At 46.2% G+C, this 128,279-nt stretch overlaps 1 protein-coding gene across 3 annotated transcripts; it reads left to right on the top strand.

The window, feature by feature from the left end:
- Positions 1-16,268: 16,268 nt before the first annotated feature.
- UBE2W (ubiquitin conjugating enzyme E2 W) lies at positions 16,269-84,417 on the top strand. Of its 3 annotated transcripts, none has more exons than XM_068237510.1 (7): positions 16,269-16,387; positions 47,269-47,360; positions 54,638-54,740; positions 64,388-64,543; positions 73,722-73,772; positions 75,874-75,949; positions 84,272-84,417. In XM_068237510.1, the coding sequence occupies exons 1-7, from the start codon at positions 16,349-16,351 to the stop codon at positions 84,283-84,285; spliced, it is 531 nt and encodes a 176-aa protein (XP_068093611.1). In that variant the 5' UTR covers positions 16,269-16,348; the 3' UTR covers positions 84,286-84,417. The 3 variants fall into 3 exon arrangements, with proteins under 3 accessions (XP_068093611.1, XP_068093613.1, XP_068093612.1); XM_068237511.1 differs by lacking the exon at positions 16,269-16,387 and adding an exon at positions 20,802-20,875; XM_068237512.1 differs by lacking the exon at positions 73,722-73,772 and having other exon boundaries at positions 16,275-16,387.
- The last annotated feature ends 43,862 nt before the right edge of the window (positions 84,418-128,279 follow it).

The following is a 128,279-nucleotide window of genomic DNA, read 5'->3' as shown; positions in this document are numbered from 1 at the left end:
AATGCTACAGTGAGAATGATCACATAGGGATACATTAGCAGCAGCGCTTTGCTGATCGCTGGTGATCAGCAAAGCGTTGAAAAGCACTCAAGTGTGAGGTAGCCCCAAGTACTTTGGCACTGTATCTGTATAATCTGGTTTTAGTTGATTTTTCTAGCGTTGTTTCCCTGGACTGTTTGCTAATTCATTACACAATTAGATAGTTTGATACATTTTGCACTGTAAAAAACACTCATCGGATATAAAGCTCACGTTCTAATATTTTAGCTGTGATGAACTATTTTCATTAATAATTATGATAGTAGAGTGTGTGGAAGGAAGGAGGATGTAACTATATACTCTAATTATATTAGTTATAAAAACTAAGATTAATAGGAGTATTATTGTGCTATGTTGATTGACTCAACTAGGTCCTACTGTGCCTTTTAGCGGGAAGAGTAACCAAAGTGATGGAGATGACTGCTATAATGCTGGCACTCTGTCTTGCACCGCCTTCCATTATCCATAGACGTATTCATGTATTGTTGCCTAAGTGAGCATGTTTATTTGAGAAACTTGATCACCTATAACAAAAAAGGGGCACTAACCTGGTAATGCAACAGAAGAAAATACGGGTTTGTTTTGAAATTTATACAAAAGGACACAATGTTGGACTTGCAAACGCCATATAAAAATGACTGAACCTCATTCTAAAGAGAGAACACTGTATCCATCAAATCACTTTTCACTTATATCCTACTCACACAACTTCACTATATTGCAGGGCACCTAACAGAAAACCTTTGTCAATATGAAGTATAAAATCCCTGCTATAGCTTAAAACCGATAACGGTTCACGTTGAGGATTAGCACCAGAGATGTAACTATATCATCCCATGAAGATTGAAACAATGGCCTCGATTCATAAAAGTGCCTGCGAGCGGGGAAAGTCGAGCGGGGAAACACCGCTGTCGGTATTTCCGCCTTCAGGGTGGTAATTCATAAAAATGTTGCCTGTTGTGACAGGCGTGCGGAGATACTCCGCTGTAGGCAGGCGTTAGGCTGTCGGGAGACATGCGGAAGCCGGAGAAGCAGGCGGAATCCCTCCGTGCGGTGTTCTCTCTGCAGCTGCTTGGGAGGTCTGTCCCATTCACTGCAACGGATTCCGCACGCTTCTCGCCACATCAGAGGTAGCGGTAATCCCCGTCCGCATACCGCTACCTTTAATTTTTATGAATTGACCACTTGTTACTTTTGCTGTGATAATCACCGCGCAAGGCGGTGATTTATCACTTTGCTCGCGAATGTCGGCTTTTCATGCGGAAAAGCCTTTATGAATACAGATCTTGCTGTGTGGTCGGTAAAGTGTGCCGTTTTCTGCATTCCCGCATGCGGGAATGCTTTATGAATCGAGGCCAATGTGTCAGAGAATTCTGCTGCCAGCATGGAACATATTCCACTGGAATTAAAGGGGTTTTCCAGGGATGGGGGCACTTACCTAGGGCTTCTATTAGCCCCCTGTAGCTGTAATGTCCTGCGCTGTCCTCTTCCGATCCGCCGTTCCCTGCCACCGGCACCGGGCAATTATTAGTCTGTGAAGACGAATAATGCACGCTCCCGCTCGTGTCATCGGAAGCTTACTGCGCAGGTGCAGTACAAAGTTTTCTTGTACTGCGCCTGCACAGTTTGCTTCCAATGAGGCACGCAGTTGGATGGGATGCCGCCCTAGACCGAGGCTGGCGGCGGGGAACATTACAGCTACAGCGGGCTGATAGAAGCACCAGGTAAGTGTCTGTTTTTATTTTAAAAATATTAGTTTTACTCACCTCGCATTCCCATTTGAAATCGCACTATTGCGGATGGGAACGCGAAGACTATGCGTTGCCGGGTCTGTCGGCAAATCGAAATTAGCTGGTGGCATGGGACAGGAAGATCCTTGAGTGACTGCGAGGGCATGGGATGGCTGCAGGGGGCTGACAGAAGCCCCAGGTGAGTAAAACAATTTTTTTTACAGGCTTAAGGATCCCTTTAAGGGCAGGCTTTTGCCCGACTTCTGGCAGTGACTCGTTCGGGGAATTCGTGAGTTTTCGGTAGCTCCCTGTCGAGATTTGCGTTTTATGTCCCCGCACAGGGACACGAAGATCCGGCAGTAATCGACCTTGGACGCCGCATGTAGTGTCCAAGTTTGCCTGGAACGACTGGGGAAAATCAGGATTGGAACACCGCGTTCATGCAAATGCCGGTAAACGTAACACGCCGCCTGATACAAACGCTTCCATTCAGATTCAGAATCAGAATCTTTTATTTTCGCCAAGCACGACTGGGTCGTGCCCGGAATTGGGCTTGGCATAACAGGGCTGAGTGTAGCAAATACGCAAAAATACATCAAATACAACAATCACATCAAAAATATACACACAGAGAGTCAAAAACACAGATAGTACAGAGTTCACAGTGCAACCGACACTATAGGGTGGGAATAAAGTGCATAGCGTTCAATGATTTGACGGCTGAGGGGAAAAAGCTGTTTCGGTGCCTTGAGGTCTTGGTGGCAATAGTCCGGAATCTCTTGCCCAAGGGGAGCCGACTGAAGAAGCGGTAGCCTGGATGTGAGGGATCACTGGCTATCCTCAAGGCTCTGGAGCGTAGTCTGGAGTCGTAGAGGGGGGAGTGGTTTACCAATGATTCTCTCCGCTGATCTAATGACTCTCTGTAGTTTGTGCCTGTCACCAGCAGAGGAACCAGCATACCAGACCAGGATGGAGGTGCAGAGGACAGATCCGATAGTGGCGGAGTAGAAGCTTGACATGAGTTTCTGGGACATGCCAAACTTCTTCAGTTGGCGGAGAAAGAATAGTCTCTGTTGGGCTTTCCTCTGGATTGAGGTAGTGTTTGTTTTCCAAGTTAGATCGTTTGAGATAGTAGTGCCTAGAAGGCGTGCATAAGGGACTCTTTCCACTTCCGTGTTGTCAATGCAGATTGGAGAAGGGGGGGTGGCGTGCTTCCTAAAGTCGACGACTACCTCGACAGATTTTGTGGAGTTGAGGACCAGGCCATTCTCCTTGCACCAGTGGCAGATCCTGTCTACCTGGTTCCGGTACTCCCGCTCATCGTTTTCGGTGATGAGGCCCACAATGGTGGTGTCGTCAGCAAATTTGATCACTTTGACAGAGTTTGCTGTGGACCTGCAGTTATTTGTGTATAGGGAGAATAGAAACGGTGACAGTACGCATCCTTGTGGGGCTCCTGTGTTGGTGGACCTAGGTTGCGAGAGTATAGTTCCTAGCTTCACGACTTGGGATCTGTTCGTGAGGAAGTCGGTGATCCACAGTCGTAGGGTAGGGTGGACCTCGAGTGCAGTAAGATTCTCCTGAAGTATTTGGGGGCTGATAGTGTTGAACGCCGAGCTGAAGTCTAATAGGAGGACCCTGGCGTATGAGCCTGGCCTATCCAGATGATCATAAACAAACTCCAGGCAGGTGTTTATGGCGTCATCGGTGGACCTGTTTGCTCTGTACGCAAACTGTAGCGGGTCCAGTCGGGCCACTGTGGAAAGTTTCAGGAGGGGCAGAACCATGCTCTCAAAGGTTTTCATGATGACAGATGTGAGTGCCACAGGCCTGTAGTTGTTGAGGTCGGAGACACCCTGTTTTTTGGGGACAGGAATGATGGTGGACCTCTTGAAGCACACGGGGACACTCCCTTCCTGAAGAGATTTGGTGAAGATAGCAGAGAGGATGGGGGTGAGCTGTTGTGCACAAGTTTTCAGGCAGGCCGGTGACACACCATCTGGGCCAGAGGCTTTCCTCGAGTTTAGTCTTGACAGGTGCCGCAGAACGTCCTCCTCATTCACCGCTAGAGGTGGTGGGCTCGGTTGTTGGGCAACTAGAGCAGAAGAGGAGGCAGGGGGGTCACTGGGATGTGCAGGTGTCCCCTGGTTCTCAAATCTGCAGTAGAAGTCGCTCAGGCTCTCAGCGAGCTCGATGCTGGGGTTGCGTGCTGAGGGGGTGGCTTGTAGTTAGTGGCGGCCTTTAGCCCCTTCCACACTGCCCGTGAGTCCTTTGAGGAAAGGTTCTGTTCTAGTTTCTCTGCAAAGTTCCTTTTGGCGGCTCTAAGTTCCCTGTTTAGGATGTTTTTAGCTCTCTTGTAGTCCTCCTGGTTGCCCGATTTGTATGCTGCTTCCTTGCATCTCCGCAGTTGCCGTAGTTTGTTGGAGAACCACGGTTTGTCGTTCGGGTAGAGTTTTAAAGTTTTCCTTGGTATGCAGTGGTCCTCGCAGAAACTGATGTACGAGGCAACGTTGTCCGCCCACTCGTCCAAGGTTGGTGCTTCCAGGGCCTTCCAATCTGTACTGTCGAAGCATGCTTGAAGCTGTAGTTTGGCATCGCTTGACCATACTCTGGTGGACTTTAGGACTGGTTTTGCGGTTTCCAGCCGCCTCCTGTACGTGGGTATCAGATGGATGAGACTGTGGTCGGAAGAGCCTAGTGCTGCCCATGGGGTGGCCTTGTACGCATCCTTTAGGACCGTGTAGCAGTGGTCTAGGGTGTTGGAGTTCCTAGTGGGGCAGGAGACGTGCTGGTGGAAGCGTGGCATCTCCTGGCGGAGATTGGCTTTGTTAAAGTCGCCCATGATGATAAACACAGAGTCTGGGAGGGCTGACTCCCACTTCGTAATGGTGTCGCTAAGATCACACAGGGCTGCTTTGACCTCGGCATCGGGTGGGATATACACACCAACAAGGACATACGAGGAGAATTCCCTGGGCGAGTATGTCGGCCTGCAGTTCACAAGAAGGAGTTCTAGTTCCGGGGAGCATTTCTTTGCAAGTGTCGAATTGTTGGAGCACCAAGCGGAGCTGATGTATAGACAGATACCGCCCCCTCTCCTTTTCCCTGAGAGAGAGCCATCACGATCTGCACGGATGAGGCTGAATCCTGGGAGATGTAGGGCACTGTCAGGGATGCTGTCATGCAGCCGTGTTTCTGTGAAGCAGAAGACTGGGGTGTTGCTGCCCAGTTCCCTCTTCTCACTGAGGAGTCGCAGTTCATCTAGCTTGTTGGGGAGGGAGCGGACGTTCGCCAAGAGGACTGCAGGAATAGCGGACCGCAGACCCTTCCTTCTCAGCCTCACTCTGGCGCCAGCACGACAGCCTCTTCTGCGTTGGCTCCCACGGGGTACCGCCGCAGGGGCAGTGATTTTCCTGATGTGGCTCCAGATAGAATCGTGCAGGAGCCCGGCCCTTGGATGCAGTTCTGCATATGGTTCCCAGTGGAGAAGCTGTGACCTAGTGAAGGTGGTGCGGGGAGGGGGGGAAGATTCCATTTATTTCGGCCGCACCAGAGCCCTTGCGATCCTCCAGGATGGGGCAGCAGCAGAGCCTGGATTTACAGTCCCATGGGACTGCAGCAGAGGCCCAGAGACTCGAGAGGCCAGGGGCTGCAGCAGAGGCCCAGATTCACAGAAGCATGGCACTGTGGTAGAGGCCCAGGGTCACAGAGCCCATAAAGCTGTAGCAGAGGCTTAGGCCCGGAGGTCACCAGAGCCTGGGGCTCCAGCGGCAGGACCCGAGTCCCAGAGCCTGCTGGGGTAGAGGTAGCAGGGCCCAATCCCGCAGAGCCTGAAGCAGAGGCCTGGAGACACAGAGCCAGTTAGCTAAGAAGGCTAGAGCTGGGGCAATACAGTCAATGGGAATGGGAGTGTTTAGCAACTGGTCCCAGACCCTGGTGGTAAATGCCCGCCAAGCGTCTGAGCCGGCCCTTCACTCACCACCTGGGCTCCACCCTAGTAAAAGGCAAGCCACGTACCACATGGTGTGTTTGTCAGTTTGTGGTGGAAGACAGCCCTTTCATTGCTACTGACACTGGTTTCTCGGTGTCCACTTTTGCGGTAACATGTCATGCATTGGTAGGCTGATCTAGGAGACCACTCATTTATATACTTGTAGGTTTACTCGGTGTGAATACATTTCTGATTTCTTGAGGATTTTTTTATTTTATTTTTTTACTGAAAAGATCATTGGTAGCAGGAGACTATTATCTATTCATTTTTAATTTGCATTCAGAACAAACTTCAATTTAAGCATTCTGCATTATATAGTCTAAGGCCACATACACACATCAGACCATAGTCTTTTGAAAATGAGAGATCACAGACCAATTTTACCCCCTTCCATGTAGTATGAGAGCAATACCTTCACAGTCTTTTCTATGGAGCTGAATTCCCCATCAGAAAAAAAATCTTTGCAAGATGCTGCACACACAGATGCTGTATAGACACAAAAGATCAGTATCTGCAAAAGATCTGTTCCTGCCAAAGATCCGTTCCTGCAAATTGCAATGATAGTCTATGAGATCTGCAGATCATCATACACACATGATTTAACTGACATTCATCTGCAGATCAGATCCACCAGGATGGATTTTCAGATCTGCGGATAATTGTCTGATCTGCAGATGAATGTCAGTTAAATCATGTGTGTATGATGATCTGCAGATCTTATAGACTATCATTGCAATTTGCAGGAATGGATTTTTGGCAGGAACAGATCTTTTGCAGATACTGATCTTTTGTGTCTGTACAGCATCTGTGTGTGCAGCATCTTGCAAAGATTTTTTTCTGATGTGGAGTTCAGCTCCATAGAAAAGACTGTGTAGAGTATGGCTCTCATACTACATGAAGGGTAGTAAGATTGGTCTGTGATCTTTCATTTTCCAAAGACTATAGTCTGATGTGTGTATGAGCCTTAAGGCAGTTTCAGTGAAAGCTGTTGTACTTGTTCTATATTAATAACTCAGACCACTGTATTTTCACTGGTAAGTTGCTGATTTCCCATGAGGCCCGGTTCATATCGGCATAAAAAAAACTGATCCTAACAGATGTGAACGGATCCTATGTTAATCGATAGGATCTGTTCACATTGCTCTGTTGCTACGGATCCGTTTGACCTGTTCTGCAAGTTTGGTGGGGGAGCGATTTTTCATGATTGACTCATCGGCATTCACGGAATAAAGGGTCACAGATCAAATACTGATGCCCGATAAAAACATCCTTTTCATGGATCAGTTTTTACATGGTTCAGTTTTTGATCCATCCAGTGTGAACCGGCCCTGATTCTTTGAAGTTGTAGTTTTCTCTGTGTGGCTGCAGTGGGTAGTACAAGTTGAAGGAGGGGGAGACAAGGTGAGAGAAAAGCACTCCCTCCAGGGCTGTGGAGTCTACAAAAATCTTCCAACTCCTCAGTTTGATGATCTTGCCTCCTCTAATTTGCAGATTAAAAAAAAAAATCCTTGAAAGTATGTAACATAAAAGGCATTTCATCGCTGTCTAAGCTTAGGGATTTTAAAGCTATATTAAGATGACAGCTGCTTTTGGGAACAAAAAGCTGCACAAGAAGCTGACAATCTACCCTCTCAGCTATCCTGCCCCCTGTCATTGCTAACGTAAATGCCCCAGCATGTCCTCGGTACAATAAGATTCATCGGTGCCCTATATCTGCTGGGTTACAGAATGTAGCCTGCCGCAGGGGCGTAACAATAGACCCTGCAAGGGATGCCGCCGCAGGGGGGCCCAGAAGCCACAGGGGGCCCGTGGGGGAAAAAGTTTGAGAGACTGACCGCTAAGGGCATGGAGAAAAAAAACGTATTCTGCTCTCATAGCATTGTTATATTGACTGCATGTGTCCAGCACACAGATAAGGAATCACACACACTTTGGAATTTGTACACTGTCCCTGCTCCCTGGGGCTCGTAAAAAAACATCTGTCTCTCACTGCTGCAAAGTTCTAAAGACTTGATGTACAACCTTACAAAGGAGTCACATTTTGAAAAAAAAGGTGTAGACTTTCCCTTTTCAGCAAAAGGATTCCTAGATTCTTATCACACGGGCTAATGACTTTATGGCCTCTGAATACTTTTACAACTCAATGGAGTGGAGATTGATGTCTTACTGTTGCTGCTTCATTGAGAGTTTGTTGTCACAAGTCCAAGATCTTGTAATAACAGTATCAATTAGTGACATTCTGAATGTTTTGCCAAAGTTACATTGAATACTATATCTTGTGTTCAGCACGTCATTGTTGTTCCTCCATATAGCATGTGCTCTCATGTAGTAAAATAATAAGGCTGTGTGTGTATGTATGTATTGGGAGCAGAGCTGCAACTAAGGACTTGTCGGCTGCAAGGGGCTGGAGGAAGCCCTGGGTAAGTAGATCTGGGGGTAGCATAGATTGCCTGACGTTTCCTTTAAGTCTAAGTGGTTTTATCTGCATGGGGAAAACACATTGGTCCTCAGTGTTCCTGTGCAGAAAGCGAGGGGGGTGGGGGGCCCCATCCAAAGTTTCGCAGGGAGGCCCAGTGATGTCTAGTTACGCCCCTGGCCTGCCACCCTGTTGGAAAAAGGTCTCTGCCTTTTATTTATCTGACATAGAAACATCCACGGCCTATTTTCTGCAAGGGGGCAGACCTATGCACTAGAACCCAGCTGATATGGGGTTCCAGTAAATTTTATTAAAGAGAACCCGAGGTGTGTTTAAAGAATGTTATCTGCATACAGAGGCTGGATCTGCCTATACAGCCCAGCCTCTGTTGCTATCCCAAACCCCACTAAGATCCCCCTGCATTCTGCAATCCCTCATAAATCACAGCCGTGCTGTGAGGCTGTGTTTACATCTGTAGTGTCAGTCTCAGCTGCTCCTCCGCCTCCTGCATAGCTCCGGTCCCTGCCCCCGTCCCTTCCCTCCAATTAAGCAGGGAGGTAAGGGATGCAGGCGGGGACTGGAGTTCTGCAGGAGGCGGGGAGAGCAGCAGACTGACACTATAGAGATAAACACAGCCAGCTCTGACAAGCTGTTTGTCAGCAGCGTGGCTGTGATTTATGAGGGATTGCAGAGTGCAGGGGGACCTTAGGGGGGTTTGGGATAGCAACAGAGGCTGGGCTGTATAGGCAGATCCAGCCTCTGCAGATAATATTCTTCAAACCCACCTCGGGTTTTCTTTAACCTTCCTGGCTGGTAACCGCTATCCGTCGCGGCGCGCGGCTCTCCCCCCCAGACCCCATGCGCTGCCTGACCAATCAGTGCCAGGCAGCGCCGAGGGGTGGATCGGGACTCCCAATGACGTCACAACGTCATCCCGCCCCGTCGCCATGGCGATGGGGGAAGCCCTCCAGGAAATCCCGTTCTTTGAACGGGATTTCCTGATCGGAGATCGCCGAAGGCGATCGAAGCGGGCGGGGGGATGCTGCTGAGCAGCGGCTATCATGTAGCAAGCCCTGGGCTCGCTACATGATTTTAAAGAAAAAAAAAATAACTGCTGCGCTGCCTCCTGGTGGAATTTTTTATACCGCCAGGAGGGTTAAACAATTTGTGTTGGGACATTCTCACCTTTAACTGTCCCTCAGAGGGACTCTCAATCTAATCCCTACCATAGTCATATGTCTATATGTATCGTAGTTTAGGGCCAATTTTAGGGGAAATCAAATGAACTGGTCTGTGGCTGGGTGCACACTTGTTAGTGCAGAAAAGGTCACGTTTTACTGCATATGCATGTCTGTTTTTAGTGCGTTATACCTTTTTTTTTTCCCTGCACATACGTTTTCTTGTGTTTTACGTGCGTTTTAATGCGCTTGCGGTTCGCATGTGTTTTTGATATGCGTTTTATGCAAATCAGACAACAGGAAGCGGAAATACATCAGAAAACAGTTAAAAAAAAACACAGATAAATGCATGCAAAATGCATTACATTGCGTCACCATTGACTCATTATGTGTGTTTTTGAAAACTATGCAACAAAACCAGCAATTTTGAAAAGGCATACTTATGTGTTTTTCTATGCGGCCCATTGAGTAACATATGCATAAAGCTGCGTTTTACGCAACGCTAGCGCTTCTACCTAGTGTGTTCCCAGCCAGAAAGTTTTTGGGATGTGGGAGGAAACCGGAGCGCCCTGGCTGGGATTCAAACCACTGTGTCACTGTGTTGCCCATTGAGCAGACCCTAGGCAAGTCAACTGTGGGTACATTTAAGGGTGATGTGCAGGTACTCTGCAGCGGAGCAGTGCTTTTCAGTGCAGGTAGATTTAAGCGCAGCTGGCGCCACCATAGACTGGAATAGGAATCACTTGTATAGCGGCGCTCAGTGAGTAACGTTGGCGCCGTCAGAAGACGAAGCTGAAGTTGTTTTTAAAACACAATGGCCTCGATTCATAAACAGCAGTGCGATAACAAAAATCTTGTCTGGAAAATACCGCACTCGGTATTTTCCCGGTCTGTGTGCTAATTCATAAACATTTCCCCAGCTGCCCTTGGAGGTCGGTAAATTACCGCAGCCCATTGAGCGGTAGAGTAGAGCAGTGTCCCGATTCCCTCTTTGCCCTGCAGAAATGAATCACACAGACAGCTCTCTCTGGCTCTCCCACTGATGACTCAGACAGATGAGTCACACAGTCTTTCCCTGCCTGCAGAAATTACTCACACAGCCGACTCTTTCCACTGATGACTCAGACAGATGAGTCACACAGTCTTTCCCTGCCTGCTGAAATGATTCACACAGACGTCTCTCCGGCTCTCTCCACAGATGAATCAAACAGACTTTCGGATCTCTGCACTTTGCATTAATCAGAGCTGTCGGTAACTTGTTAAGACCTCACCAGAGGTGTCGGTAACTACCGCCAGGCTTACCGCATGTTGCAGGCTTTATGAATTGACATTTGCTGACAATTTACTGACATGTGTTGTCGGTAACTGCAGCCAAGTCGGTAATTTAGCTCCCTCGTCGGTAATGTCAGCTTTTTATGCGGTAACAGCCTTTATGAATTGACATTTTGCTAAGTGGTCGGTAAAGTCTGCTGTTTTCAGCATTACCGCATGAGGTAATGCTTTATGAATCGAGGCCAATGACTCAGCCTCCAGCAATAGATGGAAGCCGAATTATATCATTCCCCAGTATCCATGGTAGCCTGGAGGGGGGATAGTAATTAACACGGCCCAGACTTGTGCAGAAGCAGGATCAACCATATACCGCTGTATCCTGCGCCCAAGTCTACCGGCGCCGATTTCATATGTATGCCTGCAGGAATCTTCCTCTGTTACACATTCTTCTTGCATGATCTGAACCAGGTTTATGGCTGATAGACAACACCTCTGCGATAACTGTGCACAACATTCTCAGTGGATTCACAACAGCTCTGCAGGGAGTGCACATGTAGAGTATAAATAGTACAACTGTACTGTATAACTTAATTTGTAATCACCATCCCCAAATATAACACCATATCAGCATATCAAAATAATTGCTTTAATGAGTAAAGAGTGCATACATTTGCATACACCTGCATCAATGCAGAATTATTTGAATCTCATTGGCCATCCCTACTAGTGACACAAATACACGTCAGGCTTTATTTTTAAAAAAGAGATGTTATTTATATATAAGATTCCTGTGTACTTATCAGATATACAGTCACAATCAGATATGTATATCTGATTTTAAAAATAGGACTGCATTATTGCAGCAGCACAAATAACTTGTTTTCTAAATGGGTCATTTAGTTTTTGGGGACTAGGCACAGCTATTACTGTATATACAAGTTATTTATGATGGCTTTTATCTGAGAAATAGAACATTTTATCATATTTTCTCTTAATTACAGTTTAAATTTATTAGGAATCGGAGCATTTTCTTCAAACTCCAAATACCCTAAAATTGCTCTGACTCCACAGCCCCGGCTCCCTGTGTGTATGTGTAAAACAGCTCACATATTGGCCCATACTGCATTTGGTATTTTAAACTTTTTTTTCCCCAATTTACTAATATTTCCCACAGGCGGTATAAGTTTGGTTATATACTGAAAAAACTTCAATTCACTATGCCCTGTTCGGTAGTCTCACCAGCAATTCAGGCAGCAAGCTATCGTTTACAAGTCTGAGCACAAGCCGTTCTAGTTTCTGTCCAGTGCATCTCTAACTAGAGAGAGAGCTATTCTGTGGACCACTATACAGATATGCACATCTAAAGGGATAAAGAAAATCCTTTTTAAATGTCTCCTCCTGCTTTGCCATTCTGAAGAGCCGCCCGCCAGAGTATCGGATCAAATGGGTTCAGAAGCAGGGTTGTGTGGCTCTCCCTATTGGCTGTCTGCTACATCTGTCAACTTTTACCGCATGGAGGTTGCGAGTTACTAGCTGGTTAAAGCTACCAAACACTTTTATTTGATTTACCAAAAGTTTTAATCTTTGTGAATTGCAATTTCCTGACATTTCTTGAGGTATTTACCGTAAAAGTCAGTAATTTACCTCACTAGTGGGTATTTTTACTTTTTAGCGCGGTTATAGGTTTAGTGCATTGTCATTTGGCAAGGTGATTAGTAAAATCAGCTGGTTTCTGCATTGGGTAGTGCTTAGTGAATTGAGGCCATGGAGTTACAGAATCTGCCATTCAGCTGTATTTAATTGCAGCAGAAACGGGCTTGTGGCTGGCAGATCGGAGGCTAAACAAGGGCACTGTTTAGTCGTCCATTTGAGGCCTAAGACCGAAAGCTTATTCTGAATTTAAAGTCACCTAATAAATGGTGTCATCCTGATTCAAAAAGTAATTCTGGTGCTGAACTGCAACACGCATTCAGCCCCATTTCAGTATGGAACAGCAGGACAGGTGGAAGGTGGAAGTAACACTCCCGTCCTGCTGTTCCGTGCTGAATGCGTGTGTTCCGGTTCTGAACCACGCATTGCCGAATTCACACATGACCACTATCGATCGATAACAAGATCTAGGTCCAGTCCATACCTTGCACTGGTGATGGGGAAATTAGGACAAAGGAAACCAAAAGATCACTACACCAGGGCTTAATAGGAGGCACTATAATAAGGCCCCTATAACTGGCTATTATGATTGAGATGAACTGGTCATTGTAACTGGCAGCACCATAATGAAGAGGTCTTTAATGTGAGGCACTACAGTGTGGAGCAGTACAGGTGAGGTGATCTATACTTTCACCATGCCAGCCTCCTCACCTTGTACATGTAATTAAGTCGGCAAAAGTCCAGCAGGCATTAATTACTATTCTCCCTGCAGGCCACTGTGGACTGTGGGGTAAAATGTAATTTGCCTGCCAGCTATTACTGGCGGCCCAAATTACTGCCTGAGCATGCTGTAGTCGTAATTCCTTTTGAGGCCTATGGCGGCAGGTAGTGCGCCCAGAGTTCCAGGAAAAATGTTTGCCTCACTCGCTCCTCACCATCCGCTTGCACTGCATGACATCAACTCCACTTCTGCTAACCACCCTATCCTCTGTCCCCAGGATTTCCAAGTGCTGGGCAGCGGTGCCCTGGTGCATCTACCCCACTAATCAGCTAACAGAGGGCAGGGGCACTGCCAGCATACAGGGAAGGCATGCCACTGCTTGGGGCCTCACACTGCGGGGGGCCTCGCTCTGCTGCTGGTGGCGGGCGTGCAGGTGGGGGCGCCAGGTGGAGCGGCAGGAGGCTGTGCGCAGCTTCTATCTGCTTCCTGTCCCGGCGTCTGTCGCTATGGTTACAGCGCCCCCTGTGATGATGTGTCCGCAAGTCATCACAGGGGGAGCGCTTACCAATGCGAGGCTCGCCGGGACAGGCTGAAGATAGACGCTGCGTGCGGGGATCCAGGCAGGTAAGTGGAAACTTCTTTCTGCCCCCGCCACTGCGCACACCCTTCTGCCTATACTGGGGGCATATACCTATCTAACCTATACTGAGGGGCACCTACCTATCTAACAGCGTTGGACATACTTTCTGCACGAGTCCAACGCTGTCCGGCTCTTGTGCTTGGCAAAACTCTGGGTTCCTGTATGTCAAATGATATACAGGAAGTATTCCGTGCATTAGAGCCCGCAGGAGGCTGGAGTGGATAGACGGGCATCGCTGGACTCGTGCTTGAAGCTATGTCCAGTACTGATGCAGCTTGGGGGACTGAGGAGGCACAGAGAGACACACAGAGAAACAGAGCGGGCACAGAGACACAATGGGGGCAAGATAGAGACCCAGAGGAGGCATAAAGAGGCAAAGGGGGCACAAAGAGAGACGGGGACAGAGGGGGAACAAAGCTTGATTTGAAGGAAATTGTGAATCGAATCGAAATCGCAATTTCAGACAGAAATCGCTCAATTCAATTTTTTTCTAAAGTCGTTCAGGCCTACTATCTAACTTATACTGGGGGCATATACCTATCTAACCTATACTGGGGGCATATAACTATAACCTATACTGGGGGCGTATACCTATCTAACCTATACTGAGGGGCACCTACCTATCTAACCTATACTGGGGGCAACTATACTAGCTAACCTATACTGGAGGGAACCTACCTATCTAACCTATACTGGGGGCAACTATGCTGATTACCTATATTGGAGGCACATACCTATCTAACCAATACTGGAGGTGCCTACCTATCTAACCTATATGGGGGCACCTACCTATCTAACCTATACTGGGGCAAATAAACTGGCTATCTATATTGGAGGAACCTACCTATCTAACCTATATGGGGGCACCTACCTATCTAACCTATATGGGGGAACCTACCTATCTAACATATACTGGGGCAACTATATGGGCAACCTATACTGGGGGGGACCTATAGCTGGCTACCTATACTGCGGGCACCTATACCTGTCTCCACGTTGAGGGAGCATTTTACGCCCTCGCCCTGTGTGCAATTTAGCCTAGAAAGTGCTAGTATTTGGCTCCACCCACATCATGTTTTGGCCACGCCCATTTTTTCTGCGGCGCGCTGCTTTGTTTTGAGGTGTGGCTGTCCATTTTTTTTCTTTCATGGATGGGTGCCTCAAGTTATGGACTGCTTGGGGCCACCAAAACCTTAGCTGCACCCCTGACAGAGGGTCCCATTAAGTGACAGCAGAGTGACCCGTACCAGCTCACCTTTCAGTGTTCTATCTATATCTCTCAACTGCTTGGAAACTTTATCAGGCTGTGTCTGTGACTATGGCCATACTACACTGTCTATTTCCTAACCCCATAAACCAGGCAATCACTAAGTGAGCCACAGACATGGCCACAGAGCGTTACGATCACTGAGTGGAAATGCAGACATCAAACCAACAAACATTGATTCCGATGATACCTTTAATGACTAACTGTACATGGTTTATTGCAAGCTTTCGAAAAGTTAAGTTTCTTCTTCAGGCATTATACAGAACTGGATCAGAACCGTACAATTGTACGCTTTTGATCCAGTTCTGTATAATGCCGGGATCACTGAGTATTTGACAGATGTGGCTGAAACAGCTGAAAATTAGCTAGTCTTGCCTGTCATGTGCCTGGGTTCTGCTGTCACTAAATGGACTTATCAGTTCTGTTTATTAATTTGCCCATCGCTAAATTTCCATATCCTATATAATAAAACTGCAGGTGTCCCTGCATCCTCCTGTGTCCCGATGTCCGTGCTGCTAGACCTGACAGTTTTCTGTCTGTGAAACTCTTTGCATTGTGGGAAATAACAGCTTTTTCCAACTGCCAAGCAAGCAACTGTGTGCATCTGCTTCAGACAGTGGTGGGGACGGGCGAGCGGGCCGCGCCTGTGCGCGCGTTGCGGGGGAGGGGGCTAGCAGCCATGGCCTAGCGCCCGTTTGTTAACGGCGGGCCTTTATACTAGTACTAATATAATGTGGAACAAAACACCAATACAATCTGAAAAATTGCGCACAAATTATTCATGGGCTGGAGGTGTGTCTTGTGACCACATTGTGCGCAAATATGTCCTCCTTTCTCATCTTAGAAGATTGGGAGGTAGAGAAGTGTTTGAGGTGTACAATGTGCTGGGACAATATCAGTACTTGGAATTTGTAATGTCTCTTCTAAAAGTTGGTTTCTGCTTGAGCTTTCCCTCGGGCTCCAGACTTTCTGGTGGAATTTATGTTGCATGGCAGGTTTGATACAGCCTGACCTCGTGTCTTCAGTAAACTAGCATTTAAATATTGGTGCCTCAAAATCAGAGGTTGTCATGAACCTTTTTTTTTCTCTGAGTCATCTCAGCAATATATATACAGTATTGGTACTACTAATGCATTAAACTTCTCTCATCTTATTTTTTTCTAACCCATTGTATGCCATGCATACCATACAGCTTTCTATTACCAACTATGTAACATGCAAATGCAGTGGATCAGCAGAACAGCTAGGCAATGTGCATTGTTTAAAGTGTACCAGAGATGGGGGGGGGAGGAGGGATAGAATAAATGTATATATACAGTTGCAGAAAGCTCCCAGCCACTTCAGCGCAAGGGGGGTTGGGGGGGGGTGCACATCTGGGCATGCGCAGTAAGCATTGATTGGCCAAACTTACAGGAACCGTTACAGAGGATGCAGAAGGTGGAGGATGGCGGCGTGGGAGCGATCAAGCTGGAGGAAGCCCCAGGTATGAATACATTTCTTCTAACCCCGTCTCAGGTTCCTTTAAAGGAAATAAATATGGCAGCCTCCATATGTCTCACCTCGGGTTCCCTTTCAGCCTCTGCAACCTTCTGTTACCGTAAAGTCAAAAGAAAAAGTCAAGTTAAGCTAACCTCTCTTAGGGCCCTTTTCCACCTGCAATCGCTAGCGTTCACGCTGAACGCTAGCGATTGCTGAATCGCAAAACCGGCGATTCCCCCGACGTTTGCGGCCGCGATTTTGCTATGCTATGCACTGCATAGCAAAATCGCGGCAATTATCGCTCCGCCGCGCGTTCGCGTTCCCGACAAAAGCGAATCGCGGTAGTGGAAATGACCTACCGCGATTCCTATGTTAAAAAGCAAACCGTAGCGATTGTAAAATCGCTAGCGGTTTGCGGTTTTGCGATTCAGCCAGCGCAAACGCGCTGGTGGAAAAAGGCCCTAATGGGGATTTAATTGAGGCTAGGAACACACTAGACAGGATCACTAGCATTGCGGAAATCGCATACGTTTTTCCTCATAATGGGCCATAAGAAAAAAATGCAAATATCTGCATTTTACAATGTGGGTTTTTAAAACGCATGACTTGTTGGATATTTCTAAAAAAAACAAACAAACATGTAAAACGCACATAATGTATTTTAATGGAGACGCAGAGGACTGCCTTTTTTTTAGTAAATACAGTGGGTTGCAAAAGTATTCGGCCCCCTTGAAGTTTTCCACATTTTGTCACATTACTGCCACAAACATGCATCAATTTTATTGGAATTCCACGTGAAAGACCAATACAAAGTGGTGTACATGTGAGAAGTGGATCGAAAATCATACATCAATACAAACATTTTTTACAAATAAATAACTGCAAAGTGGGGTGTGCGTAATTATTCGGCCCCCTGAGTTAATACTTTGTAGAACCACCTTTTGCTGCAATTACAGCTGCCAGTCTTTTAGGGTATGTCTCTACCAGCTTTGCACATCTAGAGACTGAAATCCTTGCCCATTCTTCTTTGCAAAACAGCTCCAGCTCAGTCAGATTAGATGGACAGCGTTTGTGAACAGCAGTTTTCAGATCTTGCCACAGATTCTCGATTGGATTTAGATCTGGACTTTGACTGGACCATTCTAACACATAGATATGTTTTGTTTTAAACCATTCCATTGTTGCCTTGGCTTTTTGTTTAGGGTCATTGTCCTGCTGGAAGGTGAACCTCCACCCCAGTCTCAAGTCTTTTGCAGTCTCCAAGAGGTTTTTTTCCAAGTTTGCCCTGTATTTGGCTCCATCCATCTTCCCATCAACTCTGACCAGCTTCCCTGTCCCTGCTGAAGAGATGCACCCCCCGACCATGATGCTGCCACCTCCATATTTGACAATGGGGATGGTGTGTTCAGAGTGATGTGCAGTGTTAGTTTTCCGCCACACATAGCGTTTTGCATTTTGGCCAAAAAGTTACATTTTGGTCTCATCTGACCAGAGCACCTTCTTCCACATGGTTGCTGTGTCCCCCACATGGCTTGTGGCAAACTGCAAACGGGACTTCTTAAACTTTCTGTTAACAATGGCTTTCTTCTTGCCACTCTTCCATAAAGGCCAACTTTGTACAGTGCATGACTAATAGTTGTCCTATGGACAGAGTCTCCCACCTGAGCTGTAGATCTCTGCAGCTCGTCCAGAGTCACCATGGGCCTCTTGACTGCATTTCTGATCAGCGCTCTCCTTGTTCGACCTGTGAGATTAGGTGGACGGCCTTGTCTTGGTAGGTTTACAGTTGTGTCATACTCCTTCCATTTCTGAATGATTGCTTGAACAATGCTCCGTGGGATGTTCAAGGCTTTGGAAATCTTTTTGTAGTCTAAGCCTGCTTTAAATTTCTCAATAACTTGATCCCTGACCTGTCTGGTGTGTTCTTCAGACTTCACGGTGTTGTTGCTTCCAATATTCTCTTAGACAACCTCTCAGGCCCTCACAGAGCAGCTGTATTTGTACTGACATTAGATTACACACAGGTGCACTCTATTTAGTCATTAGCACTCATCAGGCAATGTCTATAGGCAACTGACTGCACTCAGATCAAAGGAGGCCGAATAATTATGCACACTGCACTTTGCAGTTATTTATTTGTAAAAAAAATGTTTGGAATCATGTATGATTTTTGTTCCACTTCTCATGTGTACACCACTTTGTGTTGGTCTTTAATGTGGAATTCCAATAAAATTGATGCATGTTTGTGGCAGTAATATGACAAAATGTGGAAAACTTCAACTGGGCCGAATACTTTTGCAACCCACTGTAAATAAGGGCTCTTTTACACTACACAGGATTCTGATCCAATTCTGTTGCAATTTTAAGTTCTGCATGCTGCGTTTTTTCCTTGTGTATCTAACATCCAGTGAAAATCGCCTCGGAATCGCATCAAAAGCAGAATCGCATTGCGATTTGCAGTGGAAAGCAGGGAACACACTAGATGCGGTTGTGCGCAATTTGCCTCAGATGGCAAAACTCACACGATTTTACAGGCTATTGAAGTCAATAGCCTCAATGAAAATGCTTGTCGCGATCAATCGTTTGCGATTTTCGCACAGCTTTCCACTCCAGTCCTTCCCACACAACGCACGCTTACAATTACAACATCACAGTCACATTAAAGTAGCAACTCAGAGGGACAACTCAGTGGGAGTTGTAATTCGGGGTCTAGCGATCGCTGGAACCCCTAATTACTCTTGTACGGGGCAAGCACTATGGCATTAGTGTAGCGGCACCCAACTTTGGTGCTGAGCACTAAAGCTAAGTTCAAAGTGGGACGTTAAAGTTGCACGTTAAAAACAACATGTAACGCAGAATAACGCACTGCAATGAAAAATCAATGCCCTGTTCACAGTGCACACGTTGCGTTGGTTTCTAACGCTGCACGTTAAGTGAAAGTACTGCATGCAGTGCGTTATACCCGTTATTAGCAGCTTTAGACTGTTTGTACATGCTCAGCAATGACTTGGAAGCATACTTTTCATTGCCTGTATTTTCTACTGTATCTCCTGTATGTGATGGTAACGCTGTGTTGCGACTTTTTTGGCACGTTGCATTGTAAGTTTGCGTTGTGACTTTAACGTTGCATCAAAACGCAACGTCCCACTGTGAATCTAGCCTGAAATGACCTGGCTCGAAACAAAAATGCACCTAAAACGCAAAAAATGCATGGATTTCTGCGCTGCCTAGTGTGCTCCTAGCCTAAAGGTACCCATACATCTAGCTTCCAGCATTCCTCCTCTGCATACACACGATCCCCAAAGTGGTTTCATAGTAAGGGCATGCATGTGATGTCACACGCGTGCCCTTACTAGGAAACCACATGGGGTGCGCGTGTATGGACAGCATAATGCACAGCGGAGAGACAAGCAGAGGTTGCGAACAGGTAATGTATACCTTGAACTGGGCATGGGGGGGACATTTATCATTGGGGTGACAGTGCCAGGGGTTTTGCTACGTTCAGCGATTGTTGCAATATTGTACACCGTTCCCGCCGCGCACCCGATCAAGCAAATCGGTCCAACATTTTGCAGCATGCGCGATCAACAATGCGGCCAATTTTCGTCCCGATGGGTTGCACTTGGCGGCACCGATTTTCATCCAATTTGATTATAATAATCAAATTGGATGGTCGATCGGGCGCCAAGTCGCCTGATTTATGGACAACTTAAAGGACTACTGTTGGGGGGTAGGGGGAAAAAGAGTTAAACTTACCTGGGGCTTGTAATGGTCCCCCGCAGATGTCCTGTGCCCGTGCAACTAGTCACCGATGCACCGGTCCCCTTCTCTGGGTCACTTCCGGAATTTGCGATTTTAAAGTCGGAAAATCACTGCGCCTGCGTGGCCGTGTCCTTGCTCCTGCTGATGTAACCGGGAAGGGAATAGCGCAGACGCAGACTGTACTGGGCCTGCGCAGTACACTCCAGGTGATGTCAGCAGGAGCAAGGACACGGCCATGCAGGCGCAGTGGTTTTCCGACTTTAAAGTCGCAAATTCCGGAAGTGAACCGGAGGCGGGGACTGGAGCATCGGTGACTGGCTGCTTGGGCACAGGACGTCTGTGGGGAACCATCAGAAGTCCCAGGTAAGTTCAATTCTTTTTACCCCCTACAGTACTCCTTTAAATCTTGATACATCTCTCAGCACAGAAAAAGATAAGACCTTGAGTGGCTGAGAACACTGGAGACATTTGACAACTGAATGTGCTTCAGGTCAAGCTGCAGCACAGGATAACTTGTGCACATAGACTGATTAGCGCTGCGCTGCACCACAAGACAGCCGAGCCACCGGCAGCCAGTCATCGCCAGCCACTTCTGCACATGCGTTCTAGGTCTAGGACACTGGTGGTTATCGCTTCAGCGCACGCGTGCCCAGGCTGCCGTTTGTGTCATGTGACATGTGACGTTACTACAGGAGGGAGGGGGCGGGTTCCCATCATGGCGTCAATGCAGGTGAGTGCTGTGCGGATGTACATCAGGATGACCTGTATGTTTGGGTTCCCAGTGGCGCAGGAAGTGAGGGGTCGGGCCGGGCACGGGAGGCTGGAGACCTCCGGAGGCTTTCCTCTTATTACTTTATTGGCAGTTTGTGTCCATAAAAGACTAATTGAGGCTAACTGCGTGTTGTTTCTGGTCACCTCCCTGATCTCACCCTCATCTGTTACCCTAATCATACCTGGACCCCTACCTGTCACCCCATGTGTAGCCATAGCCCTGCCTGCTGTGCCACCCCTGCCTGTCACCCCATATGCCAGCTGTGCCACCCCTGCCTGTCACCTTATATGCCAGCTGTGCCACCCCTGCCTGTCACCCCATATGCCAGCTGTGCCACCCCTGCCTGTCACCCCATATGCCAGCTGTGCCACCCCTGCCTGTCACCTTATATGCCATCTGTGTCACCCCTGCCTGTCACCCCATATGCCAGCTGTGCCACCCCTGCCTGTCACCCCATATGCCAGCTGTGCCACCCCTGCCTGTCACCCCATATGCCAGCTGTGCCACCCCTGCCTGTCACCCCATATGCCAGCTGTGCCACCCCTGCCTGTCACCCCATATGCCAGCTGTGCCACCCCTGCCTGTCACCTTATATGCCAGCTGTGCCACCCCTGCCTGTCACCCCATATGCCAGCTGTGCCACCCCTGCCTGTCACCCCATATGCCAGCTGTGCCACCCCTGCCTGTCACCCCATATGCCAGCTGTGCCACCCCTGCCTGTCACCCCATATGCCAGCTGTGCCACCCCTGCCTATCACCCCATATGCCAGCTGTGCCACCCCTGCCTGTTACCCATATGCCAGCTGTGCCACCCCTGCCTGTCACCCCATGTGCCAGCTGTGCCACCCCTGCCTGTCACCTCATGCCAGCTGTGCCACCCCTGACTGTCACCTTATATGCCAGCTGTGCCACCCCTGACTGTTACACCATGTGCAGCCTTAGTTACCCCTGCCTTTACATCCCATATGGACCTTTACCGACCCCTGCCTGTCACCCCAACCTGTTGGGTTCTGAACAGTGTAATGCTGAATTCGAACACCACCACCACCTACCATAATGCCTAAGTGCTCCTGCCACATGTCGCGTTCACTTATTATACTCCTAACACAGCTTGTATCCTTGGCATGTCAGACATACTGGATTCTTAACCCAACTTACCTTTTACCCCTTATATACATTCCAGACACCCCCTACATATCGCCACTCGGCCCAGTCACTGTCTGCATGCTCTCCAATCATGCTATGTGTGGCCTGCATCCCCGCCAGCTCATCCAAAATTAAACTAGCCATCTTAAAACCGATGTGGTCTGAAATAAAAGCTTGCTATTTTTTTTTTTTTTAATTTAATTTACAGTTACTGGAATTAACAGAGGGTGAATGTGAACTTTGCACAGGAGTGGCTGGATAGTGTAATGGCTAAGGGCTCTGCCTCTGACACAGGAGACCAGGGTTCGAATCTCGGCTCTGCCTGTTCAGTAAGCAAGCACCTATTCAGTAGGAGACCTTAGGCAAGTCTGCAACTGCCTATGGAGCGTGTCCTAGCGGAGCAGTGCTTTTCAGCGCTGCTAGATTTGGGCGCAGCCGGCGCCTCCGCAGACTTCAATAGGAATCATTCCTATTGAAGCGCTCAGTGAGTAACGTCGGCTCCGTCAGAAGACGGAGCCGAAGTTGCTTAAAAACATAAAAATTCGGCCTCCAGCAATCGCTGGAAGCCGAATTATTTCGTTCCCCCACTATCCATGTCGGCCTGGAGGGGGAATAGTAATTAAATTGGCCCGGACTTGTGCAGAAGCAGGATCAGCTATATACTGCTGTATCCTGCGCCCAAGTCTACTGGCGCCGATTTCAAATGTACTCCGTCCTAGTGGCTGCAGCTTTGGCGTTTTGTCCGTCAGGAGAAAAGCGCAATATAAAGGCCCATACACACGTCGGATTTTTCCGTACGACGGGTGGTTTGAACGTCCCGTCGTTCAGTCATCCGCACGCCAAATCGGGCATGGGTACAGACTGTCGTTCGGGTGATAAGACTGATTTTGAGCTCAAGACCAAACGACAGTCTGTACACACGCCCGATTTGGCGTGCGGACGACTGAACGACGGGACGTTCAAACGACCCGTCGTTCGGAAAAATCCGACGTGTGTATGGGCCTTTAGTGCTTGTGTTTTGTCTTTCTTTCAGTAATCAGATTTGGGAGCAAATAATTAATCAAGTTGTCAGCTAATCATTTGCTACCGAATCCAATTAGCCCCATGCGAAGTTCCAGTTCAGCTTTATTCTGGTTTAAAAATCATAGAGAATGTTGAAATATTGTCTTATTATTATTATTATTTAGTGTTTATAAAGCTCTGACATCTTCCACACCTCTCTACAGAGTATATTGGTCCCTCAGAGGGGGCTCACAATCTAATCCCTACCATAGTCATGTCTGTTTTGTATCGTGTAGTGTATGTATTGTAGTCTAGGGCCAATTTAGGGGGAAGCCAATTAACTTATCTGTATATTTTGGGGGATATGGGAGGAAACCCATTCAGACATGGGGAAAATAGACAAACTCTTAGCAGATAGTGCCCTGGCTTCGAACCAGGGACCTAGTGCTACAAGGCGAGAGTGCTGTCGGCAACGCCACCGTGCGGTTTATCGCTGCAAATTAACAAGTCCTGCTTTTCTGAAGAGTTCCAAAACGTACAACCTATAGCCCAAAACCTCAGACACGGCTTAAATCCTTGAAACTAATTTTGGACGAAGTCTTTACTCCTGATGCTCACTTCATACATATCTTGTACTGCGACTCCACTTGGACACAGCCTTAGGCTAGGTTCACACTGTAAAAACTGGATTGCAGTGGAGGGGAAAAGTCACACTCTGAGTTAGGGCTGGTTCACACGGGCGTCTGCCCGGCTTTCTGTGGCGTCACGTTTGGCGGCGTTGCTGCGGCTACGCGTTCGGGCTTTCAGCAGCCTTCACGTAGCTTTCGGATGCGGTCGGCGGTTTTCTTCCCCAGGGCAACATTACCCGTGGTGGTTGACCACCCCAGGACGCTACATGTAGCGTCCAGGGGCGCCTGGAACACCAGGGAAAATCGGGACCCGAACTTCGTGTAAACTCCCGTAAAAGCCTGGTGCAAACGCCCCCATTCACTTGAACGGGAGCATTTAACGCTAAGTCCCGAACACTGGTGGGAAACGCTTCGCAAACGCCAGTCTGAACCAGCCCTTATGTGACACAAACAGTGAGCCATACAGTTATTGGGAAGTATGGTTCACTGTAGCTGTAAACGCGCATGTTGTCTAATGCCACACAGTGTGCCTCACGTTATGCCAATGGATTGCACCATACTGGTGATGCGTCGTTGTGAACTTACCATTGCATTTTAATTGCATCATGTTTGTAATGCAATTGTATTATCCGACACACTGCAACTTTTCAGTGTGAACCTAGCTTTACTGTCCTGATAGTATGTTGGTTTGTAACCTACACTATAGTGATGTTTCTGTCATCTGTAGCCTGCACCCATGTATTAATAATCCTTCAGGTACATCCTGCACTCTGTCTCCCTATTTTTCCCCCTTTTAGAGATGTTATCTAAAATTAAAGTGAATTCAGAAGCTCCTGTTCCATTCCATCCACGAGCCTACCGGTACTGTGCAGGGCCCCACTGAACATATCCGATTATTTGTATGTATAACCTGCCCTTCTATCCTAAACCTTTTCCTATGTAGAGCCTGCCCCCCTTCCCTTATCCTCTTATGGTATACAGCAGGCCTGAGCAAACTTGGCCCTCCAGCTGTTAAGGAACTACAAGTCCCACAATGTATTTGCCTTTATGAGTTCTGACTGTGGCTGTCAGACTCCTGCAATGCATTGTGGCACTTGTAGTTCCTTAAAAACTGGAGGGCCAAGTTTGCCCAGGCTTGGTGTACAGCCTACCCCACCTGCCCTTATCCTCTTATGGTGTACTGCCTGCCCCCTGCCCTAATCCTTTTATGGTGTACATCCTGCCCCCCTCCTAATCCTCTTCTGGTGTACATCCTGCCCCCCTCCTAATCCTCTTCTGGTGTACATCCTGCCCCCCTCCTAATCCTCTTCTGGTGTACATACTGCCCCCCTCCTAATCCTCTTCTGGTGAACATACTGCCCCCCTGCCCTGATTTTCTTCCAGTGCACTTCCTGCCCCCTGCCCTGATTCTCTTCCAGTGTACATCCTGCCCCCCCAGCCCTGATCCTCTTCTGGTGTACAGCCTGATCTCCCCCAGCCCCCACTCCTAATCCTCTTATCCTCTTGTGGTGTACAGTCTTCCCCTACCCTAATCTTTTTATGGTGTCCATCCTGCCCCCTGCCCTGATCCTCTTCCGGTGTACAGTCTGCCCCTGCCCTAATCCTCTCAGGTGTACATCCTATCCCACTGCCCTGATCTTATTCTGGTGTACAGCCTGTCTTTGTCCTGATTCTCTTCTAGTGTACAGCCTGTCCCTCTGTCCTGATCCTCTTCTGGTGTACTGCCTGCCCCCTGCCCTTATCCTCTTATGGCATACAGCCTGCCCTGATCCTCTTACGGTGTACAGCCTGAACCCCTGCCCTGATTCTCTTCCAGTGTACATCCTGCCCCCTGCCCTGATCCTCTTCTGGTGTACAGCCTGATCTGCCACCCCCCCCCCCCCCCCGCCCTCATCCTCTTCTGGTGTACAGTCTGCCCCTGCCATAATCCTCTTATGGTGTACATCCTGCCCCCCTGCCCTGATCCTCTTATGGTGTACAGCCTGCCCCCTGCCCTGATTCTGTTCTGGTGTACATCCTGCCCCTCTGTCCTGATCCTCTTCTGGTGTACTGCCTGCCCCCTGCCCTTATCCTCTTATGGCATACAGCCTGCCCCTGCCCTGATCCTCTTACGGTGTACAGCCTGAACCCCTGCCCTGATTCTCTTCCAGTGTACATCCTGCCCCCCTGCCCTGATCCTCTTCTGGTGTACAGCCTGATCTGCTTCCCCCGCCCTCATCCTCTTATGGTGTACAGTCTGCCCCTGCCATAATCCTCTTATGGTGTACATCCTGCCCCCCTGCCCTGATCCTCTTATGGTGTACAGCCTGCCCCCCTGCCCTGATTCTCTTTTGGTTTACAACCTGTCCCTCTGTCCTGATTCTCTTCTGGTGTACAGCCTGCCCCTCTGTCCTGATCCTTGTCTGGTGTACAGCCTGCCCCTCTGTCCTGATTCTATTCTGGTGTACAGCCTGCCCATCTGTCCTGATCCTCTTATGGCATACAGCCTGTACTAATAATCCTATCTTACAGGATCTGCCTTTCTCCCAATATTCCTCTCATTTATAGGTCTGCACTCCAGTATTTCCCTTCTATACATTCTGAGTTCCTTTCCTATTACCCCCCTTCATATATATCCTGTACTGCTTTCCTTCCTGGGGGGGGGGGGGGCGGATTAGCTGGGTATTGGAAAAAACTGTGAGATTGGGAGTCGCTAAGGGCCCATTCACACTTGAAAAAGCAAAACGCAAGTTGTGCGGGTGATTTTACCATGATTAGGAAGCACGCCTCCACCCTGCCTCCACTGCACACTGGAGGGATGGTGGTGGAAAGAGTGCCCTGTGTACGTCTCCTGGGCACCACCATCTCCAATACCCTGAAGTGGAAGGCAAACACTGTCTCCACCCAGAGTAAAGCCCAGCAGAGGCTCTACTTCCTCCGCCAACTGAGGAAGTTCGGAATGTCCCAAAAACTCCTGAGGAGCTTCTATACCGCAACCATTGAATCTGTCCTCTGCTCCTCCATCCTTGTCTGGTATGCTGGCTCCACTGATAGTGACAGACGCAAACTACAGAGGGTCATCAGGTCAGCGGAAAGGATCATCGGGAACCAACTTCCTGCCCTGGACTCCCTCTATAATGCCAGACTACGCTCCAGAGCACTGAAGATTGCAAACGATCCCTCCTACCCTGGCCACAAGTTTTTCAGTCAGCTCCCCGTGGGGCGGAGGTATCGGTCCATCGCTACAAGGACCACGAGACACAAAAACAGCTTCTTCCCCTCAGCGGTAAATTTGCTGACTGCGAGGGGAGAGAGCACTGTACACTCTAGCGATTCCAAGCAATTAAGCGCTTTTTTAAAGAGAACCTGAACTGAACATAAAGTGTCAAAATAACCATACACAAGTCATACTTACCTCCTGTGTAGTCTACTCCTCAATCTCTTTCTCCTCTCCTGCGTCCCATTTGTCCGCTGTGATCAATGGAATTCTCCGTCCTCCATTTTAAAAATGGCCAATACCCCATACCAGCTTCCTGGTCAGCACACTGTTAAACTGTAATATCGGCCACTTGAGCCATAGGTAAACATGGACATTTTATTGCACATTCAGTTGTAACTGACAGCTGCTGATATATAACTGACAGCAACTGGTATATTTCAGTTCTGACAAAATATTTTAATATTTTACCCGTTTCAAGTTCCCTTTAAGCATTGTATTGCTATCGCTCCAGATTTGCGAGGAAATGCTGCGGGGAACGTGTTTTGCGATTGCCGCTAATTGCGAAACACCCACGATTGGCGGCAATCACGGCAGTGAGATCACTGCCATTATGTTTATCTTGTGTTTGCGCTTTAAACAGCACTAGCGCTTCAGCGGTTAGCGGGAATCACCGCTAATCACCCAAGTGAGAAAGGGCCCTTAGGATCCAACATGTCACTGTATGGATACTAGATAAGCAAACGATCATTGGCCGAAGTGGTCGTTATTGGACAAGTCGGACGACTCATATAGTGTGTGTACGTCACTTTAGGCTGACGCATCCAATTTTACAGCTTCCATGTAGCATGTGTATTTGGTATGTAGTCATATTTAGTTTGAGTATTTTGCTTGCTGGTGGCTTAAAATGTATTCTATAGGTAAGATGTGACCACCTCTCCTGTATTTCAGGAGAAAAGTTAATTGAATAGGGGCCAAGGTGTGAGGTGGTGCAGCAGTGGGCAATAACTGGCATTATAATGAGCAGCAGGGACATTGTACTGAGGACATTGTAATTGCAGCAGAGCTATATGTATATTGGGGGAACTATACCAAGCGGCATTTTAATGGGGCAACACTATAATGTAGGCAGTAATGTTGGGGGGTGTTGTCCTTCCACCCTGAAAGGTGTTGCACTATACAATAAAGAAAGATGTAAGGAAGATGCAAAGTGGGGCACCAGTTCAATAAAATCCCTTTATTCCGGTTTGGGAGAGCAAGTATATTCTGCCTCTGAAGAAGCTGGTTTAGCCAGCGAAACGGCTGTCAGCCACTAGAATACCCCCACTGCTTTGTACCTTGCTCTCCCAAACCAGAATAAAGGGATTTTATTTAAGTGGTGCCCCACTTTGCCTCTTCCTTACATCAGATGTTCACAGTCGGTTGGATGTGCACGCTTCTTGCCCCTGCAGCGTTTGGTGCCAGGTATTGTTCTTCCTTTTAGTTGACAATAAAGAAAGATTTGCGCAGAAAAAGTGGGATCAGCGCATCACCAGGCCGCCTCTGAATGGCCTCAGCTCAGAGATGCGCTGAGCCCCCCCAGAGACTACAAACGCACCTTGAACCCAAACAGAGGCTCTGCATATACACCAAAGGCAAAACTGTTAAGTGGGAGCAGCTGACCAGAATTAAATCAAACATAGCAAAGAAATGAACAGCGCTACTTAACTGTGGAAACTAACATCCTCCAAGTGGTAGACAGGTTGTATGTGTGCTCATTGTGTATTTGTATCCCATGAGTGGGGTCTGCACTTTTTTGCAGGTAAGCACTCATCTGTTTTTAAGTAGCGCTGTTCATTTCTTTTCTATGTTTGATTTAATTCTGGTCAGCTGCTCCCACTTGTTAGTTTTTCTTTGGTGTATATGCAGAGCCTCTGTTTGGGTTCAAGGTGCGTTTGTAGTCTCTGGGGGGGCTCAGCGCATCTCTGAGCTGAGGCCATTCAGAGGCGGCCTGGTGATGCGCTGATCCCACTTTTTCTGCGCAATTCTTAATTTTACTGGTAGCGCGCCCAGGCTATGCATATGCATAGGTAGGATTTAGTTAGTGTTAGGTCCCCTCCCATGGAGGAAAGACTTCTTCGACAGTGGGAGGGACAAGTACCTAACAAATTGCATGCAAACTGTTAGTGGAAACTAACATCCTCCAAGTGGTAGACAGGTTGTATGTGTGCTCATTGTGTATTTGTATACCATGAGTGGGGTCTGCACTTTTTTGCAGGTAAGCATTCATCTGTTTTTAAGTAGTGCTGTTCATTTCTTTGCTATGTTTAATAAAGAAAGATTTGATACTTACCTGGGGCTTCCTCCAGCCCCATAAGCATCGCTGAGTTCCTCGCTGTCCTCCCAAGTGCCTCAGTTACCTTGCTATCAGTTCTGGCAATCTTGCTTAATTGCATCAGTCGGGGACTTCTGCAAATGCGCGGCCTTTACGCATGCGCAGAAGAGCCCAACTGGCACGGTTGACCCAGTTGTATTGATATTTAGTGTATTGATGCCTCCTGTGTTCTTTACTGTTCTTCAATTATACTAAGGCCTCTTGCACACTACATGCGATTCCGTTTTTTTTTTTTTTTTATCCGATCAGATTTTTGGATCCCGATTAAAAAAACGTACTACATGCTGCTAAGATTTTTTAATCGGAATCCAAAATCGCACGTATAAAAAATACACTACGTGCAATTCTGACTTTCGGTTTGTAATCGATTTTAACATATGATTCCGATTTACAATTTTTAATCTGTACTGCATTTTTTCTGCATTTTTCTTTTTGTTTTAATAGCAACCAGGGAAAATCGGAATTGCAAATCAGATTTGCAGTGTGCAGGGGGCCTAAAGCTGTGTATATGTATATATATATATATATATATATATATATATATATATATATATATATATATATATATATATATATATATATATATATATATATATATATATATATATATATATATATATATATATATATATATATATATATATACTATATGAAACTTGTCTGAGGCAGTCGATAATGATTGCCTCTGCCGATAATCTGTGTGTACAGCAGCCCCACAAACAGCTTGGCTGAGTGCTGACTGAGAGCGTTGTTGTCCATACACACCCGGCTCCTGCGTGACACCACTCCTGCAACACTTCATCTACCTACTCGCCCGGCTCCTGCGTGACACCACTCCTGCAACACTTCATCCACCTACTCGCCTGGCTCCTGCGTGACAACACTCCTGCAACACTTCATCCACCTACTCACCCGGCTCCTGCGTGACACCACTCCTGCAACACTTCATCCACCTACTCACCCGGCTCCTGCGTGACAACACTCCTGCAACACTTCATCCACCTACTCACCCGGCTCCTGCGTGACAACACTCCTGCAACACTTCATCCACCTACTCACCCGGCTCCTGCGTGACAACGCAAATGCAACACTTCATCCACCTACTCACCCGGCTCCTGCGTGACACCACTCCTGCAACACTTCATCCACCTACTCACCCGGCTCCTGCGTGACACCACTCCTGCAACACTTCATCCACCTACTCACCCGGCTCCTGCGTGACACCACTCCTGCAACACTTCATCCACCTACTCACCCGGCTCCTGCGTGACACCACTCCTGCAACACTTCATCCACCTACTCACCCGGCTCCTGCGTGACACCACTCCTGCAACACTTCATCCACCTACTCACCCGGCTCCTGCGTGACAACACTCCTGCAACACTTCATCCACCTACTCACCCGGCTCCTGCGTGACAACACTCCTGCAACACTTCATCCACCTACTCACCCGGCTCCTGCGTGACAACGCAAATGCAACACTTCATCCACCTACTCACCCGGCTCCTGCGTGACACCACTCCTGCAACACTTCATCCACCTACTCACCCGGCTCCTGCGTGACAACACTCCTGCAACACTTCATCCACCTACTCACCCGGCTCCTGCGTGACAACGCAAATGCAACACTTCATCCACCTACTCACCCGGCTCCTGCGTGACACCACTCCTGCAACACTTCATCCACCTACTCACCCGGCTCCTGCGTGACACCACTCCTGCAACACTTCATCCACCTACTCACCCGGCTCCTGCGTGACACCACTCCTGCAACACTTCATCCACCTACTCACCCGGCTCCTGCGTGACACCACTCCTGCAACACTTCATCCACCTACTCACCCGGCTCCTGCGTGACACCACTCCTGCAACACTTCATCCACCTACTCACCCGCCTCCTGCGTGACAACACGAATGCAACACTTCATCCACCCCCTCCATAGCAGCAGGACATTGCTAGCCAGCCAAGGCTTTAGGCCCTGTTTCCACTCTGGTGCTGCCTCAGTTTCCATATCGGACAAGGCACCTGTGCTGCTGCAATTTCTCCGCAGATAGGCACTCTGATGCGTCAGGCGGTAAACTGCAGCATGCCATCCAGAATCGCACTGCCATGCAGTCGGACGGCATGCTATTAACAAAATAGACAGTGCTTCCTCGTACAGCTTGGATGCGGGGAACCGCTGTGTATTCCGCACAAGTGGAAACAGACGCTTAATCAGCTGCATGGTGACCGATGTGCTTTCAGAGATTAATAGATCTATTATGTTCAGGTTTATTGTCTTTTAATAATTAGCAGCTGATTGCATGTCTGGTCTTGTTCTGCCTTGAGCCATAGTTTGTTATAGATGTACTAGCAATGAAACTGAATGCAGGCTTTTACATCTGTCAAAATCGCATGCATGTGAATTTGCATTACAATTATGAGGTCCCTTTCACAGTGAGCGGTGCGTTCCCTGTAAAAACAGCAGCGCAACAGAATGAAAAAATCACACGGCACATTAGACTGTTGCTTCGCATACAGTCAATAAAAAGTATGCTTCACTGCCACTGTTACCCAGTGCGGTAACACACTGCATTGGGATATTGGAGCCTCTTGGATAGCATTGCACCGGATGCATTCTGAACGTGCAAATTTAATCAGGGCTGTGGAGTCGGTACAAAAATCTTCCTACTCCGACTCCTCAGTTTATGAAACCTCTGATTCCAGGTACCCAAAATAGCTCTGATTCCTGAACTCCCAACTCCTTAGTCTATTATTTACCAAGGCTGTGGATTTGGTACAAAAATCATCCGACTCCTCAGTTTATGAAACCTTCGACTCCAACTCCAGGTACCCAAAATTACTCCGACTCCACAGCCCTGAATTTAATGCCCTACTGTGAACGGGGCCTGAGAGTAATTGGATCATTCACACAAAAACTTACAGCAGAAAGCATAATTTTTCTCATTGTTTGCACTTTCTCATTGATAATCATTAGCTACTTTGGCAAAATGCGCACGTTGGAAATGCTAATGTAAGTGCATTGTGTCTTAAAATTACTGTGCCAAACAATGTTAGTGTTTTACACACAGACCAGTGCATTATTAGGGAGGAGGAGTGTGCTGTAGTACTGTACATTGATCCTAGATGGTCAATGAAATGCATATCATTTTGACTTGCGTTCAAATTGAATTTCAGCTCAAAGTGAGCCAATTGAAATTAGCAGGAAAATTTGGGTGCCTAAAATATCGACTATATTTGACTAGATGATATTTTAGGCACCCACATTTTCCTGCTGATTTCAATTTCAGCTATTCTACTATTATGAAGTGCAAAATTCAATAGTAAAATATTGGTAAATGCTACTAATAGTTTCCTCTACCTCTGCCTAAATACTCCATCCCCTGCTGTTGACTTACCCCAACCCCTCCCCCTAATCCTAACCCCCTACCTATGACTCCTATACACCCCCCAAACACCAAATCTTGAGCCCCTAAGCAGTGCAATAAAAAGGAAATCTGCACTTACCTGAGGCTTCCTCGCATGTGCACCAGGTGTGTCGTCATGCCTGTCACCGTAAGCACCCTGCGAATGCGTGGTTCAGTCTTTAAAGAACCGCGCAGGACACCTAGGGCGACCGGAGTGATGATGTGCCGGGGGTGTGCATGCGCAACTTCAGCCAAAAATCACCAGATTACCGGAGCCACCAGCAGAACCATGGAAGGGACCAAGAGGGTGCCAGAAAACCTCACGCTACCGGGGGTGGGGTAAGTAGGGTTATGGGCTGTAGGAAGCCCCACGTAAGTCCTTTTTTTTTTTTTTTTCTTTTTTTTTTTTTTTTGCATTCCCCAGGGTCCCTTTAAAACCCCTCCCCCACATCTCACCTTAAATCCTGCCTGCAAAAAAAATCATTTATAGAATATAAATCATGGACCTGGGGACAGGAAATGGACAGCAATAAAGTTTGTTGGGGATTGTGATTTGGTCCTCATACACGCACTGGCTGTCTCTGGTAAGAGTTTGGTATGTGTACAGCTTGCTCAAAGCATCACTGAAAGATTGAGTGCTGGATCATCTTGGCCGATCTCATTGTTTTCCTATTTACCCCACCAGAAGCAGCTCCATTGCACACCATGCCATCATTGGCATAGTGTTTAGCGCTCTTGCCTTGCAATGCTGGGCTCCTAGTTCCAATCCCAGCCAGGTCAACATCTGCAAGGAGTTTGTATGTTCTCCCCGTGTCTGTGTGGGTTTCCTCTGGGCCCTCTGGTTTCCTCCCACATTCCAAAAACATACAGATAAGTTAATTGGCTTCCCCCTAAATTGGCCCTAGACTATGATACATACACTACATGATACATGCATAGACATATGACTATGGTAGGGACTAGATTGTGAGCCCCTCTGAGGGACAGTTAGTGACAAGACAATATACTCTGTACAGCGCTGCGTAATATGTCAGCGCTATATAAATAAATTAATAATAAATCCCTACTCCCCTTTCAATAGCAACAGATTGTGTTGCTTGGCTGGAGTGTATGTAGTTTTATTAATGGGTTGATGGAGAGATTTCCCCACTTCGTTTCTGAAGAAGTAAAGTAATACAGTCTGCCCCCTTACTACACTATTCTAGAGTGCCTTCAAAAAAAAAAAAACTGGGATTTTACATTGAACTTATGATGAGTTCCGAGTGCTGGCCAGAAAAATCCCCAGTTTGGCACAAGATACATGATTTGAGTGTTATGAAATGGTGACCTTTGCTCGGTTTGTTTATTTCCTTTTGTCAGTTTAAAAGAAATAATGCCTAGTGAATTGTCATCCTTCAGTTTACTTAATTATAGAGTAGCTGTGCATCTCCAGACAGTGATCTTTCATTGCTGTGGAATTTACTCTGTATTCATGCTTAGCAACCAAGGCAAGGTGTCCTCTTTAATATTTGTTTTGCAGGGCTCCTCATATGCTACAGTTCATTTAGGGCCCTTTTCCACGAGCAGTTCATAGGCAGTGAAAACTCTCACAGCTGTTTGCTGCTGCCTGGCAACTGCTCGCTGCTGCTTGGTAACTGCTCACTGAGCGCGCAGTTTAGCTGCCCGTGGAAAAAGGCCCTTATTATGGTTGAAAGTGATCACCTGTGTGTTTGCTGCAACTGATCTTGACAGCTTGTACTGATGGACAGATGAATGTGGGAGATCTGCTATTCATTGCACACAAGGAAACTTAAGTAGCTAAGTTGCATACATAAACACTATTATTGTCGCTACCAGGGATTGGGCTCCATCCCTCGGGCAGCAGTTCAGGGCTGTGTTCTATACAGACATGCCAACAATGGGCTCGGCCTGCACACAATACAGGCAGTATGCCAGTCCGAATCTATCAGCGGACATGCATAGTGATTAAAAGATGTATAATGGCTTGCTTCCACTATCTGCATACACTACACTGTCTGATGATGCCACTGTGGCAACACACTGCTGCGGGCATTTTGGTCTGCAGTGTTGTTGTCCCATTCACATAGCTCCGAACTGTCCCATTTTGGAATCCTAATCCTCCTCTTTCTCTTAATCCCTTTCTTCCTCTTTTTTGTCTCTCTCTCAGGGCTGCTGCACGGTTCTGTATAAATACTGTAGATTCTCAGTTTTCAATGACCAACAGGGATTGGCTGATGCTGGATAAGTGAAGTGCTTTCCTGAAACTCCATGTTAAAAATAGGCCTAGCTAATACAATACTATACCCCACTCTATATACATACCATTAACTCTGTATTAAATGTTAAAATACTGTAGGTTTATTCTTAAAGTGTACCAGAGATCAAGCTTTACTAAGATTTGATACTTACCCGGGGCTTCCTCCTGCCCCATAAACACGTGTGAGTCCCTCGCCGTTGAGACGCGATCAGCCCCGGCAACTTGTTCAGTCGCGTCCAGTTTGGGTCTTCTGCCCTTATGTGGACCTACTGCGCATGCGCAGTAGACTCGGACTGATGTCACTGAGCAAGCTACCGGGGCTGAACGGCAGACCACGGGAGGACGGAGAGGGACTCACTTGTTTGTGGGGAGGGAGGAATCCAAAGGTAAGTAACAAATCTTAGTAAAGCTTGATCTCTGGTTTACTTTAAAGCAACCTGAACATCTGAACCACCTTAAAAATATTTAAAACAAACCTCCCCCTAAGAGAGCTTCTTAAAAGGGAACCTCCGCTCAAAAAAAACCATGCGTTTCACTTACCTGGGACCTCTACCAGCCCCCTGCAGTCATCCTGTGCCCTCGCAGTCACTCATGGCTCCTCCGGTCCCCCGCTGCCAGCTAGCTTTGTTTTTGAGGACTGGGAGTCGGCCAGCCGCCATGCGTATATTTTTACGCAATACCGCTTGTGCAGACAGCTATCGCGGACATTAACAAGTACATTTTTACGCGTTACGGGTGCAATAAGCACAAATTTACGCATTGCACCCATAACGCATAAAAATGTACTTGTTAATGTCCGCGATAGCTTTCTGTACAAGCGGGAATGCGTAAAAATGTATGCATGGCGGCCGGCCGACACGAAACTAGCTGGCAGCGGGGGACCGGAGGAGCCATGAGTGACTGCGAGGGCACAGGATGGCTGCAGGGGGCTGGTAGATGCCCCAGGTAAGTGAAACTCATGTTTTTTTTTTAGTTAAGGTTCCCTTTAAATGGTGTGTGCTTTTGAAGGGGGGTGGGGCATGGCGTTAAATTGTCCAGCCTGTCTCTGCCCACCAGTGCATCCTGGGAGTTGTGATAGATTACATCTCCTGGCTGGGAGATGAAAAGATATTCATGACTTAACCTCTCCCGACAGCACTAGTGACTGGGGACGCTACATCCTTCGACATGCACCAGTGGCCAAGGCCACTACATCTCCTGGCATGCAATAGTGGCCGGGGACACGCCGGACATTGTGGGTACTTTGAAGCACGGCATTGCGGCACTGACAGCTGCAAGATAGATGCCCTTTTACGGCTAATTCACACTGCAAGAGCTTTTCTAAGAGCTTTGTGATTTTAAAAGCTCTTGCTAATGTTATCCTATGTGAGTGTTCTCACTGGAGTGATTTTGTGTAAAAAAAAAAAAAAAAACCAAAAAAAAAACCATAGCATTGCATTAGCAAGAGCTTTTCAAATCAATAGTGTTTAACCACTTCCACACCATGAAATTTTGTGCTGATCTGTGCTGCGTGGGCTCTCCAGCCCACAGCACAGATCAGCTAGCAGCCAGGGCGATCAGACTTCCCCCCTTTTTTCCCCACTAGGGGGATGTCCTGCTGGGGGGGTCTGATCGCCGCCGGCTGCTTGCGCTTGCGGGGGGGGGGCTCTTCAAAGCCCCCCTCCGCAGCGCTTCCTGGCCTCCTTCCCCTTCCCTCCCTCTCCCTCCCCCTGTGAGCGGCGCAGGACGGATTTCCGTCCTGCGCCTGATGGGATAGGCTTTAGCCTATCAGATGCCGGTGATCCCCGGCCAATCAGAGGCCGGGGATCGCCGATCTCCTCTACGGCGCTGCTGCGCAGCAGCGCCGTATACATGTAAACACCGGGGAAGATCTTCCCCGTGTGTTTACATTTACCCTGCGAGCCGCCGATCGGCTCGCAGGGTGTTCACGGAGACACCCTCCGTGAACTGACATGGAACGGCCCCATGGTATACACTTCAGGATTCAGGGGCGTGTATATACGCTCCGAGAATCCGGAAGTGGTTAAAAAGCTCTTGTAGTGTGAAGCAGCCCTTGGAGACAGGGGGTTATGGAGCAGCCCCCATAGGTAAGTTAGTTTAACACTGCCCCCCCCCCCCCTCCCACAAAGCACACATTTACAAGCCTCATTCTAAATATTTGCACATAAGAGGCGCTCAGGTCGCTATAAAGTATACATGAGCGAAAAAAATAAATGGTGATCTACTTAGCTGTTGCTTCTTCCAGCCCCTTGAAGTCTCTGTGTCCCTCATTGCAGCTCTGCCAACAGCCACTCTTCTGTGGTCCCCTCCGTAGTGGGCGCCGACCCGTCCAGGTCACGAGCTACTGCGCAAGTGCGCGCACGCACCACTCAGGGCTTGCACTAATGTGCCTGGGAACCACCGACCTAGCCGGGTCAGCGGCTGCTGCGGAGGGGTCCACAGAAGAGTGGCTGCCAGCGGAGCTGCAACTAGGGACACAGAGACTTCAAGGGGCTGGAGGAATCCCCAGGTAAGTAGATCACCATTTATTTATTTATCTTGCTCATGTATCTCTTTGGCTTCCTTTGTGCCTTGTGACTCCTGTCCCACTGTGCCCCCCTCTGTGCCACCACTGTCTCCCTGTGCCTCCAGTGTCCTGTCACCCAGTGCTACCTCTGTGCCCTCTTCTGTCTTTGTGTCACCTCCTTTCCCCCCCTGTCCCACCTCCACTCCAACTGTGCTCTGTGTGCCTCCTCCAGTCTCCTGGTGCCACCTCCTCGTGTCCTTCTGTGTCTCCTCCTGACACACTGTGTCCCCTCTGTCCTTCAGTGTACCCTCCTGTCCCCCTGTGTCACATCAAGCCCTCTTGTCTCCTTGTGCCCCCTTCTCTCCATCTGTGCCTCTTGCGCTCTCCCTGTGTCTCCTCTTTGTCTTCTTCTATCCCCCTTTGTTCTTTCTCCTCTCCATCAGGTACCTCCTCTCCCCCTGTGCTCCCTCTTTCATAGCTCCCAACTGTCCCTCTTTGGGAACCAAATCCCTCTGTCCCTCTTTCTTCCTCATTTGTCTCTCTTTCAGGAATGATATACAGATCTATAAACTTTAGTCCCATCAATTATATTGATATATTTCTTATTTTTAAATGCTAAAATGAAGGAAAACTGATGATGATAGAGTTATGGTATGGTTTGAATGATACAACTACCTCTTATGGCTCATGCACATGAGCCACAGCGGTGGCTCGAGCCATAAAAAAAACAAAAACAAAATAGCAGCGACAGCTCTTCGCCAGGTCCCTCTGTGCAACAGCCGTACACACGGCGCACAGAGGGACACAGATTCGGCGGAAGCTGTCGCCGAAGGTTCCTCCCCCCCCGCCGCTCCCCGGCCGGAAGCTCCATACATTGTGTATAGAGTTGCTGTCGCTAGTCCACATACACATGGCGCACTAGCGACAGTTGCAGCGACAGCTTTTGCCCGCGATTGGCTGCGCCAATCGCCTGGCGACAGCAGCGACGGTTCGGGGTGTGCGCCTCATACACATGGGCGACCTGTCGCCGCAACACGCGCGTGCCACGTAGTTGCAGCGATAGTTGTAGCCCGTATGTATGGGCCATTAGGCTTCGAAATTCTTTGTGGTATGCATTACGAGGCGTGTGATGGGGGTGTGGTTAGTGTAGCGGGGCGTGCCTTAAAGTGTCCCTCTTTCTTACTTCAAAAAGTTGGGAGGTATGCTCTTTGCCTCCCTTTGTTCCCCTCTGTGCATTTTCATCTGGTGTCCCCTCTTTCCGTCTTCCTCCCACTCCTCTATTTTCTTTCTCTCTGCTGCCAGTGCGCCACATGCAGTTAAACGGTATGAGGATCACAGGGGACAACTGGGAAAGGGCCGTATTTGGCCCAAGGGCACCACTGCACTAGGGGTACAGTGGCCTACAACATAGAATTGGTAGACTTACTTAGAATTGTGTGTAATAACTAGGGATGGTCAGAAATTGCCATTGGCGATTACTGATTTTACGGATTTCCAATCGGTTTCCAAGTTTGGATTTCCGAGTAGTGTTTTTTTTTTTTTTTTTTTTTTTTTTGGGGGGTCTTTTTTTTTTTTTTTTTTTTTTTGCATTCTCTGATTGGTCCAATGCTTCTGAGTTCTGTGATTGGGCTAAAATTACTAAGTTGTGGTAATGCAGTATTACTACAGAACTCCGATTTCCGAGTTCAGATTTCCGAGTAGTGTCTCTTTGTCATTTTTTGCATTTTCTGATTGGCTAGATACTTCCGAGTTGTTTCTGCACTCTCTGATTGGTCCATTCATTTCGAGTTCTGTGATTGGGCTAAAATTACCGAATTACGGTAATGCAGTATTTCCCTAGAAATCTGATTTCCGAGTTCCATTTTCTGAGTTCTGATCGGAAATTCGTATTTCTGATCGGAACTCGGAAGTTTCAATTCCGCGAAATCTGAATGAGCATCCCTAGTAATAACGGCTGATTGAATTTTGACCTAGCCACAATGACAGCTTTTATATCCCACAGCTGTGAGTGGGAGTTAAACTTTTATTGGGTCCACTAGATTCCTAATATATTTATACCGCCATAAAACTTGCACAATATTTAGGTTACGGTAGAGTTGCATGCTAATTGGCTAAACATTCATAGGAATCGCACAATCAGCAATTGTTGCTTTCTGTCTGGAAGATGAGCAGTCATATGACATGCCCTGATGAAATATTTTCCCACTATGTCCTGAGATAATCTCATTAACATGTTGCTGTTTATTACAAGACACTACAGCTGTGTCATTGTTGCAGGATGTTACATGGATACTGAATGAACCTTTCTCCTGTCTGCCTGCTGACTACAAGTCCAATGTACAGTTGTGTATATGTAAATTATTGCAGGAAATATCGTGGCTTCTGAGAAAAATGTTCCTGTGTTGCCTCAATGGTTTCTATTTACTATGTCAATATAGCTTGTGATGAGAACAACATGCTTTTCTGACACTGGCTTTTATGTGCTTCATTGAACTAGAGCTGGATATTAAGCACTACTATGGTAGGATATGGTGATCTGTGTGTACAGCGGTCACCACAGAGATTTCCCTTGGTGTAGGGTTTCTCCTTTTTGTTTTATTGGTACTTTGGTTCTGTTCGTACTACCTGCATTTATTGGGGTTTGTACTACCTGCATTTATTGGGATTTTGTAGTTCTGTAATATTTAGCTTGACATTATCCGTTACTTGTGTACAAAGTCTCCCCTGCTCAGTGCTCACAGGTGGGTTAAAATTCAGTTGTGATCTTTAAAGAGAATCTGTATTGTTAAAATTGCACAAAAGTAAACATACCAGTGCGTTAGGGGACATCTCCTATTACCCTCTGTCACAATTTCGCCGCTCCTCGCCGCATTAAAAGTGGTTAAAAACAGTTTTTAAAAGTTTGTTTATAAACAAACAAAATGGCCACCAAAACAGGAAGTAGGTTGATGTACAGTATGTCCACACATAGAAAATACATCCATACACAAGCAGGCTGTATACACCCTTCCTTTTGAATCTCAAGAGATCATTTGTGTGTTTCTTTCCCCCTGCAGCTATCATCCACTGAAGTGTCAGGCTGTTTCTTCCTGCAGAGTGCAGACAGCTCTGCCTGTATGCAATTCCTCAGTATGTGAAAGCCCAGCCAGCTCAGAGGAGGATTTATCCAGCTTGTAAAAGATAAGAGAGAAGAGAGAAGCTGCCCTAATCTAAATAACACACAGGCAGAGAGGGGCCTGGAAGGGGGAGTTCATAGCAGAACCACAACACTGAAGAACTTGGCAGCCTTCCAGACACAGGCTGACAAGTCTGACAAGAGAGAGATAAGTTGATTTATTACAGAGACTGTGATAGCAGAAAGTGCTGCAGTTAGCCAGAACACATTAGAATAGCTTTTGGAACTTTTAGGATGATAAAAAACAGGATGCAATTTTTGTTACGGAGTCTCTTTAATCTCACTGTGTGTAAGGGGTGAAGTGGAGTAATGCCAAACAATATACATTTTTAACCCCTTGTGGAGAAGCAAGAAGTTAGGAAAAAACACTCACACACCCACCCTTTGTTGGATGACGTTGGAGTTGCGCCCTGAGCCTCCTTGCACGGTGCTTCTCGGAGGCTACATTCACAGTGGGGTGTTGCGTATCCTGAAAAAGAAGGATCGCAACACGGGTGAAGTCGTGATGCATTCAGTACATACAAAGTATGCATCACTGCACCTGTTATTGTGCGCATTATGTGGTACTGCACTACATGCACTGCATTAGAGCCACGGATTCCACCACAGTGCTAATGTGCCGATGTAACTGCATAACGTTGGCAATGTGATTGTATTGTCCAATGCTTGCTGGTTAGTCTGTACCTCTCGGTGTTACAAGCCCTACTGCATAGAGCCAAATGAATCTATGCCATGCACTGATGAGGATCAAACAATCCGAAACAGTCTGTATGCATGTTGGATTTGTATGGCTCTGTACAAATTAACAAGCTGACACATCATTGCATTCCAGCGGTTCTGGAAATGTGTTTAGCTTCTAAGGGTAACAATGGTTAATTTGCATGTATTCAGCAGTGTTGCCTTGGGAGACATCTCAAGCTCACTCCAACCTGAATTATCGCAAATTCTTTCTGTTTTAAGAAAGCAAACTTTTGTTTTTATTGTCTAATGCAACGTGTCACTGTCAGCATAGCCTAAAGGTAGCCATACATCACTATATGTATATATAGTATATGTATATACTGTATGGGCAGATGGACCATGAGACATATCCCTCTCTAATCGGATCAGAGAGGCCTGTGTTGCCTGCCCATACTCCACTGGCCGATTTCCGATAATTTCATCCTAAAGTGTCTCCCAGGTGCCCGTGCTCAGTAATGTCTCAGCTGTCCACCGGCGTGACTCCTAGCCTTCTCCGGTTTTCGGCATCACCACGAGCAGCTGCACCTTATGGCACCAGGCATGCATAGTGATGTCTCAAATGCACCTGGTGCCAAGTCGTACAGGTGCTCGCAGTGATGGCAGACGTTTTATACTGCACACTGGCATGGGTAGACACTTTTACACTTGGGGGGGATATGATCTGTTGTGTATGGCGATCGTCAGGATATGTGTGAGTTTATGTTGAAAAAGGGGCAGACTTAAAGAGACTCCGTAGCAAAATTTTCAGCCTTATTTCTTCTGTCCTATAAGTTCCTATAGCTGTTCTTATGTGGTCTGAATTACTGCAGCCTTTTCTAGTTGCACTGTCTCTGTAATATATCTAATCTTCTTTTCTTTGTCAAGCTTTGTCGACCCAGAGAGGAATTCACTGCCTCTGCTGTGATAGTGAGAAGTTATGCACGCCTCCTCCACGCCCCCTGCAGGCTCTGTGTGTGTGCTTTGTTTATCCCTCACAGACAGGTCTCTGCTCCCAGTTCCAGCTTGTATGAAGGGGGAGGGAGCTGCCCATGCTGAGAATCCCTGACTGGAGTGCAGAAAATTCACTATGTAATAAAAACTTGTAGTATACATCACTTCCTGGTTAGCGCCCATGTTTTTTTGTTTGTAAACACTGCCTAAAACTGGCGATTAAAAGAGGGATCCAGGAGATCACAGTGACTCGATTGGTATGTTTATTTTACAAATCGGACAGTACAGATTCTCTTTAACAGCTTTAGTCAAAACAAGAACAATGTTTAGCTGTCTTACAATAATGTGAGACTATCCATATCTCTATAGATATTACATATTATATGCAGTAGAATCCCTTTATAGTAAACTCCAAGGGACCTGGAAAAGTAGTTCACTAAATTGGAAATTGTCATTCTCAAGCATATAAAGTATACTGTAGTACCGTATCCTAATCCAGTCAATAATTGGGAATCATTATTTTTTTCTTTTTAATGCTTCAGCAAGCCAACACACAGCCTCCTAGCTAGATCAAAATGCACAGTGCTCAGTATACAGGGATTTACATGCAATAGTCCTGAAACAGCTTGCACTAGAAGCGTAGGTCTCACCAGTTTATGCAAATATAGTACTGATAGTGTGCTCCTCTGTCCACATTTCTGTGCAGCCTGGATGATACTATAGCATTGCAGCCATGCACAAGCAAGTCACAGATGACAGGCAATTCCCTCAGTAATCAGGCAGCAGCTTACACAAGAAGCTTAGGTCTCACTGGCTGTTGTTTGAGGTATTCCACGCAGGCCCAGAGTAGTGTACAGAAAGTGAGCAGGCTGCAAGTGGCTGCCAGCCCACCCACTGACCACAGCTTATGGGTCTCCGACTGACGTATGATGCGCGTGCCCACCCACTTTCCACTATAGTCGGATACTGAATACTGCAAGGGCCAAAAAACATGTTTACTATAAAAGAAGTTCTATTATCTCAGGGTTTACTATACCAGGCATTACGCCTATCATATATAATAATTTCCCTGTTTTTGTGTCGTCCTGTGTCCCTGTGCGTCTGTTGTGCCTGACACGCATGCACGGCATTCAGGAGGACTTCGGGCAGCAGTCGTGAAAAAGCACCTGATTCGCGACCGTGTGTGTGTTGAGGGGGGAGTTGTGGCCGTGCACACTTTGGCCTAGTGCCCGTTATTTAATGGACGAGCCTTTTTTTTACCAATATACATAATGTTGCTTGGTCGTGACCTGGACATTTAGCTTACTAACCCGAAGTTTTACTATATCAGAGTTGACTATAACGAGAGTGAGGGCCTGGAGGACATCTGCATACGATGTCCTACCCTCTCCCCACAGCTGGTAACGTCCTGTGGGAGTTTACCACAAGACTGCCCACTATGTGGGAGAGGCCACTAATCTACGCACACCTCGTCCATTTACAGCTATAATAAAATATTACACCACACGTCTGTCCTAATCTCTCCCACTGTAACCTATCCTACACCCTGTGCCATGCTCATCGGGCATTAATTTGCTTGTATTTAAATGGACCGTGAGAACTTATTAAAAATCAGGGCTATGGAGTTGGTACAAAAATCCACCGACTCCGATTCCTTGACTCTGACTCCTCTAATTTGCATATTACAATCTTGTTGATTGAAAGTATGTAACATGAAATGTATCTCTTAACTGCCAACGCTTAGGAATTTTAAAAGACAACTGAAGTGAGAGGGATATGGAGGCTGCCGTATTCATTCCCTTTCAAACAATACCAGTTACCTGGATATCGGCGGATCTTCTGCCTCTAATACTTTTAGTCATAGACTAAAACTACTCCTTGGTAAGAGTACTTGTAGAAGGTACAGACAGGAACAAAGAACATCTATCAGGCCCTAGGCAATGTAAGTGTGGGTGCATGTAAGAATGATGTGCAGGTACTCTGCAGGGGAATAAGGGGATTCTTCCTCTATTATGCATTCTTCATGTACAATCTGAACCAGGTTTATGGGTGATAGACAACACCTCTGTGTTCAATGTGCACAACATTCTCAGTGGATTCCTTGCAGCTCTGTGGGGAGTGCATATGTATAGTACTACTGTGTAACAAAGTAAACCTGAGACAGATGAAATTAAAGTGTTTTTTTTTTTTTTTTTTATACATACCTGCGCACTACACCTGCGCAGCACTATTGCGCAGGTGCAGAATGCTCCTGGCTGGACTGCGCTGACTGGCTGAATTACCAGGACTCATAGCATAAGATCCAGGTGGCGGAGGAGGACAGCGAGGGACTGATTAGCCTGAAGGGGGCTGGAGAAGCCCCAGGTATTTATAAAACTTTTCTTTTCATCCGTCTCAGGTACCCTTTAATTTGTAGTCATCAAACCAAATTTTAACAACATATCAAATTATTTGATTTTCATGAGCAAAGGGAGTACATACATTTGCATAAACCAGCATCAGAGCAGAAATATTTCCATCTCATTGACCATCTCTACTAGTGACACAGCTACACATCAGGCTTTATTCTTTCAGCATATAACATATATACTCGCATATAAGCCGACCCGTGTATAAGCTGAGATACCCACTTTTCCCTCAGAAACCAGGAAAAAGTGATTGACTCCCATATAGCCTCTTCCACAGTAGCCAGATGTTCCCCCAGCACAAGTCAGCTCCCCTCCCTATAGCCAGATGTGCCCCAGGATCATATAGCTGTCTGAAGAAGCCACTAGATGGCGTCATAGCTATGAGACATAGTGACTGCCACATAGGAAGAATCCCCGATCATTGCACTTCTGACACGCTGCTTGCACGCTCTGCTCCACAAGCCAGGGGACACAGGTAGTCTTGAGCAGCTCACTTTGCACACCATGTTGCAGGGGAAGGGGACATGGACACAGCAGGGTGCAAGCTGGTGAGAGCAGGATCACTAGTGCACAATCCTTACGCTCCTCGGCCAGTAACAAAACCTGCTCCACCATCTGTTTTGCTTCACTGACTCACATATAAGCCGAGGAGGTAACTTTTCAGCACATTTTTTATGTTGAAAAATTAGGCTTATATGTGAGTATATACAGTATGTTATTTAGTTTATATAAGAGATTTGTGTGTACACATATATACTGTACAGTCATGATCAGATATGTATATCTGACTTTAAAAATACAGAGACTGCATTATTGAAGCAGCACAACTAACTATTTTTTGATTGGTTTATTTCATTTTTGTGGACTAAGCAGAGCTATTACTGTATATAAATTATTTATAATGACTATTATCTGAGAAATAGAACATTTTATCATATTTTCTCTTTTAATTATAGTTTAAATTCATTTGGAGTCGGTGCATTTTCTCCCGACTCCGACTCCAGGTACCCATAAGTTGCTCCGACTCCACAGCCCTGTTAATTAAATTGTGACTTTACTTGCAGCTTCCTCCAACCCACCATAGGCTGCAAGGGTCACTAGCATCAGTGACCCTTGCACCCGCTGGTGTCTTCGTTATGGTACAACTTCGTCCTGAAGTCGTCATGGCCACAGGCCGTAAGGTCCCTTGACGTCCTCCTGGCTCCGTTCCTGGTCCCACTGGCGGCTCCGTTATGGTACGACTCCGGCCTGAAATCGTCATGGCTGCTTCCTGCTTTGCCGATATGTGTCATTACGCCGTCCGGCATCATGACGCGTAGTTCAGTATTGGAGAACTGCGCATGCGCAAGACTCTCACACCGGCTGGCATCATGACGCGTAGCTGGCCGACGTGATCACGCATATCGGCAGAGCGAGAAGCAGCCCTGACGACTTCAGCCCGAGGTCGTACCATAACGGAGTCGCCAGCGGGACCAGGAGAGGAGCCAGGATGACGTGGGGGGGACCTTGTGACCTACGGTGGGCTGGAGGAAGCCCCAGGTAAGTCACAATTTAATTTTTAATGACTGTTCAGGGTCCCTTTAATAAATCCAGGCAGAGTTTTCAGGGTTCTTCCTATTCTACTATTCTGCTTTTCAGATTAACCTCTCATAAAGTCATGTTATTTTTGTCACTGTCATTGCCATTTTTGTATTTTGTATCAATTCTGTTTATTGGTGTATACCGTTTGTATTTTTATGTATCTTATGTTTGTTTCTTACTTTGTACAGCGCCACAGAATATGTTGGTGCTTTGCATATCAATAATAATAATAATGACCCATTAAATATGCCTGTGAGACATCAGGTTAAATGCAGAACATCAACTATTGGCATGAGTTCAGGACACATTTGGGAAACACTTATCTATGTATGAGTGAGTGTGTGCCAAGCATCATTACCATCTATCGCTATCATTCATAGAAGAGCTGTCGGTAAATTAAATCCATGCGGGGAAACACCGATGTCGGTATTTCCGCCTTCTGGGTGGTCATTCAAAAAAATGTTGCCTGTTGCGGTAGGAGTGCGGAGATATCCAGCTGTAGGCTGTCGGTAGGCATGCGGAAACAGGAAAAGCTGGTGGAGTCCCTCCATGCGGTGTTCTCTCTGCTGCTGCTTGGGAGGTCTGTCCCATTCACTTACATATACTCCGCATGCCTATCGCTACATCCAGGGGAGCGGTAATCCCCGTCCACATACCGCCTGCGTTAGTTTTTATGAATTGATATTTTGTTACAATTCCGCATGGAATCACCGCATAATGCGGTGATTTATCACTCTGCTCGGGAGAGTCCGCTTCGCATGCGGAAACAGCCTTTATGAATACACATTTTGCTTGCTGGTCGGTAAAGTCGGCTGTTTTTAGCATTTCCGCCTGCGGGGAACGCTTTATGAATGATAGCCAATGTGGGTTAACTTGTCACATTGCTCTGTGCTTGCCTTTGCTGTTGATGGTTGCTCAGGTTTAGTTTCTTGTTTTGTGAATGTAATACTTTTCTAGACTCGCATTAGTCATTCTGAATTTGTAATGTATTTCACAGAAACGGCTGCAGAAGGAATTGTTGGCCTTGCAAAATGAGCCACCACCAGGAATGACATTAAATGAAAAGAGTGTTCAGAATTCCATTACACAGTAAGTATAATGCAATAAATCCAGGAGTAGATTTTACAATGTAAATAGGTGATTGTTGAACATGGAATAACTATGCAGTACAATAGAAGTGATAGTTACGCCTTGTATAACAAGGAAGTCGCCTTGTTTTGGAGCCATTAAATATACACAGACTACACATTGTTACTTGGTGTTTGGTTTAAAGTTTTGGTGTACTTTTGCTTAAAATGAGCCAGAGGTGAAAATAAAACTGATAAGAGAAACAATTCTATCAATCCTCCTATTACTAAAAATGACTTTTGTCCATACAGTATCAAATTGTTTTTATTTTTTAGATATCCTATGGTTTTCTTTTACGTTTTAAAGTGAACCTGAAGCAGGCAATAAAAAAAGTTAGATACTTGCCTACATAGAGAGAAGGCTCTGGATCCCATAGGGCAGGGGTGCCAAACTCAATCACGTAAGGGCCTAAAATCTATAACCTAGTATAAGTCGGAATTTAACCATAGGTGGCTGCTCCTCCCATTCTGCAGCGTAGCACAGTGGAGTTTTATATTTACCACCTCCCAGCACTGCTGCAGGTCTCTTCTGTTCTTCCTGACAGCCACATGCTCTGTGCTGCATACCTCTGGCTCCCGAGGAATGTCACGTGATCTGGAAAAGGAGGTATGCAACTTACAGCGCAATACTTCCGGGAAGAGCAGAAGATACACAATGCATCGCTGGAGCAAGTAAATATTACACTGCTCTTCTGCGCTACTCTATGTGGGGAGATGGTTTGGGAGGAGGTGTGTGTGTTTTACCAGCCACATGCTGGGTTGAGAGGTGTGGATTCCAGAGCGGGTCCCATTTCTGTTATGGGGCGATCTCTTGGATTATTGCTGCAGCCCAGCTCAAACTGACAATGTTTCAGTCTGAAACACTGTCACCGGTGTGTCTCTCTGGATGGGAAGTCAGTGTGCTGTTGTTCTTTTACTACTTACAATGATACACATTTGGAGCTCTCAAGGACCACATAAAATGGCAAGAAGTGCCACATTTGGCCCACGGGCCTTGTTTGACACCTGTACTATAGTCTTCCTGATACTCTTGTCTCCTCCTTCCACTGCTCTTCCCCATTGAAGTTTGGGGCTCTTAGTGCAGGTTTTTGAAGTACTTGCCTCCCCGAGTACTTCTGAGTGGATTTGTACTGTGCACACCAGTCTCAGGAAGCACTTGGCATGCAATTATTTTTCAAAGCCTTCTGAGGGGTCCCAAAGGTGAATGATTTGACAGGGGACATCGATGGAACTAGAGAGATGACTGGGAAGTTTCTATGGTATCCAGAGTCCTCCCTCTACATCGGTGAGTATCTAAACATTTTTGTTTGTTTTATTACCCGCTTTAGTTTCACTTTAAATGAACCATTAGTATGTGTTTATATAGTCTTCCTCCTACCATGAGAGTAAAGGGAATATGGAAATGCAGACAATTATTTTGTACGGTCAGGAGTTTCAGTGACTTCATACATCATCTGACCTGCACAGGGGACATTTTTTTTGACTGTCCTTTTCTGTGTTGTGGATTACTAACATTTTAAAGGACTGTCTTTCTTGCCTGTAGATACATTTTTCTTTAAATTAACAAACCCTGTGTCCTTCAATGTCCTCGCATGCTTTCTGAAAATAGAAATCACAGCCATTTTTAGAGCTCCCTGGATTAGGCAGATGCCAGGATTGTAGATTAAACGCTATTGCAGATGGTACATTAATAGAAAATACAGTTAATACTAACCATGCTAAAAAATGCCAGCTAATTATGTAGACGTATAATAAATGTTACTCTTAGAATCAGTAGCCGTTGCTGATCATGTTTATTTTTAAAATTGAAACTTAATTTTCCAGTAAACCACAAAGCTGTATTCTGGACACAAATGATCATTTGGTTCTCAGAATTAATGTCAAAATGAAGATTTCTTTTAAAATGTGTTTGTGTAAGCTGCTTTAATGATCCAGGGACTCCACGTACATTAATCACATCACTCAAAGAGTTTTACCTTGATTTTTTTTTTCTATTTTGCCAGGTGTGGTAAAAGCCTGGTAAAGTAGTAGTGATCAGTAGCAGGTGATGCTAAATATTTTTAGCCAAAGTTAAGTTCTGAGCAATTTGGAGACCAAATAAAAGATGAATAGACCCAGTCATGTTCCCCCATGGTTTAGCTCTGATGCTCATGCGCCCACTGTAGCAGCCTTGAGCAGTGCACAGGGGTCAGCATGGGATTTCTAATTGCTGAACGTGGGGCTGTGTAGACAAAGAGCAAACTGATCAAACCCATACAGGTTGGCACTGCTGCTGGCCATGGTGCAGCACAGAGCTATATAGCCTAATTCTATACAAGTAAATGAGGCCACCTGTCTTCACCTCTTAAAAAGGCATCCAGGTCCATTATTTAGAGGTGCTGCAATGTCCATGAAGGGAATCTCTGGGCAGCAGTGGTGTAGCAATGTGTTCATCACTCTGTACCATGTATGGCGTGAATAGCAGGGCTGTGGAGTCGGTATAAAAATCATCCGACTCCTCAGTTTATGAAACCACAGACTCCAGGTACCCACAATGGCTCAGACTCCTTGACTCCCGATTTCTTAAGCTGGCCACTAACTGTCCAATTTCTAGCGAAAAATCGTTTGAGCGATCAGAAATTCTGATCGGATTGGTTGTAAATAATCTCCATTGGTGGACAGAATCGATTATGAATGAGTGAAAAAAATGTTGCCCGAATGAATTTTCGTCTACTGAAAATTTGGGGTTTTTTTGGTGGTCGTGATAGGAAGCAATGATTGGTTAGTTGATGGTGTAGTGAACGATTTTTCGTCCGATCAGAATTTCTGATCGCTTGAACGATTTTTTACTAGAAATTGGACCGTTAGTGGCCACCTTTAGTCTAATATTTGCCAGGGCTGTGGATTTGGTACAAAAATCATCCGACTCCCGACTCCTCAGTTTATGAAACCTACCTCCGGCTCCAGGTACCCAAAATTACTCCGACTCCGACTTCACAGCCCTGGTGATTTTCTCACTACCCCGTTTTTGTGTTTTTCACAATAGTTGTTCACAGTTGGTCTTCTTTGGAATTTTTACTGAAATGGGGATCAGCAGACATGTAGAACAGACCCCTCCTTTACTACAGACCTTTTCCATTTGCACTAGGAAAGTCCATTGTGATACTGGATATTACCTACTTGTACGCCATCCAGCAGAAAGTGGATGTGTCTCCATTGCTAAGGCACACTTCTGCTCCACTTATCAAGCACTTTACCAGTGGCGTGAGTAGAGAACAATCGGGAACACTGCCCAGTCCAGCTGGCAAACATTTAAAGGGACTCCGAGCAGTGCAGAAACTATGGAAAGATGCATATCATTTTAAAGCTCTCTTTCTCCTCTTTCCAATGATATATAAATCGCCACCTTACGCCTTTTAGTTTTTGCTATTTTCGCGATTGAAATTGCAGCGGCTGCGATTTCAATCACGAAAATAGAGAAAACTAAAAGGCGTAGGGCGACAATTTAGGTGTTGCCAGAAAGAGGAGAAAGAGAGCTTTAAAATGATATCCATCTTTCCATAGTTACTTGTATTACACAGGACGACACTTTCCCCAGTGTCAGCAGCTCCATTCAGCAGAATGGAGCTGCTGACTTTAGTAAAAAGTCGCCCTGTGTAATACAATGTAACTATGGAAAGATGGATATCATTTTAAAGCTCTCTTTCTCCTCTTTCTGGTGACACCTAAATCGTCGCCCTACGCCTTTTAGTTTTCTCTCTTTTCACGATTGAAATTGCGGCCGCGGCAATTTCAGTTGCGAAAATAGCGAAAACTAAAATGCGTAGGGTGGCGGTTTATATATAATTGGAAAGAGGAGAAAGAGAACTTTAAAATGATATGCATCTTTCCATAGTTTCTGCACTGCTCGGAGTCCCTTTAATATTGCCGCTGAGCAAAAAGGGCGTGAGGTAATGCTGATATTCTACTATTGCTCTCTGCAATCTACTTCTCACACGAACCCTCCCCATCTACGCCTAACCTAAACCTTCCCCACTTACTTCTAACTCTATCCTCCCCCCGTATATGCATAACACTAACCCGATAATACAGTGCCACTAAATTACTAACGCATTGCCGGTATGAAAACCTGGCACCTAATTACTCCTTTGGCGCAGCATACCAAAGAGGGCAGCAGAGTTATACTGTGTACCGTAAATTAAAACTGTTCCAGTGTGGCACAACACTTATACAGTATTATACTTTCCCTTTCTCTATAAGCGAATGGTGCAGTCAGAAATGTTACTTGTGACTGATAAATTGTGAAGCTTTTATTGTTAATCTAAATGCAAAGATGAAGCCAGCGTTTTCCCGCAGGGGCTGGGTGTGTTTCTGCACCCAGTGACTGTGTGTACACAGCCTTCTAATTGATTTGGTTCCCTCTCTACCAGTGAGTGTGTCTCTGTGGTGATACAGGCCCTGCTAACGCAATGTATATGAAGAATCTGCTCTACAGCATACTGGAACAGCTGCACACTCCATTATTAGCACCAGCGTTTCACGGAAATTCAGAAACTATGAAGCTGTAAATATATAACAGAGAGCGAGTCTCTATGCGCATGTTAATTAGCCAGATTTAACACAAATGGATTATTATTGGCATGCTCTTTAGTAATCTATTAGTAATCTACAATCTATTTTTAACTTGGCTGTAAAATATATAGCTTTGTGAAAAGGGATTTTTTTTTGGCATAAACTTGTTTTTTATTTCAACTTTGAGTATTTATCTTCTTCGTTTACTAGAAATACTGATCTATTATAACCAGTAGAAAGTGGAACAGCTTGTTTGTGATTCTAGTTTGCTTTATGACAGTGCTATATATATAGTGGTTGGTTTGAAACTATCAGATTCCAGCCACCACAGGTTAGAGTTAGACTCGAACTGTTGAACAAAATAGTTAAAGGGAATCTGAAGTGAAAATAAACTTAATGACATAATGAATTGTATGTGTAGTACTGCTAAGAAATAGAACATTAGTAGCAAAGAACAGTCTCATATTGTTTCCAGTACAGGATGTTAAGAACTTCACTTGTTATATCTATGCAAAAGAGCCTCTCTGAGCTCTCCGACTTATTTAGTCAGAAAACAGTGCTCTTTTCTGAAGCACTTATACCTCAAGGAAACAGAGAAAGACAACTTTAGAAAAGATTTTTGTTCTCGTCGCCTGCTCTTTTGGATCTGCTTGGCATGTGCAGGCAACTGCAAGGCATTGGCATGGCCAGTGGGTTAGTTTCCATCCTCTGCATATAGACCTAAGCGGGTGGCAGCCACTTCCAAGACTTTACATGCACTTTTCTACGGAACAGCAGCTGTACCGTTTGTCAACTATTGACACGTGTGGCTACAAACCCTGCCACTGATTTTGCAGATAGGTGCTTAACCACACAACAAGCGCAGTTCTACTGTCAATATGATTTAGCCCATAGCTGTTAGTAGTTGCTTAATATAACACTAGAAACTGGTAGGACTTGTTGCCGTTACAAAGTCCTGGCTTAGAGCTCATTCATATGAACACTTTTGCCTTAGTTTTCCTGTTGCTTTACTGCTGGGGAAAATGCCTGTGCGGTGGGGAAAAAAGCCCTTTATGCAATGTTTTGGGAGTGGCAACCACTTCCTACATGTGCGTTGCATTTGCCTGGCGAAAAACTGTTTTCCAGCATTCGCTATTGTGCTAGTTCCTCTGCCACGCAGACACAGTACATGGTGGTGGACTGTCGATTTGAATGCAATTTGTTTGTGCTCACGTGAATGAGGTCTTATAGTCAAAAAGCAAAGGGGGGTGTGCGCGCGCTTGTGCATGCGTGTCTCAATCTAGGTGCAGGTTCCTTGGTTACAGCTTTCATAGTGACCAGTACTGTTATGCAATTCTGATGTCTGCGGAATGCTCTAGTTTAGTTTAACATGATCTCCCACTTGTGTTTTCATACTATTTATAAGAAAATGCCTCCTCTGACCATTTAAAAAGCAAAAGTAGGTGGACAGGCACGTTAACCCCTCGAGACTGGAGGGGGATTTTCCTGCAGAGAGAATCAGTGGTGAGGAGGCCATACATCTTGCCACTTCCCCACATGTCACACTACAGTCAGGACACTCCTCACGAACTCTGTTTTGGAGAAGCGCTTACTTACTTATGGCGTAAACGACCTCTTCAGCAGCACCATAGCCTGGAAGGTTAATTGCGGCTGTAGAGTGCCAGGGTGCATAGATTTGGCAGCAGACGGCAATACATTTGATAAGAAAAAAAGAGAAGAAATCAATAAGTACAGTTAGTGTTTTATGTAGGAGCAGGAAGGGTAGTGTTAGGTGTAACTGCAGTGAGGTTAATGTTTGTAGTAGTGGTAGTGAGGTTAGTGTTGGAAGTAGTGGTAGTGAGGTGCAGCGACAGTGGAAGGGTGTAGCGAAAGCAAGAGGATGGTAGGTGTAATGGCGCCATGAAATGGATCAGGTCATTTGAGTGCGGGGATCGGTAGGCAACTAATAGACGCTTGTGTAAATTATCAGAAATCAAGTGCCCAGGTGTTGTTTGGCTCCAGATGAGGATAATAGCAGTTTGACTGCTACATAGGAAATAATGGTTGCAGTTGATCGCAATCGACCAGCAACACCTAGCAGTCATTTGCCAGAATTAGTGTCAGCAATTACGAGGGGGTGGTTAGTATTATTAGGGCAAAACGGGTAAAAAGACTGGGTTAGTCGCTAGTAAAATAACAATAATTTTACTAGCTTTACTACCCAGCGCCCAACTTGCACGGTGGCACCACTACACGTACTATCATAAAGAGTTAGTGTGAGAGGGAGGAGTAGGAAAGACGTTTAACGCAAGTAGAATGTGATTAATAGTATAATATCAGCAATATAAAATTACCAATAATAAAACTGGCTACTCTGGCCTAACTCTTCTATACTAAATATATGCCTGTTTTGGGTCTGATAGGCTATTTGCGATTTATTAATTTTGACAAGCCATTATTTACCGTGCACAGATGGGATCAAATGTGTCAATAACTACTTCAATGAAAAAGTGATTTCACCATTCTGTTACTTGTTGACTTCTTTGAGGGGGATATTTAGTCACAGGTGCTGTTTGATATTTCCTTATGTGCATCTCTGGACTTGAGCTGGCATTTTTTGTCTCGTTATAAATCTATCCTGGTGTAGCATGGCTTAATAATGTCATTGTTGCAAGTGGTAACAGTGAATTTTATTTTTTATTTTGACAGGTGGATAGTGGATATGGAAGGAGCACCTGGAACCTTATATGAAGGAGAGAAGTTCCAACTTTTATTTAAGTTCAGCAGCCGGTATCCTTTTGATTCCCCTCAGGTACTGTCATACAATAAATACAGTGAAGTAATGGAATAGTGTACAGTATATGGTAAATACCAACCTCTTCTCGTGCATAGTGTAAATTAGTGTAAGCCAGCCCTTGTCAACTCTGGGCGTGGCAGCTGCTTCTGGCTTATTTTTGTAATGGTAACATTGGCTGTGGTGAGTTATAATTTAGAACAGAAACAGTCAGTTATAAAAGTACATTGCATTATTAATGACCCTCACCTTAAAGCAGGAAGATCAGCCATACTATGCCAGGGAAAAAAAACACATATATAAGTAGATAAATACTTGATCTACTTACATAACACATGTATTATACTGTCCACATTTTGATTTCAGTGAATGTTATATAGTAAATGACGAGAGTTCTGTTCCTGGTGGGGGCCATGTCTTTTGCCGACAGTTAAGGCTAACTCGTGATGTCATTTCTGCCCTTTACTTTTTTTCTTGTCTCCTCCAATCGCTGAGTCGCCTCAGCCTCGCTTGTAAACACAAGTGAGTAGGGGATTAGGTTTCAGATAAGCAGCTGGCAAGGAAACAAAGGGAAGGGGAGGAATAGATTATAGATAAAAAGAACCCCCAGCATGCAATTCTTTGGCATGACTACTAAAGGGTCAGTGGTCCTTAAGTATGTGATAACTCCAAATCATAACAGCAGAAAAAGTTTTGAATGCAGCATTAGCATCTTTATCACTTAATACACTCAGACCAGTTGCTGTTGAAATTTGATTTTTATGGTGACGATACCGCTTTAAAGTGAACCTAAAGGCAAAAAAAAAAAAAAATGAGATGAACTCACCTGGGGCTTCCCTCAGCCCCCTGCAGACGATCGGTGCCCTCGCAGCTCCGGTCCGATGCTTCTGGACCCGCCGGCGACGACTTTCGGCTTCGCCGTCACCGGCCGACAGGCATGGGAACGCGAGTGATTGTTCGCGTTCCCAGCCTGTATATCGCCCCCTATGCTGCTATTGCGGCCTCCTGGTCGCAATAGCAGAATAGGGGGCGATATACAGGCTCGGAACGCGAACAATCACTCGCGTTCCCATGCCTGTCGGCCGGTGACGGCAAAACCGGAAGTGTTCGCCGGCGGGTGCAGAGGCATCGGAGCGGAGCTGCGAGGGCAGCGATAGGCTGCAGGGGGCTGAGGGAAGCCCCAGGTGAGTTCATCTCTTTTTTTTTTTTTTTTGACTTTCGGTTATCTTTAAAGGGAAATTCCACTTTGTCATAAATTTAAAATTGTATTTAAAATTATGAAAAATTATATTTCAATTTTAAACTGCAGATAGTTGAGAATTTACAATACTGCCACAAATTGCACTGCTTTGCTATCTTAACAGTACCGTGTGTTTTGTGTAGAGTAGCGTTGTCAATATAGCGGCCATGGAGGTCCCGCTCCAACTCCTTCTCCAGAGAAGCATAATGGAGCAGTTTAATATTTACCTACTACATTGCTGGTTGGGGTCTCCTCTGACCTCCCTGACAGCCACACACTCCATGCTGCATACCTCTGGCTCCTGAGATATGTCACATGATCGGGAGCAGGAAGTAAGGAAGCAAAGAGCGTGCGACTGCCAGGAAGATTGCAAGAGACTCAGCACATCGCTGGAGCAGATAAATATTACACTGTACTGCTATGTGGGAAAATGGTGTTGCGGGGGTGAGGTGTATAGGTGTGCATGTGTTTTACTAGCCACCAGGGTGGGGTTTGTGAAGAGAGGGGTTGGTTCCATGAAGGGGCCCCGTGTTAATTATTTTGGGGGTGTCCCTGGGTTATTGTTGCACCCCAACTCAAACTAACAATGTTCCAATCAGAAACACCGTCACCAGTGTGCTCCTCCGGAAAGACAAGCAGTGAGCTGTCTTTCTTTTGCTGGACATTTTAAGCTCTCGAGGGCCACATAGACTGTCAAGGAAGGGCCGCATTCGGTTTACTGGCCTTGAGTTTGACACCTGTGACTTGGACAAATCCATTCTCTGGAAGCAAACTGACACATCAGCTTGTGCATTGAATGTTGAGGAATGGCTGTGTTTTCATGTACACATAAAGACAGAGCGAACTAGCAGAAGAGTTTGCCATCAGTGTTCGGAATATAGAACATAAAAATGAAAGTCGTGAGTGTGTGTCAACAATGTGCAATATCTCACGTAAAGCACTAGTTTAGGCTAGTATTTTTATTGCACATGGAATATCTTGTAATTCACCTTGCATATAAATTTCTTTTTAAAAAATTCTGAATTCTGAGTTTGCAATAGTGTTTGGTTAAGCTGAACAAAAGTCCAAACTCCAACTACCTTTTCATTAGCCGCCAGTCTTTCCCTTTTGAATAGAAAGCTGAGCCTGCCGACAAAAGTTAGCTAAGGGAATAGGGGGTATGAAAATGGGGTGAATAATGACATACTTCCCTGAGCACCTTTTTAGACGCAAAGAATTCTGGAGAGGTGGAATAGGGCTTTAAAGCAAATCTGAAACGAAAATAAACGTATGATATTATGTATTGTATGTGTAGTACGGATAATAAATAGAACATAAGTAGCAAAGAAAAGTGTCTCCTGTTGTTTTCTAGTATAGGAAGAGTTAAAACACTGGAGTTGTTAATTATGCAAAAGAGCTTCTATGAGCTATACGACCAGCTTGGTCGAACTCAGTCCTGTTTTCTGAAACACTTAAACAGCCAAGAAACGGTGAGAGACAGCTTGGGACAAGGTTTTACTGCAGGAAAGTTCAAAGGGTCATTAGCTCTGCTCTATTTTACAGCTTAAAATACAGAGTGTGGTTTCTTAACTGCTAATAGGACAGAATGATGCAATGTTATAAATAAAGCTATATAACTAAAAAATACAAATATGAGACTCTCTTCTTTGCTACTAATGTTCTATTAATTATCCATACTACACATACAATTCATAATCATTATTCTATTTTCGCTTCAGTGTTACTTTAAAGGGGATCCAGGCCAAAGCTCTGGTACAAAGTCGCATACTTGCCTAAGAAGAGGGAAACCTCTGGATCCGAATGAGGCTTCTCACAGCATCCTCCAGTCCCTTCTTGCAGCTCACAGACCCTCCAAAGATTACTGACAAGGGCTTATCAGTAAACTGAGCAGGGCCACACACCTCTTCAAGCAGAGCGTAGCCGAGCTGCTCATGCACAAGCGGCCCTGTGCTACTGTGCAGGCGCGGCTGTACTCTTGTGACGACAGCACGGCCGTGCCCATGCCAAAGAGGAGAGCGGGCCCGATCAGCTGGAGGGTCTCTGGCAGCGGCGAAGGACCGGAGGACAGTGGGAAGCCTCTGGAGGATCCAAAGGTTTCCCTCTCCTTAGGTAAGCGTTTCTGAACCTGAGCTTTTGCTCGGCTTGTCTTTAACCACTTCGGTACCAGCAGCCTCTGCCCTCTTAAAGCGGTATTGTCACCATAAACATCACATTTTAACAGCAACTGGTCTGAGTCTATTAAGTGATAAAGATGCATTCAAAACTTGCAAAACTTTTTCTGTTGTTAGGATTTGGAGTTATCACATACTTTATGAGCTATGGCCCTTTAGTAGTCAGTGCCAAACAGTTTAATGCTGGGGGTTCTTTTTATCTATACTATATTCCTCCTCTTCTATTTATTTCCCTGCCTAGCCTATCTGAAACCTGATCCTCTGTGCACTTGTGTTTACAAGCAAGGCTGAGGTGACTCAGCGATTGGAGGAGAAAAGAAAAAAGACAGTGCAGTTCCTATTATACACCTCAGTAAGAGTGTCTGAAGACTCTAGGAGGAGGGCAGCTAATGAATACACAATGAGCAAAAGAAGGGGGGAGGGGGGGGGGGAAGAGTCAGGTAGGATATGTCAGAGGTAGCTTAGCAAGATGGCCACTGCCTAGAATAGTATTTTCTGTGTTTCCTTTATAAAATTCACAGGAATCATTACGTGGATAGCACAATACATCTGTTATGCAAGTAGAACTAGTATTTATCTACTTATATATGTGTTTTTATTTCTAGGTTAGCATGGGTGTCGCTTGTTCTTTAAGGACCAGAGGCTGCTGGTACTCTAAAACGCTGCCTCCCAACGAATCGCCACAAAAATCCGCCAGTCATGCCGCTCTGTCCCCGCCGCAGGCTTCCTCTCTCTGCCATCTCTTTTGACAGCACAGCGCTGTCCGCCGGTCAGGAGTCGCTTTCATTGGCTCCTGACCCTGTCAATCAATGTAAGCCAATGGGATTGGCTTACAGTGATGACAGGGCCAGGTGCCAATGAAAACTGCTCCTGACCTGCACACAGTGCTCTGCCGTCACAGAGACGGCAGGGCAAACGAATTGCGGCGGGGTCAAAACGGCGAGATCAGCGGTAACTGCGGGGACGCGTGGTTAATGGGACGTTGAACCTACGTCCAGTCAGGGCTGCAGCGCCACCTGCTGGACGTAGATTCAACCTACGTCGGTCCGGATCCGGTTAAAGAGAGTGTGAAGCCATTCAAAATGCTTCTTTTTACAGGCTATTTATGTTAAGCAATATGAGCAGTGCTGAAACGCCGCATTCCCGTGGCAGAATGAGGGCTTTATACCCCCCAAATCCCCGTGGAAAAAAATTGGGGAGCGCTTCCTGGTAGAGACAGAGCTTTGCGCTGTAGCTCTGCCCCTACTGGAGTCAATCTCCACTGATCGCCGCCTCTCCCCGCCCCTCTGTCTTTTTTCACTGATAGGGGCGGGGACAGGCGGAGATTTACTGCACTGGAGGCAGAGCTACAGCGTAAAGTTCTGCCTCCCCGGGCAGCAAAATCAACGACCTGGAAAGTCGTGGAATTTTGCACCGGGATTTGGGGGGGGGGGGGGGTATAAATCCCTCGTTCTGCCGCAGGAATGCGGCATTTCAGCACTGCTCATATTGCTTAACATAAACAGCCTGTAAAAAGAATTTTGAATGGCTTCAGACTCTTTTTAAAGTGGATCCGAGATGAACTTTTACTCATTGCATAATTGTGTTCCTTTCCTATTGTTTATAGGGCATTCCACAAGCCACATACTTTTTTGTTTTAGTACTCTAATTACCTATAAACGAAACCAGCCACGCCCACAGGTTTTCAGAGAGCCAAGGCACTTTCAGACAGTAGCAAGGGCTCATGGGAGCTCAGTCTGGGCAGGGGGAGGTATTACTAGCCAGAGATTTCAGAGGCAGAGTGGAAGAGGGAGGATTAGTTTTGTTTTGCTCAAGATACAGATAAGCCTGCCTCTGTGTAATGTTTACAAACAACATGGCTGCTGTCATTGTATCACAGGAAGAAATAATAATTTTCTATTAAAGCTGTTTGCAGCTAGATTTGCTGTGTAAACTATCTAAACTTTAGATATTATATATAGACAAGGTACTTGTTACAGTTAGTTTTTCATCTCTGATCCGCTTTAAGTATAATTAGCACTTCTAAAAGTATACAGAGTTGTTAAATGTTGCCGATCTGCATTCTTGTAATGAAAGAAACCTATTAGCTGACCATCTTTTTTTTCTCCATTGTTTTCATATAGCTACTTAGATTCTCCAGCTGTAGTACTTGCTAAGCTTCCCACTGAGCTAAAGGCAAATCACCTGATTGACACGCTTGTTATAAGTGAGCAGTAAACTAACACAGATGTAGTTTAGTGTACATCTATATTGAGGTTGCAGAGATGAGCAGCTTCAGAGTTTATTGGTCTCCATGTAGGATTGTGAGTCAAGGTTTATATGGGGATTTACAGAAACTGATGCATGCAAGCTCCGCTTTCCAGGGTTTAATTATAAGCAATTAAAATTTTTTAACTTAGATTATCACCTGTTACCAAAAGCAAATAAAGCAGATGGCAGTTATTACGAGCCGGTGTTATGTAGCTATGCCTGCAGCCACACCTTCACCACCACCTGTGTATGGACAGCTGGCTGCTTTATTACATCGCATACTGCTTCACCTGTGCTGTGTAAATGCTCAGAGGGCACTGTGATCCTATTCATAGTTGATGAATAATTGGGTTATTGTTAAAGCCTAAAATTGAAGGCCCTGGTTTAGGCATGTGGTTTTTACGCGTGATGTGCGGCATGTATCATAATTTGCATTGCACAAAGGTTTTTTTTTTTCATTGCAATTAAACCTTTTTTGTGTACAAGTAGTCCCTAATTTAGAAATGCCTGACTTACAAACAACCTGCCGATGCAAACGGCCTGAAAATAGCAACAAGTTAAAACTTTCTTTTCAAAAAGACCTTGTAGTTTTTGAGAAAACCAATTAAAAGTATTCAAAGAAAAAATCTTTTTTTCTGAAACTTGGGAAAATTACACTTTGCTGCTGTACACTATGCTATATAGTGAATTTCAAGTTCTGCATACACATTGTAAAGCAAACCTGTCATCCAGTGCTGAGATCCTCTGTAAGTTTGCATGCATTACGTGAAATCAATTCAATTTCAAAACAGTAATTACATATAATTGTAATCATGAGCCAAATTTGCACATTACAGTCATCAATAGGACAGAAGGCGCAAAGAGGGACAGAGGTGGTACAGAGGGACACAGTAGAGGCAGAGGTGGGACAAAGTGGGGCACTGAGGGAGCGTAAGAACAGAGGTGATATGGAGGGGCAGAGCTGGCACAGAGGGGGGCACTGGATTATTATTATTATTATTATTATTATTATTATTTATTGTATTTATATAGCGCCAACATATTACGCAGCGCTGCACAATAGATAAAAGGGTTAACATACAAGGTAGGACATACAGGAAACTCACAACAAAACAAGATCATGCAAATGATTTGATAATACAGTGTCATAGGTCAAAATAGAGCCTGTTCTAGTCCACAAGAGGGGTGATTGTCAGTAAAATTGCATAATCAAGCTGGAAACACTAAGGGAGATGGCCCTGCCAGAGGCTTACAATCTAAAGGGTGGGGGTGGAGACAATAGGTGCATCTGTTGAGAGGGTGTCTAACAGAACATATTATGGTGCTGGTGTAGGGGGGTATGTGAGCATGAAAGGGTGAGTCTTGAGATCTTGTGTGAAGGTATTAAAAGTGGGGGCGAGTCTGGTGGCTGGAGGGAGCGATTTCCAGAGAGCAGCTTATTGCGGGTGGACCTTGCATTCCAGAGGCCACAGGAAACAGGGAGCGAATGCCTAGGGATAGGGTGGATCGGAATAAGGTTATGCCAAGGGGGTGTGTGGGTAGAGTTTGGGGGGGGGGGGAAGGGAGGTGCATGGGGGTTGAGGGCCAACCCCCATGCTGGATGCAAATGAGGGCAAAGAGGTGGTACAGGGGACAGAGATGGCACATTGTTCCAACTTAAAGAGAATCTGTACTCTAAATTCTTACAATAAAAAGCATACCATTCTATTCATTATGTTCTCCTGGGCCCCTCTGTGCTGTTTCTGCCACTCCCTGCTGCAATCCTGGCTTGTAATTGCCATTTTTAGGCAGTGTTTACAAACAAAAGACATGGCTTCTAACTAGAGTGTGATAGGCTTGAGAGTAGCTCAGTCTGTGACTCATACAGAGCTTGGAGAGGGTGTGTATAGCTTCTGCCAATGACAAGCAGTGCAGCACATTCCACACAATCCAGGCTCAGCTGACAGAAGAAAGATTAGATCATATAACAGAGATAACACAGCCACTGTGCAACTAGAAAAGGCTGCAGTAACACAGACCGCATTAGAACAGGTATAGGAACTTATAGGATAGAAGAAATAAGGTTGAACATTTTGTTAGAGAGTCTCTTTAAGAATTAACCCACAGTCCCTATCTCATTCATTAACCGGGCACTACCTGTACATATATATTTTGTTTTTAAAGACTGACTGGTGTTGCAAAGCTAACATTCTATGCTAATATTAGATACAGTTTGACTGAACTGCAGTGTCTCTACTCTATCTAAACTCCTCCTTCTTATCAGCCACATAAATCGGGGAAGCTGGGAGTTGCTATCCATCAGTTTTCCCTCTGAATATAGAGATAACCCTGCCCATGGGAGGGAGCAGAGGGAAGTGGGTGTGGTTAGGTCATGTCTTGGTGTACAGCAGGGGTGTCCAAAGTCTGGCCCATGGGACATCTGCAGCCTGACGAGACTTTTCTAGTGCCCCCCAAAGCTCTTTTTATTTGTAATTCCTTGTAGTCCTCCAGCCCTTCCTGTGACGCAGCATGCATCAGGAGTTGTAATGAGGTTGCCGGGGAGCCACATTACAGTAGAATCACATTATAGTAAACTGTGATAAAGTAGTAAACCTCTGGATATATTAAACTCAGTCTCCAGGTCCCAGCAATTGTGTCTGTAGAAACATACAATGTATGACCCATTCTGATATAGTAAACCTCTGATATAGTAAACTACTTTTCCTGGTCCCTTGGAGTTTACTATAAAGGGAACCTACTGTATTAGGTTTCCAGGAAGCCACCGCTTTCCTATCATCCAAAGTCACCGATTTGCCTCCGCTTTCTGTAGTCCCGTGTTGGCTAAAGGACTACAAATATGGCCGCCGGAGTCCACAGTTGCAGACATATTTTTACCAGTGTGTACACTGGGGGCTTTTTTTTTATGATAGCGAACGCTAAAATTATTATTATTATTTTTGATTTATATAGCGCCAACATCTTCCATAGTGCTGTACGTAGTACAAAACAAATAGGGAACAAATATACATAAGAAATACAAGACACTGTGCAGTCTTGACTTTGAATAGTAGAAATACAAATACATAGTTGATGTGTAGTTGGTACATGTGCATATGTTAAAATTACAGCAGTATGAGAAACACTAGGAGGAGGTCCCTGCCCTTGTGAGTTTACAATCTGGAGGGTAGTGGGGAGGAAACACGGGTTAGTGGGTGAGGCAGTGTGCCTTCAGTGCAACCTAGAGAAAATTATAGGCTTTGTGTGAAGCTCTGTAGGACTACAGGAGGTGAAAGGTAGAGCGGTGACTGCGGCTTGCTGGCTATATCATTGCAATTGTTGATGTGCAGTAGGAAAAGGTAGACTGTGTTGGTTGAAGCGAGTGACGGTATACTCCTTGCGTGGTGCTCTGAGACAGGACCGTGGGACTTGAATATGGCTAAAAGGCACAGAAACTTGCAGTATTGCAAAACAGCCATCCTTTTATTCGTAATATGCAGGTGTCAATTACTGCATCGACATATCGACAGTATATGGTGGATGCAGAGAGAAAGCCTGATGGCCCTTTATAGTCATGTCACTAGCTGTTCCTCAGAGGAGCACTTATTCTAATTCCTACTGTAGTCAGTTATTGTGTTATGGTCCTATTATAGTCAATAGCCAGTTTTTTTGTTAATTTGTCCGTATATTTTTTGGGGATGTGGGAGGAAATTGGAATACCCAGAGGAAACCCACACTTACATGAGGATGTATGTATTTCATGTAGATAGAGTCCTGGCCCAGATATTACCCAGGGAAATACATATACCTTGTGTCTAGGTGATAGCAACAGCACTAAGTCATGGGACCACAGTGTGTAATCCCTCAGCTTCATAAGTGACCCTTGGGAACGCATCTGTGGGTGACTTTGAACGATTGTGAGCATCAGTGGTGACATTTAATCCAGATCATCTCTGTTCTCATTATTTATTTATATTTGTGTACGTTATTGCTGAGGTTTTAACGCTAGTAATCTCTCTTCCTCACAGGTCATGTTCACTGGTGATAATATCCCTATCCATCCTCATGTTTATAGCAACGGTCATATCTGTTTATCTATTTTAACGGAAGATTGGTCTCCTGCACTGTCTGTGCAATCCGTGTGTCTTAGCATAATCAGCATGTTGTCCAGCTGCAAAGAAAAGGTAAACCTTATGAATATGTACTTTATATGGATCCCCTGCTCAACTCTCATCAGATTTGCAATGTCACCTGTCTTTTACTTTAACAAATATCAGGAACGTTTGTTGCACATAGCTGCAGAGGAATCTCAAGTCATGCAAAGAAATCATTTGTAATTAAACTTATACAGTGAAAGCATTTAAGATTGAACTTCTACAGTAGCAGGTAAACATGGGGCATACAATTGCAAACGTTGTTCACTAATTTAGGCATGGCGTTAAGAAGAAGAAAAAAAAAATGTAACTAAGGATTTTATTGCGGTAGTAGAATGTTAAGTCCCCAGTGAGAAAAGTTCTATAAAGTTATTATTATACAACCTCCTTAATATAGTAAAATATCAGCTATATTTGCCAATATTTCACTATGACCTAAGCTCTTCCTACTCTCACTCAGAACCCTCCCCGCAAGTAATAACCCTCCCTCACCAGGCAAGTAATAACCTCTCCCCAACTAATAACGTCCCCCACCCAACTACTAATACCCCCCCCCCCCGGGCAAAAATAGGGCCTGCAACCTAGCACCCGATATTAGTAGCTGTAGTTCCCATAGCGGGCGCCCATTTTTGGCCTCACTATTATTAACTGTTCTGAAACATGCGGAGCAGAATGGAAGCTCTCATCTCTACCTTTTAGGTGCAGTGTATAGTAGGCAGCAGCAATGCATAAATGGCTCCTTCACAACCAAATTATTGCTGGATGCTTCAGCACCGCTAATGACAGTAATGAGTCTGCTCAGACCACTTCATAACTTGCTTTGGAGGAGCTACGTGCTTGGGGGAAATTGAACAATTACAGAACTAAAAGGATCCTTGAGCTCAACTCTTAAATTACGTCACTGAAGGTAATTAAACATAGAGATATCAATTGCAGACAAAACCATGACTTTGGCTTTCTTTATTTGTATAAATAATTCAGTATCACTGTTTGTGAAAGCCGAATTTCCAGTAACTTTTGGTGGTCTGTTGTGCAGAACTGGACAACAATCATTTCAGCAAAGTTCAGCCAACATTTCTTGTCTTCTACTCTGGGCTCTGTATATGGAGTTACATTGAGTGGACAACCAGGGAGACACGGCCATTCTCTTTCAGGGATGAACAAGGGATTTTTGGTGCGTGAGGAAAGGTGAGAATGTCCGCACACATTCCTCCAGGTTTAATGCCTCGGGTCCTTTTCCACTAGGAAGCGCAATAGCACTAATGCTGTCATGCGTTTCTTCCTCATTTCCACAACTGTGATTGCAATTGAGCCGCTATACTCCATATAGGAGCTCAATCGCTCGTAAAATGAAGGCGAAGATTGTGCTTGGGAGAAAATAATGCGTCAGTTGCATCTCTCAAATTCAAACGGGCATCGCTGTTTCCATTGGCTTAACTGTGTTTTGTGATCCATTACCGATTGCAAGGTACTGGAAAAGCTCTCTGTCTGGATAAATAAAGGACATAAAGCATTGGTGTGGTGTGTAAGTATTAAGCCCAGGGCCCTTTAGGTCAAGAACAACCATTCATGGTGCAACCAAACCATAAATCACACAAAAGGGAAGAAATGGGTATACCGTGCCACAATGACTATCTTTGGCCTTTCTGATACTTAAAATACTAAAATAAAAGTTAGCACAGACTAGAGCACACTCAGTACGGAGTAGCAGGAACTCCTTACTGAATAGGGCCTTTCTTACTGAATAGGAAGAGCAGAGATTTGAACCCAGGTCTTCTGTGTCAGAAACAGAGCCCTTAACCAGTACTCTATCCAGCCACTGGATATATATATTAGGTTACCTGATAATGACATCTCACACTGCATAACAAGCTCTGTCCAACACCATGAAATATCTTAAAGGGAACCTGAAGTGAGAAGGATATGGTCATATTTATTTCCTCTTTTAAACAATACCAGTTGTCTGGCAGCATTGCTGATCCTTCTGGAATTAGTAGTGTCTGAATCACACACACCTGAAAAAAGCATTGGGCAAATCCAGTCAGACTTCAGTCACAAACTTCAGATCTGCATTATTAGAGGCAAAGGAAGCAGGATAGGTGTAAGCAATCTGCATTGTTTAAATGGAAATAAATGTGTGCCTCCATATTTCTCGCACTTCAGGTTTCTTTTAAAGCCTTTAGGGCTAGTCCATTACCCTAGGCTGAACATATACCCAATGCCAGAAGTAAAGCAGTATGTGTCATCATCCAGACCACATGGTCCTAGCTTGCTTGGGTTTCTGTTCTGAGGCATGCTATGGAAAAGGGTCAGTGCCTCGTCTGAGGAGTTGAATCTTGCCCTTTTTACATTTCCCATCTCGTGCTTCCAGTTGTCCATCTTGAGCTGCCACTTGAAGACCTCTTCCAATGGCCGTGCTTACCGTAGGTTGCAAGACTGACTAAAAGTTCGTACACACACTAGATAAATCAGTCGAAATGACCAATAATTACCGCTTTGCCCGACAGTCATTCGCACATCTAGTGTGTGTACAGTGCCCACCCTGGCATATAGTCATCCATCAAACCCCCCCCCATGTGATGCCAAAAGAGCAACAGGACTGCAAGGCAACAGGTATTGTTTAAAAGGAAATAAATGTGGCAGCCTCCCTATCCCTGTCACGTCGAGTTCCCTTTTCAAGAGGGTTTGTCAGCCACAAAATTAAATTCAATTTACCCACTGCTCTGTGTTTATTATGCACCCTGCAGCCTTATCGTGCATTGCAAGCATTCCAATCTAATCAGAAATGTTTCTGCTGTAATAAATCTTCTCAGTCAGCCTGGCACTATTTTCGCCATCGCTGAAGATTGGGAAGCTTCTCATCTCCCCTCCCACATTCTTCCTCCTCACTGATTGGCTAAGGGAAGCTCTGAGCAGCTGATCTATGCTGTGCTCGCGTGTTTACAAAACAAGCTACATATGACAATATCAAGATGTGGCAATTTCTAGGAGAAAAAAAGTAAGGGGGGAAGTGACATCAGGGATTGGCTTCAGTCAGAGGTAATCAAGAAGGCAAACGGCAGGGACCGAATTCTCTTTATTTACTATATGAAATTCACTGAAATCAAAGCGTGGACAATACAATACATTTGTTATGTAAGTAGAACAAGTACATTGGCTTGCAAAAGTATTTGTCCCCCTTGAAGTTTTCCACATTTTGTCATATCACTGCCACAAACATGAATCAGTTTTATTGGAATTCCACATGAAAGACCAATACAAAGTGGTGTACATGTGAGAAGTGGAACGGAAATCATACATGATTCCAAACATTTTTTACAAATCAATAACTGCAAAGTGGTTTGCGCATAATTATTTGGCCCCCTTTGATCTGAGTGCAGTCAGTTCCCTATAGACATTGCCTGATGAGTGCTAATGACTAAATAGAGTGCACCTGTGTGTAATCTATTGTCAATACAAATACAGCTGCTCTGTGAGGGCCTCAGAAGTTGTCTAAGAGAATATTGTGAGCAACAACACCGTGAAGTCCAAAGAACACACAAGACAGGTCAGGGATCAAGTTATTGAGAAATTTAAAGCAGGCTTAGGCTACAAAAAGATTTCCAAACCCTTGAACATCCCAAGGAGCACTGTTCAAGCGATCATTCAGAAATGGAAGGAGTATGGCACAACTGTAAACCTACCAAGACAAGGCCATCCACCGAACAAGGAGAGCGCTGATCAGAAATGCAGTCAAGAGGCCCATGGTGACTCTGGACGAGCTGTAGAGATCTACAGTTAAGGTGGGAGACTCTGTCCATAGGACAACTATTAGTTGTGCACTGCACAAAGTTTGCCTTTATGGAAGAGTGGCAAGAAGAAAGGCATTGTTAACAGAAAGCATAAGAAGTCCCGTTTTCAGTTTGCCACAAGCCATGTGGGGGGACACAGCAAACATGTGGAAGAAGGTGCTCTGGTCAGATGAGACCAAAATGGAACTTTTTGGCCAAAATGCAAAACGCTATGTGTGGCAAAAACCAACACTGCACATCACTCTGAACACACCATCCCCACTGTCAAATATGGTGGTGGCAGCATCATGCTTGGGGGGTGCATCTCTTCAGCAGGGACAGGGAAGCTGGTCAGAGTTGATGGGAAGATGGATGGAGCCAAATACAGGGCAAACTTGGAAGAAAACCTCTTGGAGACTGCAAAAGACTTGAGACTGGGTCGGAGGTTCACCTTCCAGCAGGACAATGACCCTAAACTTAAAGCCAGGGCAACAATGGAATGGTTTCAAACAAAACATATCTATGTGTTAGAATGGCCCAGTCAAAGTCCACATCTAAATCCAATTGAGAATCTGTGGCAAGATCTGAAAACTGCTGTTCACAAATGCTGTCCATCTAATCTGACTGAGCTGGAGCTGTTTTCCAAAGAAGAATGGGCAAGGATTTCAGTCTCTAGATGTGCAAAGCTGGTAGAGACTTACCCTAAAAGACTGGCAGCTGTAATTGCAGCAAAAGGTGGTTCTACAAAGTATTGACTCAGGGGGCCGAATAATTACGCACACCCCACTTTGCAGTTATTTATTTGTAAAAAAAAATGTTTGGAATGATGTATGATTTTCGATCCACTTCTCACATGTACACCATTTTGTATTGGTCTTTCACGTGGAATTCCAATAAAATTGATGCATGTTTGTGGTAGTAATGTGACAAAATGTGGAAACCTTCAAGGGGGCCGAATACTTTTGCAACCCACTGTGACAAAATGTGGAAACCTTCAAGGGGGCCGAATACTTTTGCAACCCACTGTATTTAACTACTTATATATGGGTTTCTTTTTCCTGTGATAGTATGGCTGTCCATGCTGCTTTAAATATGAGATTTCCCCTTCTTAAAGGCTGGTTCACACGGGCGTCTGCCCCGCGTTTACCGCTGGCGTTCAGGACTCTGAGTTAAATGCTCCCATTCAAGTGAATGGGAGTGTTTTTACTGGGCTTTCACCAACGTTTGCGTGAACGTGGCGTTCTGATCCTGGCGTTCAAGGCGACCCTGGGCGCTACATTTAGCGTCCTGGGGTGGTTAACTGGCGCCGCTAATGTCCCCCTATGGGGAAGAAAAATGTCGACCGCAACTGAAGGCCCGAACGCGACGCCTGCGAAAGCCAGGCAGACTCCTGTTTTAACCAGCCCTTAGGCTTTTGAGCAATGAAAAAGTTCTAACACCTTTCACGTGCTATCCAAGGCTTAAAACCATTATGATCGTCTTGCCTATGTATATTGCCTATTCACTGGGGAGCTATTGCCTTTATATTTAACTGTTGTGCCTGTATGAAACAAATTCAGTGAATAGTTTGTAAATGGTCTCATGTTAGCATTGACCTTTCTCTTCCATTGGATTAAAATGACTAAAAAGTGGAATAAAAACGCACGCACGCAGCAGGGCTAGTGTTGAGTAATTCAGCATTGCTCTCCATTCCTTCACACTGCTATTTTTCATTAGTAGTAGGGTATGCAGCCTCCTCCCTCCTGGCTGCCTGTCACTTTTGACCTGAATTCTATAATTCCTGCCTCTCCGCTACTTGGCACACCGCCTATTGTCACTCTGTGGATGACTCGTTAGAACTAGGTAGTGACAATGCAGCCTAAGGACTGTGTGTTGTGCTTCGGAGGTGGAGGCAGCCTCAGTCCCCACTAGGGCTGCACAATTGAAAATCGAAATCGCGATATGGGGCACGATGATTTCGAAATCACAAACTTATATTAACCGCATGTCATCACAGGGAGCACTAGTACTAATGCAAGAGTTGTTACTATAGCCGCTCTTCCTTGCTGCTACACCTACACTGCCTGGCTACCTACACTGGAGGCATCTACCTAGCTAACCTTTACTAGTGGCAATGATACTGGCTACCTATATTATAGACACCTACCTAGCTAACCTATGAGGCAACTATATTGGTAGCACCTACCTAGCTAACCTTTTACTAGTAGCATCTATACTGGCTACCTATACAGCAGGACATCTACCTAGCTAACCTATGGGGCAACTATACTGGCGACACCTACCTAGCTAACCTTTTACTAGTGACAACTATACTGGCTACTGATACTGGAGGCAACTACCTAGCTAACCTATATTGAAGGCAACTATACTGGTGGCACCTACCTAGCTAACCTTTACTAGGGGCAACTATACTATTACTGGCTACCGATACTGGAAACCCCTACAGTACCTAGCTAACCTATACTGGGGGCAACTGTACTGGCTACCTGTACCGGAGGCACCTACCAAGCATCACCTATACTGGAGCAACTATACTGGAGGGACCTACCTGGCTAAACTATACTGGGGCATTGTGACTTTAGTGCTAAAACTTGATTTGATGAAACTCGTGAAAAAATCGAAATCACAATTTTTGACACACAAAAAAAAAATCACAATTCATTTTTTTCCTAAAATCGTGCAGGCCTAATCCCCGCCACCGCTGAGAAATAGCAGTGGGGAACAATACAGGGCAGAGTTTTAACTGGTTAGGGCATTGCCTATATTTTTTTAGCATTCTAATTTCAGTCATTTTGTGCAATTACTGGCTTGATGTAACAGGAGACCTGATGAGCAGCCATCTGGCCATGGACAAATGTTCCCTTCATTAGACTGGTTTAGGTGTGCTAGTCTATCTCTCACAACTAAACTGTAACTCTGGGTGCTTCAAGTCCTATGCAATAGTCACATTAATCCATGCCATGCACTGATTAGGATCAACCAATCTGAAACAGTCTGTATATACAGGATCTTCTCCAAAAATTAGCATATTGTGATAAAGTTCATTATTTTCTGTAATGTACTGATAAACATTAGACTTTCATATATTTTAGATTCAAATACACACAACTGAAGTAGTTCAAGCCTTTTATTGCTTTAATATTGATGATTTTGGCATATAGCTCATGAAAACCCAAAATTCCTATCTCAAAAAATTAGCATATTTCATCCGACCAATAAAAGAAAAGTGTTTTTAAAACAAAAAAAGTCAACCTTCAAATAATTATGTTCAGTTATGCACTCAATACTTGGTTGGGAATCCTTTTGCAGAAATGACTGCTTCAATGCGGCGTGGCATGGAGGCAATCAGCCTGTGGCACTGCTCAGGTGTTATGGAGGCTCAGGATGCTTCGATAGCAGCCTTAAGCTCATTCAGAGTGTTGGGTCTTGCGTCTCTCAACTTTCTCTTCACAATATCCCACAGATTCTCTATGGGGTTCAGGTCAGGAGAGTTGGCAGGCCAATTGAGCACAGTAATACCATGGTCAGTAAACCATTTACCAGTGGTTTTGGCACTGTTAGCAGGTGCCAGGTCGTGCTGAAAAATGAAATCTTCATCTCCATAAAGCTTTTCAGCAGATGGAAGCATGAATCCACTTTTGAACCAGAAACAGCGGCAGAAGCGCCTGACCTGGGCTACAGAGAAGCAGCACTGGACTGTTGCTCAGTGGTCCAAAGTACTTTTTTCAGATGAAAGCAACTTTTACATGTCATTAGGAAATCAAGGTGCCAGAGTCTGGAGGAAGACTGGGGAGAGGGAAATGCCAAAATGCCTGAAGTCCAGTGTCAAGTACCCACAGTCAGTGATGGTCTGGGGTGCCATGTCAGCTGCTGGTGTTGGTCCACTGTGTTTTATCAAGGGCAGGGTCAATGCAGCTAGCTATCAGGAGATTTTGGAGCACTTCATGCTTCCATCTGCTGAAAAGCTTTATGGAGATGAAGATCTCATTTTTCAGCACGACCTGGCACCTGCTCACAGTGTCAAAACCACTGGTAAATGCTTTACTGACCATGGTATTACTGTGCTCAGTTGGCCTGCCAACTCTCCTGACCTGAACCCCATAGAGAATCTGTGGGATATTGTGAAGAGAAAGTTGAGAGACGCTAGACCCAACACTCTGGATGAGCTTAAGGCCGCTATCGAAGCATCCTGGGCCTTCCTAACACCTGAGCAGTGCCACAGGCTGATTGCCTCCATGCCACACCGCATTGAAGCAGTCATTTAAGCAAAAGGATTCCCAACCAAGTATTGAGTGCATAAATGAACATAATTATTTGAAGGTTGACTTTTTTTGTTTTAAAAACACTTTTCTTTTATTGGTCGGATGAAATATGCTAATTTTTTGAGATAGGAATTTTGGGTTTTCATGAGCTGTATGCCAAAATCATCAATATTAAAACAATAAAAGGCTTGAACTACTTCAGTTGTGTGTATTTGAATCTAAAATATATGAAAGTCTAATGTTTATCAGTACATTACAGAAAATAATGAACTTTATCACAATATGCTAATTTTTTTGAGAAGATCCTGTATGTTGGATTAGTGTGGCTCTGTACAAGTAACAGGCTGATACATCATTGCATTCCAGTGGTTCTGGAGGTGTAGCTAGCTTACTGGGACAACAAAGGATAATTTGCATATTCAGCAGTGATGCATCGGAGACATCATATGCTCACTCCAACCTGAATTAGTGCAAATTCATTCTGTTTTAAGAAGGCAAACGTTTGCTTTGCATAACATTTTAGTAAGAGGGCTTTTTGGTCCTTTGTAGTCCCTTACAAACTTCTAGAAGTTCTGGTTCACCATGAGTTTGCTGGGTAATCTGTAACAACTATAATGAAAACACATTTTAACTTTGAATCTCAAGAAACCTTGATAATGATTTTAGTTATACTGTGTAATTACAAATACTGGTTATTTTACCCAAAACAATGTTATGATTAAAGTGTAGTGGAATGAAGTGTGTTCCATCTATTTCAGGATGGTATCTAGGAAGGCATCTGGGATCATTACATAACAATTTAACATCAGCTGTGCTACAATGAGAGCACTGTGTGATGCAGGCAAGTTTGCTTGATTATCTTCAGGAAGATTAAATGAGGTCCTGTCATTCCTGGCCCTGGAATGTAACCTAGATTTTATCCACATGGCCTAATGTGAGATTTCTCAGCTTCATTTACTGATAAGCCATCTAACTTGTCATCAACCTATTTTATTAAACATTTTATATATTTGGTAAAGCGCGATCCTATGTTACTAAATGGGGATTTGGCTCCTGTCAGCCAGCATACCTATGAAATAGACGCCGGGAGATTTGGGTGCAGGATATAGCCGATATATACGGCTTACCTTGCTCCTGCACAAGTCCCAGTGGCGATAATTACTATTCCTCTTCCAGGTCCACGTGGATGGTGGGGAAAGATGTCATTCAGCTTCCAGTGTTTTAAAGGTAATTTGAGCTCCGTAATTTGAGCTTGGTGCCTACCGGTAAATTACTCACTGAGCCCCGCTATAGCCGTAATTCTTGTTACTGCATATGGTGGCGCTAGCTGCGCCAAAATCTCCTGCACGGTTTTAGGCAACCTGCACACTGCAAATCCAATTTGCGATTCTGAAATGTGGTTCAAATTTTTCCTGGATGCTATCAAAACAAGAAGACAAACGCAGCATGCAGTCCGGATTAAAAATTGTGAATCGGAACTGCATGTAAAATCGCCTCAAATCGGAATGGCATGTAGTGTGCAAGAGCCCTTTATGGCACTCCCTCAGCCAAACATGCATGTTCTCCATGGAGGGAGTGGAGAGCCAGGGACCTCCTACTGCAGATGAGTGCGTTAGTGATCAGGGGGAGGATCTAGTCTGTTGAATTGCTACGTTCCTCTAGCACGGCAAGTCCAAACCAATGGATTACCTGTGTAGGATTCTTGACACCGGGTTTCATTTTCCTTATTTCTGTGCCTGCATAATGCAATAGAGACACAAGGAAAAATGGGTGCCAAGCATTATCGATAGAGTATTGGTAATTTTACCTAGATTTTACTGTCCCTGATGGCAGAATATTGGTTATTATACCGATTATTCTTAATCATTTGCATTCCGGGGTTTTTACCCCTTAAGATTCCTGACAATTTTGGCAAATTAGCTGTGTCGCAATAATACACCAATAACTTTTTTTTTTTTTTACTTGCGCCATCAAAGTGATACACACTTTTTTTTTTTAAGAACAATCTAGGCTTTCTTCGGATAATATTTGTTTCCAAGAATAATTTAATTTTATAAGCATTTTATAGAAATGAATTAGGCGTAAATGGAAAAAAAAACCTTTTTTTTTCCTATTTTACACCCTATGTAATTTTTACATAAGTGCCACAGTTATATCACACCTCAAAATATATTATTTATCTTGTTCCGGTTAAAATGATACGCTACCTGCCATATTTCACTTAGAGTTGAGAATGGCCTACCATTATCGCCAGCCTGTGCGTTTGTAGCGATTGGATCCAATCGCTATGGCGTACGGTTTGGCGACTCCATTGCTAGGCAACAGCTAGCAAAGTATCTGTACAGCGTTTGGTCTCAGAACTGTCGCGCTAGCGATCACATCCGATCGCTACGGTCGGCAGCCATTACAGGTGTCCACTGACCTTAGGGCTAAGTATAGGGGACACAAGGAGTTAATTAGTTAAGTAGGCGTTAATACTTTGTGTGTGTGTGTGTGTGTAGGGAGGGGGGGGGGGGGGTATAAACAATTTATTCTTTAATAGTGACACTGTCCATTTAATTATTATTTTTTTTTTTTTACAGTGAATGAGAACTGCTATTAGCAGCAGCCATTCACATTCAAATGAGTGCACGAGAACGTGCGGGAGCGCGTGCACGCGCACAAGTGCGGCTGGCGGCAATTGAAAGAGCAGGACGTGAATTTTTCGTCCTTAAATGCACAGGGGGCTAATTCGGACATGAAATTCACGTCCTGGAATCTTAACTGGTTAATCTTGGTACACTCAATGCTATTTCCCATCACCAGGCTATGATTAAGGACAGTGTAGCTAAACTCTTCTGCACTACTACTCTAAACAAGCAGCCATATAACCGCTCAAAAACCCCACACCCAGCGCTGTCCCTGTCCACATATTAGCGGTACTCCACCATTGTTATTTTGTTTGGGCGACCTCTATCTTCTTTGGGTTTTTCTGGCACTTACTGTAGGTGGTAATTTCTCATTTTAACATGCGTGCCAATGGCGGAGCCCAAAATTCCTGCAGCCTGCAACTAGTCTAGTGGGCGAGCTTTTGGAGGGGCACAGCAGTGGTAAAGTGTTACCCTTCTCAGTTACACTTGGTGTGATATAAGAACACGAGACCAGTGTCCATTTATACGGTCTTAGAAGCATTTAGCATAGGTATGTGGCTGCTTTATTGCATTTAAAATGTTGCTCCAAATTAGAATACATACAGATGTTTCATACTTGCCTGGATTTTGGCTTCAAAGCACAGAAGACTAAAAGTCGCAGCAGTCCTAACGTTAACATTTTATTCTTTTTCTTTTAGAGAAGACCTCCAGATAATTCCTTTTATGTAAGAACGTGCAACAAAAATCCAAAGAAAACGAAATGGTGGTACCACGGTAAGTGCATCCGCTTCCAAGCTACATTGAGCAGGGGTATCATTATTATATTTTTTTTTTAACTTGAAACAACTTTTGATAAAACTGATCAGATTGGATTTGAGCTTTATGCAAATATTACTTGATAAAGCAAATCTCAAGGTTTTTTCTTACCATATCCTAGGGAGACAGGGATCGGTGTTTTCTGTTTGTCCCCTTAAAGTGATACTGAAGCCTCTCTCTCTCTCTCTCTCTCTCTCTCTCTCTCTCTCTCGCTCACTCTCGCTCTCGCTCTCGCTCTCGCTCTCGCTCTCTCTCTCTCTCCATTCCCAGTATGGAGCCCCTCATCTTCAGAAGCACTCAGGGACTTGAGTGCTTCCGTGGGTTCCCAGAGGTTTCAGATTTGAGCCGGGGAGTGCGTTGGAATGAGGACAAGAGAGGATCCAGGTAGGCTTTGAGAGCCAGAGCCTTCCTTCTCTATGGCCGCCTACGCATTTCCAACTGATGTCGCCCATCGGGGATCAGGGCCTGATCCCCTTGGGTGACATTGCTGGGCCGGGCTGCACACTAGCCTGTTAGCTGTGTAACCGCGACATGCTGCGTTGCTATATGGGGGTGGGGGGCGCGAAGGAGGGACGGCAAGCGGCGCGTGTGTGGTGTCATGCGGGGAGTGGCGTGAAGAATGGGATTGGCGTCTCTGAAGTTGAGTAGATCCACCGGGTGGATCACTCTCATGTTTGGGTGTTGGGGGTCGTTAGCGGATGCCTCAGGCGTGTGTACGAGGCTTATAGGTGAGTATCTGCCTTTTTTCCCCACAGTCGCTTCAGTATTGCTCTGAAGGAGTACTGTAGGGGGGGGGGGGAAGTTGAGCTTACCTGGGGCTTCTAACGTTCCCTTGGAGACGTCCTGTGCCTGCGCAGCCATTCACCGATGCACCAGTCCCCGACACCAGTTCACTTCCAGAATTTCCGACATTAAAGTCGGAAAACCACTGCGCCTGCGTGGCTGCATCCTTGCTCCCGCTGACGTCACCGGGAGCGTACTGTGCAGTCACAGACAGTACTGTGTCTGTGCAGTACACTCCCGGTGACGCCAGCAAGAGTGAGACCGTGGCCATGCAGGCGCAGTGGTTTTCCGACTTTAAAGTCAGAAATTCCCATCTTCATATATGCTCCCTCTTGTGGGTGTATAGCAGCCCCTCCCCTCCCCCCCCCCCCCAACATATTTATTCCCTTTTATACAATGTCAATTGCCTGGCTGCCCTGTTCTCCGCTTACTTTAAACCTTTCCAATGCATTTTTGGGGGGTGGGGGTGTGTGGGTGATCTTGCTGTGCTTTTGCAGGGGGAACCCATTTATGTCCTGATAACAAAACCAAGCTGGTCGTGTAATTGTTTATAATGCTTAGAGGTCACGTGACGTGAGCCTATGTGGCGTGAAATGAACTTTATTATTCACACTGTCTGTACTGCTGAGTGGTACATACTGTTAGCTGCATGGGCGACATATTCAATCTTTTGCTTAGTTATTAGGTGTTCACTGTACATGCATGTGGGCGATGCTGTGCCAGTGATTTATGGGATGTGGGACATGTTATCACTATATACTAACCCCGGATGTGTCACTGATAAGTTCAGCGGGTGATTTGTGGATCTGAGAAGCTTATTAAAAGCACAGTCTTATGAAACCAGATAGAGGGACTGATTATGCATGATTTATTATCCTGTTAAGTCTGAAGTGGCTGTGTACAGTTTTGAGGATCTGTGGTTTGTGGTACTTTTGTCATTTTAGCAAAACCAGACTGAATGGTGCAGACTGCAGCTGCCCACACACTGGACAATGACTTGTATATGTACTAACAAACACAATAAAAGCCCATGTTCCTTAGTGGAGAAATCTGCTCTACAACAGTGTATGTTCCTTCCAAATCTTATTAGCTCCAGCTCTCTAAAATTATATCAACTATAAAATTATATAAACAGTGACTTAGTTTTGTCAGTCAGCGGGCCACTGCGTTTGTGCGGCCCTGGCCGTGTGGATTCTCTTTTGCGCTCCTGGCGATAAGGGCGCCCTGCACAGGCACAGTAAGAGAAAACCTCATACTGCGCCTGCGCTGGATGATCTTGCCGCCGGAGGCACGAACAAGGATGTTGCGCACAGCCAGGGTCGCACAGGCGCAATGGCCCACCGACTGATCAGTAGGCAGAAACTAAACTATGCCGCAGCGAGGGACCGGAGGATCGTTTAGGACCGACATGGGCACAGGACAGCTGCAGGGGGCTAGAAGAAGCCCCAGGTAAGTGAAACTCTTTTTCCTACCTTCACTTTAGGTTCAGTTTAAAGGACTTCCGAGACGAATGGGACTTCTTCCAGCCCCTAGCAGCAGTCTCAGTCCCTCACCGCAGGCCCGGTCCTCTGCGTTGTCCCCCTTTATCCAGGGCTGGATCACAGATTTTCTTTAAAATATGTAAAATGTGTATGCAGAACTTTGAGCTCACTATATAGTATAGTGTAACACAGCAAAACGTAATTTTACTGAGTTTAAAAAACATTTTTCTTACTAGTTTTTTTATTTGTATTCTTTGATTTTCTCAAAAACTATAATTTTTTTTTAACTTGTACCCATTTTTGTGCTGATCGTAATGTCTGGTGTTTTGTAAGTCGAGGACTACCTGTACTTAAAATCGCTTCGGAAAGCTTTCAATGTTCTGTGTACAAATTCCCATAAAATAGTGCTAGCAGTTTTGATGCGATTTGCAATTTCTTTTGCGTCCCAGCCCTAACTGATCTACCAATCCCCGCAGCCACACTCCATTACATACATCCGATTCCACCCGCTTTTCCACTCACCCAGCCATTCGCGCTTCCCCTCTCCCAGCCGCACTCCCTCCCCCCTCTCCCCCCTCTCCCAGCCACCCGCGCTTTCCCCTCTCCCAGCCACCCGCGCTTTCCCCTCTCCCAGCCACCCGCGCTTTCCCCTCTCCCAGCCACCCGCGCTTTCCCCTCTCCCAGCCACCCGCGCTTCCCCTCTCCCAGCCACCCGCGCTTCCGCCTCTCCCAGCCACCCGCGCTTCCCCTCTCCCAGCCACCCGCGCTTCCCCTCTCCCAGCCACCTGCGCTTCCCCTCTCCCAGCCACCCGCGCTTCCCCTCTCCCAGCCACCCGCGCTTCCCCTCTCCCAGCCACCCGCGCTTCCCCTCTCCCAGCCACCCGCGCTTCCCCTCTCCCAGCCACCCGCGCTTCCCCTCTCCCAGCCACCCGCGCTTCCCCTCTCCCAGCCACCCGCGCTTCCCCTCTCCCAGCCACCCGCGCTTCCCCTCTCCCAGCCACCCGCGCTTCCCCTCTCCCAGCCACCCGCGCTTCCCCTCTCCCAGCCACCCGCGCTTCCCCTCTCCCAGCCACCCGCGCTTCCCCTCTCCCAGCCACCCGCGCTTCCCCTCTCCCAGCCACCCGCGCTTCCCCTCTCCCAGCCACCCGCGCTTCCCCTCTCCCAGCCACCCGCGCTTCCCCTCTCCCAGCCACCCGCGCTTCCCCTCTCCCAGCCACCCTCGCTTCCCCTCTTCCAGCCACCCGCGCTTCCCCTCTCCCAGCCACCTGCTCTTTCCCTCTCCCAGCCACCTGCTCTTTCCCTCGCTTCCCCTCTCCCAGCCACCCGTGCTTTCCCTCGCTTCCCCTCTCCCAGCCACCCGCGCTTTCCCTCACTTCCCCTCTCCCAGCCACCCGCGCTTCCCCTCTCCCAGCCACGCTTCCCCTCTCCCAGCCACCTGCGCTTTCCCTCGCTTTCCCTCTCCCAGCCACCCGCGCTTTTCCTCTCCCAGCCACCCGCGCTTTCCCTCTCCCAGCCACCCGCGGTTTCCCTCTCCCAGCCACCCGCGGTTTCCCTCTCCCAGCCACCCGCGCTTTCCCTCTCCCAGCCACCCGCGCTTTCCCTCTCCCAGCCACCCGCGCTTTCCCTCTTCCAGCCACCCGCGGTTTCCCTCTCCCAGCCACCCGCGCTTTCCCTCTCCCAGCCACCCGCGCTTTCCCTCTCCCAGCCACCCGCGCTTTCCCTCTCCCAGCCACCCGCGCTTTCCCTCTCCCAGCCACCCGCGCTTTTCCTCTCCCAGCCACCCGCGCTTTCCCCTCTCCCAGCCACCCGCGCTTTCCCTCTCCCAGCCACCCGCGCTTTCCCCTCTCCCAGCCACCCGCGCTTTCCCTCTCCCAGCCACCCGCGCTTCCCCTCTCCCAGCCACCCGCGCTTCCCCTCTCCCAGCCACCCGCGCTTCCCCTCTCCCAGCCACCCGCGCTTCCCCTCTCCCAGCCACCCGCGCTTCCCCTCTCCCAGCCACCTGCGCTTCCCCTCTCCCAGCCACCCGCGCTTCCCCTCTCCCAGCCACCCGCGCTTCCCCTCTCCCAGCCACCCGCGCTTCCCCTCTCCCAGCCACCCGCGCTTCCCCTCTCCCAGCCACCCGCGCTTCCCCTCTCCCAGCCACCCGCGCTTCCCCTCTCCCAGCCACCCGCGCTTCCCCTCTCCCAGCCACCCGCGCTTCCCCTCTCCCAGCCACCCTCGCTTCCCCTCTCCCCCCCCCCCCCCCCCCCAGCCATCACGCGTGGTCTTTGCCCACCCATCTGTCCTACAGCCAGTGCCCTGCCCTAGCCATTCTCACAGGCTAAACCATTCTAGAGGTGCTGAGTTGTTTCACAGAATCCCTTGATAGAGAAGTATGTTCCCACCCTTTCAGAAGCATTTCTTTCCTGACATTAAAGGCCAAATAACAGGAAAGTCATTGTAAGGGATGTGTTTTCTGTCCAGAAGCTCTGAGTAATACTGAAAACACATGATATGACCCTGAGCCACTCAGCATTGTCCTACTTTTAGCACAGAAAAAAAAAATCTTTATGATAATTTTCTTCTAAGCTGGGAAAATGAGATGGTGGATTAGGGCTTGTTATCCTGCCGGATAAGTCCATCCAGGATGGATATTTCAGTAATGGGCAGATACAGCTTGGTCGATGTACACAGCAGCAGCAACCTACTCATTTGCTAGCAGGGAGAATAGCAGGTCTAGTATCCACATGAGAATTGCTCACAGTGCGTTTCTCTCACTGATGACTTCTCATTTTATATGAATGGGAACAAGTCTCCCTTTCAGCAAAAGCAATGAAAGTTTATGCCAGGCGGGTCAGGACTGAACACACGTATTGAGTACATCTCTATTGCCACACTGATCACTGTGGTGCAAGCTAAAATATCAGAGTGCAGCGCCCACTGCCCTCTGCCTGGTGACATCTAATAGCTCCCAATTGTCCTTTGAAGGGACAGTCCCTCTTTGGAAACCCAGTCTCTCTGTCCCTCCTTCTTCCTTATTTGTCACTCTTTCAGGACTGAGGTGCAGATCTATGTAAATATATTTATTTTTCTCCTAAAAATGTGCTTAAAGTGGACCTGAACTCTTGCACAGGACTGAAGAAATACATAGAGAATTGCACCCTGTATGTATTGAGAGTTTAGCCTGTTTCTTTCCCCCTCATTTGTGTCTAATCACAGGTTGTAATCTGATCTCTCCCGTGTCACATGACTGCCTATGGCAGAGATGGCAGATATGGCCATTTGAAAGCACAGGAGTTTAAAGAAAACCTGTAACGAAAAAAAACTCCCCTGGGGGGTACTCACCTCAGGTGGGGGAAGCCTCCGGATCCTATTGAGGGGATTCCCTTGACCTCCTCAGTCCCACGGCAGCGGCAATAAAGCTCCCCGAACAGCGGGGATGTAAATATTTACCTTCCCGTCTCCAGCGCAGGCACAGTATCGGCTCTCCGCTCAGAGATAGGCAGAATTAGCTGATCGCTGTTGGGCTGCTCTACTGCGCACGCGCAGGTCTCCTGCACAGTAGAGCGGACCCGACAGAGATCAGCTTTTTTCGCCTATCTCCGCGCGGAGAGCCACAACAGCCCCTCCGCTGGAGCCAGGAAAGGTAAATAAATCAGCGCTTGTCAGGCTTGTCGAGGGAGGATTCAGGGACACTTTGGGGGAGCCAGCGCTGGATTGCCTGCAAAGGGGGGGTGGTGTGTTAGATGGGATACATAGGCATGCTCTCTGCCTCATGACATGCCTCTGTCCCCCCACTGCTGCTCTCTGCCCCCCCCCCCCCCCCCTTTACCACTGTGTTATGAAAGATGAAAGGATACATTTTCACTTCTAGCAGCACAGGGACAGGTAACATGTACAAGAATGTAGCAGCTAGATGCCTTAATCCATTTCTCATTGATTAGTAACTAAAATGGTCTGCATTTCAAGGAGACCTGAAGAGAGGGTCATAAGCAGAGGATCCGTATAACGGCCTAGCATGAGTGAGTCAAAAGACTTCCTTTTATATCGGTTTCATTTCAGTCACCCTTTTGCTGACTTCCAGGAATTCAGCAGTCATGTACAAGTGACTACGAGTTAATTTGCAAAGTTTTTGATAAAAGTAAAGCATTTATGACTTTCAGTCACATGACCACTTCTATGAGCAGTATCAGACCTTCTCTTGGCAGTCTTTTGCACGCACACACCCTTTCTTGTTTATGACCGTACACATGACACCACACTGTAAAACAAGTCCGATATGCAGGGTTGGCCCCAGTAGGAACTGGTGAGACAGTGGAAATCGCATTGCGTTACAGACATCATTATTTAGCAAATAATGTATTTGGATAGAGTTCTTAAAGGAATACTGTAGGGGGGTCGGGGGAAAATGAGTTGAACTTACCTGGGGCTTCTAACGGTCCCCTGCAGACATCCTGTGGCTGCGCAGCCACTCACCGATGCTCCGGCCCCGCGGTTCCCTTCTGAAATGTCAGCCTTTAAAGTCTGAAAACCACTGTGCCTGCGTTGCCATGTCCTCAATGCTGCTGATGTCGTCAGGAGCGTACTGCGCAGACACAGACCATACTGGGCCTATGCAGTATGCTCCTGGTGACATCAGCGGGATCGAGGACACGGCAACGCAGGTGCAGGGGTTTTCAGACTTTAAAGGTGGGGCCGGAGCATCGGTGAGTGCCTGTGCGGGCACAGGATGTCTGCGGGGGAGCATTAGAAGCCCCGGGTAGGTTCAACTCATTTTACCCCGACCCCCCTACAAGTGTCCCTTTAAAACCTCATATTGGATGAGAAAGGATTAGGCAGGTTTGAATTACGGTACGATGTAATATGAATGACTGACGCTAAATGACTAGCAGAGACGGCCACTAGCAGCACGCTGTACAGTTTCTGTTCTTTGTGTCTGACATGTCGGGCTTGTCGTATTCACAGTCTACTAAAGATCGGATCACAAATGATTCGCTTGTGTGTTAATCACATGCGAGTTTGTCTGCTGTAGGATTGGGAGAAGGCCAATAAACAATTGTCTTATTGTTTAGTAAGTGATTGGGAGTGCATGTAAATGCCGATCAGTTCATGTAACCAAAGCGCGAACTACTGATTGCATATGACAGATGCAGGAAAATGGGTGCAGCTTGTCGGGAACAGAAAGTCAGATGGATGTGCCGATGCACATTTGTGTACATTGGATTGGCAATCCTGTCGTGTGCCTTATTAGTTAGAGATCTGCATGTGTGGACAAGGCCTGAATTATGCCTGGTACACACAATTTATTATTACAGTATTATTATTGATTTTTAAAGTGCCAACGTTTTCCATGGCGCTGTACAAACTAACAAACAAACCTGTGGTACATAATAATAAAGACAATGGTGTACACCAAATATCGACACTGGTACAATACTTGCATATTATTCTTGGTACACACCATGCAATTTCCCATTAAAACAGGTAGAATCAATAATTGTTGACATGTCCCCTGTGCTCCCGATTGAGAATGGGATCAATTTTCAGATTAGTACTGCACAAAATCGATCCCGTTCTCAATCGGCAGCAGATTGAACATGTTGGCAATTATCGATTCAACCCATCAATCTGACAGGAAATTGCATTGTGTGTACCAGGCATAATATGTACCTGCATAGATTTAAACTTTAGCTGTCATTCACGGTTTATAGAAAGTTTATACTGTTATCCCGGTCAATGAGATGCAAATAATTCAGAGTTCATGCAGGGTTATGTAAATTTTGTATGCAAATATATGCAGCTTGAAAATGGACCAATCAAGTCCCACCAAGGTTTAAATTGATTAGTCCATTTTCAAGCAGCATAATCCGTTTAAGCCTAGGTGGGACTTGATTGGTCCATTTTCAAGCTGCATAAATTTGCATACAAAATCCTGCATGAACTTTCAATTATTTGCATCTCATTAGTCATCCCTAGTCTTAGTAAAAAGTGCCTCTTTTTCTAATGTGATTCTTTTCTCTCCCATTTCTGCATATAGATGACACATGTTGATGCCAGTCTGAAGACCTCCTAGAAGATGATTATCCTACTGACTACATGAGCACTTTGATCCTTCCAGTCTTTGAACTTTAACCTTTTGACTGAAGGTGACTCAACGAAATAAACTACTTCCTTTACACTGCATTTTTACTAGTGTGCATTGTGGCGCATGTTGACAGCTGTCTCAGCACATGCAGCTGACATGCTTTGTTAGTCATACTGGATTAATGCAGGCATCAGGATGAAATTCCATTTAACTCTGTCTTATGCTTTCCAAGATTTCCCAGGTCCTCATGTATTGTGCAATAACAATGATATATGCATGGGCGGCCGTCCTGGATATGTTTACCAAATGCATCGGATAAGAAGGAACGCTTCCAACAATACATTGCCATCCATGACACCGGGATATTACGCACTGTGATCATGAGAGCGGCTGAACACGCTTGACCTGAAGGACTGCGAAACAGGAACTCTGTATATTTATTAACTTGTTTCCTTTGTCAGGTTATTTTGTGAGTGAGTGCAATGAACAGGTACAAAAATCTCAGTCCTGTGTGGTAAAAATTATATAAGTTGTATATACTAGTTTAGAGTAAAATGTGTGAGATCTGCTAGGTTCTAGGTGACTGGAGGTGGACATTTTGCCTGTACACCGCTAACACAACCATTTTGTGGACCTAACCACCAACTACACCCATCGTGGACTGCTTTGCTTTGGTTTGATGGGTAATGGGTCAAGTATCCAAACCAGTTATTTATGAAAGCCAATCAGCTTGATTAAAAGGCATAATAAACTCCAAGACTGTCAACCTTATTCTTGCTTCAGTGCCCTTTGAGTTACGGATATGAGACAAGCTTGCTGATCAGGAGTCAGTATACATTACATGCTTTTTCTAAGTCAGTTATTTAACATTGAAGTAAGTATTAAAGATGACAGCCATGGAGCTTGCACTTTTAAATCCATACACAATGGGAGCGTCTGAATTACTATCATGCCAGAATCCTTTTACCGGGTCTTCAGGACATCTTTCCAATTATGATGAGCCTTGCTCAGCTTTATGTAGAATAAGCTTATTACATGGAGGTGTTCAGCTGCATGTTCCTATGCAGAATCTAGACCAGGCATGGGCAAACTCAGCCCTCTAGCTGTTACGGAACTACAAGTCCCACAATGCATTTGCCTTTATGAGTCATGGCTGTGGCTGTCAGACTCCTGCAATGCATTGTGGGACTTGTAGTTCCTTAACAGCTGGAGGGCCAAGTTTGCCCATGCCTGATCTAGACAGTAACCAGTGAGAAATTCACTGCTAGTCATTGTCACCTGACTGTAGTGTCCTTTGGAGAATGACGGATCCAAGTTGGGTTGAATGACACTTGGGCCTTATTTATTTATTTAGGTGTCTGAGGGGTTAACATTATCTGTTTTTGTTTTCTATAGCCAGGGGTCCTCCAAGTTCCATGGCCCAGCCTGTTCTAAGTGAAGTCACAGATGCTGAGGACCATCTAGGCCTACATCCATGCATTGCTCCGTAAAGTTCAGCAGACACTCCAGAGGTTAAAACACAGTTGTGCAGTCCAATAAACTGAACAGACTAATCACATGCACTTTTCATCTGCTCTATAAGTGGCATACTTTTATCTCTTAATTTATAAATCACACTTCCTCCAATGTAACACAGCTGCTGTTTTTGCTTTTTTTTAGTACATATTTCAAAAGTACACCAAAGGACGCAGATGGGAATTCTAGCATTGGAAAATAATGGTGTAGAGCTCTACATGGCTTTACGTGCAGTGTAGAGAGCACACCTTAAGTAAAGACTTTTAATAGGGTTTTTGTGTCCCCACTGTGCACTCCTTCCTCACCCCAGCCCAGTGTTTGCTAGCAGCTCGGTTGGTGGGAATGAAGTCCTGGCTTCTGACTCTGGCATCACTGACAGTATTGGGCAGTTGCAAGATTATGCTGCACAGTGCCATATTGACTTGCAGCGCTTGAGTGAAGTTGCTCTCACAGGCAGCAATAGAAGCATTTTAGACCCTGATGGCCACTTACCACCTGGTGAATACCCATTGCCCAGGGTAGAACTGCAGACCAAAGAACACTCTTCATCCATGCAGTATTGGAGAACTTCGTTTAAAAAACAAGGGCCTCGATTCATCAAGACTTATCGAATTGGTTAACAACAGTTTGGTAAAATACCGAATTCGTTAAGTTGATTTCAGGATTCATCAAATTTATCTACAGCTGTTAGCGAGCATTCGGTAATAATTCGGTAATCATTCATTAATGATGCGTTAAAACGGAAGAAAGTGCAATTCATGAAAATGAAAGTGGGTGTGGTTTAGCGTTAAATATAGGATTAGTTATCTCCTTCACTGCTCTGTCGTTATTCCTGTCAGATCATTGCTGACAGAGAAGATGGAGCCATTTGAAGTAGTTATGTGTCAGCTGAGAGTGATTCAAAGGCTTAGTAGGGCAAGAATAAGGTCTAGAACCAGATCAATTTGTAAGAGAATGGATTTATTTGCTATAACAGGACATCTGCATTTCTCTTGAATCATCTTGTAAGAGAACACAGGCAGTGCCAGGGATAACTAATTTGCTAGCTGTACTATATTTTTTTTAGAAAAGGCTCCTATCAAGCCGCAGCTGGCGAAATTGTGGGATTGTGCCAAGCCACTTCCAGAATCCTGGTCCAGGTGTTAAGCCCTATTCAGAATGTTGCTATGTAGTGTTTAAAGGACTGCCTTTTACCCACAATTCCATGGGAATCTTATGGCCTTGTGTTACATTACCGCTGTAAAATGGAAATAGCGACACGTTACCGAAAGGTTACCGAATTGTTATTGAATTCACACCGAATGCGAAAAAACCTTGATGACTACAACTAGAAATCGATAAACTTTGAATTCGGTAATTTAACAAACTGGAAAAAGTTATCTCAAAGACAATGATGAATCGAGGCCCAGGTCCCTACTAATGCTATTGGTTAGCAGAAAACTGGATACTCTGACAGCTGTAACATGATTAGAAGAGGTCTTCAGTTGGGTTCCTCCAATGCCTAAACAGAAATGGTTGGGCTAAACGTGCATGTCCCTTCAGTTCTTAGGTGCCACTCTGGTTCATGGCCTGTAGCAGTGAAGTTGAACTGGTTTTATGTAACTGGGAGTGATATCGCTGCCCTTGATCTGGTTTAGAGCTGAGTAGTATGAGAAAAGCAGCTTCTTTCCTTATTTTTCTTGCATATCTATTTGGTTCATACCAGATTCTCCTCAATGCAAGACTGATTTGTGCCTCCTTCCACGCTAAACAACATACAGTTTGGGTGGAGTTGCTCTTACGGTGTCTTCATCCTGTCCATGGTCTAGCAGCTAGGGACATCAGCGAAAGAGTAGTTATTTATTAGAGTGCTTTTACATGAGTATATGTCCAGCCTGCAAAATGGTGCCACCATTGTAAATAGGTGAGGGTAACGCTATTCAGGGCTTCATATCAAGAAGAGTGGTATTGAGGATTGCTGCAGATTTGACATAGGCCTATCGCTTCTTAGTTGACGCTCAATTAATTTTTCCTAACCATCAGCTTGAGCAATGCTCTTATTTCATGTATTTGTTTAAAGGAAAAAAAAACAAACACATTTGTCACTTTTTTTTTGTTTCTGGTCAAAATTGTAAGTCATGATGAATTAATACAAAACTTTATTTAGACAGAGAAACTTGTCGACTGTTATTTTATTCTTGATGTCTGGAAATAGGGGACTCCACAAATAAATACAAAGATCTGTACTGAGCACTGTATAAAAGTATAGTTTCTTAAAGCAAAACTGAAGCAAAAAAACCTGATGATATAATGAATAGTCTGTGTGGTACGGTTAACCACTTGCCGACCAGGGGAATTTTCACTGATCGGTGCTGCGTGGGCTCTACAGCCCGCAGCACCGATGAGCAGTGCAGCAGGGCGATCAGACTACCCCCCTTTTTTCCCCACTAGGGGGATGTCCTGCTGGGGGGGTCTGATCGCCGCCGGCCATTAGTGGGTAGCGGGGGGGGGCTCCTCAAAGCCCCCCTCCGCAGCGTTTTGTGCGCTCCCTCCCTCCCCTTACCTCCCTCTCCCTTGCTGGGCTGCGCAGGACGGATAACCGTCCTGCGCATTGTGGGATAGGCTTCAGCCTATCATATGGCGGCGATCCCCGGCCAATCAGAGGCCGGGGATCGCCGATCTGACTTACGGCGCTGCTGCGCAGCAGCGCCGTATGATGTAAACAGCGGGGATTTCTTCCCCGCCTGTTTACATTTTGCAGGCGAGCCGCTATCGGCGGCTCTCCGGCTGTTCACGGAGACACCCTCCGTGAACTGACATGGAAAGGCCGCTCGATCGAGCGGCCGTTTCCATGGTAACCCGCAGACGACCAGTTTACGCCAATCGGCGTTAGCTGGTCGTCAAGAGGAATAGAGCATTCGTAGCAAAGAAAAGTCTCATTTTTTATTTGTTATATAGCTTTTTTTATAACATTGCATCATTCTGGCATAGTTGCAGTTTAGAAACCACACTCTGTCTTTTAAACTATAAAACAAAGCAGAAATAACAACCATTTGAACATTCCTGCAGTAAAACCTTATCTCATGCTCTCTGTTTCTTTGTTGTTTAAAGAGAAACTCCAACCTAGAATTGAACTTTATCCCAATCAGTAGCTGATACTCCCTTTTACATGAGAAATATAATGATTTTCACAAACAGACCATCAGGGGGCGCTGTATGACTCATTTTGTGCTGAAACCCCTCCCACAAGAAGCTCTGAGTACCGTGGTACTCTGGGCAAACTGCCACAATGTAACAATGTTCACAGACAGGAATTGGCTGTTTACAGCTGTCTCTAACAGCCAAAACAGCTAGGAGCAGCTACATAACCTGCCCACAGTAAAAATGTCACCATGTAATAAAAGTCAGAATGTAAATCGGGGAGAGGAAAGATTTTACAATGAGCAAACACTGACTAAATCATTTATACATAATTATGGTAACAAATGAAGCACTTTTTTTACTACATTATTTTCACTGGAGTTCCTCTGTAAGTGCTTCAGAACACACAGGAGTGTATTCAACTCAGTGGGTCGAAAAGCCCAGAGAAGCTTTTGCATTGATAACTGATGTTTTTCAACTCTTCCTGTACTGGAAAACATGGCACTTTTCTTTGCTTCTAATGTTCTATGTTCCATTTCTCAGCTGTACTTCACATGCAATTCATTATATCATAAGTTTATCTTCACTTCAGGTGTGCTTTAAACATTGGTGTTCATTTAACCACATAAGGACCACAGGCTTACAACCCCTAGTGACCAGGCCATTTTTGACAATTCAGGTGTAACGGCTCACTGCAGAGCCATACAACTTAGCACACAAATGACTCCACCCCCCCCCCCCTTTTTTTTTTTTTCCACCAACAGAGCTTTCGGTTGGTGGCATCTGATTGCTGCTGCAAAGCCTTTTTTTAAGAAAATAAAAAAAAACACATTTTCTTTATATTTTATCCTTCCCAGACGATTGTTTGTGAGTCTCTCCTGGGGACAGCTCATTGACAGAGCCAGGGGGAGCCACCTTGCGGCTGACAATCAGCGTTAGGCGAATGTATGGTGGTTAATTTCTTTAGTGGAAACGTGGCCATAAACTGGTCTTGTTTTTTTGTATTGATATATGAGCGGTTTAACCCCTTCTTGACCGCCTAACACCGATAAGAGTCGGGAAGGTGGCAGCCCCAGGACCGCCTATTGCCGACCTGGGGACCCGGCAGGCAGTGCGCTCAGATTTTCGATAGATTTTATTCTGGAATGTATTGGAAATCTTTGTGTAGTGTGTGGACGGGTCAGATAGATCCCTCACTGTTCAGATAATGATCTGAGAGGGATCTATCTGTAGGGCCACATCAACCAGCGTATGGCTGGCTTTACTTTCATGCAGTTTAATCTCTCTTCAACAGTGCATGTCATTTAGGCTTCATGATGTGGTGCCATTGAAGGTTCGGGAAATATAAAAGCCTGCTTATCGAGGAAAAGGAGCCTCCTGCATGTTGTCTGTGTCTTCATCAGACGTCGCTCACTTGCCCTCATGTGACAATTGTGAGCTCTGGTGCCTTCACACATTGCAGTCACAAGCTTCCGAAAAAGATGATGTGTTGGTTATCTGGTGAAGAGGATCACAAACTGCACTGATGCCTGAAACTGTCACACCTCAAAGTGTGATGCGTATTGAAGACCACCATCTTCATTACATTTGTCTGCCGCATGGCTCTCTTTCTGATCTTTGGACTTCAGAATTCTGAGCCACTCCTCTACAACACACATGTAAACCTAAAGAGGATGAGCAAAGCAAGGAGGAAGAAAGCAATGGCGACCTCTACATTCCTTTCATTTAAAGGACACCTGAGGTGAGAGGTAGATGGAGGCTAAATTTATGTCCTGGCATTCTGCAGATTTTTAGTGCATCACACACCTGAAGCAAGCATGCAGCAAATCCAATCAAATCTGAGCCAAACATCTGATCTGCATGCTTGTTCAGGGTGTAAAGGTGCGCACACACGTCAGATAAAAGTCTTTGGAAAATGAAAGATCACAGACCAATTTTACCCCCTTTCATGTAGTACGTGAGCATACTCTACACAGTCTATTCTATGGAGCTAAACTCCCCATCAGATAAAAATCTTTGCAAGATGCTGCACACAAAGATGCTGTACACATGCAACAGATCAGTGTCTGCAAAAAATCAATCCCTGCAAAAGATCCATTCCTGCAAAGTGCATTCATAGTCTATGACATCTGCAGATCCTCATAAACACCTTGTTTAATGGACATTCATCTGCAGATCGGACAATTATCTGCTGATCTGAAGATCCAACCTGGTGGTTCTGGTCTACAGATAATTGTCCGTTAAACAAGGTGTGTATGAGATCTGCAGATATCATAGACTATGAATGCGGTTTGCAGGAGCGGATCTTTTGCAGTAACAGATCTTTTGCAGATACTGATCTGTTGCATGTGTACAGCATCTGTGTGTGCAGCATCTTGCAAAGATTTCTGTCTGGTGGGGAGTTCAGCTCCATAGAATAGACTGTGTAGGTATGGCTCTCATACTACATGGAAGGGGGTAAAATTGGTCTGTGATCTTTCGTTTTCCAAAGACTTTTATCTGACTTGTGTACCCACCTTAAGGCTAATGGGGATGATCAATGAGATGCAAATTCTTCCAAAATTATGCAAATTTTTATGCAAATATATGCAGCTTGAAAATGGACCAATCATTTTAAACCTGGGTTTAAATTGATTGATCCATTTTCAAACCTCATACATTTGCATCTCATTGATCATCCCTAATGGCTAATACTATTAGAGGCAGTGAATCAACAGGACAGCCAGGCAGTTTGCATTGTTTGAAAGGAAATAAATTGCCTCTATATCACTCTCACTTCAGGTGAAGATTTATTTTAAAAGTCATATAATTAGAGGAGTATGTGGGCTGCCATTCCTGTTCTCATCCAATTAGGCAAGCTGGAAGGCTGTGATGTTTACCTTTTGTATATCTTCTCATATTGATCTATTAACCACTGGGACTGGACAGCTATGGTCCCTTTAAGACCAGAGCTGTCTGTGCCCTTTTAAGTAATGTGATTGGCTCATGGCAATCATGGGGTCAGGAGCCAGTGAAATTGGCTCCTGCCCGATATATGGAAGCTGTTGTGCAGTGACATGAACTGTAGCGGGAACAAGGAGAGCGGATGGTGCAGTGTTTGTGAGTGAAATCTATGCCCTGGCAGGAATAAGTGGCCACAAACAGGGCTTGTATTTCAATCAATGCCGACTGTAAAAGTTAAGGAGAGCAGTATGGAACCAGGACAAGATTCTTTAAAGAAAATCCAGTCATTAACCCTCTTGGTAGTATGATTCCGGATTTTAGGGTCTAAAAGCAGTACCATTTTTTGCACCCTTTCAGACCCTAAAACCCAGAAAAAAATCATGCCAGGGAGATCTGCACAACCCCAGCAATCACTCCCTGGTTTCAGCACTGCAGTTATGCGTCCATCCTGCGGGTGGCGCTGCAACTCTAAAGTGAGATTGCTGGCTGTCGTCATGACGACAGCCAGCGATCTCACCAGGGGGAAGCAGGTCCACAAAGGAGAGGAAGAAGAATGGCGGCTGACCTCGGGATCCCTGGGTACCCCGAGCAGAGGTCGGGATTACCACTCTTAGCTGCGGTTTTCCGCCCCGACCCTAGCTCAGGATTACTGCCAGGGTGGTTAAGGGAGTGGTGACACTTGAGGAAATCAGTAGCGTTTTGCCGCAGACTTAAAAAAAAGCATGTGGAATTGCATGCGATGATTAGCTATAATGCTGCTTCAACTTGTACAAAGCCCATACACATTTACATTGCCACCCAATGTAGTAAATTGATTAACCCCTCTCTGATCTAAACGTGGTCAGAGAGGGATCGAATTCCCCCCCCCCCCCCATTTACTGCACACAGAATTTTGAACTGCAGCATTGCACTCTTCCATACAAGAAACCCTATGGGTTGTCAATCTACCTCTGCTCCCAGCCGCGTCCAAATTACCAACATTTTCTTTGAGGCTAATTGTAATTTGGATCGATTTTTCTCTCAAATCGATAAAAATTACAATTGATGTGACCTGTTGCGCTTTAGGTTTTGTATGTGCAATATAGATTGATGTGTCTATGGCCTGCTGTAAGCATACATGCAAAAACTGCGCTGGGTCATTTGGGCACAAGGAGTCTATCATTGGCAATCTCCATTAACCTGGTTTACTGCTGCCCAGTATTTTTCAGAGATCTGACTGATTATCAGTAGGGATGGCCTTGCCTAGGAGAACTCCTGGAGAAGCATGTGATCAGTTTGATCAGCTGATAGATTTGTAAGGTTCTGATTTGCTATGGTGACTTACTAGTTTAACACATGATCATGACCAACAAATCAGAACCTTACAAATCTATCAGTTGATCAAACTGATCACACGCTTCTCCGTGAGTTCTCCTAAGCACTGACATCTCTAATTATCAGTTGCACTGACAGCATAAGACAGGTACAAACGGCACAGGGTCATTTAGGGCCGTAATGTGAATTATGGCTATAGCGGCACTTAAACAGTAATTTAGGTGCCGTCGAAAGACAGAGCCCATATTATTATAAAAAGGGTGTAATTCAGCCGCCAGCAATAGGACTTTTGCAAGAGCAAGGTGAGACTTTTTATTCCTCTCATAACAGATTGGCCTTGTTGATTTGAATTGAATGGTTTCCAGCTTCACAATCTCTTGAAGGCATGATGATGTGACACAGTACTGCAGAAGAGCAGGTTACAAGTTACAAACAGTCACTTTACAACTTTATAAATGTGCCTGGTGTGTGGAATTGTGATCAATACAAGTTCAAAGATATTGTTAGCTGGACGGTAAGACATCTGCAGCCAGTTCAGAGGTACATACTATGGTAAATCCTAGCTTGTACTTAAAAAGGAACTGTAATGAAAATATGAATAACGCTTCTTATTGCTTGTAATATTCATTTATAGATTATTTAGTCAGTGTTTGCCTGTTGAAAAATATTTCTTCTCTCTGATTTACATTCTGAAATGTATCACTGGTGGTGACATCTTTAGTTCTGCCAGGTGATCTGTATGGAATGTTTGCCACTGAGAGTTCTACGCACAGAGGGTGATGCTGCTTGCTTGGTAGGTGGAAAAAGCCATTCTTTCCCACAATGCACCGAGGTTCGCAGACAGTGAGCTGTCAGGACCTTGGTCATGACATCACTGTGGGAGGGGCTTCACCACACTATCAGCCATACAGACCCCCTGACAATATGAGAAAAGGTAAAGATCTTTCATGGGAAAAGGGGTATCAGCTACTGACTTGGCTATAGTTCCTTTTTAACTGCTGTCTGCAGAGTATATGCAGAAACTTCTCAGTCCATTTTTCCAAGTTGTGTTTCATGATTATCAAGTTTTAACCAAAACCAGCAGAACCTTTATCTATAGAGGAAAACATGTTTAACTACAATGTTATATTTATATATTTTCTTTGGTTTGTAAATTAAGGACCACTATCCCAAAAAACGTTTATACTTAAAATACATCTTTACACATATTTTTAAGAAGTGCATTTCTTCCAGATTACATGCACTTTAAATTGTTTCTCTTGTGTTGCTATTACTTAGGGTAGGCGGTAAAAATCTGAAAAATCTGACATGATTTGGAGTTGTCTGTCTCCTCATGGGGGATTCTCAGCATGTTCTTTATTCTTTACAAAAGCAATCACTGGAAAGGATCTTTACAATGATGTCGGCTAGTACCCTACTCATTTGCACACTATCCTGGAAGTTGAATTAGTCAACTGTGGTTCAGTAAGTGCTTTTGAAAACACAGAATCCTCCATGAGAAGATGGACTAGTCCAAAACCTGTCAGATTTCTATTGCCTACTGTAAGCTTCAGCAACATAAGAGAAAATTAATTTAAAGTGCATTTAAATGTGGGAGAAATGTACTTATAAATGTGTGTATACGTATTTTACAATTTTTCATGATTATGGTCCTTTAGGGCTCAGTTCTTATACCATGTTGGATGCTAAATTTAAATTTGCATGCACCAGTTTTAAATGAGAAGCTGATGTTTGTGCAAATCTGTTTGTACAGACAATAGATTTGTGTAGCCCAAAATGATTACAATTGTGCAAAAAGTGACCTTTTTTGTTGTGCAAAACCCATTGCTTGTCTCTCCGCTGAGCAGCCTAGTTTATGCCATTAAGAGGGTAGGCTTAGGAGACCCCCCTGTTGTGAGATGCAGGATGTTATAAGTGGACCTAAACTCTTGCACAGGAAAGAAGTAAAACGGAGACATGCACCCTGTATGTATTTAGAGAGTTTAGCCTGTCTAATCGCAAGTTGTAATTTGATCTGATGAGTCAGCTGGCTGCCATGGCAGAACAGCTTTTTGATAAACACAGGATGTTAACAATATGTCTGCTTCCATAGGAAGTAGACACACTGCCAATTTATTACAGGATTTGTCTTAGCTGTAACAAAGAAATGTTTTTCTTTAAGGGTTAGTATGTTTTCTTATATTTTAGAGCAGAGGAAGTTCTGAGTTCATGTCCTCTTTAAAGTAAACCTGAGCTAAAGTTAAAGAAGATAGTAATACATACCTGGGGCTTCCTCCGGCCCCATTCAGGCTGATCGCTCCCTCGTACACCTCCTCCACATGGATCCTGCTTTATGGGTCCCAGTAATCCAGCCAGTTGGGTGTAGGATGCATGCGTGGCCGCGCACACACCCCAATCTTGTTCACGTCACTGGGAGAGTTCTGCGCTTGTGCCACCAGGCTGGATTACCAGGCGGAAGATCCATGTGGCGCAGGAGGACTGAGAGGGAGCAATCAGCCTGAAGGGGGCTAGAGGAAACCCCAGGTATATATTAAATTTCTTCTTTTACTTCATCTCAGGTACCCTTTAATTGCTGAAAAGGAGTCTGTTGTTATCAGGGTTCTTCAGGCGACGAACATCTAGCGTGTTTTAGATTTCAGCATTTCATTTAGTGGCAGCGTATCATTTACACTTAAAGGGACACTGTAGGGGGGTCAGGGGAAAATGAGTTGAAGTTACCTGGGGCTTCTAATGGTCCCCCACAGACATCCTGTGCCCGCGCAGCCACTCACCAATGCTCTGGCCCCGCCTCTGGTTCACTTCTGGAATTTCAGACTTTAAAGTCTGAAAACCACTGCGCCTGCGTTGCCGTGTCCTCGCTCCAGCTGATGTCACCAGGAGCGTACAGCGCAGGCCCAGTATGGTCTGTGCCTGCGCCGTGCGCTCCTGGTGACATCAGGGGAAGTGAGGACACAGCAACGCAGGCGCAGTGGTTTTCAGACTTTAAAGTCTGAAATTCCAGAAGTGAACCGGAGGCGGGCCAGAGCATCGGTGAGTGGCTGCACGGGCACAGGATGCCTGCGGGGGACCATTAGAAGCCCCGGGTAACTTCAACTCATTTTCCCCCGACCCCCCCTACAGTATCCCTTTAACTCGTAAAATGCCTCCATTTTCATAGCAGTTCATTTAGCTGACCTCTACAGCTACATTAAAGCAGTTCATCTCCAATCAGAGGCCGGGAGAAAGAAGGAAACCTTTACTAATCCAGCATTATGCTTCCACTTTAAAAACTGGCTTATTTTCGGCATGTTTTGCATTTTTCCCCCTCCTGCAGTCGCACGCAGGTCACTCTGTCCCGTTCTGTCAGCCTGCTCCCCTTTGTGCCATATATTGAATTTAGAGCAGAAGAAGGTAAAAGTTTATTTTATTGTGAAAGCGTGACTGGCTGCTGACACATACACAATGCTGCTTGCCAGACTGAGCACAGTTTTGTTTTTCATCCCACTGCCTGCCACTTACTCTTTAACCTCCTGGGCGATAATCCCGAGCTGAGCTCGGGGTATGTCGCGCAGGAGGAGTTCTCAGGCCCTGGTGGGCCGATATGCATAATTTTTTTTTTGTTACACGCAGCTAGCACTTTGCTAGATGCGTGTAACTTCCGATCGCCGCCGCTCTCCGCCGCTACCCGCCGTGCCGCGTAGCCCCCACCCTCCCCGACCCCTTGCGCAGCCTGGCCAATCAGTGCCAGGCAGCGCTGAGGGGTGAATCGGAACTCCCTCTGACTCCATGACGTTGGTGACGTCATATCGCCCCGTCGCCATGGCGACCGGGGAAGCCCAGCAGGAAATCCCGTTCTGAACGGGATTTCCTGCTTACTCTGATCGCCGAAGGCGATCGGAGTGTGTGGGGGGATGCCGCTGCGCTGCGGCTATCATGTAGCGAGCCCTGGGCTCGCTACATGATTTAAAAAATAAAAAATTAAAAAAAATAGTGCTGCGCCACCTCCTGGGCGATATAATTGTATCGCCCAGAGGGTTAATGCATGCACTTTGATTGCAGTTTTCAGTGTGGAAGGCCCTAACTCGCATACATGAGGATGCTGGGAAATGTGGGCACGGTGTGAAGCTGAAAAATAACTCGCCCTGCTGTGGCAAATTTCCCAGCGACATTAAAGTGGACCTGAACTCTTGCACAGGACAGAAGGAAAACTTAAGAGAAATGCACCCTGTATGTATTTAGAGAGTTTAGCCTATTTCCCCCCATCTGTGTCTAATCACAATTTGTAATTTGATCTCTCAGCTGGCTGCCTTGGCAGATATGCTAATTTGAAAGCACAGGATGTTAATATGTCTGCTTCCATGAAAGCAGGAGGTAGAAATACTGTAGATTTATTTCAGGATTTGTATCAGCTGTAAAAAATAAATGTTTTTCTTTGAAGGTTATTATGCTGTTGATTATCTTTTAGAGCTGAGAGGAAGTAAGTTCAGGTCCACTTTAAATACCATTTCCCCTCTGAAAACGGCGATCAGTGGGGTAAAATGTCAAGGTGGCGTAGTGGTTAGCGCTCTCACCTTGCAGCGCTGGGTCCCCGGTTCGAATCCCAGCCAGGGCACTATCTGCAAAGAGTTTGTATGTTCTCTCTGTGTCTGCGTGGGTTTCCTCCGGGCACTCCGGTTTCCTACCACATTCCAAAAAACATACAGATAAGTTAATTGGCTCCCTCTAAAAATTGGCCCTAAACTACAGTACTTACACTACATAATATAGACATATGGCAATGGTAGGGATTAGATTGTGAGCTCCTTTGAGGGACAGTTAGTGACAAGATATATATATATATATATATATATATATATATATATATATATATATATATATATATATATATATATATATACACTGTACAGCACTGCGTAATATGTCGGCGCTATAGAAGTACTAAATAATAATAATAATTAGTTCTCCAGCTATTGCTTGGAGGGGTTTATTCTGTAATTTGGGCTCAGTCTTTTGCCAACACCTAAATTACTCACTAAGCAGCACCCATATTACCTAATTACCCCCTCCCCCTATGGGTTATAATAGTTATTTGGAGCCTGTTTGTATGCTTTGTACTAGTATAATAGTGAAGATGAATATACACATTAGTATTGGGCAGCACGGTGGCGTAGTGGTTAGCTCTCTCGCCTTGCAGTGCTGGGGCCCTGGTTCGAATCCCAGCCAGGGCACTATCTGCAAAGAGCTTGTATGTTCTCCGTGTTTGCGTGGGTTTCATCCGGGCACTCCGGTTTCCTCCCACATTCCAAAAACATACGCATAAGTTAATTGGCTCCCCCTAAAATTGGCCCTAGACTACAGTGCTTACACTACATAATATAGACATATGGCAATGGTAGGGATTAGATTGCGAGCTCCTTTGAGGGACAGTAAGTGAACGATGTATTACAATATTTTACTTCCGATCAGAATTTCTGATCGCTCAAACGATTTTTCGCTAGAAATTGGACCGTTAGTGACCACCTTAAGCGTATCAACTTTTAAAATTTTAGCAACCATGCTTTTTAAAAACAGTAAGTTAAAAACACTCACATATGGGCCTTTGTGACAGGGACCCAGAACAGTGACAAGCGTAATCAATAATACTGGAGTGTTGGACTTTAGCAGCTTGTCTCTTATGGGACTTTTATGTATGGTTGCGCTGATATAGTTCATTGCTATGTTTTTTGACATTATTGTCAAATCTGACAAGATTAGCTGCATGCTTGTTTCTGGTGTTATTCAGACACTACAGCAGTTACAGACACTACAGCAGTTACAGTTACAGACACTACAGCAGTTAAATAGACCAGCAAGGCAGCCAGAAAACTGGTATGGTTTAATATAAATATGGCAGCCTCAATAGCACTCTGGTTTCAGTTATCCTTTAAGTCTACCTCCTATTCTGCTGGGTTAAAAATAGCAGAAAAACTCATAGCTATTCTACATTTTACTGAAGCAAATGCTGCCCTCTTATGGTAATATTGAAATTTACAACATTATCAAATGATTGTTTTTCTTCCGTCACGGTTCTTTCACATTTCCGTATTGTAAAAATATGTGCGCTTCCGATACAAATTAAATGGAACCTGAAATAAGTTTTTTTTAAAAAGTGTTTCACTTACCTGGAGCTTCTGCCATCCCCCTGGAGCTGTCCTGCATTGATCCTCCGGCCCCCAACCACGTCTGAGTTTCATTACTGCCAACTTTCAAGTCTTCAGCCGCTGTACCTGGCAGGCCCTGGCCACGCAGGTCCTCATTCACGCTCCTGACGCTGGGAGCGTCCTGTGCAGGTGCAGTATGTCAAAATCTTTACTTAGCCTGCGCATGGCGCTCCCAGCTACTGGAGCGGGAATGAGGACCGGCAGGGGCCATCAACTGCCAGAATCGAAACTGAGCTGCGGCAGGGGACTGGAGGATCGTTGAGGACCGGTGCGGGCACAGGGTGGCTGCAGGGGCTAACAGATGCCCTAGATAAGTGAAACCTTTTTTTTTATTAAACTTAATTCAGGTTCCCTTTGAAGGGGATGTGAAAATAGCGTGTATCAAAAAAGGGCGCCTGGAAAAAAGGGCGCGGGGTATAGCCGAAATTTTAAGTTTTAATGCAAAACCATATTTTTCTTTTAAGGGGTTGTAAACGAAAATTTAGTGCTAAATAGGTTAAATAAACGGAAATGAAATGGCAAAATACCGTCTATAACAACAAACGAATTCTGAAAAGAAACGTCAAATATCGTCTATAAGAAAAACGATATTTACACTTGTATTAAGCATAGCAATGCAATGGTATGTTTTACAGATATTTTACTGTAATTATACCAAACTGTAGGCTCACACAGATCTCTCCCTATCCCTAACCCATAGACCCCTCTTTGTTTAAATATATATAATTTAATAAATTGTATATATTACATATATTGTGCTGTAACTATACCTAACCTTACTCTCACACAGAGCCCTCCCTGTACCTATCCCTAACCCCTAGACTCCCCTGGTGGTGCCTAACCCTATGACTCCCCTGGTGGTGCCTAACCCTAAAACCCCCCGGTTGGTGCCTAACCCTAAGACCGCCCTGGTGGTGCCTAACCCTAAGACCCCCCTGGTGGTGCCTAACCCTAAGACCCCCCTGGTGGTGCCTAACCTTAAGACCCCCCTGGTGGTGCCTAACCCTAAGACCCCCCCTGGTGGTGACTAACCCTAAGACCCCCCTGGTGGTGCCTAACCCTAACCACCCCCTGATTGCGTATATTATACTGTAACTATACCTAACCCTCCCTGTACCTATCCCTAACCCATAGACCCCCCTGGTAATGCCTAAACCTAACCATCCCCACCGCACAAACACCCTAAACACATATAAACAATAATATATTTAATCCTTAAAATACTTCTCTACAAATAACATGAATAAAATAATTTATATATTTGTATTAGAATAAATAGCCTTAAAATCACGTATACATTAATATTATAAATAGAGAAAAGTATATATAAATATATATAATACAATAGATAGCCTTACAAGCATTAGAAGTCTTAAAATAACAGTAAGGCTGCTTACACACCAAGACGTTACAGGCGCACGTTAGTGCGCCTGTAACGCTCCCCCAACGCACAGCAATGTAACACAAGTGGGCTGTTCACACAGCCCACGTTGCGTTACATGTAACGCTGCACGTTCGGTGCAAAGTGCAGCATGCTACGGCGTTGGAGCGGCTATAGCCGCGTTAGACTGTTTGCACATGCGCAGTGGGGGGCGGAGAGGAGGCGGGGAGAGCCAGCTACAGTAGCCGCGCACATGGCTACTTAATATTCATTGCACTGGCGGTAGCTGATTGGCCGGCGGGACCACGTGATGCGGAGTGTCTCGCTCCGCATCACGTGGTCCCGCTGGCCAATCAGCGCCACTCTGGGAGACATTATAGGAATCGAGCCGCCGAACGCGGCTCACTCTACCGTCGGCTTTTGCAGCACCATACGTTGTGTTAGGTGCACGTTATGCGACCTTAACGTGGCACCTAACACAACGTCTTGGTGTGCAAGAAGCCTAACATTAAAAGCGATATTTTAGTAACTATAATCAACGCATTATAAGTGTAAAAACAACCTTAAAATAACAGTAATATTAAAAGCGATATTTTAGTAACTATAATCAACGCATTATAAGTGTAAAAACAAAGTTATTACCAAAAGCGATGTATTTATAATACAATAAGGTTGAAACCGGTATTTACGCATTATACATATGAAAACAAATTTTTAAATGATCAAAGAAGTGTAAACGAAAATTTAGTTGTTATACTTTGTAAGCGAAATTTTTAAACGAAAAAAATAAGTAAAAACTGATATAAGCGAAATTTAAAAACGAAAAAATAAGTATAACACAAACTCAAAATGAACTTGTAAACAATATTTGTTATAAACCTTATTCTGTAAACGAAAACTTTTGTTAACACGATCCCTGTAACTGCTATTTCTCGGGCGCCCTTTTTTCCTGTCGGGCGCCAAATAGCCGATATTTTGCATTGCAGTCTATGGCGGCGCCCTTTTTGTCCACTATCCCTGTGCGCCCTTTTTTACTGGACCGGTGAAAATAAACATGAGATGATTAACTGTATGTGCAGTACTAATGGTAAATAGCACATTAGTAACATAGAACTGAGTCTCAGGAGTGTAACAATAGATTCTGCGAGGGATGCAGCTGCCGGGGCTGCAAGGGGCCTCGTGGGGGGAGACGTTTTTTTTTTCCTGTCCTGAGAGACTGACAACTAAGGGCACAGAGAGAAAAAATCCTGCTCTCTGCACAAATGTTCTAATTACTGCATCTGCTCAGGTACTGATAAGGAATCATACAAAGATTTGTAGACTGTCCCTATTCAGTGTGTACCGTGCTGCTCTACCTTCAGCATTTCTACCCCTCCCTAAGTGCTGTGTACTGTAGTGATGCTTGAGGAGTCTGGGCACGGAGAGAAAAGCTTTCTGCTCTCTGCACAATTGTACTAATGACTGCATCTACTCAGCCACTGATAACAAATAATTTGAAGTTTTGCAGACAAAGATGCAGACAGTCCCTATTCACTTGGGACTTGTGTACAGCGCCCTGCCCCTCCACCCTCTCCCCAAGTGCTCTATACTCTAGTGATGTTGGAGAAATCAGCAGAGCCAGTTCTGCTCCATCAGAGATGGACAGAGTGAGTGTAATAAGCTGAAGCTGGGAGCACACTCGTCTGGCAGTTTTCTGTATGTATTTTCTGCACACCATGTGTGTCTATATGTGTGAAAACATGCACATTTTATCACAGAAGCTAATGTATTTGATAGAGAAAATGCCTGCACAGTGCTTTTCTGCTGTTTTATCTGCATGGGAAAAACACATTTAAGTCTGTGCTTGCCAATTGAACAACATTAGTTCTCAGTTTACCTGTGTAGAAATTGAGGAGGGGGGCCCATCCAAAGTTTCGCAGGGGGGCCCAGTGGTTTCTAGTTACGCCCATGTTGAGTCTCATTTCTTATTTTCAGTTAAAGGGATACTGTAGGGGATTCGGGGGAAAATGAGTTGAAGTTACCCGGGGCTTCTAATGGTCCCCCGCAGACATCCTGTGCCCGCGCAGCCACTCATCGATGCTCCGCCCAGCCTCCGGTTCACTTCTGGAATTTCAGACTTTAAAGTCTGAAAACCACTGCGCTTGCATTGCCGTGTCCTCGCTCCCCCTCATGTCACCAGGAGCGTACGGCGCAGGCACAGACCATACTGGGCCTGCGCAGTATGCTCCTGGTGACATCAGCAGGAGCGAGGACACGGCGACGCAGGCGCAGTGGTTTTCAGACTTTAAAGTCTGAAATTCCAGAAGTGAACCAGAGGCGGGGCCGGAGCATTGGGGAGTGGCTGCGCGGGCACAGGATGTCTGTGGGGGACCATTAGAAGCCCCGGGTAACTTCAACTCATTTTCCCCCGACCCCCTACAGTGTCCCTTTAAATGGCTTGATTTTTAAGCCTGCATTTGAAAAAGCAGCTATGACAGTCTGATGTAAAATCTGCTTAGTTAAGCTGCAAAATATAGCTTATTTTGTATTACTGGCATGTTACCCCAGTACTGTACATAAAGCAAAAATGGTTACTGTATGCTCATGCTGACGTTCCCACTGCTGTATTATAGCTCTAAACTCGTTATCAGTACTTCAACAAATGCAGAGTACAGGGAATGGCTAGTGATCAGTCGTTGGGGTGGAACTCTTGCCTTACAGCCTATGGCCCCAGGTGCAGATTTAGGCCAGGGCATATCTCTATGAAGTTTGTATTTCCTTCCCACATATGCATAGTTTTCCACCAAGCACTCTGGTTCCCACTTACATCTCAAAAACATACTGATAAATTATTTGACCAGTGTACAGCTGATTTTTTCACTTATTTAACCAATTAATCCTATCTGGACAGACATATCTGCTGCTGTGATCTATTTTTTTTTTCTGTGTGTCCCACTGACACTTGCATAGTAGTGTTGGGCGAACAGTGTTCGCCACTGTTCGGGTTCTGCAGAACATCACCCTGTTCGGGTGATGTTCGAGTTCGGCCGAACACCTGACGGTGCTCGGCCAAACCGTTCGGCCATATGGCCGAACTAAGAGCGCATGGCCGAACGTTCCCCGAACGTTCGGCTAGCGCTGTGATTGGCCGAACGGGTCACGTGGTTCGGACCCGAACGCGCTCTGATTGGCCGAACGGTCACGTGGTTCGGGTAAATAAATACCCGAACCACGTCATATCTCCGCCATTTGTCTGTGGGTTTAGCTTTGGGTAGGCAGGCAGGGTAGTTCGCGCTCCAGCCACGCTAGCCAGGGTCCCCCCTGTCATTGTGTCACTGCTGGGAACAGTAGTACACCGCTTGCTCAGCCACACTATATAGCATTCTGTTTACTGCCACTCTGTGTACCTCGCTCAGCCACACTATATAGCATTCTGTTTACTGCCACTCTGTGTCTGCTGGGAATAGTAGTACACCGCTTGCTCAGCCACACTATATAGCATTCTGTTTACTGCCACTCTGTGTACCTCGCTCAGCCACACTATATAGCATTCTGTTTACTGCCACTCTGTGTCTGCTGGGAATAGTGGTACACCGCTCGCTCAGCCACACTATATAGCATTCTGTTCACTGTTCTGTGTCTGCTTGGAATAGTGGTACACCGCTCGCTCAGCCACACTATATAGCATTCTGTTTACTGTTCTGTGTCTGCTGGGAATAGTGGTACACCGCTCGCTCAGCCACACTATATAGCATTCTGTTTACTGTTCTGTGTCTGCTGGGAATAGTGGTACACCGCTCGCTCAGCCACACTATATAGCATTCTGTGCACTGTTCTGTGTCTGCTGGGAATAGTGGTACACCGCTCGCTCAGCCACACTATATAGCATTCTGTTCACTGTTCTGTGTCTGCTGGGAATAGTGGTACACCGCTCGCTCAGCCACACTATATAGCATTCTGTTTACTGTTCTGTGTCTGCTGGGAATAGTGGTACACCGCTCGCTCATCCACACTATATAGCATTCTGTTCACTGTTCTGTGTCTGCTGGGAATAGTGGTACACCGCCCGCTCAGCCACACTATATAGCATTCTGTTCACTGTTCTGTGTCTGCTGGGAATAGTGGTACACCGCTCGCTCAGCCACACTATATAGCATTCTGTTCACTGTTCTGTGTCTGCTGGGAACAGTAGTACACCGCTCGCTCAGCCAGAGTATATAGCATTGTGTTTACTGCCACTCTGTGTACACCGCTCAGCCAGACTATATACCATTGTTTACTGACACTCTGTGTACACCGCTCAGCCAGACTATATACCATTGTTTACTGACACTCTGTGTACACCGCTCAGCCAGACTATATACCATTGTTTACTGCCACTCTGATTCTGCTGGGAACAGTAGTACACCGCTCGCTCAGCCAGACTATATAGCATTGTGTTTACTGCCACTCTGTGTACACCGCTCAGCCAGACTATATACCATTGTTTACTGACACTCTGTGTACACCGCTCAGCCAGACTATATACCATTGTTTACTGAAACTCTGTGTACACCGCTCAGCCAGACTATATACCATTGTTTACTGCCACTCTGATTCTGCTGGGAACAGTAGTACACCGCTCGCTCAGCCAGACTATATACCATTGTTTACTGACACTCTGTGTACACCGCTCAGCCAGACTATATACCATTGTTTACTGCCACTCTGATTCTGCTGGGAACAGTAGTACACCGCTCGCTCAGCCAGACTATATACCATTGTTTACTGACACTCTGTGTACACCGCTCAGCCAGACTATATACCATTGTTTACTGCCACTCTGATTCTGCTGGGAACAGTAGTACACCGCTCGCTCAGCCAGACTATATACCATTGTTTACTGACACTATATAGCAGACTATATAGCATTGTGTGTACACCGCTCAGCCAGACTATATACCATTGTTTACTGACACTCTGTGTACACCGCTCAGCCAGACTATATACCATTGTTTACTGCCACTCTGATTCTGCTGGGAACAGTAGTACACCGCTCGCTCAGCCAGACTATATACCATTGTTTACTGACACTCTGTGTACACCGCTCAGCCAGACTATATACCATTGTTTACTGCCACTCTGATTCTGCTGGGAACAGTAGTACACCGCTCGCTCAGCCAGACTATATACCATTGTTTACTGACACTCTGTGTACACCGCTCAGCCAGACTATATACCATTGTTTACTGCCACTCTGATTCTGCTGGGAACAGTAGTACACCGCTCGCTCAGCCAGACTATATACCATTGTTTACTGACACTATATAGCAGACTATATAGCATTGTGTGTACACCGCTCAGCCAGACTATATACCATTGTTTACTGCCACTCTGATTCTGCTGGGAACAGTAGTACACCGCTTGCTCAGCCAGACTATATAGCATTGTGTTTACTGCCACTCTGTGTACACCGCTCAGCCACACTATATAGCATTGCGTACTCTGCCAGTCAGTGTGTATATTGCTGGGATCAGTAATACTCCACTCACCGTCAACCACTATATGAGCTCAACATGAGTTCCCCAGAGACCTCCGCTGTGAGCAGCACTCCCAACAACAGCAACAGCCAACGCCCCACGCAAGCTATAACATCCACCCCAGCAGCCAGTGGTCAGCAGCAGCCCTCCCCGGAGGAGAACGTTGTGTCCATCAGTCCGTCGCCAGAGCGATTAATGAGGGCTGCCATTGAGGAGATGATGGGGCCTGATGTGGAGGAGGAGGTCTGGCTCAGGCCAGCATCCCAAGTTAATGTTGAGGACGATGAGGGGTCTGTGTCTGGGGATGTTGGGGTGGCAGAGGTGGTGGGTGGGTCAGACTCAGGAGAAGAGTTGTATGATGAGGATGATGATCGGGACCATCTGTATGTGCCTCAGAGTCCGACCCCGGAAAACATGTTGTATCGTGTGTTTAGGTACTAAAATCTGCGTTCCCTCCCAGTAGTGTTGGGCGAACAGTGTTTGCCACTGTTCGGGTTCTGCAGAACATCACCCTGTTCGGGGTGACTATATAGCAGACTATATAGCATTGTGTTTAATGCCACTCTGTGTACACGGCTCAGCCACACTATATAGCATTGTGTTTACTTCCACTCTGTGTCTGCTGGGAACAGTAGTACACCGCTCACCCGCCACTGTATAGCATTGTGCTCTGTGTCACTGCTGACAATAGTGGTACACCGCTCACCCACCACTGTATAGCATTTCTGTACTGCCACTGTACTGCTGCCAGTCAGCGTGTACTTTAAGGATAAGTGAAATGAGGAAGAAATCCGGTGAAAGAGGGAGGGGCAAGGGAAGAGGTGTTTCCCCTGACGGTTCACGTACAGGCCACAGGGGAGCACCCAAGAAAACCCACTCAATACTGCCCATGTTGTCCAGGACAACAACCCTCACAGATCCAAAAGAACAGGACCAGATAATTACTTGGATGACCTCTCAAGCGTCCAGCAGTGGGTTAAGCAGCACCAGCACATCACGCACGAGGTCCGAGTCCTCAGCCAGTTAAAGTCTGGGCTTTCTTTGAAGACTGCACTGAGGATGTTACCATGGCGATTTGCAAGGTGTGCAAGACCCGCCTGAGCAGGGGGAAAAGTATTAACAACCTCTCCACCACCAGCATGAGCCGCCACATTCTATCCAAACATCCCACTCTGTGGGCAAACGCGGCAGGACAGGGTACCACCAGCAACACTGCCTCCCTTGGGTTCACCAGACTCACCACCAGACCCGCCTCAGCAGCAGCAGTAGCCCAGCCATTGCGTGGTTCACAACATTCACAAACATCAGACGATGCTGACACTGTCACTTTCCGGACTAGTGCTCTTGAGGTCTCCCAGTGTTCATCAAACACAACAACCAACAGCCCTTCGGTGTGCAGCGCTACGGTTGAGTTGTCTGTCTCTGAGATGTTTGAGCACAAGAGGAAATTGCCAGCAAATGACCCCCGGGCCGTGGCAGTAACAGCCAGCCAGCATAGCCAAGCTTCTGGCCTGCGAAATGCTGCCATATCGAGTGGTGGAGACAAACAGCTTCAAGGGCATGATGTCAGTGGCCATCCCACGTTACGTTGTTCCCAGCCGCTACCACTTTGCGCGCTCTGCAGTGCCTGAGTTGCATGAGCACGTGGTCAGCTAAATAACCCGAAGCTTGAAGAATGCCGTTGCCTGCAAGGTTCACCTCACCACTGACACCTGGACGAGTGCGTTCGGCCAGGGTCGATACATCTCCCTTACCGCGCACTGGGTGAACCTTGTGGAGCCTGGCAGCGATTCCTCACCTGCTACGGCGCGGGTGTTGCCCACGCCGCAAACAGCTGGATAACAACAGCAGCACCTACCTCTCTGACTCCTTCTCCTCCAACGCATCTCAAAGCTGTACCTCATCCGGAAATGCTAACCCAGCACCAGCAGCAGTAGGATCGTGGAAGCAGTGCAGCACAGCTGTTGGCATGCGTCAGCAAGCGTTGCTGAAGCTGATCTGCCTTGGGGATAAGCAGCACACAGGGGAGGAAATTTGGAGGGGAATAAAGGAACAGACGGATTTGTGGCTGGCACCGCTGGACCTGAAACCGGGCATGAAGCTAGACACCTGGCACGAACTGGCAATGTACGCAATAGAGGTGCTGGCTTGCCCGGCAGCCAGCGTTATGTCGGAACGCTGTTTCAGTGCTGCCGGAGGCATCATCACAGATCGGCGTATCCGCCTCTCCACAGAAAATGCAGACCGTCTGACTCAAATTAAAATGAATCAATCCTGGATTGGAAACGACTACGCAACACTCCTGGACCCCAACCAAGTAACATGACCGATGAACATCTGGGATGGTTTAGCGTTTCCGGTCCCTGTTTATTGAACCTCTCATCTGTATTACATTTATGACTGCATGGCGGCAAAAAGCATTGCTGCTATATCCGCACGCTTTTTGTCCTCATGCAAGGCCTGGGTTGTTGTGTCTCACAAAGCGTGGCCTTCTCCTCCTGCGCCTCCTCCTGTTCCATCACGTGTGCTGCTGCTGCTGCTGCTGCTGCTGCTGGGTTACCGTTGCCGCGTGGTCCCTGTTTATGGAACCTCTTATCTTTATTACATTTATGACTACATGGCGGTACAAAGCATGCTATCCGCACGCTTTTTGTCCTCATGCAAGGCCTGGGTTGTTGTGTCTCACAAAGCGTGGCCTTCTCCTCCTGCGCCTCCTCCTGTTCCATCACGTGTGCTGCTGCTGCTGCTGCTGCTGGGTTAGCGTTGCCGGTCCCTGTTTATGGAACCTCTTATCTTTATTACATTTATGACTACATGGCGGTACAAAGCATGCTATCCGCACGCTTTTTGTCCTCATGCAAGGCCTGGGTTGTTGTGTCTCACAAAGCGTGGCCTTCTCCTCCTGCGCCTCCTCCTGTTCCATCACGTGTGCTGCTGCTGCTGCTGCTGCTGGGTTAGCGTTGCCGCGTGGTCCCTGTTTATTGAACCTCTTATCTTTATTACATTTATGACTACATGGCGGTACAAAGCATGCTCTCCGCACGCTTTTTGTCCTCATGCAAGGCCTGGGTTGTTGTGTCTCACAAAGCGTGGCCTTCTCCTCCTGCGCCTCCTCCTGTTCCATCACGTGTGCTGCTGCTGGGTTAGCGTTGCCGCGTGGTCCCTGTTTATTGAACCACTTATCTTTATTACATTTATGACTGCATGGTGGTACAAAGCATGCTATCCGCACGCTTCTTGTCCTCATGCAAGGCCTGGGTTGTTGTGTCTCAAAGCGTGGCCTTCTCCTCCTGCGCCACCCTCCTCCTGTTCCATCACGTGTGCTGCTGCTGGGTTAGCATTACCGGTCCCTTTTCCTGGAACCTCTTATATGTATTACATTTATGACTGCATGCCGACAAAAAGCATGTTACCTGTGCAAAGAAAACAGACATTTCCCGCATTTAAAAGACAGTTTTCCCTTTGAAACTTTAAAATCGATTTTCTCAAAAACTATAAGCTCTTTTTGCTAAATTTTTTTTTCCTCTTGTACCCACTCCCAAGGTGCACATACCCTGTAAATTTGGGGTATGTAGCATGTAAGGAGGCTTTACAAAGCACAAAAGTTCGGGTCCCCATTGACTTCCATTATGTTCGGAGTTCGGGTCGAACACCCGAACATCGCGGACATGTTCGGCCTGTTCGGCCCGAACCCGAACATCTAGATGTTCGCCCAACACTATTGCATAGACACACTTGATAATTCATACTGTGTGTGTGCCACTGCCAGGCCCAGCACATTTAGTGACTACCTGTGTGTGTGACAGGTGCACATTGTAATACCCATTACTGCATATATTTACCTACCTGTTGTTCACAGTGCACCCACCTACCTACGCGAGCTGAGCGCACGCAGTGTCACTGTGCCTGTCCGCTACCTGTCTGTGTGTGACAGGTGCACAATGTAATACCCAGTACTGCATATACCTACCTACCTGTTGTTCACAGTGCACCCACCTACCTACCTACGTGAGTTGAGCGCACGCAGTGTTACTGTGCCTGTCCGCTACCTGTCTGTGTATGTCTGAGTTAGGCGGCGACACTATGGATGTAACGTGTGAAGATGATGAAGTACCTGCTGTTGGTGCAGTTTTTGTGGAGTCTGAGGCAAGCGAAGCTGGGCAGGATGATGACGATGATACGGATCCCACGTATGTTCCCAATAGAGGAGATGAACAGGGGGACAGTTCAGAGGAGGAGTCAGAGAGGAGTAGGAGGAGACGAGTTGCTGAAAGAAGCAGGGGGAGCTCGTCATCAGAAACAGCTGGTGGCAATGTCCGGTGCCATGTATCGCTACCTATGTACAGCCAGCCAGCATGCCCTTCAACGTCAGCTGTTGATGCCACCATAGTGCCATCACCCCAGGGGGGCTCAGCGGTTTGGACATTTTTTAATGTGTCTGCCTCAGATCGGAGCAATGCCATCTGTCGTCTCTGCCTCCAAAAATTGAGCTGTGGAAAGGCCAACACTCACGTAGGGACAAGTGCCTTACAAAGGCACCTGGAGAAAAAGGCACAAACTGCAATGGGAAGAGCACCTGAGCAAAAGCAGCACACAAAAGAAAAGCCACCCTCCTTCAGGTGCAGCGTCTTCAGCTGCTTTCTCCCTTGCACCTTCACAGCCACCCTCCTCCACTCCGCCTCTGCCCTTGAATGGTTTCTGCTCCTCTGCCCACAGCAGCCAGGTGTCCATGAAGGAAATCTTTGAGCAGAAGAAGCAAATTTCTGCCAGTCACCCCCTTGCCCGGTGTCTGACAGCTGGCACGGCGGAACTGTTAGCTCGCCAGCTGCTACCATACAAGCTGGTGGACTCTGAGGCCTTCCGTAAATTTGTGGCCATTGGGACACCGCAGTGGAAGATACCAGGCCGCAATTATTTCTCTAAAAAAGGCGTTACCCAAACTGTACCATGAAGTTGAGAGGCAAGTGGTGTCATCTCTGGCACACAGCGTTGGGTCAAGGGTCCACCTGACCACGGATGCCTGGTCTGCCAAGCACTGTCAGGGCCGCTACATTACCCTACATTACATTGCCCGTTTGGTCAACCTGTAACTGATGGCAAGCAGGGAGAACGTGCCTGTGCAGCAGACCAACTTGTGACACCTCCACGGCTTGCAGGCAGGCCTTCTGCCAGCTCCTCTCCTCCTGCTACATCATCTTCGCTGTCGTCCTCCTCCTTGGCTGAGTGGCAGTTCAACTCTACTGGTGCTGCGATCTCCTCTCCAGCTACACAGACCCAGCTCCCCAGGGCCTATGCTGCATGCCAGGTACGATGGTGTCACACCATTTTAGACATGTCTTGCCTCAAAGCAGAGAGTCACACTGGACCAGCTCTCCTGGCTGCTCCTAACAAACAGGTGGATCAGTGGCTGACCCCGCACCAGCTGGAGATCGGCAACGTGGTGTGTGACAACGGCAGCAATCTCCTTTCCGCTTTGAATTTGGGAAAGCTGACACATGTACACTGCATGGCACATGTACTAAATCTAGTCAAAGATTTGTGTTAAAGTACCCAGGCTTAGAGGACGTCCTGAAGCAGGCCAGGAAGTTGTGTAGACATTTCAGGCAGTCTTGCAAGGCCATGGCACGCTTTGCGGACACTCAGCAGAGAAACAACTTGCTGGTGAGACGCTCGATATGTGATAGCCCGACTCGCTGGAATTCAACCCTGGTCATGTTCTCTCGCCTGCTAGAACAGGAAAAAGCCGTCACCCAGTACCTCTAGAATTTAAGTAGAAGGACACAATCTGGGGAGATGGGGATGTTCTGGCCCCCAAACTGGACACTGATGCAAAATGCATGCAGGCTCATGCAGCCATTTGAGGAGGTGACCAACCTGGTGAGTCGCAATGAAGGTACCATCAGCGACTTGATCCCGTACGCTTACTTCCTGGAGCGTGCCGTACGTAGAGTGGTGGATCAAGCTGTGGAGGCGCGTGAAGAGAAACAGTTATGGCAGGAACAGTTGTGGGAGCAATTTACATCAGAATCAGATGTTTCCTCAACACCTGTGGCAGCACAGAGGGGGGGGTGGGGGGGAGGAGGAAGAGTCGTGTGGGGAAGAGACTTGGATGATGAGGAGGTGTTTCTTTGGAGGAGGAGGAGGCGGCGGCAGAAGAACAAGCGCAGCAGGCGTCGCAGGGGGCTTGTGCTGCTCGATGTTCCCATGGTATTGTTCGTGGCCTGGGGGAGGAGGAGTACTTACCTGACATCACTGAGGAAGAGCAAGAGGAGATGAATAGTACGTCTGCATCCAACTTTGTGCAGATGTCGTCTTTCATGCTGTACAGCCTGTTGAGGGACCTCCGTATAAGAAATTCAAGGGGAATGAGCTGTACTGGGTGGCCACGCTACTAGACCCTCGGTATAGGCACAAAGTGGCGGACATGTTACCAACTCACCAGAAGGCAGAAAGGATGCAGCACATGCAGAACAAGCTGGCAACTATGCTTTACAATGCGTTTAAGGGTGATGTCACAGCACAACGCAATAAAGGTACCACTGCCAGTAATCCTCCTCCCATGTCCACGCAGGCAAGGACAGGACGCTCCAGCGATCTCATGGTGATGTCAGACATGCGGACATTCTTAATTCAAACACCTCGACTTAGCGCTTCCGGATCTACCCTCCACCAACGCCTGGACCTGCAGGTAGCCAACTACCTGGCCTTAAGTGTGGATTTAGACACTGTGAGCAGTGATGAACCCTTGAACTACTGGGTGCGCAGGCTTGACCTGTGGCCAGAGCTGTCCCAATTTGCCATCCAACTTCTGTCTTGCTCTGCCTCAAGCGTCCTGTCAGAAAGGACCTTCAGCGCAGCTGGAGGCATTGTCACTGAGAAGAGAAGTCACAAAAGTGTTCAGTACCTCACCTTTATCAAAATGAATGAGGCATGGATCCCGGATGGCTACTGCCTGCCCGAAGATTAAGTCAGTCCCCACACACAGCATCTCTGCCTGCACGCCATGTGACTGACTGCCTGCCCCAAGACTAAGTCGCTCCCCACATAGCAACTCTTCCCGTAGGCCGCTTGACTGTCTTCTCCGCCACCAACAGGGTCCAGGACTCCAGGCGGATTCCTGAATTTTAGCGGCCGCTATAATAATTTTTCTGGTGTGTGGACATGCCTGCCTAATTTTTCTGGCTGCACTGCGGCTGCAACAACAAAACAAAAGGCATGTACATGTGCCCATTCCCCTTCGTGATCATTACCTTGCCGCGATGAAGGGGCTTGCGTATCACAAAGAAGCAATGACCGCCGGCTATATGAGTGTCTCGGGGGGTGGCACACCAAAGATAATAAGGTCGTTGCTTCATTGTGGACAGACCAAATTTGATCAGCTGGACAGTCACTGTTCTGTCATTCAGCTACCTCAGCCCGGCGACCATATGGGCTGGAAAGCCGCCATCACCTGCACTCTCGTCATGGTGCACACCAGTCCAGCACGGCCGTCACTACACAAACAGCTGTTTGCAGTCACTGCATACCTTTCACTGCATCTTTGACTGCACATTGTATTATACCTGTCAGTCAGTGCATACCTTTCACTTTAATGGATGGCAGACTTGCCCTCCATAACAGATTCTCGTTAAAGGATTTAAAGTTGATTCATCTCACATATACAGCAGGGCCTCGAAAGTCGTGCATGCCATGCCTGCTGCATTCCTTGGATGTGTGTGGCAGCCGTTCCTGCTCCTTTGCCCACAGCGTGCCTGCTGCATACCTTGGATGTGTGGGGGTGGTAGCCGTTTCTTAGGCTCCCACTCCGGACCGGAATCAAACCAGGATTCCGCGGCCATTACCCGTGGTCACTCGCAATGGCAGACTTGCCCTCCATAAAGGATTCTCGATGCAGGTACTAAACAGCAAGCAGAACAAGCATTTAAAAAAATAGATGTAAGCTTTAAAGAGAACCCGAGGTGGGTTTGAAGAATATTATCTGCATACAGAGGCTGGATCTGCCTATACAGCCCAGCCTCTGTTGCTATCCCAAACCCCCCTAAGGTCCCCCTGCACTCTGCAATCCCTCATAAATCACAGCCACGCTGCTGACATACAGCTTGTCAGAGCTGGCAGTGTTTATCTCTATAGTGCCAGTCTGCTGCTCTCCCCGCCTCCTGCAGAACTCCAGTCCCCGCCTGCATCCCTTCCCTCCCTGCTGATTGGAGGGAAGGGACGGGGGCAGGGACCGGAGCTATGCAGGAGGTGGGGGAGCAGCTGAGACTGACACTACAGATGTAAACACAGCCTCACAGCACGGCTGTGATTTATGAGGGATTGCAGAGTGCAGGGGGACCTTAGTGGGGTTTGGGATAGCAACAGAGGCTGGGCTGTATAGGCAGATCCAGCCTCTGTATGCAGATAACATTCTTCAAACCCACCTCGGGTTCTTTTTAACAATGGTACAGAAAGTTGATAAGGCAGTCAGACATTACCTGACATCACTAAGTGAGGAAGAGCAATCTCACTTGTGCTGCGCACCAGTCCAGCACGGCCGTCACTATGCAAACAGCTGTTTGAGTGCGTTACACAGTGAGTTTGGTGTGTCAGTGTGAAGCAGTACTCTAATTACATTCCCTGATCCATGTATACACATGCAAGATGTTTTAAAGCACTTTAGGTCTGCAATGTGATTTCTGCCTTTAAAACGCTGCTTTGTGCCCAATCCAGATTTTCCCCCCGGGACTTTTGGCGTGTATCCCCACAGCCCCCCCGGTTGTATGGGGGCAATGGGAAGCCTCCCCGAGGCGCTCCTAGATAGTGCTGTATAGCATGAACTAATTCCCGCAGGGCAACCGCTTCGCGGTATTGGTTTTTGACCCTGCAAAGTTTGGCATGCGAAAGCAGATGCATTTCTGCATGAGCATGTCTCATGATAAGCCATTTTAGCCAGATTTGCACAGCTAGACTTGAAAGGGTTAAGCTTGGCGTAGAGCACGCATACATTTTCTTGTAATTGAGTGTATCCCACTCTGCCATGCCCCCCTCCAGGTGTTAGACCCCTTGAAACATCTTTTACATCACTTTTGTGGCCAGCATAAATTTTTCTAGTTTTCAAAGTTCGCCTCCCTATTGAAGTCTATTGCGGTTAGCGAAAGTTCGCACAAACCGAACTTTCACGGGAGGTTCGCGAACCTAAAATCGGAGGTTCGGGCCTTCTCTGTGCACAACCTCATTCACGGGCATAGGGCCAGTGCACACCAAAAACCGCTATCGGTTTTTGAAGAGTTTTTTCAGAGCGTTTCTAGGCACGTTTAGGGTGAGTTTCTAAACATGCCTAGCGTTTTTTGGAACAATTTTGTTTAGTGTTTATAATATTTTGTTACAGTACAGCTGTATCTGAGCAGCTACAGTAACAAAAACGCTTGGAAAACCGCTCTGATCTAGTGTTTTTCAGAGCTGTTTTCCACTTTTCTATACTTTACATTGAGGCAAACACCTCAAAAATATAAAAAATGCTGTAGGACACAGGTTTGCGTTTGGGGGAAAAAACGTGCCGCTCTGGTGTGCACCAGCCCATTGACTATTATTAGCCAAGCGGTTTTCCCTCAGAAAGCGTTTTAAAAACGCTCAGAACCGCTCTTGGTGCGCACGAGCCTATACACAACTTTATACATTGAAGCAAGTGTACTCCCATTACCACAGCTGTAACAGCATCAACATTTGAACCAGAATTATAGAAAATGTGCAATTCATTGATTATTTCTACTGGAGAGATCTGTCGAGATCTGGAGGTGATCATAAATAAAATTGCACATGAGCCATGATGTTAACAGGTAATACAAAACTTTATTGCACAAAAAGTTAGAGACATACATCCACAGTCTCAAATTTGCCAGTAAGCCAGACCAGGACCCCATACACTAAAATCAATGAAAATTGGCGAATTAGGTCTGCCACCAGTTTTAAATTCAATAATCTCCCAGCAATCACCTAAAAATAATCTATCATTAGCATGTTTTATCCATAGGGTTATATTAGCAGCACACTCATGCCTGCGCATTCATACACGTATTCACATTGCATTATAATATAATGCAGCATTGTGGGGCCCCCTTTAAACAATGTTATGTATTCCTGGGAGTTTATTATCATTATGCCTTTATACCATGAGGGAACCATGAGTTCCTTGAGCAGATATTACCTCATGGTTCACAGTCCATATAAGGCTAGACAGGTCAGTGCACTGATAGTGAGAGGGGCTGACTCGCTTGCAGACAGACTCACTGCTACATGCAGCTTCAGTTCCCTCAACTCACGGTTATTCACAGTATGTAATCGTCGGCCGGCATACAACAGCATAAAATGATGCTCATCCTCTATGATTGGACAGGCAAGATGGGGTAAGACATGGACACAGAAGCGGAAGGAGGAAACAGTTGATTTGCATGGAGGCAGGTTTGGAAATATTAGGCTATGGGCTGGTTGCAGAGCAGCATCATCCACACGGCAACCTAGGCTGGTGCCTGTGGCCTAGTCACTATCTCTGTGGCACAATTGCCACTTTATCTGTCCCATCTCCCACTTCTCCCGCTGTGGGGGCTTTGGGAAGTCTTCGGGAGCCGAGTCCTCCTGAAGACAGACGACTCCATACTGCGCACACGCGAGAGGGGCCAATCTTCAGGAGCACTGGGGCTCCCGAAGACTTTCCGAAGTCACCTTCGCCAGCGGAGCAAGCAGTATTTGGCCAAATTAGTCAAATACTGCTCCTGGGGACAGCGCTGCACCGAGGGCACCTGGAGAGGAGAGGGAAGGCTCATTAGGACTCAGAGCCTTCCCTCTCCTTAGGTAAGTATCTGGCTTTGTTTTAACCCCACGGTTCCCATTTACTTTAACCACTTCACCACTGAGGGGTTTTACCCCCTGACCACCAGAGCAATTTTTACCTTTCAGCGCTCCGTCCATTCATTCGTCTATAACTTTATTATTACTTATCGCAATGAAATGAACTATATCTTGTTTTTTCCGCCACCAATTAGGCTTTCTTTAGGTGGGACATTATGCCAAGAATTATTTTATTCTAAATGTGTTTTAATGGGGAAAATAGGAAAAAATGTGGGAAAAAATTATTATTTTCAGTTTTCGGCCATTATAGTTTTTAAATAATGCATGCTACTGTAATTAAAACCCATGAAATTTATTTGCCCATTATTCCCGATTATAAAACCGTTTAAATTATGTCCCTATCACAATGTTTGGCCCCAATATTTTATTTGGAAATAAAGGTGCATTTTTTTCAGTTTTGCGTCCATCCCTAATTACAAGCCCGTAGTTTATAAAGTAACAGTGTTATACCCTCTTGACATAAATATTTAAAAAGTTCAGTCCCTAAGGTAACTATTTATGTTTTTTTTTTTATTGTATATATATATATATTTTTTTTTTTTAAATTACAAAAAAAAAAAAAAATTGGGGAGTGTGGGAGGTAATGAGTTAATTTATTATGTAAAACAATTTATTTGTATGTGTAAAATGCATTAGGGTGTAGTTTACTATTTGGCCACAGTGAGTATGTTTACATGCGACCTGTAAGCGACCGAAAGGACGCTTACAGGAAGCAGTAGGAGGCTGGGAGACTCACAATGATCGCGCTGTTTCTGAAAGAAGCAGCAGATCATTGCGGGGGCTTAGATCAACGAACGGGAATGGATTTTCCCGTTCATTGATCTCCGGGCAAGCAGGCGGCGGCGTGCACGAGCGGCGGGTGCGCGCGCACGAGCGGCGGTAGCGCGGAAGGTACGGATTTCTCCGTCCCTGTTTTTTTAGGAGGGAAAAAAGGGACGGAGAAATTCGTACCGCCGGGGGTAAAGTGGTTAATGTATGGCAGAGGATTAGCAGGAGAGCCAGGCAATGTTCATTATTTAAAAGGAAATAAACATGTCAGCCTTCATATCCCTCTTACCTCGGGTTCCCTTTAATGAAGTCTGTCACAGAGGGCATACTACCCAACAGTCAAGAATAGGGGAAAAGGGCCACTTTAAACTGTAAAAATATATTTAAAGAGGTTCTCCGGGGTGGGTGTTTGGGGTGGGCACTTACCTGGGGCTTCTATCAGCCCCCTGTAGCTATAATGTCCCACGCCGTCCTCCTCAGATCTGGTGTTCCCTGCCGCCGGCCCCGGTCTAGTGCGGCATCCCATCCAACTGTGGCTGCGCGGCTGTGGCCACGGGTGTGCTCGCTCCTGCGCGTTATCGGAAGCTTACTGCATAGGCGCAGTACAAGAAAACTTCGTACTGTGCCTGCGCAGTAAGCTACCGATGACACGAGCGGGAGCGCGCATTATTCATCTTGTTAGACAAATAATTGCCCGGTGCCGGCGGCACGGAACGGAGGAGGATGGCGTGGGACATTACAGCTACAGGGGGCTGATAGAAGCCCCAGGTAAGTGTCTGTTTTTATTGTCAACCCCTCCCTCCCCCCCCCGAGAACCCCTTTAAGCCTAGACATACACCCACCACACTTCCATTTTGTAAAACCTGCAAAGAATTCATGAGCAAGTGGCAAATTTTAATAATAATAATCCTAGCATTTGTGTAGCGCTTTTCTCCTGGCAGACTGAAAGTGCTTGAGAGCTGCAGTCACTAAAGGCGTGCTCAGTAGGCCACCATGCAGTGTTAGGGAGTCTTGCCCAAGGACTCCTTATTGAATAGGTAATGCAGCTTTTACAGAAGTTAATAGATACATGGACATATTTTATATTTTTATATTAGCAAAACAAGTACACAAGAAATAGAGCTTGCTGGGCAAACACTAACTCAAGAAATAAGTAGTGCATGGATGTAAAATGTAAACCTTCTTAGGTTTGCAAGGTATGCTGGGATATGTCTCTCTGAATGAGGGTTGTATGACTTGCTGAGCAGTCTGTCACTAGGGGACTTATTTACCACTTAATTGGGAAGTGTTGATGTGTCAAAAGGGCTCCCATCCAGGACTTCTCACGAGTGTCACCTCTCCTTTGTAACTCTCTCCCACATTTTTAAATGTACCCTCAAGACACACTTGTTCCAACAAGCTTATAATTTGTTATAGATATAATTTAAAACTCACTACCTCATGCCTTAACCCCTTTGTCTACTCTCCCAGTGTATCAAATCCACTACCCTCTAGATCAGGCCTGGGCAAACTTTATGTGGCCACAATCCTAAAATACTTTCCCTCCTCTCTCCCTGCAGAGTTGTGAGCGGGTGAAAAGATTGGGTTAAAACTCAACTGATCACCAATTCCAGTGGCGTGTCTCCATGGCCACGGGGTGTCATGTGACGTGCCATCAGGATATACCAATGTGTAATACACTGGCACGTTCTGATGGCGTGTCACGTGATGCCCTGAGGCCATGGAGATGTGACGTTGGAACTGGCGATCAGGTGAGATTTAACCCACTCTTATCGCCCGTGACTCTGCATGGAGAGGAATCCGACCACCTATTGGTGGGCCGGATTCACAGCCAGCCTGTGGGCCGTAGTTTACCCAGCGCTGCTCTAGATGGTAAGCCTGCAAGGGCAGGGACCTCCCCCTTGTGTTTCCTGTTTCTGTGCATTTTATCAAGTGAACATCTATCAGTCTTGGTGGTGTTATTCAAACTACACATCAGTTGTGTGTGTCGGTACTTGAATCACTGGTTGTCCCGATTGTACAGTATGTTGAACTGCTGTACTCCGTATCTACACCAGTAAACGATTAAGACAAAATGGGGACCTAACCAAGATTGCACTTTTTGTCCACCGCTGATGGTCACCTGGCTTATTGAGTTATATTTGGTGGGGGCTAGCAACCACAAGGCCCCTAGACTATCTCCAGGCCCTAGGCAGCTGCCTAGTTTTGCCTTGTGGATGATCCGATGTAGTGAAAAATTTTGCAACTCATTATATTTTGCAACTTGCCATAGAGGACAATGTGATGTATGATATGTAATAACTGTATTTTTTATTTAATGTATTTTGTTCCTGCATTGTTTGTTTGCTGTGATTGGACTCTGTATTGATTGTGTTAAGGTGGCCATACACTGGTCGATTTGCCATCATATTCGACCAACAGATAGATCCCTCTCTGATCGAATCTGATCAGAGAGGGATCGTATGGCCACCTTTACTACAAACAGATTGTGAATCGATTTCAGCCTGAAACCGATCACAATCTGTGGAGCGACCGCTGCTGCCGCCCCCCCTGCATACATTACCTGTTCCGCCGGCGCGACTCCCCTGGTCCACGCTGTCTTCTTCTCCGCTCCGGGCTCCGTTCCTGCAGCTACTGAACTTCCTGTCCTGGGGAAGTTTAAACAGTAGAGGGCGCTCTACTGTTTAAACTTCCTGCCGGGACAGGAAGTTCTGTGTAGCTGCAGGAACGGTCCGGAACCCAGTGCGGAAAGAAGACAGCGTGGACCAGGGGAGTTGCGCCGGCGGAACAGGTAATGTATACCCGCTGCTACATTGCGTCGGTCGTCGGGCATTCGAACGCCGCTATCGACGCACTCCCGACCCGCCGGCGATCGAGAAAAATCTTCCGCACGGCCGGATCGACCGGAATTGACGGGAACGATCGATTTTGGATGGAAATCGATCGTTCTGTCAGCGGTGTGCGTGGCGATTTCACAGCCGATTTGATCACTGTGATCAGATCGGCTGTATATCGGCGGGAAAATCGTTAGGTGTATGCGCCCCTTTACTGGAGTCAGGTGGGGGATATACTATTGTTCTGTTATGTGTTAGCAGACTGGCCTTGTCCTTATCACTTGATTACATTTGAGGTGTGTTTGTTGACAATCCTAATTTATTGTCTGGTAGAGAGGGAGAAACAGTCAGTTTTGGTGTGAGACAGCTGGGTTAAAGCTGTTTCCCTATGCTTCCATGTCATAAACACTTGGGTAGATGCCCCGCCCCCCCTACCCCATAGGACCATATAATTATAAATTCTGGTTGTTCCCCCCAGTCTTTTGACCTCGACCTCACCTCATGGGACCATCTCAAGGGGGGCATGATTTGCCTGTCACTTTTTCATATTTTGCCCTGCCTGGCTGCTTAAATAGTAGCTATTTTGATTTTTTCCTCTTGACCTTATATGCTATAAATTAGCAGGGTCCCCTCGGGCCTGCTGGTCTTGGAGGTAGGCGTTGTGGTAGATGTAGTCTAAATGGCTTATTATTCTACCCTTTATAACGCCTGATTTAATACATTTATGTGCTTGGCATCAGCATTAAATATGCTGCTTATCAATTTTGCAGTGGCAGTTTATTACCTTTCCTCTTTTTCTTCGATGTCCGGGACGCCTCACGCTAACTACACTTCCGGCTTCTCCAGGATGGAGCGCATTTGTCACTTCCGGTGACGTATTTCCGGCTGCTAACCTCCGGCCGGCTATCCCTGTACAATGATTGGACCAGCGGAGGTTGCGTATGCTGAGGTCGCATTGTCCGCGCTCTGATTGGAGGAGCGGATAGAAGGGGCGGAGACCTTATCGGGCAGAAGTATATTTAAACAGGCATGGATATGGCGTCTGGCGGCTGCAATCTGGACGCTGCATGCGCTTTGTTAGCGTTTTCAAGTCTTGATAGCTGCCTATATTTTGCTACTGGTGGACACTTTCTACCATTATGGAAGTTGATCCAGCGATTACCCCTGAGTTACCGCAGCAATGTAAGTGGACAGATGGTTAAGTATACAGGGTGGATTACTTCTAGCCATGCTTTATTGTTTCTAATCTGAAGTTCTATTTTTTCATTTCGTCAGCTACCTCTGCTGCTCCTATTGCTCCCACTGCTCCCCCAAAAGACCAGCATCGGATTGAAAGGTAGGGTCTTACCCAGTGCCTTTGCTTTGACGTTTGACACATTTTTTTTTTCTTTTTATCTGTTTAGTTTTAGTCCAAGGAAACATCATAAGAAGAAAAGTACTTGATCAAGATCCAGATTTCGAAGGCAAAGTCCTTCTTCTGCACACAGACATAGAAGTAAATCTAGACCTCCTCCTCACTATAAAAGATTCTGGGCATGTTACAGAGAAGCTCTTCCGGACAAGTCAGTTTGCAGGAAATGCTTCAAGGAATTGGCAAAGGAGACTGAACAAATGCCAATAGATGTTTCCCAAATGATAACACAAGCGGTGCAGGATTCCATGAAGGAATACCTTGCATCATTACCTAATATGTCTACACAGCCTATGAAACAACAACAAACGCAACCATCAACTGACACAGAGGATTTAGCTGTCGGTTTCGACTTCACATTGGTCCAACTCTATATTCAAGCAGTTAGAAAAACCATAGAGTGGGACACTGAAGACACAGAGGAACCTTCCACTAGTACGGCTAAACAAAAGGAATACTTCTCACATTTAAAGAAAAAAACTACGACATTTCCACTAATGAATGAAATCTCTGAAATAATAAAGGATGAATGGGAAAAGCTTGATAAAAGATCACCCCTAAATAACAGGATTTCGAAGCTTTATCCACTCAAACCAGAGGAGACTAAATCCCTGGACAATTCACCTATACCTATAAGGTCACATCGACATTCCACCTCAATCAGGATTGGACACTCCCTTCCTTTCATAAAGAGGACTCGAATTACACCCACTGGATGTAGTTCAAGCCCTTAAAATTTACTTAGAAGTAACTTTGGAATTCAGGAACACTGACAGACTATGGGTCATACCGTCAGGATACAGAAAAGGAGAAGCGCCCTCAGCTAGAACTATATCCTCTTGGTTGGTTTAAACCATCCAGATAGCTTATAAGACTCTCAACCTAGAACCACCACAACAAATAAGGGCCCATTCAACACGTAGCATGACTACGTCATGGGCAGCTTATAATAGAGTGCCGGCAAATAAAATCTGCCAAGCTGCTAACTGGTCAAGTATTCATACTTTCATGCGCCACTACAGAGTTGATCTGTCAGCGCAGAGTTTTCTTATGTTTGGCAAAACTGTATTATCTACGAATTCATAATTAAATTGTGTGTTAAGCAGTACTATCCCTCCCTTCATTTATTTCCTAGTTAAATCCCAAGTGTTTATGACATGGAAGCATAGGGAAAACTGAAAATTGTTACTTACCTATCGGTAATTTTCCTTTCCCAATGCTTACATGTCATAACACGACTCTCCCTTCTAGGTTAGCTTTGGTGAGATCGATATATCATGACATATTGGTGAGCTGTGGTGGGACAGAGCAGACAATGGAACACCAGAAGCATGGAGAAGATGCTGCGGAAGCTGGAAATTGCTACCCTTCAGAAGTTGAGCCGTAAGAGGGGCTTACATTCTGATGGACTGAAAAAACCTCAGCTTGTGGAACTGCTAATGACAAGATACTCAGAGGAACAGTCTTCGCATCAGGCCCAGCAAGGTGTTGCCAGAGGTGAGGACATGCTTCACACATTGCTCAGGATGGTTTGTGAGATGATGGCACAGAATGTGAATAGATCTCAGGGCCTTAGTTTTCACAGTGCCCTGAGCGAAACCGGATTTTGTTGCCCCCCCCCATAAGTAGCATAGTTGTCCCCATATAGGTAGCATAGTTGCCCCCAGTGTAGGTAGTATAGTTGCCCCATATAGGTAGCATAGCTGCCCTCAGTGTAGCTAGTACAGTTTCCCCCAGTGTAGTAGCATGGTTGCCCCAGTGTAGGTAGTATGCCCCCAGTGTAGGTAGTATGCCCCAGTATGCCCCAAGTGTAGGTAGTTTGCCCCAGTATGGCCCCAGTGTAGGTAGTATGCCCCCAGTGTAGGTAGTATGCCCCCAGTATAGGTAGTATGCCCCCAGTGTAGGTAGTATGCCCCAGTATGCCCCCCAGTGTAGGTAGTATGCCCCCCAGTGTAGGTAGTATGCCCCCCAGTGTAGGTAGTATGCCCCCCAGTGTAGGTAGTATGCCCCCAGTGTAGGTAGTTTTCCCCAGTATGCCCCCAGTGTAGGTAGTATGCCCTCAGTATAGGTAGTATGCCCCAGTATGCCCCAAGTGTAGGTAGTTTGCCCCAGTATGGCCCCAGTGTAGGTAGTATGCCCCTAGTATAGGTAGTATGCCCCCAGTGTAGGTAGTATGCCCCAGTATGCCCCCAGTGTAGGTAGTATGCCCCTCAGTGTAGGTAGTATGCCCCCCAGTGTAGGTAGTATGCCCCCAGTGTAGGTAGTTTTCCCCAGTATGCCCCCAGTGTAGGTAGTATGCCCCCAGTGTAGGTAGTATGCCCCAGTATGCCCCCAGTGTAGGTAGTATGCCCCCCAGTGTAGATAGTATGCCCCCCAGTGTAGGTAGTTTGCCCTAGTATGCCCCCAGTGTAGGTAGTATGCCCCCAGTGTAGGTAGTATGCCCCCAGTGTAGGTAGTTTGCCCCCAGTGTAGGTAGTTTGCCCCCAGTGTAGGTAGTATGCCCCCAGTGTAGGTCGTTTGCCCCCAGTGTAGGTAGTATGCCCCCAGTGTAGGTAGTTTGCCACCAGTGTAGGTAGTTTGCCCCCAGTGTAGGTAGTTTGCTCCCAGTGTAGGTAGTTTGCCCCACAGTGTAGGTAGTTTGCTCCCAGTGTAGGTAGTTTGCCCCCAGTGTAGGTAGTTTTCCCCCAGTGTAGGTAGTTTTCCCCACAGTGTAGGTAGTTTGCTCCCAGTGTAGGTAGTTTGCTCCCAGTGTAGGTAGTTTGCCCCCAGTGTAGGTAGTTTGCCCCCCAGTGTAGGTAGTTTGCTCCCAGTGTAGGTAGTTTGCCCCCAGTGTAAGTAGTTTGCCACCAGTGTAGGCAGGTTGCCCCAGGTAACCCCCCCTTTATGTGTTAGCGGGGCGGGCAGAGACTGACTCACCTGACATCCAGCGCCGACGTCACTCTTCTCTCCCCGCCTCCACTCATCTGTAGTTAGAGCAGGCTACAAGAAAATGACCACCGTTTGTCTGCATTTGTGGACATCGGCGGCCATTTTGTTGTAGTCCGGCTCTACATATAGACGGAGAGGACACAGGGAGACAGCGGGGCAGCGAGGGGCGGCAAGGGGCGACGGCGCATGCGCCCTTGAGAGCATGGTGCCCTGAGCGACCGCACAGGTCGCTCATAGCAAAGGCCGGCCCTGCTCAGGGTGGAATGTCACAGCCACATATGGACATTGTCAGACTGTATTCCTTATTCCCCATGTTTGATGAATCTAAAGAGGAAATTGATGCCTACTTGGAAACTTTTGAACTGATATATGAGACACATTGTATTCCAAACAGTGAGTGCATCGCATTCTGTTAGGAAAGCTGACTGGCCGTGCCAGTGATGCTGTTAAGTCCTTGCCTCTGGAGAAAAGTATGAACTTTGTGGAAGTGAAACGGGCATTGCTGGCTCGGTATGCCAAAACTTCCGAGGCATACAGACAGTCTTTCCGATCCCTCTGTAAGACCTCACAAACCTCTTTTAATGAGTTTGGAGTGAAGCTGAATCATGTTTTCAAGCAATGGATTCAGGGCAATGGTGTCAGGACTTTGGAGGACTTAAAAGAACTGTGTTTGAGAGAACAATTCCTGAGCTGCTGTCCTCCAGAGGTGAAAATGTGGGTGCTGGATCGGAACCCTCCAACAATGAGGGATGCTTCAAAGCTGGCCGATCAGTTTGTGGGGAACCGGTCCCAGGTGTATCATCTTCCAGAGGATTCGTGTGTCTGTGAAGCATCCAGGACTGCATCGTGTGTAGAGCCCAGGCCCACCACTCCAATGAGGAGGTCTGCCACTTCAGGTGTTACAAAGAACAGGGTGAGGAAGTCGTGTTTTGGCTGTGGGTCGACTGAGCACCTGGTAGCAGCATGCCCACATGCCAGCAGAGACAATGGAGTTGCCCTGCTTCCTCAGCCTGCTGATGGAAGGAATGCGACAACCAACTCCTCAGGCATTTCCCCACTCTAATGGCCCATACTCACAGGCTACAATTGTCGCTAGTCGCTAGCACACGGGAGCGTGTGCGCGACAGACCGGCGACAGCTCGTCGCCGGGTCCCTCCGCATACACACTGCGGAAGAGGAATTAGTGGTGCGATGGAAGCTGTCGCCGACGTTTCTCCACCTGCCGGAAGCCCTGTGTGATGCCTATAGGTTGCTGTCGCTAGTCCGCATACACACGCGGACTAGCGACCATTGCGGTGAAGTTGCGGCAACTGTCGCCAGGCGATTAACCGCGCCAATCGCCTGGCGACAGCAGTGACGAGCGATGGTTCGGGGTGCGTGCGCCATAGTCACGGGCGACCTGTCGCCGCAACACGCGCGTGCCACGTGGTTGCGGCGACAATTGTAGCCCGTGAGTATGGGCCATTAAGAACAGTAGCAAAAAGAGAAGATGCCAGAGGGATTAATTATGTTCGTCTGTCAAATAATGTTTTGAGCAATAATATATCTGACCTTACCCAATCCCATGGAGCTCACAGGACAAATTCCATAGTGTACATTGGACACTTAGGAAGACAAAGCAGCTCATGGGAGTTGGGGCGAGTGTTTGGCCGCTATGGACCTGTGTGTCATATCTGGGTTGCGAGGAGTCCACCTGAATTCGCTTTTGTGGCGTTTGAGAATCCAGAAGATGCAGCAAGGGAATAGATAAATTGTATGTGGACATCGAGTCAAAGTTGAACTGGCATATACGAAAGCAAGAACAATTAATTATGAACTCCCACCTAGATTGAGAAGGAGCAGATGGACAGATTTGCCACGTACCTGTAACTCAGTCTCACCCAACTAATGGGTTCACCTGGGGGTCCAGGAATGTATGGGGGGAGGAATGTGATGTATGATATGTAATAACTGTATTTTTTGTTTAATGTATTTTGTTCCTGCATTGTTTGTTTGCTGTGATTGGACTCTGTATTTTGTTACTGGAGTCAGGTGGGGGATATACTATTGTTCTGTTGTGTGTTAGCAGACTGGCCTTGTCCTTATCACTTGATTACATTGGAGGTGCGTTTTTTGACAATCCTAATTTATTGCCTGGTAGAGAGGGAGAAACAGTCAGTTTTGGTTAGAGATGTCGCGAACCTCCGATTTTCCGCAATAGACTTCAATGGGGATGCAAACTTTGAAAAATAGAAAAAATTATGCTGGCCACAAAAGTTATGGAAAACATGTTTCAAGGAGTCTAACTCCTGGAGGGGGGCATGGCGGAGTGGGATACATGCTCAAAGTCCCGGGGAAAAATCTGGATGTGACGCAAAGCAGCGTTTTAAGGGCAGAAATGACATTGAATGCTAAATTGCAGGCCTAAAGTGCTTTCAAACATCTTGCATGTGTATACATCAATCAGGGAGTGTAATTAGAGTTCTGCTTCACACTGACGCACCAAACTCACTGTGTAACGCACCGCAAACAGCTGTTTGCGTAGTGACGGCCGTGCTGGACTGGTGCGCACCGTGGCGAGAGTGTAGGCCGTGGCGGTTTTCAAGCCCATATGGCCGCCGGGCTGTGGTAGCTCAATGATAGAACAACAGTGACTGTCCAGCTGATCAAATTTGGTCTGTCCACAATGAAGCAACGACCTTATTATCTTCTTGTATGTAGGTAGGCATAGGTAGGTGTCCCAGGAGTTAGCTAGGCATAGGTAGGAGTCCCAGCATAGGTAGGTAGGCATAGGTAGGAGTCCCAGTATAAGTAGGTAGGCATAGGTAGGAGTCCCAGTATAGGTAGGTAGGCATAGGTAAGGAGTCCCAGTATAGGTAGGTAGGCATATGTAGGTGTCCCAGTAGTTAGCTAGGCATAGGTAGGAGACCCAGTATAGGTAGGTAGGCATAGGTAGGTGTCCCAGTAGTTAGCTAGGCATAGGTAGGAGACCCAGTATAGGTAGGTAGGCATAGGCAGGTGTCCCAGTAGTTAGCTAGGCATAGGTAGAAGTCCCAGTATAGGTAGGTAGGCATAGGTAGGTGTCCCAGTAGTTAGCTAGGCATAGGTAGGAGTCCTAGTATAGGTAGGAGTCCCAGTATAGGTAGGTAGGCATAGTTAGGAGTCCCAGTATAGGTAGGTAGGCATAGGTAGGTGCCTCAGTAGTT

The sequence above is a fragment of the Hyperolius riggenbachi genome, chromosome 5, assembly GCF_040937935.1.
Source record: "Hyperolius riggenbachi isolate aHypRig1 chromosome 5, aHypRig1.pri, whole genome shotgun sequence".
Classification (NCBI taxonomy): Eukaryota; Metazoa; Chordata; class Amphibia; order Anura; family Hyperoliidae; genus Hyperolius; species Hyperolius riggenbachi.
The sequence above is the reverse complement of the archived record's forward strand: the minus strand, read 5'-3'. Positions and strand labels throughout refer to the sequence as shown.

Bases quoted from the DNA above. Each gene is read 5' to 3' on its own strand.
- UBE2W (XM_068237510.1), top strand. From the start codon at position 16,349: ATGGCGGCGTGGGAGCGATCAAGCTGGAGGAAGCCCCAG. The intron at 54,741-64,387 runs GTACTGTCATAC...TCTTCCTCACAG, and splicing joins ATCCTTTTGATTCCCCTCAG to GTCATGTTCACTGGTGATAA. The intron at 73,773-75,873 runs GTAATTTGAGCT...TTTTTCTTTTAG, and splicing joins CAGCTTCCAGTGTTTTAAAG to AGAAGACCTCCAGATAATTC.